This window comes from Agelaius phoeniceus, chromosome 6 (genome assembly GCF_051311805.1).
Source record: "Agelaius phoeniceus isolate bAgePho1 chromosome 6, bAgePho1.hap1, whole genome shotgun sequence".
NCBI classification, from domain to species: domain Eukaryota; kingdom Metazoa; phylum Chordata; class Aves; order Passeriformes; family Icteridae; genus Agelaius; species Agelaius phoeniceus.
The window spans coordinates 6,105,379-6,227,274 of NC_135270.1; the positions used below are offsets into that span (position 1 = coordinate 6,105,379).

At 40.9% G+C, this 121,896-nt stretch overlaps 4 protein-coding genes and 1 long non-coding RNA gene across 7 annotated transcripts in view; 4 read left to right on the forward strand and 1 right to left on the reverse strand.

The window, feature by feature from the left end:
- QSER1 (glutamine and serine rich 1) overlaps window positions 1-2,273 on the forward strand; it is a 44,244-nt gene extending 41,971 nt beyond the window's left edge. Inside the window, exon 13 of the mRNA XM_054635724.2 lies at window positions 1-2,273. This exon is cut by the window's left edge and continues 1,795 nt beyond it. The gene's annotated coding sequence lies outside the window, so the exon portion shown is untranslated.
- Window positions 2,274-13,740: 11,467 nt separating this feature from the next.
- Window positions 13,741-22,535, forward strand: DEPDC7 (DEP domain containing 7). The gene is made up of 9 exons (XM_054635300.2): window positions 13,741-13,895; window positions 16,250-16,637; window positions 18,173-18,303; window positions 19,175-19,364; window positions 20,150-20,364; window positions 21,458-21,600; window positions 21,766-21,891; window positions 21,990-22,068; window positions 22,224-22,535. Exons 1-9 carry the CDS (start codon window positions 13,802-13,804, stop codon window positions 22,439-22,441), a joined length of 1,584 nt encoding a protein of 527 aa, XP_054491275.2. The 5' UTR covers window positions 13,741-13,801; the 3' UTR covers window positions 22,442-22,535.
- Window positions 22,536-24,335: 1,800 nt separating this feature from the next.
- Window positions 24,336-39,255, forward strand: TCP11L1 (t-complex 11 like 1). 3 transcript variants are annotated; one of them, XM_054635891.2, is made up of 10 exons: window positions 24,336-24,490; window positions 27,886-28,051; window positions 30,176-30,308; window positions 31,527-31,647; window positions 32,330-32,550; window positions 33,608-33,744; window positions 34,182-34,375; window positions 34,680-34,861; window positions 35,560-35,732; window positions 35,941-39,255. In XM_054635891.2, the coding sequence occupies exons 2-10, from the start codon at window positions 27,898-27,900 to the stop codon at window positions 36,174-36,176; spliced, it is 1,551 nt and encodes a 516-aa protein (XP_054491866.2). In that variant the 5' UTR covers window positions 24,336-24,490; window positions 27,886-27,897; the 3' UTR covers window positions 36,177-39,255. The 3 variants fall into 3 exon arrangements, with proteins under 3 accessions (XP_054491866.2, XP_077035653.1, XP_077035655.1); XM_077179538.1 differs by lacking the exon at window positions 24,336-24,490 and adding an exon at window positions 26,475-26,659; XM_077179540.1 differs by lacking the exon at window positions 24,336-24,490 and having other exon boundaries at window positions 27,912-28,051; window positions 30,180-30,308.
- On the reverse strand, window positions 39,253-87,376 carry CSTF3 (cleavage stimulation factor subunit 3). The gene is made up of 21 exons (XM_054635890.2): window positions 87,179-87,376; window positions 78,365-78,466; window positions 78,140-78,235; window positions 55,024-55,056; window positions 54,547-54,644; window positions 53,117-53,183; window positions 52,987-53,021; window positions 52,752-52,878; window positions 50,211-50,288; window positions 49,864-50,026; window positions 49,254-49,363; window positions 48,746-48,862; window positions 47,570-47,644; window positions 46,233-46,376; window positions 46,032-46,134; window positions 44,541-44,610; window positions 43,155-43,350; window positions 41,569-41,722; window positions 41,090-41,184; window positions 40,899-40,959; window positions 39,253-39,964 (listed from the first exon to the last, which is right to left on the reverse strand). Exons 1-21 carry the CDS (start codon window positions 87,206-87,208, stop codon window positions 39,762-39,764), a joined length of 2,157 nt encoding a protein of 718 aa, XP_054491865.1. The 5' UTR covers window positions 87,209-87,376; the 3' UTR covers window positions 39,253-39,761.
- Window positions 87,377-106,514: 19,138 nt separating this feature from the next.
- LOC143694207 (uncharacterized) lies at window positions 106,515-117,002 on the forward strand. Its single transcript, XR_013182560.1, has 3 exons — window positions 106,515-106,661; window positions 113,037-113,127; window positions 116,692-117,002. It is a non-coding gene; the product is annotated as an uncharacterized LOC143694207 (long non-coding RNA).
- Window positions 117,003-121,896: the final 4,894 nt, after the last annotated feature.

Genomic DNA, 121,896 nt, shown 5'->3' on the forward strand with positions numbered 1-121,896 from the left:
GAATATTAAAGTATGTACAGAATTTTAGCTGATTAGATTTAGAGCCTTGTAGGATGTTTACCATATTTCCAAAGCTTTTCATCCTTAAAAAGCAATAATTCTCCTTTACAATTTGTGTGCAGACTACGATGAACAGAAATGGGTATGTGCCCATGCCTTTTTTAAAGCCTCTTCCTGGTGGTTTAGCTTTAAAAAGGGAGGTCACTGTCGTGCTAATGACACATTGTGTTACTGCTGTGTCTGCAAATATCAAGGAGAGGAGGTGGGTTTGGGGTGAGGCAGAATGTGCAGATTGTTAGAGCAATCATGGAGCTAATTAATTCCCACAGTGAACAGAGGGGTAGCCGTGGGATTAAGGAATTTCTGTGGTTTCAGTCCTGTGAGTTTAGAGGGTGAAACCAAACAGCAGAGTTACCAGCCTTGGCAGCAATCAGATAAAATGATTTTAATGTAAATGTGCACACTGCAGTAGAAACGTGCTGGTACACTCTTCAATCACGAGTGGGCATTCCCAAATTTCCATCCCTTACTGGGATGGCTGGCAGTGCCTGCAGGTTGATGACAGGGAGTTACTTGGCCAGGCAGAGTTCTGTGGTCACATTACAGTTTGGAAATTCCTTGTCTGTGCTTTTAAAAATCATGAGGATACAGACTGAGGGAACAATGGAATCACCTCCTTGATGGTGTAGTAAAGAGACTTTGTCTCTCTCACACCCCTTCCTAATGAAGTAGTGAGTTGAGAGAGTTCTCTGTGCTTTCTAGAAGATTACCACTACTGTGTACTTACTCTGGATTTTCTAATCTCAAAGTAGCTTTAGAAAGCTGCTTTCAGTCCTTAGAAGCTAAAAAAAAAAAAAAAAAAAGAAATGAGAGGCTTTTGGAGTAGCTTGTCCCTGTTTAAAAAGGAAGTAACTTTAGCAACAACCATTAAAAAAAAAAGTTGGTGGGGGGCCAGGATGCTCTGCACTGCCATAGAAAGTGACCTGGCTTATTTTTGGCTGTTTTGTTCCCAAGGCCAGTTAAACAAGCACTGGGCCACTACAAGCACTGTGCCTGTAGAAGACAGGAAAAACTTGTCTTGAATAAAATTAACTGCCCCAGACTATTAAAGATTAATATAACGGAGCTTCCATCTTTGTCTTGGGGTGCAGAAATGGTGGCTGGATTGTTAATTTACCAAACCAGAATAAGTAAAAACATGAAACTCTTGAGTGTGTTGAAGGGTCATAAATCAAAGCAAAGCTTTGTTAGTAGGATTGACCAGTTTTTTTTATACTGAAGCAAACTTAATGAAAAAGTCAATGTACAAATTACCTTTTTTTGCACAAATCCTTTGTTTTGTTGCATTTTAGATAATGAAGTCTGCACCCACACCTCAGATTTTTTCCCCTTGGAGTAACAGTGAGGTCTTCATCCTTTAATATGACAGTGGAAATTGAGCACTGATTTGACTGCAAGAGAAGATGCACTGGGAAGGAACAAAGCCCTCCTTAGACTATGAATTAGCAGAATAGGAATGAAACAAATTGCATAATCAGTTATTTGGCTTTTAATTCCACTATTCTTTCCTTTAGTGTAGCATCCCAATTTACACTGGGTTTGATTTTATTCAAATACAGCATTGCTCTTAAAGGCAGGTTTGCTTTGAGATGCTACTCCCAAAGTTTTGCTAGGAAAAAATCAGACACAAATTGGATTGAGAAATTGTTTCTGAGAACAGCTAAGGACTTCAGGGTCTTGGAGGTTCTGTGGCATGTAATGTATTCGTATATTGTCAAAATGAAATACTACTTTTTAAAAAGTCAGATCTTACAGGCTGTCTTCCAAGTAAATGATTCCCATAGGAAATATATTTTAAATATTATTTAAATATTTACTACTATTTAAAACAATGTTAAAGCAGGAAAGCTAATACTATGGTCACAAAATGTCAGTGTGTCACCAACCATTTCTTATTTTGTTGCCAGCACTTGACATTTGGTCTCTCTTACCCTATTATGAACCTGTGCATTTCACAGTGCACATTCTGCCATATTTTATTATTTAAGCTAATATTAACATGTCATTGGTAATAAATGCATGTTTTTCTGCATATCTGTTCTACATATGGCAAAAATGAAGCTAGGGCTAATTAAGAGACACTATGCATTCTTAGTCCAGGTTTTCAGGTGGTCCATAATACAATGTATGGAAATGTGAAAAAGGACAGTTTTGTACCATTCATGATGTTATTAACTAAACCCATTAAAGTGAAAACACTTTTTAAACAAAAACCTTATAATGCTTAGTCATTTGTTATTAAAACAATAAGTCTTGAAAAGTTAAGATTGTTGGAAACAAATTGGCACTTTGGAATTTTTCCTATATTTTCTGCTTGCAACATGAAGAAATGCAGTTCTACAGTTGGGTTTGGTTTTTTTTTTCCATTATGTTGCCTGAACTGAGCATGTCTGGTTGATCTGGATTTTTTATTTCTGGGAAATTTTAGTTCTGGATTTTTTAATTCTGGGTTCTAAATGTTCTGAATTAATGTTTACAATACAGCTGCCAGATCTTCCACTGCTGTGGTGAGTGAGGAGCCAGACTGTTGGGGCAAGAGAGAATCTGCTGCTGTGATTCAGGTGGGGTTCACCTGAACTTCAGTCTTTTCATTTGTTCTCTTTCTTGATGGACTAGAATGTCATCTCTGTGTGCCTTAGAAGAAAAGGTGCTCACAGAGTTTTGGGATTTTTGCCCCCCAGCCACAAGGAGTTACCCTGGATATCATTAGCACTGTTTTTCCCTCACACAGAGGGCTGAACCCCATCCCATGCTGTGGATATTGTCCACAAGACCCACAGCAGCCCTTCTCTGAGCACCTTGGTTGCAGAAAAAGGAGGTTCTGGAGGCTGGAATTTTTTTTTTTTTTAATGGCCCTCTGTATAAGCTTCTTCCCAAACCAAGATGAATATAAAATGAGTCATTTTCCCATGCAATTGATTGTTGTTTTCTCAAAAAAATACTTTGGGAAGCAGGTAGGCAGAGAATGTCCGGTTGCAATCCTGAAGATTTCAATGCTGAGTTTCAGATACAGCTTTCAATTTCTGAAGTTTTGGTTTTTTTCTTTTTCCAAAAAAAAAAAAAAAAAAAAAGAAGCTGAATGCACATAGCTTTTTAAAAAAAGGAAAGCAGCTCCTACTATCAGCAGTTTGTGGGTAAGTATCTTAGGCAATCAAAATTCTTGCTTTGCATTAGCTATTTGCCTTTTCCATAGATAACCTAACAAATCTTTGTTTCATTTCTAGAAACTAAAGAAGAGAAAACCATATTAAAATTATTTTCATTTGGTTTCTTACAAGAATACAGCACTAAATACAGAGAACAAGCTTTTTATAAAGGAGAAAAATAAATGGTGAGTCAGGGAAAACAGCAAAAAACATTTCAGGACTGTACTCTCTCATTTGTCCTGAGTATGTCTCGGGTTCTTGCTTTTAAAAGTTCCACTGGGCATTTTCTTTTCTTTGTGTGTGCTTAATTTTGGTTGGTTTTGTTGGGTTTTTTTTAGCTACCTGATGCCCAAAGGGTAGAGGGAAGCAGCAGAGCCCATGAGCAGGACTGAAGGAGTAGCTAAGGTCCTTCATTTTAGTTTTTATGAATAAATAAAGTCTTTATTTACATGTGTTATTTGAAATTGTAAACTATATACTTGGGAATACATGTTGTAGCCTTCTCAGACTCCCAGAACATGTGATAGACAGATCTTTTAAGTAAAATTATGTTGGTTTGCATCATCCTTTCCTTTCTAACTGTGCTGGCTGCTAGTGTGATTTGTCTGTGCATTATTTATGTATCAGATATTTTTGCTGTGGCAACAGAAGGTAAGTGATATGATAATTGAATAAAAGCTGGAGCATCAATGTTTTATTATGTGCTTAGGTCAAATGGGCAGCTTGTTCAAAGCTCTGGGAGAATGAGGATTTAGAGCTCTTCCCTAAGTAAAGCAGCTTTGATGGCTTCTGACACCTCCCAGGTTTTTGTTGTTGGTCAGAATGCAGAAATTCCTGTCCCTACAGCTTTCTTAACAAACAGTAAGGGAACACTTATTTGTTTCAGTGCGGCATCCAGCAGCTTTGTTTAGAGGTAGTTTGACCACAGTCAATGGACTTTGCACTGAAGGAGTTGAAGAGAGTGCTCACATGTTCTGTGAGAATCCAAGTGTTGCAATTCTGGGACCAGCTGCCTTGAATTAACCCCAGAAACCAGGTAACAAGAAATGCTCAGCCAGGGACTGTCACTTTCTCTTTGACATGAACTGTACAAGTTCCCTTTGAGTTTGGTGGGGTAATAAAATTCTGCAGGATGCTTCTGAGGACATTTTCCTATCCTAAACCATGGGCCTGGCAAAATATGGCATAATTGAGTTAGGTGGCCTCAGCATATTGTACAGTAATATAAAAGGTAAATTATAGACTCCTGCTTCTAACATACAGAAACAATAAGCCTGATTCTCTGCCCTAGAGTATATAGGATCTGGAGCTGTTTTCTAAGAAAATCAAAACAAAGGGTCAAAATCAGGAATTCAGTTTTGCTCAGCAAATCCATTTAGAGTTCTCACTTTTCTCCCTCCTCACCCACTAGCTCCTGCTATCCCATTAAGCTGGTGCCACTAGTGAGTGCTTGTGGAATTATGCCCTTTTCTGACCCAGGGATGGGGCAACTGAGAGCTATTTTAAAAACTTTTATTCCATTTTCAATCTCATGTGAAGGGTGAAACAATACAAATGTTATAATTCACACCATCACAATCAGAGATGAACTATTTCCTAATTAAAATACATCATAAGTGTTTCTTATCAACTTTTACTACACCATGCTATAACGACCTTAAAACCAATCATCTAAAATTATCCCTCATAAGTCCCACTACATCTTTCATAGTTCTATTTCTCTAAAATATCTAATCTTATTTATAACACCATTCTTTAGAACTTGTTTCTAGTTCCATTTCTCTCTCAACAATGTCTGTCCTATTCCATAATGTTTCTAAGTCAACATTTTTTATCTCAAACTTTACATACAATACATACTATGTAAACCTTCTGTCAAACTTTAAGGAATTCTCTACAATTTTTTACAAGTGCTCAGTGGGGAGGAGGAACATGGAACTTGTCCCACAGTGAAGTGATAATTTCACTGCTTCAGGTGGACATCACTGCTCCTTGTGGCTCTGCACAGCTGTGAATTGGTGAGAGCTGCTGCCCTAATTCTGAGCTGACCCCAAGCCCCTTCCAGCAGTAACGGGGGTCAGCGTTTTGTGATGTAAAACAGCGGAGTTAACACTCGGTCAATAAGGAAATGGCCCCTCCCAGCTGGGCACAGAGTGACTCCTGCTGCCTCAATTATTCACAGTGTCTGATTGCACTTCTGGCTGAGCAGGTTTCTGTCCTGCACAGGACACTGAGCCTTCACTGTTCTGACAGGAGTCTTTGCATACTATTTTTCTTCACCAGCCAGGTTCATGGCTTGATCAGGGCTATAAAATTGGTTGGGAGAGGTTTTCTGTATAGTGCAAAAAAGTTTTTTTAACATGAACAGCTTATGAATAATTAAAGAAATATAGGTATTTAAATTTTCTAGTTAATATGTGTTATAGCTTTACATACATACATGTGTCATAGCTTGACAATATGGTATCAGTGTAAGTAATATACTTTTCTTAGAAGTTAGAAATTTGTTATCGATTTTAGTAGGGGACTTTTAGGTTTTTAAAATGCTGACAGGTGCAAATTCTTAAATTTAGAATTTAAAATCTGTTAAAAGACTTTGCAGCTGAAATTTGCTTATGATATTAGTAAATTCGTGTTCTTTGTATACTTTAGACCTAGAATGTTAGGATGATTATATTCTTTGAATCTCCTATGTTGTTCTAGATATATTACAAGTAGAAATATTAAGAGAAAACTTATTAACATGCATTCCAGGATCTCTTTAATACATAGTAGCCCATGCCTGAGACAGAAGTGTAATGTTTTCTTAGACCTGTAATCCAGACAGCACTGCCAAGACTCATTTAGGGACAGTGCAGTCAGTCTCTGGTAACAGCATCTAATCGTGCTTGAAGTCCCAGGAAACCTCCACTAGAGGGAAAAGCGGGAAAATCCACTTAAGACAAAATCTTCTATTTTTATTAAGACTGAGAAATGGGGGCTTGTGACATCACAAGTGTGGTGAGGTTGCTCCATTCCCACTTCCTTGCTGTGAGGCACCTGGAGGACCAGTGTGTGCCAGCTGCTGTGGCTCCTCCTGGAGTGTGGGAAATGGATTTGTAGAGAGCTCTAGGTCGAAAAAATAGTATTGTCCAAAAAATGTGACAATACTCTTTTCTTAACCTAGAGATGGGGCAACTGAGAAAACTGAGTGTTTTAAAAACTTTTATTCTATTTTTAGTCTTACGAGAAAAGTGAGACAATACAGATGTTGTTGTTCATCCTATCACAATTAGAAGCTATTTTCTAATTACAATACCCTTACAAGTGTTTATATCAGTTTTTTACTACACCAGTAGTAAAAGGAAGTTTTGAAGGAAAACTAATCATCTAAAACTACTCCTCGTGAGTCTTACTACATCTTTTGTAGTTCTATTTCTCTAAAGTATCTAGTCTTATTTGTAAAACCATCTTTCGAAACTCTTTTCTAACTCCATTTCTCTCTCAACAACATCTATCCTAATTCCATAACGTTTCTAAGGTCAGCATTTCTTATCTCTAAGTTTGCATCCAAATGTGCAAGCTTTCTAGAAGCTCTGTACGAATGCCGCCCATGTTCCAGCGGGGGTCAGTGTGCAGCAGCCGGCTCAGCCTGCCCTGCCCGCCGTGCTCCCGCAGACACATCGCTATTCCAGCCCGCCAGTGGAAGCATGGAGCTCCGGGACAATGCTCCCTTTGTCGCCAGAACCTTCTGTCCTGGCAGCTTGTTTATTGTTCCAGGCTCTTCAGAAAGGCCAGGGTGGAATCCTTACAGATTTCCCTTCACTGGAACATTCCAGAGCTGCCCTTCAGGAGTAAGGGGTGCCCTCACCCAGGCCAGGTGTGCTCTGGAGCAGCCTCTCTGTGGTGGGGCAGGAGCTGTGGTCACTAGATGGAATCACTGTATCCCTCAGAACCTACACCTATTGTCTTGGTTTGGAAAGACAGGAGTCTGCTAAGGAAGGCATGAGGCAGAATGGAAGTTTTCCAGGGTAGAAATCCATTTTGATTTAGGTGAAATGTACATTTTTGAGTTGAGTCTGTGGTTAGAAACCATAGTTATTTAGCCTGGCTGCAAAGTCTAGGCTCAGAGAAACTGCTTCAGTGAAAGACAGAAATGAGGGATGGGGGAGACAGAGGGTGATAGAGAGAGACAGAGACTGCTGTGAGAGCAGGTCAACCTGAGGAGTTCTTTCTGATAAAGAAGTAGAGGCAAATGTCACATGAAATTCGTAAAAATGAATATGTATGAACCTATTATGAAATTGTATGCATATGTATTTGAGAGGGGGATAAAAAGGGACCTGAGGTTCCCAGAAGTACACGTGTCATTTTAGGAGAACCATTCCCACATGCGTCCAGCGCTGTAATAAACATACCAGCTTTATAACTTTCACAAAAGTTGTAGAGTTTTGTTTATCTCCGCAAAACAGGCAGGAGCCTCCCCTGAAATGGAGAATGTAAACCCTCCCCACCCCTCCAAATTGCTGTACATTTTAAATTAAGGGGCTCTCAGGCAAAATATACGGGAACAGGAAATAACAGTTCTTTATTAGGGAAGGAAAAATAAAAGGATAAAATAAACAATGCAGTACACTAGAACAACACTGCCAGAGTCAGAACCCAACCTGACACCCTGTGGGTCAGGGTGTTGGCACAGTCCCATTGGAATTGTGGCTGCAGTCCTCCTGCAGTGTCAGGGGTGGTTCTGCTGGAGCAAGGATCCTGTAGAGAAGGATGGATTCTTCCTCTGAAGATCCAGTGGAAGGAGAGGCAGCTGCTGTTCCTCTAGGGAATCCCATGGAGAAAGCTGTGCTGGTGTTCCAGAAACTCCAGATTATATCTGGGTAGCAATGTTTGGCTCCTCCCTCTGGGCTCACATCTCCCAATGGGATGCTGCAGTTCTTATCAGCCATGCAGTGACATTCAATTGCTGTTATCAGCAGATGTCCCCACCCAAGGGAGGAGTGAATGTGGTTACTCAAAGAGAGAGATAAGGCAAACTGCCCACTTGACAAAAGATAATCTGCCATAGAGATGGTCATAGAATACATCTTGCCTTGCAATCTGGAACACTCGTCCATGCAGGGTGACCCCAATGTAGGGAATAATGTGCTCTGACTCCATGGTTCAGAAAGCTGAACAAATGCTATACTATGAGCTTCATACTATAGAGCTATAATTATATAAGCTATAAGTATATAGCTATTAGTTATACTAAATTACATACTAAAGAGATACTATATTAAAGAAAAACCTGTGACTGTCTCCAGACAGTCACAACACATGTGGATCCAATTGGCCAATTGATCCAAACAACCCTCAGCAGAATCCAATTAACAAATCACTTTTGGTAAACAATCTCCATAACACATTCCACATGTGCTGAACAACAGGAGCAGCAAGTAGAGATAAGAATTGTTTTCTCTTTTTCTCTGAGCTTCTCACTGCCTTTCCCTAGGAGAAATCCTTGGGAACTTGCCTGCTGCCCTCTGTGAAGAGACCTGTGGCCACACTGTGCTGTCCTCTTTTGTAATTCCTGTGAGGATGGGAAATGGGACTAAGCAGAGTGAGTTTGTGAGTAACCTGCTCTGCATCCTAAGGGAGAGTGTCTGTCCTCTGCAGCCCATGGAGCTCAGCCCCAAGCAATGCTGGTGCTCTGAGCTGCAAATGGCAGAACCTGTTACTCAGTACTAAGGGAGATTATCTGTGCCAGCTCTGTAATCCACCCTCAGATCTGTCCTGCTTGTCAAGCAGCCCTTTGCACTCTGGTATTGTGTGAATAGCTGTTCGTGTTCTTAAATTTGAGATTACCAGATGTGAAAAATGTGTATTTTATGACTGGCTTTTCACAAATATTAAAATGAATATTATATGTGTTGTGATAGAAAGTGATGCTGTATTAATGCTCTTAAGTATAGTGTTAAATATAGTTTTAAGTTATAAAAAAAATGTTAACATAGAAACTATATTCTGTAGGATACTTTTTTTAAAGAAAGGACTCGCACTGAGATAGCAGACACAGGACACCTAAATCCTTCAGAGAAAGAGAATTTATTGCTCCATTATCAGAAGAAACAAACTTCTTCCTGCCTCGAAGGCGCTGTTAGGATTCAGAGGAAGAGATGACCAGACAGAATCCTGTGTTTGAATGGAATTTATGCATCATGTATGAAGTGTATGAATATGCAACTGGTTATTGCTTTTAAAGGTTAATCCTTTGTTAATGTGTGTCCTTTTTTGGGCTCGTGCTGCCCAGAAAAAGGTACCTGGACACCCGTAACTCTTTGTCTCTATTGTCTCATATTGTCCTAATCCAAATTGTCCAAATTATTATTACTCTAATTGTGTTACTATTTTTATAATCATTTTATTACAATTAAACTTTTAAAATTTTAAAAACAAGTGATTGGCGTTTTTCACACCAGAGAAGAGTTTTCCCATTTTTATAGGTCCCTTTCATTACTGAAAACTTTGTATCCTCAGGCATTGAAGTAGAGCAGATTTGATAATACCCTCATAATTGTAGCAATTTCTGTAACAGAAGCTGTTGATTTTCCCTTCCATGAGGATCTCTGTGCGACAGTGAACCATATGCTGAACTTTAATTTGTCTCGACATTTGTCAGTGGAATGGAGCAACATTTTAAGGGTTACCCTTTATAATGTACTCCTTTCATCAACTTCACCACTGTAGTGAATACAGGCATTGTTGATATTTAAGTGGGGAAAAAACAGAAGTGTAACTGTTCTAAATAACTGGAATCTTTTTCTGAATTTTTATGGTAATTATTAATTGCTTTGCATTTTCAGAAACAGAAAACGATTGGGTTCAACAGATCCTGATGACAATGGCAATAAATTTTATGTACATATACATTTAAGCTGTGTTGATATACACTTAATCTTCAAAGCTTTATTGCTGTGGGAAGACATTTGAAATCTAAAGAATAAAGTTGGGTATAGAAGAGACAGCCTTCTGACATGCTTGAGATGCTAGAGAGGCATTTGAAATGCAGAGTTCTATGTTAACCATTCAAAAAAGTGGGATCAAAATTCATTTGAAAATAACAAATTGGATGGTATTGTTCTGCAAAAATCCCTTTTTATTTCCTAGTCAATTTTCAGAGATAAGTTGCTGTCTATTTTGACATTTAAAAATTGAATAATAATTGGGACACTGAACAATTCTGGGTTTTAGAACAGCTTATTTTCCAGCTTTAGTGTCCTTCCAGTTTTTTTTTTGAAGTTATGAAATTAAAACTTTTTCCTGTGTTTTTTTCAAGAACACATAACATTTCCCAGTCACTTAACCAAGCATTGATCTGTTGCAGATAAAACAGCAGCACCCCAATAAAATAGAACAGCACTCCTATAAAATAGAATATTTTCTATTGATATGCCTCTCATGTTTTCACTTTGTGTAAGGTCTTATAACCAATTAGATCTCCTTCATTTCTCCTGAGCACTATTCTCCTGGAAGAATAGTGCTCAGAATACCTGGAAATTACAGGTGCTGTCACTTCCCCATCCTGGTTGGCAGCCCAGATTCCAGGTTCATTATGGGAAAAGCTTTTTGCATGCAGGTGTGCATCATTGCTCCCTTTGTGAGCTGCAGGTTTCCATTTTGCCTTCTCTCCCTCCATGATCAGACAAGACCTGAACGTGGGTCTTTATCCTTAACCATCTTTATCCTTGACCATCTTTATCCTTGAGCAAACACTTAACTGACATGAGGAAGTTAATCAACACACATGCCTGAAATTGTGGCTGTTGAATTTAAATACTCTGTTTCTGCATTATGCTTCCAGTTAAACACTACAGGTCTTACATGAGACTCAGATATTCTTGAAAACTGAAGTTTTTAAGTTCTTCAAAACATAACCACTCTCTTGATCCTTTTGTAGCTGGTAGGAGTATTTCTAGATGATCTGGAAATAAATGAAGATAGATTTTTATTTTGCTGTTCCTTGCTATAAAAGTCCTTTATAACAGTTGAAAAGAATCTGACACAACTGTGGACTTTTGTTAGGACTAGGACTTCTGTTAAAATACATTGGTCTCAAATGATTTTATGAATAAATTAACATAATTTAGTGTCTTTGTAATTGGCATTCTCTTGTGCATCCTGTGTTCAGCTTTATGGAGGTTAATTAGGGGAATCTGCTGTGAAAGGGGAAACCAGATACAGGGAGTTGTACTTTTATCCTGAGCTCTTTCCACCATGGTCTGAGGAATTCCCCCAGCCAAGACCATCCAGGCTGCACTATTTAAAGTGACTAAATAAAGCTATAAACAAATTATTATATTGTCAATAATTATGTATATATTCATAATTGCATAAAAGTTTAACTGTGCTTTAGGAAAGCATTTTATAATAATATTATTTTAAGAAATAGCAAAAGATGGCATTTCTCAGATCCTGTCTGACCAGCCAGTATCTGCTGCCTGCCCCTGTCACCACCGGGGTGTCAGGGCTGTGGTCACTGGCACAAAACACGAAGGCAAAGGCAGAAATCCAGGGTAGGCTGTTGATCCCCTGATGATAAAATACAGGAATAAAACCTTACTAACTTCTCAGTGAGCAGCCCTCAGTGCATTGGCTGTCCTTGCTCTGTTCCCTGCAAGCAGAGTTTGACAAATCATTCTCCAAGGTAAGGTGCAATGTTCTGATTGCTGCACCTCCTACTCCAAAATGTTTGTGGGTTTGAATTCTCTCAGGATTAGGTGAACCACAGCAGGATGATTGACTGCATCACTTTATTTCAACAACTGTGCAAAAAAAAAATTAAAATTAATTCAGTATTTATTGATTTGCAGTTATATTTTGGCAATGCATCAAAAATTCTAGCATCAAACTGCTGCAAAGCAGGGAATAATTAAACAGTGCATTATATCTTATTTTATTGGGTTCTTATTGGCACCTGTGAATCAGGACTACTTTTTTTTTTAAAGGGATTTATCTTCCCTTCTTTCCCCAACAAATAAATCTCTGTTAGTCACTTCCTATTGTTCAGGAAACAAGATGAACTTTATTTTTTTTTCCTACAGCTTGAATAGATTCCTTTCTCTGTGCCCAGAGACTTAAGCCTTCCTTATCTGAAAAATTTCACAAAAACTTCCATTTTTAGAACTCCCTCTATCAAATACTGTACTCAGGCAATGAAACATGAAGAAATGTTTGTCTGCCACAAGTCTGTGGTACCTTAGATGCCTGCAGTAATTTTTCACAGCTTCAAATGCAGTGCATTGTCTATTTATTTGCATACAATGAACAAACTTGCAGTGCCCTACCTGTAAGTGTGACAAATGAGGATAGAAGAAGGCTGCACTGAGCCTCAGTGGATAGCAAACATCCTGCATTTCCACCTGCCAGCACAGAATTTGATGCAGAACAGGCTAAAGTTCAATAATCTGATGACTCAAAGTGGATTTTTGAATCACTTGTAACATTGTATTATTTGGTCTTTAATGTGCTTTCCGTTCTTCTTAGTCTGTGTACCATGGAAATCAGTTTGGCTTTGTCTGTTCCTATGGAAATCAATCCAAAAACCATGAATTATTTTGTGTTGTTCTAATACACTTCTGTTGAGTAAGACTATCAAAATCCTTGATTTGTAATAGAAAATTATACTTTGTACACAGTAGAAAATTATGTTGGATCTCTCAGCAGTTTGCTGCAGGCAGTAGAAAAAAAACCACACATTACTCTGAAAATAAATTTATTTTTTCATTTCATTGCAATGAGAAATGCCATCTGCTCTAATGAACAGCTCATGGAAGACATCACAAGAAAACTTCAACCACATGTGCTGTTCAAGCTGTGTGTCCCACAGGAAGAGCCAAGGACAGGGTTCAGGTGTCTATATGCCTATATATATATATATATATATGGGAATGTATGGAATTGATATTTGAAGATGCTTGTTATCGGGGACTTGGATTTCCTCGGATTTATCCATCATTCAGAACTTTCTTCCCAGTTTTGAAATGGAAAGCAGCTTCATTTCAGTGGATTGCGAACATCCTGCAAAACAGATACAGAACTATCAGAGAGGGTCCAGTGGAAGGTCACAAAGATGGTCAGGGATCTGGAGCATCTCTCTTAAAAGGAGGAACTGCAGGAGCTGGACCTGTTCAGTGTGGAGAAGACTGAGAGGGGACCTCACCAATGCACATAAACATCTCAAAGACAGGTGACAAGAGGATGGTGCCAGGCTCTTTTTGGTCATGCCCAGGGACCGGATGAGGAGCACTAAAACACCAGAAGTTCCACCTCGGCACGAGGAAGAGCTTCTTTCCACTGAAGGTGGCAGCACACTGGAGCAGCCATTCCAGAGACACCCGAGCGCGTTCCTGTGTGACCTCGCCGGGGGGATTACACCGGATGGTCTCTAGCGATCCCTCCTACCCATAGCGATCGTTCCGTGGCTCTCAGAGTAGCGGAGCCGCCCTCGGGCAGAGCCGGGGCCGTCGCTGCCCTTTCTGCCCCGGTCCCGGGCACCGCCCCGGGGCGGGGGCGCGGCAGCTCCGCCCCCGCGGGCCCCGAGAGCTCCGAGAGCCGCCCCGGTGCGGCAGATGCGCGGAGCCGCGCTCGCCATGGCCACGGTGCGGGAGAAGGCGGCGGCTCTGAGCCTCAGCGCGGTCTGCAGCCCCGCCGCCAGGCCCCCAGGTATGGCCCAGCACCGGCACCGGGGAGCGGAGCGGGGAATGGGAGCGGGGAATGGGAGCGGGGAATGGGAGCGGGGAATGGGAGCGGGGAATGGGAGCGGGGAATGGGAGCGGGATCGGCGGGACGGACGGATGGGGCGGCTCTGCCCGCCGTGGGATGCGGCTCCCCAGTGGCGGCAGCTGCACTCGGCGCCTTTCCCGGCTCCGGGAGCTTCAAAACTTGGCCGCGCTCCGGGAGCTGCTTCTGCGGGGATCCCGTCCCGCCTGTGCCGGCGGCAGCGGCGGCTCCGGGCCGGGCGGCAGCTTCGGGACCCGCGGGACCCTGCCTGCCCTTCCCTGCTCTGCCATGCCTTACCCTTCCCTGCTCTGCCATGCCTTACCCTGCCCTTCCCTGCTCTGCCTTGCCCTGCCCTGCCCTCGGAGCTGTTGCCGGGGTGGCTGCCCGGGAGGCTTGGCCCCAGCTCGGTTCAGGAGCAGGTGCCTCGGTAGCGCAGCGTAAGCGGTGACATCGGGCGCGCTCGCTGGGAAGTGCCTTTTCCCTTTTTCTTTCCCTGCCTTTGCCCTTTTTCTTTCCCTACTTTAACTTTGTGGAAAGCTGTTGTCTTAATGGCACGCTTCATACCGCTTCCCTCAGGAAAGATCCGAAGGCTCTGTGTGTGCAAGGAAGCGCTGGTAAGGCTGTGAGTGGTAGTTAAAGCATCGCAGGTTGTACGTGCTTGTGTTTATTCGAGCGACAGAAACCAGCGTGGTTGTGTGTTTGATGGTGCCGGGTTTGGGGCTCTTCCCTCCCAAAGAGCATAGCTGGCTAGCTGGCTGTTGGAATGTAGGGCAGGAAGCGAATTCCGTGTTCGCTGTGTTTGTTCTGCCTTCGGGTTCAAGTGTCAGCAGTTGTGCACCTTGTCCGTCTTGTACTTTTAAAGCTTTGGGAACTGGAGGTTCTGGGAGATTTCTGCCTTGGCTGGTTCAATGCTGTGTGTTAGAAAGCTGCTTTTCTTTTCTCTCTCTTTTTTTTTTTTTTTTTTTTTTTTTTTTTTTTTTTTTTTTTTCTTTTTTTCCCCTGGCTTGATTCTTTTCAGAAACAAAAGATGCTGTCTTTCTGAAGTGTTGGTGTGTTCAAATGGTGGTGTATTCCTTGCTTTCTCTCCCTCTTCCTAGTCTTCACTGCCCCTCTACCTTTACTTTTCCCCTTGCTACTTTGCCAATTTGGGCTTTCCTGCAGCTGGGGATCAGCTGAAAACTGATTGGTGATTTGATGCCCCAAACTGGAATACACCTCTCTAACTAAAGCCCACTTCAGACTAAACAGAGCAGAAAAAAACACCTCCTGCATCTCTGTGGAAAACGTTCGTGGTAATATGTTCCAGAAGGAGTTGCATGTTGTTGTTTTTTTCAAACACTGCCTTGCACTGTTAATTCATTTGGTTTGAGGTCTGTCACAATCCCAGCTGGCTTTCTGTAGGATTGCTGCCAACTCCTCCTTCCATATTTTGTCCTTCAGCTTTTGATTTCCCTCTTCTTCCTCTGCTTTCACTCTTAGTAAATTATTCATCTGACTTACTGAAAAACATGTTCTAATTCTAGCCTCCCTGGTAGCTGCAGCTCTCCCCAGTTGGGTGCCACCTGCTTAAAAACAAACTTGGTGTGTTTTTGAGTCCTTGTGGAGGCTGAGTGTAGCCTCAGGTCAAACTGTTGGCTGCTGGCATTTTGTTCTAATCAGACTGGTAATGAGTAATAGTTCAGTGGTTTCACTGGGGGAGGGAAGACGGGCTGGCTCACGGAAGTGGCTTTGGGTGGCAGAGGGAGCCCTGGTGGCATCAGTGTGGTGTCAGTGCCATCTCCAGAGAATCCATCGACTTGTTAGTGGTGTGCTAGGCACTATGTTAGGCAGTTTGTGTGTGTGCAGTCCTGGAGCAAGCAGGGCTGGGAGGAGTCTCTTCATCCCTCCTTCACTGTTCCCTGCCCAGGTGTGTTGTGGAGGAACCGGGGTGTTAGGAGTGCATGCAGCTGGTTTGTGGTTGTGGGACTTAGCAGTGGTTCTGCAAGGGTGACCATTAGGTGACCAAGAGACGCACAAAAGGACAAAGTGAGAGGCTGAAAAAACAGGAACTCCTGGTTGCAAAGATTGAGGCTGGTGGAGCGAGGGGAACCACCAAAGAGAGAGAGGGAGGGAGACAGTGGCGCAGAGCAGGCAGGCTTGCTGAGGAAGTAACACAGTGTTAATGCCTGAGCAACCCGAGCCAAAGTGGAAGTCTGAAAGATTTTTAAACCCTTACGAGGTTGACGAAAGCTAGAAGCCAGAAAGGGGGCTGTTCTCTGTGGCTGCAGCATGAATTCAGGCTTTGTGTGCGTTCTCAGGCTTCAGCCTGGCGCAGAAGCCCTTCGGAGCCACCTTCGTCTGGAGCAGCATTATCAGCGCTCTCCAAACTCAAGTGGAAGTGAAGAAGCGCCGCCAGAACCTCAAGAGTCACCACGACTGCTTCATTGGCTCGGATGCAGTGGATGTCGTCTTTGCCCATCTCCTGCAGAACAAGTATTTTGGGGACGTGGATATCTCCCGGGCTAAGGTGGTGCGGGTGTGCCAAGCGCTGATGGACTGCAAAGTGTTCGAGGCCGTCTCAACGAGGGTCTTTGGTAAAGACAAACGCTCCGTGTTTGAGGACAGCAGCTGCAGCCTCTACAGATTCACAAACGCCTCCAACCAGCCAGAGCTTGAGAAAGATTACCAGCAGTGTGCCCCGCAGAGGTTAGTACGTGGAGGTGAAGAGAAATTATTTACGAGAGGAAAATATTATGTATTCTGGGGGAGAGAAAAGCAAACTTGTACATTTAAGGGGTAAAAATAGACAGGCACTGCATAGACGTTTGTGAAGGTGTGGGTGGAAGACAGGTAGGAAAGGGCAATTTGAAGAGAGCAAACCACACAGCCTACATGGCTGCTTGTTTTCTCTGTCTGTTATCACCTTGCCTTGGGGGAGGGAGGTGAGAGGGTAGAAATTAAGTACATTTACATACTGATCTAAATCAATATAACCAGCTGGAATGCATCAAACAGGCTAATGTAACAGGGCAGTCTTTAGTCACTGCACATCTAGCAATGGCATAAAGAAAAAAATGTTCTAAGAAAAAAATGTTTTCTCCTTTCACCATCTTCACTTTGCTATGCTTCCAACTTAGCTCCTTTTTTAGCTGTTTCTTTATGCATGTATGACTTGTTCCCAGGCAGGGTAGCAGGCTGTTCTGCTGTTCTGCTATTGCACTCCATCCTCGAACCAGAGGCAAGTGCAATGGTGAGGTTTTTTTGTTTCCCTGTCCCTTTAGGAGTGGGCAAAGAAATCCCTGGTGCTAACTAACCCCACACAAAGCAGAACGTGTAGATGCCCTTTGCCACATAACTTCCCTTCCACAGTTTTTGTGAGGTGTTCATCTCTTCACCTACTCTGACATGTTCTTACAAGAAACTCTGTGGATGTATTTAATGCAGTAGTTTTAGCAATGTGCACTTGTGGAAATTGTAAATGGTATTGACCCCAAATTCCTTATTTGACTGACATATTCATGTGAGTAGCAAATGTGAACTTGAGCGCATCAACCCTGATGAAAAAAGTAGAGGAACACAAATTAAAAATATTTCCTTTTTCCTGCTTCTCCCCTCTCTCCCACTAGCTCTTGTTCTTTCCTAAAGCATACTGTCCCAAGTCTTTATATAAAAAGAGAATTCATGAGAAATTAAAATCACTTTAATTATATGTGGTATTTAAAAATATTTCCATCACAAGAGCTGTTAAAGTGAGACTTAGAATATATTGAACAAACAGTCATTAAACAGGATTATTCCTGTTTAATTAGTGTAGAATGAAGGTGTTTTTCTTCTGGGCAGAGCACAGATCCATTGGGTTACATTTCTTCATTTAGTCAAAGGAACAGCTCTGTCAATACGTGCATATCCATGTCAAAGATAGTGGACATCAAAAAGATATTGCAGTGCCCGAAAACAAAGAAAAGTTGGGAATTGAAATCATACAGCTGTGCTTGGAGAGACAGTAATTTTGTGGCTGGAGTGGTTCTGTTACATGCAAATGATTTTTGCAGGTATGATACATTCTCCTGGGTGACTTGGACAGAGGATGTGTCAGGCAGGGGAGACGAGGGGAATTATGTAAATATCTATACAGGAGAAAATTTTTGATCTTGGTACAGTTACCCATATCTGTATGTTGCATGATATATTTGGTTATCCATATATATGGTTATACATATATAAACTGGTTTTAATCTCAGATATGAGAACAGCACGTTGCTCTACAATACCCCATTCAAACCAGAAAGCTTGGAGGATCTTTGGGAAAACCTGAGTCTAAATCCTGCAAGCAGCCCTCAAGTAAACATCTCAGACAGCTTGTCCCGTCGAGGTAAGCCAAATAATGCCCCAGTCCTTGTCTGTGGGAGAAGGAAAATCCATCTGCAGGACTGGGAAGACTTGTGCCCCTCAGGATGGAGAGGGAAGCAAACTGACACTCACAGTATTTTCGTTTGAACACCATGTCATGAAAAGGCAAATTATATTTGTTGCAGGCTTGCCTTTTGCCTTTTTATTTCATCAGACAAGAGGCATTATCTCTTGATTGAAATAAATCAGCGTTGACTTTTTGGAGAAAAATACCCAATGTGTGGAGCTTGATTTGAGTTAGAAATATTCATAATTCTCCATTACCTGCACTGATTGTGCTGGTTTTAGTCAGGGCAAATAGTCTGCTGTTAGCTGGAAGTGAATTGTGTATGTGCACATACAGCACTCCTTCAGTATTGTGTGAAACTCTTCTTGACAATTCACGGCTTGTCTTTCAGACCAAACTATGATTGTATTTTTTCCTTTGGTTAAAAGTGCTAATGCATCCTAGAAACTGTGGTTTCATCATAGGGAAATATTCAAGGAAGCTGTGATAAGGAGTGTCACTGTTGTACTTTTTTTTTCATCCCTTATCTAGAAGAAAGATTGTTTGCAAATTAGAGCACAAAGAGTGTAAGGCACTTCAGATTTATTCGAAAAGCAGTTCTCCCACACTTGTAGCTAACTAAACAAATGGGTAATTCTTGCCTTTTTGTGGTGATAAAAGGCACTTCAAGCTGATAAGAGCCACATGTTTTGCTACTGCAAGTCTCTACTTTGGTAAAATCAATCTGTTAGGTTAGGCCCGATGGGAGGAAGAGGAGTTATCTTCCTTGGGATCGGTTTTTGCACATGCTGAGTCTCCCTGTGCTTTGTGTATGCACCTTTCCCAGTTATTAATGAAGTGTGGCAAGAACAAACAATTGCTCGCCTGCTGCAGCTGGTGGACCTCCCTCTCCTGGAGTGTCTGCTGGAGCACCAGGAGATCAGACCTCAGCTGCCAGAGCCCAGGAAGGCACCTGGATATGTCATCACCAGCAACTACCTGGACAGAGAGATCCTCAAGGCTTTCAGTGACTCTCAGTAAGTGATCATTGCTGTCCTCTGCAGCTCTGAAAAACTTCCTGCTTTCAGGGGAGTGTAAAGCACAGCTGGTCTTTGGGGGGATGTAGCAAATGTAGCAGTCTCAGTCCTGCAGAAAGGATGTGAGCAGGTGCTTTTTTCCCTGTTGGACTTGACTGGAATAACTGGTAAATATCAATTGCTTAGTGAGAATGTCTGCTGAACACTGGGATGGGTTTTGAATGCAATGACAGTAGTTGATGGTATTCAGAGGGGAAATTCTTTGTTGCGTTGAGGGAAGAATAGAGGGTTTGTAATCATCATGAAAGTTTTTCCTGGAGACATTGCTTGTGAGGAACTAGTTTAGTTTCTCCTACTGTATTCAAAGATCTAAGAATGTCGAGCTTGAAACTGTGCATAGAGTTGAAAACATTCTCAGAAAAACTTGTACCAGTCTGAATCAGATCAAGGTTCATGTTTCTGTTTATCCAGCGATAATTGTGTCCTTATCTAACAGTAGAGGACATGATTGACTTTGGGTTTCACTGCTTAGGCCTGTTTACTTGTGGGTTACTAATTTTTCATCTTGATTAAATACATAACAAAGAGGCTTATGGCTGTGATCTGCCCCAGTGTGTCAGGTGAAGTGTCTTGTGTGTGAATTTCCAAAGGGTTTTAGTGCCCACACCTGCAGTTTTCAGTGTGATGGAGGAACCAGTCTGCCTGCTCTCTTTGGAAAGCTCTGCAGCCAGCTCTGAAGGGTATCCACACATAAAGGTACAACCCCAAACCCCTCTGTCTTCCAGGACAGACGAGTGGCTCTCTGCAGCAATTGATTGCTTGGAATATCTTCCTGATCATATGGTGGTGGATATTAGCAGGAACCTGCCTGATCAGCCAGACAAAGCAGATTCCTGGAAGCTGCTGCTGTTTGAAAACATTGGGAGATACTACAGCCAAAAAAAGGAGCCACTCTTAAGCCATGCATCTGAAATTCATTTAGGAATTGCAGAACTATTAGGTAAGTAAAATAGAGCTGTGTTCCAATGCTAATGTGAGATATGTACTAAGAAACTGAGTGTTTACCTCAGGAGCCGAGATTAAAAGCTGACTTCTACAAGTGGTTGTTTGGTTTGGTTTTATTTGTTTGGGGGTTTTATGTGTGGTTGGGTTTTTTTTTTTAATTTCTAGTCATAAAGACTGTTCTTTTGACATTTTGGTTCTTACTGTATGCAGCTCTGTAATCATTGTTCAGGTCTATGTAGAATGGCTGTGAAACCAGAGTGTTGTTATTTGCTACTAGCTGGTATCCATGAAAGTCAGATATCCATGGGAAATGAAATATAAATGTAGCCTAATAGTAAATATTTAGGCTGTAAGAGCTAAACTGAAAGCTGTAGATGCTTGGTACCCCATTGACAACTTTTAGTTTTTTCTTCTTTACTTGTTTCTTAAATTTTGTTTGGACAGCATTTTAGAAAGCTTTTGATGTTTTAGTTCTCAACATTTTATCCCAGATCTTATTTTTCATAAGTTCTCTGCCTTGATTATTCTCCTTTTTTCATGTTAACTGGAATACTTTGCATTTATATCCCATTCTTCCTCTCTACATGATAAAGGACATTAGTACAACCTACTTCATTTAAACAATTCACAACTCTAAAATGACTATTCTGCATTGTAAGGCAGATTAAAACTTAGCAAAATTCTACAAAGTAATTTGCAATTAACTCATCAAACTAGCCCATGTATCTAGGACATATTCCTCAGTTTTTGTGAGGTCTTTATTACCACAAGCAGAGGTCGTTCTTTTTTTTTTTTTAATAGAACCATTTTCCTTTTTCAGTATTTCTCACCCCCCTTTAGGATGGCTGAACTGTAATTGAACTTAATTACAAGGGAGCTTTAATGCCAGGCTGAAGGTCTGTGTGTAGGATGTTAGAGGCTCTGCAAGCAGCTCTCCTCAGCCTGGGAGAGGTTTTTGTGAGAGTGGATTGCTGTGTTTGGCAGGTTCTGTTTAGAGAGATGGGCATCTCTTCAGTGGCTAATTCAGGTGTTTTATGGTAACATTGATTTAAATGAATATGGCAATGGATCCCTTTCTCTCTCCCCAGTGAATGGGAAGATGGAGCAGTCTTTAGAAGCTGTTCAGCTCTACTTGAAGCTCCTAGACAGCCAAGTCAGGGAGGAGTTCAGGAGACTGCTGTACTTCATGGCTGTTGCAGCACATAATTCTGAGCTCAAGCTACAGAAGGAGGTAAATCTGCATTCTTGATAGTTGTTTTTCTCTTTCTGAAATCCAGACTGGTCAGAAAACACCTTTGTAGTTTAAATTTGTGACTACAGGAAAAGCAGTATCTCAGAAGAACAAAGGTGGACACTAACTCTCCTCTTCTGGTCATTATTTCCCTTTGTTCTGTAGAGTGACAACAGGATGGTTGTGAAAAGGACGTTCTCTAAAGCTATTATCAACAATAAAAACCTATCCAGAGGGAAAACTGACCTCCTGATCCTGTTCCTTGTGGACAACCAGAGAGATGTGTTGAAGGTAGGAGCTAGAAAATGGCCAGGTTTTGTTTGTCTGAAAGTTCATGGAGAGCTTCCATGGAAAAGCTGCTGTTGCCTTGTCCTCTCTTTCTGTTCCAGATCCCAGGGGCACTGCACAAAATGGTCAGCAATAAACTGCTGGCCCTGCAGAAGGGCCAGGATCCCAGCAAGATATCAGGTAACCCTTCCCACTGAGCTTTGTAATCTTGTCATGCCCCTAAATGAGAAACGCCTGGTGCAAAAAAAAAAGTTTGTAACAAGGACTGATGGGATCTAAAGGAGGGTGGGTGGAGTGTGGTGATAATCCTCTGAGTGTCTCACCTTTCCTTTCAGGTTATACCTTTTGCCAAAAGCTGGATGAGAGAGAGTATCGCTCCAACACAGAGAAGACCACAAAAGATGAGCTGTTCTCTCTATTGAAAGCTATTGATGAAGATTCAAAGCTCTCTGACAAAGAGAGAAAGAGGCTGCTAGATCAGTTTCATAGTAGTAATCCAAGTATTTTTATGCAGTATTTTGGAGACAGAGTTACTGATATGTGTAAATATTGATTACTTTGTATACCCCAGCAGTGAAAACACTAATATATTTGTAAATCTTTTATATTCATGTATCTGCCTAATAAAGTTATTTTGTGGAAATTGATGGAATTTATGCAATTATTACCAATGCCAACAGTAACTGAGTTTGACCTTTATTTATAGTTTAGTTTTTCTCATTGTTAATTGCTACAGGACCAAAATAATTCCTTTTCCTCCCCAAAAGCCAAGTACTCCCTCTATTCAAGTATCAAAATTACTGAGATGGAAGACACCATGAATGAAATCTCTCTGCTACCTTTTGCCCCAGCACTGAATTTTATGTTGGTTTTTTTTTTTTTTCTAATTTGCCTTAGATTATGTGTGTATGACATAACATTGATCTTTGACTTGCTGTGTGCTGGAGAGAGCTAAAAAATATGTTCTGCTTAATACAGCACAGCTTTTCTTCAGGCTTGCTAGCCAACTAACCCATGTGTGTGCTGAATTACTGTGCTGCTTTAAGCTCAAATGGCACCATAGTGAGGAATTGGCTCTCCTGGGGTGGTAAAGGCAGTCTGGATTTTTAAGTCAGTCTGGCTTTGGTTGCCACAGGATGTACTGTCAGTGGCTGGTTATCTTCATCCCTGCAGGGTTTTGCTCTGTCTGTAACTCTTACTGATGGCACCAGCTGTAATTAGAAAAGTGCTGGAGCAAATGAAGGGCCTTTGGCTTTTCCTGTGGCATTTCTTCTTCATGGCTGGTCTACAGTGGAAATACCAAGATTTGCAACTCAGGCAACTGCAATCACATGTGTGTATATATATCTCTAACATGATCAGATATCTAATTTTGACTCTTGTGGAGTTATCTTTAGAATGATATCACCAAAACTTCATTACAGCTGCTGTTGGAAAAAAAAATACCAACCAAGTTTTGTTCAGTTTAAAGTGTTGGGCTCTGTTCTTTTATTTAGGAGCAAAAACTAATTTAATTATGATAACAAAGTAGTAATAACTATTACAGCCACATGTGGTGAGCTGTTCTTAAAAAGCATCATCTTGTGTCACTCTCATGTCTCACTAACTAATGCTTCAGTGATTACTGGTGTCTGCTGCCAGGGGCCAGAGTGTTTCTCTGAAATGGAGCTGAAGGACTTGGTGTGCAACAGGACAATGTTTTACTGTGTCCTGATGGGGGATGGAAGACAAAAATGTCAAAAGCTTCTTCTGGTTAATTAGAAAGGACTTCTAAAAATAATCAGTTCCTGAAACCTAGCAGGGAAGCACAAGTCTTTATAGTAGTTATAGTCCTTAGTTTTGACTGAAAGGTTTTTATTATGAATGCACTTCCTCAGAAAAATTGTCATTAAAATGTGGGAGAGGAAATCCTAAATTAGTGGTGATGTTGGATTGGTTTGCTCTTCAGCAGAATTATTTTCCCTTTCCACCTGCTGCCTGCTGTAACATCTCGGTCAGGAGGATGGGATTCCTGTCTGGGAAATGAGCTGCTGCCGGTGGGCATCGCCTGCTGGAATCCCGCGTCACGGATCCCCTGCCCTGGGACTCACCGGGCCGGCCCCGGGGCCAAGTTGGGTCGGGCTACGGAAAAGCAGCCCGGGCACTCAAAGGTGGGCACAGGGCAGGGTCAGCACGCTCCTTGCTCTTTTCGGGGTGATTTAGGGAATCTGAGTACCTCAGCCTCCTCTGTGGAGGAACTGGCGGTCACTCTGTGACCTGTATAAGGACAGCAAGGACAATGCAGGACCGCGTTCCCGGCTTGCTGGGGGTTTGATCTGAACCACCCCTGTGTGGTGGGGCAGACCCCGATCTATCCGTCCACCCATCGAGGTCGGGCTGCGCGGGGCTCTGCCTGGGCTCGGGACCCGCTCCTCAGCGCCGTTCGTGCCCCGGCGCCGGGCAGCTCCCCCTCAGCCGCTCCGCCGCGGGGCCCTCGCTCCGCCCCGGAGCTGCCGCGGCCCGCCCAGCGCTGGGGCTGCGGCGCCGGCCCAGCCCCGCTCCGCGACCGCAGGAGGGGCCGGGCCCGTCCGAGCCGGCGGCCGCGGCGGCTGCTCCGAGGGCGGTAAGGCGGGGCGGCCCGGGGCGGAGGGCGGCCCGGGGCGGAGGGCGGCCCGGGGCGGAGGGCGGCCCGGGGCGGAGGGCGGCCCGGGGCTGGGGGCGGCGGCGGGGCCGGGGGCAGCGGGCAGGGCCCGGGCCCGGCAGCGCCGAGCGGGCGGTGCGGAGGCTCCGGGCCCGGCCGGGCAGCGCAGCGCCGGGGCCCCGGCCGGGCTCGGCCCCAGCACCGTATCTCCCCCGTTCGGCCCGGCAACCCACGGCCCCCCGGGCTCGTTCTCCCCCTTTGGCCATTGATGAACCGCGGGGCTCCCGGGCCTTGCGAAGGGAAAACGTGGCGGGAGCGGCGGCGCTGCTGCAGGGCCGGTGGGGATGGGGACGGTGCCGTGTGAGCTGCCGGTAGGGATGGGCTGGCAGGGCCTCACACGGGACCGGCGGCGGAGGAAACAGCGGGGTTCCGCAGCATCCCTTCAGCTGGGACGGCGGACAGGCTGCGGCTTGCCTGCCAGCGGGTTATGAGGGAAAGCAGCTGTGGTGTGGCAAGAGAACCGAGGGAAGGGAAGAGTTCAGCGCCTGGGGAAGGAGCCGGGAGTGCTGGGCCGGGGCTCAGGGCTGCCTCAGACGGTGGGGACAGCGCCGGGAGCTGCTGCTCCAACCCTGTGTGTGCTCCAGGGCAGCACAGTGAGGTTTATTCAGTGCTGATCTTTTGTGTGCTCCAGAGTAGCACAGTGAAGTTTATTTCATGCCCACCCTGTGTGTGCTCCAGGGTAGCACAGTGAAGTTTATTTCATGCCCACTCTGTGTGTGCTCCAGGGCAGCACAGTGAAGTTTATTTCATGCCAACCCTGTGTGTGTTCCAGAGCAGCACAGTGAGGTTTATTTTGTGCAGGTGCCCATCACATGGTTTGAGGAGCTGTAATGAAATGAAGCTGTGGAAAATGTTTTGTTTAGATTTTAATTTGTTGCGTTTTTCTTCTTGAGTTTCTCTTCTCATTAAAAATAAATGCAAGGGAAGTGGCAAGAAGTAGAATTTGCTCTGTTAAGAGTTGGAATTGTTTCTGTGAAAGGAGGGATGACGGTCATGCTTCTGGAAGAGGTATTGTCAAGCTTATTTAGCCAGTGGAAAGAGGATATGTTCTAGATGTGTTCTGGCAATAGTAGCAGTAATCCATCAGAAAAGAGCAGACTACTGCAAACTAAACAACTAAACCAACAAGTGTGCCTGTTTACATCATCTGCTGAGCAGTCATTTGGTAGAATGGCCCAGGAGTTCTAATACCTGCCCTCCATAGCTGAAATAGGATTTTTCTGAAACAAATGGTAATTAAATGAAATTTGGGCTGGGTTGGAAACTGTGGCTCTTGAGCTGCCATTTTCTGGAAGGCAACACTTCAGGGTGTAGTCTGCGTGGTAGGAATGATGGCCTACTGGGCAAAGCTGGGGCTAGGAATCATCAGACTGATGATCTTGTCCCTGTCATTTATCTTCTGTGAGTCCTCAAGCAGCTGAACTCAAACCTCAGCTTCCCCTCTATGAGATTTATTGTTTTTCTCTGCTTTTCTCAGAGTGGTGAGGATAAAGTGCAGTGAGAGATTGCAAGGCACTAGGAGTTGTGTGCATTAAAGACATAAGTGGGGCTCGGTTGAGTCATCTTTGTGGTTCAGATTTGACTTCGGGAGGATGCTTTGTGGAAGAAATGGATGGGAAGAACAACCATCTCATCTGGAATGAGTGTGGAAGCCTTTTTGACAATGCTTTTATCCTAGTCAAATTCAACAACAGGTTACTCTCTCTCTCTCTCTCTTTAACCAGTGTTATTTTATATTTGATATTGCAGTGGTTGCTCTGCTCTTTTCTGTGAACAGCCCTTGTATTAACAGAGCTCCTCATCCTCCATCTAGAGGTGGAGCGAGTCTAACAGTACCTGTACTGATGCCTGTGTGCCAAGGGTGCTCTCCTGTGTTATTCATCCCAAGCTTCTCATGCTGTTTTCTCTTCTAAAATAGAAATGACACAGTGCTGTGGGCAATGTGTTGCATGCTGTTGTCTCTCATGCATCGAGCAAGATGATGATCCTGAGTCATTGCTGTAGAGCAAAGCTGTTCCTTACATGCCCTGAGCTTTCCAGCTGTCCTGAGGAATCACACTGTGCAATCAATTTAAGCACTGGTGGAGCGGGGTTAGTTATTACAGCTGTTGTATGAAAATAAATCTCAGTGCTGCATTTTATATTTCTACACTGTTGCTTGCTTCTGCTGCATCCTCTTCAGGGTAGTTTTTGATGCTGTATTTTGTCTCAGTGGCTGTGAGGTGCCTCTGGAGACTTTCTCTTGCTGAGAACTTGGTTTATTTCAAAATGTGAAAGTGGGGATGGTGATGCACTAGGAGAAAGAGGAAGTTGTTATTTTTCCAGGAGCTTTATTTTATTTTGAAAGCAGGCTCTTCCAGACTCCAACTTCACAGAACATCTAAGTTATTTAATTTAGAGACATCGTATGCTCTCTGAGAGATTTCTGTTAAATTAAAGCCTGAGCAGCAGCTTCCTGTGTGAAAGTTTTCAATGGTGGATGTAGAAATGACATTCTTGATAGGGAAATCTGAGAATGAAATAAGTGAAGATAAGGAACCAAGTGAGACTTGGTTTTCTATGGTAATTTTTTCAGTGTAACTTTGGGTACCCTGCAGGTGTCTGCAATGTGATATAAATATCCTTTAATATGTAATGTCTAATAAACCAAGATTTTAATTACAAAAGCTATTCTTTACTGTCTTAATTAAAAAACCCAAATAACTGTGATATTTTATGCATAAATCAGGACTCTTAAATATAATGAAAAGATGGGAATAGAATTTTATATTAATTTCTTTCTAGTTCTTTTGCTGCTTCTTAATGCTTTTGGATGGCTCAGAGGGAAGTTTTTAAGCTGTGAGCAGTTGGGGCAGACCATAGTTCAGGGATATGTTATGTTCAGGAAGATTTATTGCTGTGTAGTATGGAAATGTTGCCTCATAATCTTTCGTAAAACATGTTTGTGGCATTGTTCTGAAGGTGTTTTTTGTTGTTCTCTCAAAAGCAGTGCTAGGAAAGAAAACAGTATATTTTTCTCTCATCTGTATCATTATGGCAAGGGAACAGTTTGAGATTTTTGAGAACTGACTGGGACTGCAGATTAAATAAATGGTAGCTGTGTTGAAAGCATCCCATTTTGTGGAAGATGGGAAGTGAGTCACTGAGTCCAGGTCCCCTGTCATTATGGGGATGACATCATATAACTTCTCATAAGAATTCTTTCATTCTTAATTCTTTTTCTTAATCAAGAGGACTCTTGGTTATGTTTACCCTCTCAGCCATGTCAGAAAATGCTTATTCATTCCCTTTTTCATATTTTTTTTCTTTTTGTAAAGAACCAACTGAAAATGTCTCAGAATCCTGACAAACTAAATTCAAGTGGAGAAAAGTTGAATGCTTTGGAGGAGGATGAGGAGGAGAGCTTGGACAACTCGGATCAGTCTGTCCGAAAAAGAATACGACAGAGTGCTCCAGGGTCCCACAGAGATGATACACCCAAGTGTAAGCAAAACTGCTTTATGAAATACCCCAAAAAACCCTTAATTCTGTCATTGTTGTTGGGGGCAATCCTAGTGTTTTATAGCATTCTGTGCAAGTTGGGCTGGCTTGCAATTAAATACAGTGGGACTCTTGATGTTATGCCTTGAAACTGTAACACTTTTATCCAGGTTTTCTTTTTATTTCCCTAATTGTACACACAGTGTGTACATTTTCTTAATTGTACACAATGACCATGTTGCTCTGAGCCACATGTATCCTAAATATCCTGGTGATATATCCTAAATATCCTGGTGTGTTTGTGCTCTTGGAATGGATGAACACCACCCCAGTGTGTTCCAGTTAAACTGACTCTGCTGTTTGCCTTATCAGCTGAACCTTCTGCATTGCTGCAGCCCCTGTTCCCACTGCAGGGCAGAAAAGGCTGTTATCAACAAAGGGATGTCCTGTCAGCCCCCTCACAAGATAGATGGAAAGTTGTATATTTAATCCTAATACTACTTCCATATAAGCATTATTTTTCCTAAGGCATATTTTTCTTTGCCATTCTGCTTTTAACATGAAGGCCTGGATGCAATATGGGAGCCAATATTTCTGGCATATCTGTAGATAAAACCAAGGGGAAGTTTTTTGGCTCCAGGGATTCAATTCAAAGAAGCAGAAGTGCTCCGGCTTCTGTATTTCTGTAGGGAGTAACATTTTGTTTGTTGCATTCTTTTTATTTTTTGGTTGTGTTCAGTGTGGTGTTACTCAGAGGAGATGTTCTGAGGGAGTTTCTGTTCCCATGCCTTGCTGGTTGCCTGGTGGGAAATGGGGTGTTTGTATGGAGAGAGGCTCTGAACATGAGGAAGGACAAAACATGGCACAGTCTAGCACTGCACTGTAGCACAAAGAGGTGGTTTGATCTCAAACCCTTCCCTTCTGTAAGGGAGCAGGTATGCAAATGAAGTGATGTGATTTAGGAGCAATCTTTGGCCAATGAAATTGTCTTAGCTCTTAGAGCCCCCAGCCTGTGAACTTTGCTGTCTGCTGGTTCTTCTCAGAATATCAATCCTTGCTGTGTTCCCAGAGTCACTATGCCAGGTTGAGCTCCAAGCAGAAGAAAATAAGGATTTAGGAGGGCAGCATGAAAAGAGCAAGATACTGATGAAAAACAAGCACACTGGAACCCAGCTGTATGAACTCAGAAAAGCTCTGCATGGCAGACAAGTGATGGACACTTCCTTTTGAAAGATCTTTTCTGTGTAATTACTTAAGTCCAATCAACATGGACTATCAAATGAGATGATCATAGCTTGCCTGAAACATTCCTTAGGGAGAAATGGAGATCCCTGCTTGGTTTCTTTTCCTTTTGGGATTAGCATGTTGCTCCCATGCCTGGACTGTAGCTGAAGTGAATGAACTACAGAATGGAATGGATCCATCAGGGCACCAACCCTGTCACTAACCCAGGGCCCAGTCTGAGGCTGCTGGCCCATCCTGCTCACTCCCAAATGCCTGCCAGGGGAACAGCTCTTAAGCATTGGTGCTGCCACTGCTGCTGTTCTCTGTTGTTTGAGTAATGGCCTCTGGGGGGAAAAAAAAGTGTTTGGAGGAGTGCCATTTGCATTGGAAGTAGTGAGAATAATTAGCTACTGGTGTGCTGCTGCTTAACAGTGATGGTGATTGTTTGTTGACTGCTTTAATGATGAAATCACTTCCTTGGAAAATGTAAAACTGAAATGGCAATATCTGCACAATGCTTGTGGAAGTAGTATGGTGAAAACGCTGCTGTTTGTAATTATTTCTTCCTACAATGTGGAGAAAGATTCCAAGATGCTATTAAGCCATCCTATAGAAGTATTGGGTTATGTGGGGGGTTTTGTTTGGAGGTGATTTTTAAAGAGCTTGATAGAAGCAATTGACATACTGAGCCCAGAATATCAACTGGGATCCACTCCTTGGTTTTCTGAAATACTCCTAACCTGTGTCATCCACCAGAGGGGAAAGGAAGGGAAGAAAAGGAAAAAAATCTTCAGCTGATGCTGTCATTTGACCCTGTGTACTGTCAATAAGGTGGAAAGGGTCCAAAAGACTCTTTCTGCAGGCTTTTGTTGAGAGCTGTCTGACAGTGTAATTGATTTGCAGCCAGTCCCTCTCGGCCTGTGTCCATAGAAGAGCTCATGGAGACAGCAAAGGGAGTCACCAACATGGCACTGGCACATGAAATTGTGGTCAATGGAGACTTCCAGATAAAGCCAGCTGAATTGCCAGAACACAGGTAAGGTTGGTACCAAATACTAAATAAAGTTGTGTTTGTAGAACTGCAGAGCAGCTCTGGGGGTTCAGGTAAAGGCTCTGGCTGGTGCCTTGCCTGGGAGGAAGTAGGAAAGAATATAAGAAGAAGGTGGTAACTGTGCAGTTCTGCTTCCCCAGATGTGTGTGTGTGAAAGGAGAACCTCTTGGATTAATTGGAGATGCGTGTTGCAAACCCCAGAGTGCTGTGGTTTCTGTTGTGTCCCCTTGTCCCAGGACTCAGAGGCTGCAGCCTTCCCAGTACCCCAGGCTGGCTGCAGATGTAGGTAGTGCTTTTAGCAAGTTTTAAGCTTTCATTGCTTGTGGGAGTAAGAGGAAACTGGTTATTTTAGCTTTTCCTGTCTGTTTCTTCAGGGATATTTTGGGAAGAGATTCCTGTGTTTTATTAGGTTGCTCCTTTCAAGTTGGAAGCCTTTCCTTCCCTGTGTGAGTCTGCAGTAATTGTGTGCCCTGCTGAGGGGGGAGAGGGAGAGCAGAGAAAGCTTCATATTCTGTTTTTCTCTCTCACACACAGTGAGGTGTGGCTGACAGCCTCCTGGCTTGATTTGGGACAGGGGTGCATATTTCATGGAGGGAACTTGGTCTCCACTGGGGCCAGTGTTGGAGTTACACCTGGTGTGAACAGGAACTGTCACTATTTTGAATTAGGAATTGGTACTGAAGCAGTGGAATTCATTTATTTTTTGTATACAAACTGATCTGAGCCCTTATCTCAGAGTAGGTGCAATACTTTTGTAGTGAAATCCAAGATTTTGTGTCAGGGAAATTACTTAATTTCTGTTAGGTTTACTACTGAATTTTGAGTAGTGGAATGGATTTCAATTAGTGGGGCCTTTAAAAGGAACATGAATACTGGTCTTTTGAAGACAAAATGTAATTTTTGCTATTTTTGTTTTGGTCCAGTTTTCTAGATGTAACATGTGATAAATACTTTGAAGGGTTTTACTTTGTAGCCAACTTTGCTGGTGTGTAACCTTGTATTAGGACATAAACCATTCCAAATCCTGTGTCCAGTTTTTCTTGCTTTTCTGAGTAACTTTAAATGATGGATCTCTGTTAGTTATCATATTATTACTACTACATTATATTGATTTTATTACATGCTGTGCTTCAGGAGCTGCAGGTTATCTTTGTAAGGTGGTGCAGAGACCAGTATCATTCTTTTTAACATGTTTATTCACAGCTTAGAGAAGAAAGTCAGAGATATTGTGCATAAAGCCTTCTGGGATTGTCTGGAAGCTCAGCTGAAGGAAGATCCCCCAACGTATGATCATGCAATTAAGTTATTGGGAGAAATTAAAGAGGTAAGCTGCTGTGCTATGAAGGGAAATGATTGAATTTGAGTAGCTCCACTGATAGGAATGAGCAAAAGTGGTTGGAGTCTAGCTTTTCATAAAAAATCCTCTTGTTCTTTTTCATTACTGTATCACTGTGAACATATTCAAGCTGTATAATCCTAGAGGAGAAATTTGAATATAAAACCAAATGCAAAACCATGTAAGGTGATTAACAGGTAAACAATACCAGTTCCATAATTGCAAGCTTCCTTCATGTTGTGGCACTGGAATTAGTTATGGAGTTAGTGAGATGCTCCAACACTGGGCTGATAAAACCAAGCACAACAGTCTGAAGGGTGATCTGAGCCACAGAGGGTTTGCCATTTAGTAACTTCAGTATCACACAGTCTGAGGTGAAACACTTGGCGTTGGTGAGTGGTTGGTTTAAAAATAAAAAAATCAATTATTTATGGTTTAGATAAGAATCCCTGGTAGTGTTCAAGGCCAGGCTGGATGGGGCATTAAGCAAACTGGTTTAGTGGGGGGTGACCCTGCCCCTGGCAGGCTTTTGGAACTAGGTGGTCTTTAAGGTCTCTCCTGACCCAAACCATTTTATGATTCTATGATTCTGTTAGAGGTGGTTCAGTAACTGTTTGGATCCTTGTAGTCTTTGATGTAGAACTAATGCACTGTTAACTTTCCATTTCAGAGTCTTCTGTCGTTCTTGTTGCCTGGTCATACTAGACTGAGAAACCAGATTACAGAAGTTCTTGACCTGGATTTGATAAAGCAGGAGGCAGAGAATGGGGCCCTTGACATTTCTAAGTTGGTCAAATTTGTTATTGGGATGATGGGGACTCTCTGTGCGCCAGCTCGAGATGAAGACATTAAGAAACTGAAAGATATTAATGAAATAGTTCCTCTTTTCAGGTACTGAAATGTATTTATTAGTCATGTTCAGAGTCCCTTCAATAATTTTAGAAGTGGAGGGGGCAACCTAAACTCCTAGAAAGAAAAGAGTAATAGGGAAAAGGATGTAGCTGTGGGTGTGAAGGGGAGAGATGCTCTAGGAGTCATAAACAAGGGCCATCTCTGATCTGGTGAGTTGGAGTATTTGTCTGGCTCCTGCATGTCACTGAAGGACATTTGCTTAAATGTCAAATGCAAATAAGCTGTAAGGTAGCAGATGAATAATCACTTTGTATCAGAATTGAATGTCAACAGCAGAAGGTGAAAAAAGCACACAGGGGCTTAGAGGAAAAGCATTACTGGTTTCCAACCAGTTTGTCCCTTCCTCCCAGTTGGAGCTCTCTTTACCCCAGCCCCTGTGGAATTCCCTGTCAGTTCCAAAGGGAGTGTGTGTTCCACATCTGGGAGCATCCAGGCTTCTGCTTTGCCACCATGTTCCCAGTGGAACAGCTCAAGGTCTCAGCAGTTGGGAGAAGCTTCATTAACCTTGCTGTTTTTTAATTTGAAAAGCTTCCAGGAGTTCAGGATTGACTTAGCAGAAATATTGCCAGCAGGAATTAGGTTGCTTTGAAATGAAGGTGTTTTTCTTTGGTACTTGTTTGTTTGTTTTTTCTTTTTTGCCCCTTGGATCTGATTATTCACTTCCCACTGAGGTTGGCTTTCCAGGCTGCCAACAGCCATGGCATGCAAGGAAAACCAGATATCTTTTGGAAACCCAGATATCTTTTCATATACAATACTGCATATCCTGGGAGATAAAATCTATGGAGCTAGTGAAGTTCATTCCATGGAAGCTTTTTTACAGGAGAGCAAGATTTGTTTCCCACTTGGAAGAGGCACATGCATGCATGTACATGCTTGCTCCAGCTTTCTCTGTCTCATGCTCTGAAATTGTTAAGCTGTTACTGTTTCCCATGCATGTTTTTGCTCTTTCTTTAGACAACCTGTAATAAATCTTGTAAACAGCACCTCTGAAACATCTGCAGCCTTGAATAACTTTTTCTGTTTGTTTGTTTAGAGCAATTTTCTCTGTATTAGACCTAATGAAAATGGATATGGCAAACTTCGCTGTCAGTAGTATTAGGCCAAAATTAATGCAGCAGTCTGCTGAATATGAAAGAAAGAAGTTTCAGGAGTTTCTTGAGAAACAGCCAAGTATGACTTTGTTCCTTTCTTTCTTCCCCCCTGACCTCCCAGTAAACTGCGTGTCTTTGCTTGTAGATCATGAAAAGAACTCAGATATTTTTATAAGTTCTAGAATTCGTATGGTAAATGACATTTTGGGGCTTGTGCCCCAAAACTGTGGTTAGAAAAAGCCTGCCAGAACAATAGTTGTGCCCTTGGTACATTCAGTTTAATTTCAGTACAGTGTAGGGCATGATTACCCAGCATCATCTCACCTCTGATTTCCTGTAGCTGTGTGGTTTTGTTTTAGATGTTCTGCTTGATGCAATAAATGAAATGCATGTCATACCTGATATCATGGGCATTAGTCATAGTAACTGATGGGATTGTTTGGAAATTATTGGTGGAAGAACCTAACTGTGAAAAGGAATTTTCTCAACAAATGTTTTTTTCCCCTGCTCTTCCAGATTCTTTAGACCTTGTCACAAAGTGGTTGCAAGAAGCAGCAGATGATCTTGCAAAGCTGGGACATGAAATGTTGCCTTCCCACTGTAATGATGGTGCCACTGGTGGAGCTTCTGCCTTGTGCTTCACTGCTGTACAAAATCAGGCCTATCTGAAGCTTCTGAAGTGGGATCACGTGAACAGGCCTTTTCCAGAAGTAGGTATTTAACAGAGACATTGGTTCTGTGCTTGTTCCACTCCTCTGTTCCCAGCACACAGCAGAAGCTGTTGGGATTTGTAGCCTGGCAACACGTACAGTGCTAAACCATTGATGTCTGACTGGGAGATGGGGCAGCTCTAACTTGTCCCCCAGTGCTGAAACCTGCTTAGCTGGGGGAGAGGAGCCAGTGCTTCTCACTGTGCTCCTGTTGCTGGCCTGCTCTTCCCTGGCCCTTTGCTGACCCTTTCCAGCCCTGCAACTGACTCCCTGCTCTGCTGGCTCCCTCCCTCCCTCCCTGCAGACGCTGCTGATGGACCAGACACGTTTCCTGGAGATGCAGCTGGAGCTGGAGCAGCTGCTGGTGGTGGGGACAGTGCTGCTGGTCACGTTCAGTGCAGCAGGCCCAGCGCTCATCGACGTGCCTGGGTTTGCAGAGCGGATCAAAACCATCGTCAAGGTGCTGCTGACAGGAATGCATCTCCCGTGAGTACAGCACATCCTGCTCTCAGGGCAGCTGCAGCTCTCCTGGCACCCTGGGAAATGAGCAGCTTAAGCCACTTTCTGGCTGGGGACTGCAGGAAATGCAGTTTTTCTATGAGTCCAGTTTTTCTTCAGCTAACTCACACAGAGCTTTCTTTTCTTAATCTGCTCTTTCATGGCTTGTACAAACTTTGTGTTTTTCATGATGCCAGGCTGGCACAGTAGAGTGCCAGCAGCTGCCCCTGCTCAAAGTTTGGGTCAGGCTCCCCAAAAACCTGGGAGAGAAAAATCTATGGAGCTAGTGAAGTTCATTCCATGGAAACTTTTTTACAGGAGAGCAAGATTTGTTTCCCACTTGGAAGAGGCACTTGAGTGTGGCACAGTGAGCTGCCTGCAGAGTCAGTGATTACACCTCCAGGTTTTGCTTTAGTCAGAGCTGTCCTCAGGCAGAAAGTCAGCTCTTATGTGTATGGATTGTTCAGGCTTGAAGTCTTGAATGTTCTCCTACTTCCTTGCTTTAGATCTCAGCTTTATTTTTCACGTATATATAGTTGGATTAATCTTTATAATTGGCTTTATCTGCATTGTGCTTTTCCCGCTACATTTGATAAGTAAGGCAGCTCTAATTGAATGATTTATTTTTAAAAAGTGGGAAAACAGTGAGTAACTAATACAGTTGTGCTGTACCTCATGTTTTCTAGCTCCTTTAACCTGAAGGAATCCCTGGCCACTGTGGGTGAGAAGGTGTGTGCTGAGGTGAACAGCTGCCTTTCCCAGCATGGCTTTACCCCGTTCTCAGCTGAGAGGGAGGCTGTGCTGAAGGGGCAGATCCAGGCAGTGGCCAGCCCAGATAACTCCATCTCCAAGCTCATAGGTAGGTCTGGAGAGTGCTCTGCTCTGCCTGTCTGTGGAGCTGGGGCTGGGGATGTGCAGGGCTCCTCTTTCCCTGCTGTTTGCATGTTGTTTCCGTGTTGTCTTTCCAACTTGCTGACCACGTTCAGGCTTGTTGCATTTCACATGAGGTGATGCTGTTTCTAATTCACCATCTCTTCTGCAAACAAACCAAACCCATTTTTTTCCAGATTCTCGAATTCAAAAGTTTCTGGAGAATTATCTTGCATCCAGTCACCAGAAATCATTGCCTGCCATTCCTGGAGGATTAGGCCCTATTCAGAGGGAGCTGGAGGAGATTGCTGCCAAGTACATTCGTCTTGTCAACTACAACAGAATGGTCTTCAGCCCTTACTATGATGCAGTCCTTGGCAAAATACTGACTAAGGAAGAATCCCAAATTGTAGGGAAGTCAGAAGAATCATAAAACCAGTCTGTGTGCTATCACTACAGTATTGTCAGCTATTAAATAAAACTTGTACCAATATTTGTCTAGGAAAACAGCTTTCCGTGTAAATACTGGTTCCTTTTAACCCACGAGTGCTGACTGGTGAGGGAAACAGAGGAGATGCCAAAAGGGTTCTGAGGTAAAAGATGAGAGATGCATTTCTAATATAATTATGCAACCTGGGGAAGGGGATATCATAGGAGTTTTCTGGCTGCAATTTTTAGATTTTTTTGAGCTGGTGATAGGTAGGGCGAGTTTAAGAACCAAACTCTGTATTTAAGTGGCTCATTTTAGGGCATTTAACTCTTAATTTACAGTGAACTTAGTTTAATTTATCCAGAGCTGATTAGCAATGATTCTTCCCAGAAGGGGTGATTTGTTTTTTTTTAAAAAATCTTACTTCAAAGAATTAATTAAGCTAAAATTCTAAAGATGAACTTTACCAGACAAAACACCAAGCCAAGCAGCACTTTACTGTACCATTATGGTGAGTATGGTAGGCTTACTAGTTTTTTCTGTATTTTACTGCATTTTAATAGCATTTTTTTGCTGTTTACCTGCAGATGTTACAAAACATAATATATTTTTGTAGCAAATTTTCTGGTTATTGGGTAACTGTCCTCTGCTATGTACAGTACTCCCAGAGGTGGCAATCTTATAGATTGCAGCTGTATTTATATCTTGTAAAGATTTCAGAAAGGGCAGAGCTAAAACGTTTTGATAAAAGTGGCATTTCTTACCTTTTTTTTTGCTAGTAATTTACTCCTTTTTAGGTGAAATACTAATTTTAAAGTAAATTCTCATTTGCAGAAGGTGGATTTAAAGTGTGTGAAACTTTAGGTTGAAAATTTGGGGCTTTTTTAAAAACTACAACAGGGGATGGTTGCATATTCAATCATGTCTTCAAAAATACCATGTGCAGAGCACTGTGGGCAGTATAAGTGATTTTAATGTACTGTGAGAGGTGAATGGTTTGATGTTAGTTTGAATATACAGGGAATATTTTAGTAGATTTTTTCACTTTCTAGATGTGTTCTTGAAACTTAGAATATTTGTAGGTCTCGAATTTAATAAGCTACATGTTGTATAGCGGAGAAGAGCCCAGTGATCTTACATTGCAATCTCAGGCTCAGCTGGGAGGTAAGTGAAATTTTCCTCTGGTTGAGCACAACTGTGTATTACAGTAATCAATATTTGATGGTTTTGTGAAAGCAAAGTTTGTAGTTACTCACAGTAAGTGGCCCAAGTATGAGGTTGTCCAAGCCAGAACGTGCTGTCTTGAAAATAAACAAGGTAGGTGAAATAAATGAATGAAGGGCCCTTGTATTGCCAACAGGCAGGTTTATGTAGGAATCAGCCAAACAGAGCTTGCAGAAGCATTTGATTATGGTCCACTGTTGATGCTTCCCTTTCCAGTTTCCTTTGAATGCCAGTGTGGATAAAGCTGCACCAACTTTGTGTTTGGAGGGGGATGGAAGAAATAAGACCTTTTTTTCTGTATTAGCCTATGCAATCTAAACCAAATCTTTTGTCATTCATTACAAAACCCCTTCCCCAAGGGAAAAACCCAGCAAAACCCTGTGAGAGTTCATCAGCTCAGACAAGAGATTTTTCTCTTTGCCAAATGAATGTCTATCTTTGAATCCTTCTTTGAGAACTCAAAAATGAGGTTGGTTAGCCAGAAAAAAAAGGGTTCTGAGTAGGGTCTATTTCACTGTTTGGATCAGCAAAGGATTCTACTGAGGCCTTCAAGGCTGCTGCCTCAGCTTGATGGGCTTTGCTATTAGAGCAGGCTCTGCTCCCATCACAGCCTAAAGCTCTGCAGCTGCACCAACTCCCTCAGCCTGTGCTCAGTGAGCTACCAGAGCCATCACTGCTGGAGTTTGCACCAGGATAGAGAACCAAGGCACAGCTGTTTCCATTTTCCTAAATGAGAGCTGCACAGGTTAGAAATTGCTGCTGTTGTTTTATCAGTCGTCCTGCCTAGGAGCTGCCTTTAGAGGCACAGGGTTAGGTGAGGTACAGGACCAGCTCGAGGGTGTGGGGAGGAGCATCTTGGTGGGACAAAGAAAAGCCCTTGAAAGGTGTGTGACTGATGGCAGGGTGCAGGGCACTGCTCTAGCAGTGGATAAAACCCTCACTGAGGAGATGGCTGCTCCCAGGGCTGGGATTCAGGGGTCAGGGTCCTCACAGGATGGCTTTGATCCTAAGCCTTTGTGTAGCAGGAAGATCCTAGAATGAGGGAACAGTGCAGTACTCACCTGGCTCCACTCTCACCTCCAGGGCCCACACAGAAGGAACAAATGCCCCTGGCACAGGTGCTGGGGGCCTTTAAACAGGAAAGACCTAAAGGAACTGCAATAACTTCCCACAAGTGCAAGGTAATGATTCTCCCAGGTTGTTCTATTTAAGGATCTCTACATCCTCTCTAAAAGAAAAAGGGAATTGCAACTGAGTGGCAAAGCAAGGAGGGCATTCCAGGATGACCAAAGCCAGCCCCATCTCTAGAGGCAGGTGCTGCTTCCCCCTTGCCCTGGCAGAGGGGCCCTGGGGCAGCTGTGCTGGGAATGGCTCTCATCTGCCCCAGGCTCTGACTGCCCTCTAGTCCAAGGGGTTCTTAGGATCTTATCAATCTTATCACAGCCAATTCCAAATTAAAAGCTGAAGTAGGCATAGAAACTGCTTGGAAAGCTCACATAGTGTTTCTTTAGCTTGTTTGAAGATAACAAGTGCAACAATGTAGCTGATTATTAACATTTAGCTTTGTACATTACATGGAAGAGCAGCACAGGTATCCAGGACCAGGCTGTGTGAGCCAGTGCTCCTGGACTACCCACACTGAACTGAGTTAGTCTTACAATGCTGTCTTCTTCAAACAGTCCTGGAATTACAAGCCAAAGTGTGCTGTATCCTCTAGAAAATGGAAACCAAGCTCCATTCTAATATGTATGCTCTGATCAATTTCCTGTGATGGTATAATTAGCATTGCTTTTGAAGTGGCTGAGTAATATTTAAGAAGTACCTTGTTGTGTTTGAATAAAACCAGAATGAGGCATGATGTTATGGATATCCTTTTATTTTAAAGGAATGGTCTTTTGTTGTTGTTTTATTTTTAAATTTTCAACTACAAAACAGATTCCTTACATTCTGCCATAAATAAAAACGAACAATAAGGCAGGACACTACATGAACAAACTGAGAACAACTGTTTTCCAGAAAATGTGAATTAAAAATGCTTCACAAGTATAAGCCATCCAGTTTTTAAAATAAAACTGTTGAAAACCCACAAGAGTTCAAGTGGTAGATGTGTATACCCTCGAAGAACAAAATACAGTTTTGACATTTTGCACTTTTGGTTTTAAAAACCGAGTTTTGTTCAGAGCACATTCTAAGGTTGTTCGGGCTGTTTTCAGATCAAGAACCATATGGGAGAAGAGGCACCACAGTAACAAAACCATGTTCAAGGATTTTTTTTGTTTGCAGCTGTCCCTTTTAAATGCTTGACTTTTAAGAGACTGATTCAATGCAAGTCTTTGTCTGTCACAGCAGAACTCCAAACTTGTTTCACCGGATTCTCTTTTGCTGTCGTGCTCTGTAAATGTCATGTACAGGGGGAACTACAGATCCTTTCTCCTCATCATCATCAGAATCCTCATGTGATCTCTTCACAGCCTTGTTGAGAATGGTGTTGTTTTCCACAGGTCCATTGCCTTCCACAGCTATCTCAGGCAGGCCGCCCGTGATTATCCGTACAGCTTCGTCAACAGCTTCGGGGAGAGACACACAGAGCCACTCAGGGGGGGAACTCAGACCCTGCCCAGCACCCAGCAGGGACACCCACAGACACCCTGGGGACACTTCTGCAGCATGAGACACTTTTCCTGCCCTGTTTTACAAATATTAAGCCTTGGCTGTCTGAAACTCTGAGCTGTGGTGAGCACCAGTTACAAAGGAAATGCTGCTGCTCCAGCTTGAGCCCTCCCTTTACACAGGAATTGAGGTCATTTGAGAGCTGCAATAAAACAGGAAGGCCTTTTGGGAATCAGGGTAACTAGTTCATGATTCACCAGAGAGGCTGCAGAGCAAGTCAGTTTCTGCTTCTCAACAGAGGAAGCCTCAAAAATACCCTGTCTAATTTAAATAGATATTTTAGTTTCACTCGAAGTTAAATCCTACATTTTTTTCTCGATGATAATTTTTTTCCTTAAACTAACAAGGAGGGTGAAGAGTAGCATATTATCATCTGCTGTAGGATCTGTGCTGTTTCTCTGTTCCAGAACCCTCCTTCCCTTCTTTGCAGGAGCTGAGAAAGCTGCCTGCAGCTTGTGCCCAGGCACTGCAGCAACGTGCACTCAGAGTTATCCCTCACCATGCTGCAGATTTGTAATTTCACGTTGCAGCTGCAATGCTGCTGGAAATGCTGCCTTTAAAGAGTATTCTCAAAATCTTAATTTCTTTCTTTCAGTTGATACCACCAACATATTAAAGAGCAGCTGGTGATGTGCAGTTTTTTGACTTTTTGTTGCCTCCCTCCAGGTAAAAGTGCAAACATCTCTATGCAGATTCCAGTGCAATCTCCCCTGCTCTCAAACACTAATTACAATCTGTAAATGAGGTCTGGGTTTTAGACAGAAATATCCATATGTAAACCCAAGTCTCATGCAGCACTAGCACAGCCTCCAGAGAGGACAAGTAACTTACTGTCTGGCAGTTTGCATCTTCTGAATATCTCCATGAGCTCATCCACTTGAACAAAGGGACCCTGATTTGTTACCAAAGGGAAAAAAAAAGTTTAGAAGGTTATTTTCAATAGAGGGATACACACTGTGGTTCTGTCATGACAGAATGTCTTCCACAGCTTTTTGAAATGTTCAGAGTTCTTTAAAACAAACCTGAAAACAAATAGGAGGTGGCAGGAGCTTCATGAGAACTACAGCTGCTGGTGGAACAGGAAATACCCCGCCTGGGACAGGATGTAAACCTGGAGCTGTGGGGAGAAAAGCTGGGTGAATCCAGAGCAGGACAGCTGTGCCAGAGCTGCTTTTGCACTGCATTGCTATTTGATACAAATAATTAGTACCTTGTCCCTTTTGCCTCTACTAATTCCACACTGTTCACTCAGCCATCTGCTCTGTGATGTGTGTAACAGCTTATTACCATTTACCAGACCCCAAACTCCTTGTACTTATTTCCATGCAACCTTGGCATTAATTAAAACACATGTGCCTTTAGCAAGCCAGTGAAATGACAGCCTGAGAGTTAAGTACAGGTTTAGATGGCTGAGGAGTAGGAAAGCCTCTGATTAGGCTGAAGAGCCAGGTTCCTAACTCACCACAGGTGAAACACAACCACTCCCCAAAGCCTGACTTACGTGCTAAGTGTCTTGGCTGAAATGGAATCATCTGCTGGGTGTCTGGTTTGGGATATTCAGGTTTCCTGTCTACTTCATCCTTGAGGACAGGCACGATGGAAGGTGCAACCACAGGGTCTGGAATTATTGCTGCTAGCTTGGCACGGGAGACATCCTGTGAAAGCCAATTAGAGAGTGTGAACTTGGCAGGATCACATTGCTAGCTTCAATTACAGAACAAAACCTCGCTCTGCACCAGTTGCTTTTTCTCACTTTGTCTTCATTATCATCTCAGATGGCCTCTCACAAGACCATCTGGGCAAAACTTGCATGGTTTCATTAAAGATTTTAATCCTACAGTGACCCAGTGGAATGGATTGGAATGGAAACACTTGTTTCTGTTCCTGAACGTGTGTTTGTCATTTTGGAGTGCCTCCTTTTTTAGGTTAAGAGGATTTAGGTGAACAGGTGCAGACCACTAGGCCTTCACAACTATCATTTCTCCCTCATTTCATTCCTAGATTGCTTTAGCTGGAAAAGAAGTAAAGCATAAGGCAGTCAGCAGGCATGCAAAGCATCAGTTCAAACAGGATTATGTTTTGGCATGTTCCAAGCAGCAGGACTGCACCATCCTAGGTACACACTGCCCTGCATGCACTTAGCAAAATGTACTTGTTTGTAAGCTCACATCTAACCTCAAAATAACTTTGCCCCCACTGTATTCAAAGAAAAGTATTCAGTGGCTCAATGTGAATCTGATTTCCACCTATCAGATTATTTTAGAGCTCTGTGATGGTCAACAATGCAGCTGCTTTGTTAACTTTGATGGCATCTGTATTTTTCATACATTATTTTTCTGTGTAAGAAGTAAGTGGAAGCTTGGATTGAGGGTTCTCTTCCTGTCCATGCAAATGGCAATCAGCTGTTTCTACTTCTCTGGCAGCCTTTAAAAATTGTACACCAACATCCTGTTCTGTTCTTATGATTCCCCAAAGTGTTAAATGACAGAAATAATACATATGGTTAGAAACCAAACAGGAGACCACCAGATACAGGGGTCTGGCCTACACTTTGAAGTCCACATGGCAGCAAACACTGAAAAAAGAGGCACCACTGCTCCCTGCCAAGAGCTTTCCTCAGCCATTCCCAACAAACATTGGCACTGCAGCATGTGGGCTTTGATGCAGTTCCCAGTGAAGTCAGGGGAGCTCTGCCACCTCAGAGCAGAAGGACAGCTGGCCATATTTCATACAGGTGACCTGATCCTACAAATTTCCCACAGAACTCTGGTTTTTGAAGGAGCTCAGATGTGGAGGCCTGTAGCTGCAAGGTGATGGCATTAACACACTGACCGTTCCATGGGAAGATGGGACATAACCAGGAATACCCAAAATTGCAGCTGGTACTGATGGTCCTGGCTCCTTTCTGCCCTTGGCCTCTGGCACTTTACTGCCCAATGAGACCAGGAGGAGGAGGAGGAGGAAGCCTATTTTACCTGCTTTTCTAGCAAGGGGAAGGACTATAAGGCATGTCCTAAACAAGGAATTGTCCAAGATTCTTAGGACTGAGAAGAACAACAGTGAACTGAAGTGTTCTTACCCACTCACCTTATAACCAAGGGCCTTCAGCTCGCTGGCAGAGCAAGGGTACAGATCCATGAACTTGTACCTGTCCACCAGCAGAGCTGTTTCTTTGCCTTCATATTCTTCCTTGAAGGCTGTAAACCTCCGTTTTTCCACCTTCAGGATGCTGGCCAGATCCCCAATGTTACTTTCAAAGGCTAAAAACCGAGCCCAGATCTCCCTGGAACAGAACAGGACACTGAGAGTTACTGAAGGAGGAAGGATTACTGAGCACAATCCAGTTAAAAACCCACAAGAGGACAGAGCCAGAGGAGCCCATCTGGGAGTGCATGGCCATTTCTGTTATTTGCTTTAGGTGCATCTAAAATAGGCATTGCCCTCCCAGTGCCTTCTGTATCTCTGTAATTGCTCTCAGTCTGGTGGGCTGCAAAGGAATTTGTTACAGAAAGGAAAGGAATTCTGGTGTCAAGGACTCCAGCATTTGAGGTGAGCTTTTATCAAACACTCTGCTCATCCTGTACACACAGCTTCACTCTGATGCTGACATGGGAAGGACTCTTTACCATGCATTATGATCTAGTTCCTCTGCACAGAGCAGCACATTCTAACTGGCAAGAACACAACAGGCAGCGCTTCAGAATTTTATACAGCCCAAAATATATATAGTTACTGCTGATTTCTCCATGGAAAATCTCATATATAACTTCAGCAACATCTGACCATATTTCTGGACTTGATTCAACTTTCATTGTAGCTTTGGAGTTCACCTTTGAAGAAGGTTCAGCTTTTAAGCTCTTGTGTTTTGTCACTTTTAAATTTGGTATAAAAATATTTCTTCACAAAAGATTAGAACTGAAGTGCAGAACAAATATGCACAGCAGTGCCATATTTGATTCCTTAGTTTTGATGCTTTTGTCTACCAGAGTAATAATGGTGAAGTGAACCCTCAGACTGCAAGGCCTTGGTGAGCATTTTTTTTGAGAAAGAAACTTAAAAAGTAGTAATGCAAATATGGCAGTGAGTGGTTAATCCAAGTCCTTTCTGGTTCTTTTCCTATTTTATTTTCATGGCTGGGAGATACTCAGCACCCTCCTGAACAAATTCCTGACTCACCTTCTCAGCTCAGACCCCTGAATCCATACTGTACAGGAGGATTTTGCACTCTATCCTCAACAATCCTGCACCAGTGAGGTTTTAAAGTCAATAAATTAATGAATTTCACTAGAGGTGGGATAGGGACTTTCCCAAATCTGTCACAGCTGTTGCTATTTTGGACAGCATAAAGAGGGGAAGGAACATCTGTACCTAATTTTATCCTGCTGTTCATGTTTCTAATTTCTTCAGGATATTTATGGTTGAAAGGGGTTATGTATCTTTTCCAGAGCAGTGAAACTGCTTTTGCAGACATACCCAGATTTCTCAGGTGGAAGGCTCCCTGAAGTTAAAACACGTTCAAACAAAACTCTTGTATTGTTGTCCTCTTTAAAAATAGAAAGAAAAAAAATCACACTGAGTAAAATATATTAAAGACAAATTAAAATATGTCCATTCAAAGAGATGTGTGCATTAGATTAAGCATAAGGCTGACTTTCATGGATTTGAATTTCAGTAAGTATAAAGAGATCCGAGCACCCACATAAAACTTCACTGATGTTAAATTCCAATGTGAATTTGTTCTTTGGGAGTCTGTTTTTATTGATAGTGACAAACTTATCTTACTACAGGTTCTTTTATAAGAGCACAGCTATTGCTTGGCATCTCTTCGGGATGTCTGGGGGTTTTATCAATTTTCTTGAATTATCTCAGTAGCATATGTTGGCAAATTTAAATTTGGCCTTTTGATTCATTATTTCCCTTTTAAATCAGGGCAATATTAATATGTTTGTATAGTCCTCAGAATCCTCCCAAAATTATTAGACCTGGCTCCCAGCAAGCAGTCAGTCTTTGCACATTGCCAGCTGGGGGATGGAGAGGTTGGTGGGTTTGTTCCCAAAACTGCCAACTCCTGCCCTGTGCAGCACCACCTCCTACACTTACAGCTCAGAGATCAGCTCTCCTGGGTTTCAGGAGTTCTGCTGGGTTATTAAAATAGACCAATAAACTAGGGAGTTCTAAGATAATTTTTTCTCATGGCAACTTACAGAAAGGTATTGTCAATATTTATGTAGACCCTTAGCTTAACTTAGAGCAAAATTAAATGTACTTTAACTTTGATAAAATCTCTCATTTTATAGCTCACAGGAGAAAAAGCCCTCAAAAACCATTCAACTCCCAGTGCTTGAAAACCCTAGGAACTGCAGCCTGACAGATGAATGAATGGTGCCTGGTGCTGCATAATCCACACAGCAGCTTGGGTTTCCTTTCTAAGGAGTCCATTCAGCCCCTGCCCCAGGGAATCCCACCCAGAGCCCTTCCACCACCACCTCCACCTCCTGCCCGGGTTTTCCCAGCTCCTGTGCCCTGCTCTTTCCATTGCAGCTCCCCAGCACCCTCCAAGCATGACTGACATGCCCAGTACTGATTTTACATCTTGCTCATCTCATCTACTTGGGGAGAATGAGTTGAATTCATCCTAGCCAGGACCAGCTAATCCCTCACTCCTCTCATGCTGACTGTAAACTCCTTTAAATCTTTTTCCTCAGGATTTAAATTCCTCAGTGTACTTCCCACTGTTCACAGCAGATGCTGTAAAACTCCTGCACTGCCAGTGAGTTACAGTTTGGAAAGTTCACTCTCCTCCCTTCAGCAGAATCAAGATTTAATGTCACCAGACTTCTGGAGCTTCAGTTCAGACAAACCAGCAGCAGGTTTTCTGTTCAGATTAACTGCTGAGCTTCATGAAGAATTTAAACACCAAGAACCTGGCCTGAGTAATGCTTCATTAGACCTCTCAAAGCTTACCATTAAGGTGGGAAAGGTAGTCGATATATGCCAGTACATATTCTGGAATGTCCCCATATTTTTTCAGCCCTAGCTCAAAAATCTTAAAGGCCACAGACTTATCCTGCAAACATCGGGGGGGAAAAAAAAAAGTTATTAGCTTCAGTGAGCTGTGCAGCCTCCTGGCACTTGTTTAGGATCAGGGTGAGCACCTGTGGTTACCTTACTACAATAATACTCCATTAAAGCTGCAGTAACATAGACATGGTGGCGGGTCCGGGCATCCTCTCTCGCTTTCTTAAATATCGTCCTTCCGGATTTAATGCCTTCTGCTCGCCTTGCAAATTTCATGTACTGGATATAAACCTAAGGTGCACATTAATATTTAAATAGCATCAGTGCTAACAAAGAACAGGGTATCATTAAGGTTTTTACTATGTCTGAAGTAATCATGACTCACAAAATACAGCAGATGAATCCAAACAGAAACAAGGCTGTCTTGTGCCTCTGTGTTGTTTTGCTTTACAATACCGAGGCAAACATTTTATAGATTTTTTTTTTCTTAATAAAAAATGGAATACACCTAAGACTGATCCCATGAAAAGATAGTAGTTAATACAGAGATTTTTCAAGGAAGGGGAGGTAAGGAGATGAATGTCATTTACATTAGCTGGTGCCTTCAGAGAACTCAAGGCTTGTTGTAAAAATGATAACTTTCCAATAAAGTTAAGACATCCATAAAGCCAAGGAACAGCCAAAAGGCCTGATGAAGCATTTTCCTGTACATGACACAACCCAAGATACAAATCCTCCTGCCTGCAAGTATTTATACCTGATCAAGGAAATAATGAATGTGCTACTTAATTCAGCAGCCAATTTGTGATTTGCATTTCTTTGGGATTCAACTCTCCTTCACTCTGAATTAGATCACGAATAGCAGCATTCCTTAGCAGGAGGAACTGGCCCATGGTTTCCCATAAGATGTGCCTTTGGGAAGCATTAGATGTGTCTCTAAAGAATGGCAAGTGTCAGTGAATGGATACCTCTCCTCTGACACTGACCTGTTGTTTAGTGTTAGGCTTCACACCTTCTTTTGCCCCCTCATGCTTTGTTGTGTCTGTTTATAATAAACTAAATAACCTTTTGAGGTTGTTGTGTTATAATAAACTAAACAACCTTTTGAGGGCAGGTTACTGCTGACACCCTGTGTTCAGCACCACCACAGCTGGCACATGGACAGTGTTCACTGTGTCACTGCAGCAGAGGCACAGCAACACTCTGCTACCTACATGGTGCATTGCAATTTGCAAACTACATGGCCACAGGGTGCTTGTGAATTATTTTATATCTTTTATCTTCATTACTTGTTGTAAAGGAGACACATGTGTCTCTTCTACAAAGTGCACATGTCCTAGCGTATTTCAATGGGTTAAAGATTGTAATTCTGCCACCTCAGTACTCCATGCCTGTGAGCCAAGGAATCCTGTGAGAGCTTCCCCACTCTGTGCATGCACTGGGTGCCAATCCATGGGGATGTGGAGGCACTAGGATGATCTTACCAGCGTGGGGTCGATGTCCTCGATGGCCAGGAGCCGGTTGTAGATGCTGTGCACTTTCTCATACTTCATCCGGCTCTGGGGGAAGGCAAACACACACACTGCTCACTCACTCCCTTCAGAGCACCTCCCAGAATGCAAAACTCAAGCTGAAGACAAAACTAGAATTCTCCTGTTCCCATTTTTCCCTGGCTGAACACTGTGTATGTCAGTCCCTTTACCCAGATGAGTATTCTGTCTTGTGCAGACATTTTTTACTTCTCACACCAATTTCCCACTAATGGTTACCTACATGCTTTTCAGAAGTCCTTGAAGTCTTTTTCTAATGTAGTAATGCTGCAGCAGAACTGGCATTGGAGGTGTTTGGCATACAAAGACTGTATCCTTTACCTCTGTCTAAAAGCCATGTGCAGATAGGTGGGAACACCATCTCCTTAACTCTGCAACCTACGCATTTCCAATAGTCCATTCTGCTTCCTGCCAGCTGCAGCCCTGCAGGCTGTATTGTGCAGCCTTGAAAAACCAGAACACAGCATACAGGAGGCTGCACTGAAAACCAAGGAAGGATTTTTCTTTTAAAGGCAAAGGCTTCTTTCCCTCCCTCTGTTGTCCTGAAGTTCTCCCTGGAAAGATTCTTTCATGATAAAGTAAGTGGGCAAACTATACCCCACACAGGACTGCACAGTCCTCATCTGCCCAGTGGGAAACAGCCTTTATTCCTGCTGGAATAAACACCACTGGGACACTGCTCCTTGTGGAGGCTCACTGTGGTCTGGGGAAAGAGATTTCTCCAGAGAGCTGCAGCAAAGGTGGCCCCCATCTTCTGTCACAGCCATGCCAACAAAAACATCACCTCCCCAAGAATCAGACAGGAAAGGTGCCTTTGATGCCCACTTTAAAAGTGAAGAAGCTGATGCTCTGGGAAATGGAAATTTTTAAGCATTTCACCCTTATGATAACTTCAGAAATACAGTCAATATTGAAACAGAAAGAGAGCGGATTTTCATAGCTTTTCCTCTTCATTTTGTCAGCTCCATCTCAGAAACACTGAATAAGGCTAGAAGAATCAGTAAATTAATTCTACAGAATTTTGTGTACTCAGTATGTTTCAAATAAATGACAGTATTAATGGGAGATGTATTTGGATTTTAATGTCAGTACATCACTATTTTTGCTCACCTCTTCATAATCTGCATATGCAAAATAAAGAAGCATATTCTTCTTTAATAAAGTGCTGATCGCTCTTTCATAAATATTAGCAGCCTCATCACTGAAAAGTTTAGCATTGTTCATGTCCTGTTATAAAATAAGTATAATAATATAATTGTTCAGCATCTGTGACAATGAAGGCCAATTTATGGAATATCTCTTGTGTGTGACAAGCCCCAGTGAATTTCCATTCAGTGCTCCAACAAAGAGATAATCATCTCCCCAGTACTTAAGGAATCACAAAATCAGGCCCAAAAAATCCCCCAAGCCTAAAGCTGGCCAAAACTGAAACAATTTTTCACAATTCTTGTCTAAAGTGCATACATTTTTATTTATTAAAATTTTTAGTTTCCCCATTTGAAAATTCTGAACATGTCACAACTATTTTTTTACACCCCCCTCCCTGATTCTGAGGAAAAACTGAGAGTACACCATGTCAGAGCAAGGAAAGAAGAGAAAGCCAGTGCAAGCTGCTTACCCCTTTCTCAGCCAGCAGCTTGCTGGACTGCTCGAGGTACTGAGCTGCTTCATACCAGATGTCTGGGTGATGGCCCAGCACCAGGAGACACTGCTCATAGGCAAACATCACTGTGGGCAAAACACGACAGGAACACTCCTTGGAAACGGTGCCACCATTGTACAACCCAAGTGTGGAATGCAAAATTCATCAAATAAATCAGACAACATCAACACTAATTGGCTTTGAATACAATGGTCACTGCTGCAGTTCTTTTATACTGCCAGGAACTTCATGAACCACAACCAGCAGCTAAAACCTGCCTTGTCCACAGAGGAACAAGCACAGCTCACTCAAAACGGGCCATAAAATCAGGCTGCAATCTACTGTTCCCTGACCTGCACCAGAGGTTCAGTGGCACACAACTATAGCACTGTCTCCCAAAATCCATTTCTTACTTTCAGCTTGGCTTTAGCAAAATCTAGATTGTTTTTTTATAAAAAACCACCCACACAATTCAAGAAACTCCATCAACATCTACTCCAGCACCATCCCTGAACACCGAATCACGTCGTGGCTTCTACTGGAGCTGAGAAATACAATTCTCTACACCCTAGAGACATCTCATTACCTCTTTTTGTTATCAGAGTTTGATCTTCTGTTCGTAGAGGGTTGCTCTTTTCCCACTGGATGTACTTCTTCCACATGTCCACCTGCTGAGCCTCCTGGGGGGTGTTTTGGGGGGGCACGGAGGGAGCGTTGCGGTCCAGGCCCTTCATCACTGTTTCATATTCCTGAAACAGAAGCAAGGCTTTGAATTTAAACACTTCCTTCAGGTTATGCTTCCTAAAACAAATGGAAATATTTTAGCATGCCAGCCTTACTAGTCTGTGCACACTTTTATTTGATGTAAGAACCAAGTTTAATGCTGGTTTGTGAAGTTAAATAGGACAAAGAAAAGTCAACAGAAGGTTGTACCTTTGCCACACGTCGTGCATTCATGTAATCTCTACTCCTGTCCTCGATCATCTTCTTGGCTAAGTGAATATTGATGCCCTGGAGAAGGGTGAAAAAAGGAATTGGCAATGTGCAATTTCCCTTTGGACATAATGAATCTTATTTTATACAGGAAAGAGCTCGAAAGGGGATGCAAAAGTGAGCAAAGACAAAGTTATTTTAAGATACCAATCTCAAAATATTTATTTCACCTAATAAATATATGGGTAAGAACTTATACAGAGGATGAACTCACTACTAAAATTCAAGTGACCTGAAGCACCTCAGCTTATGTTTAATCACTCTCAAACATACAATGAGCTTCACATGAACTGTTGTGGGTGAAAGTGGGAAAATTTGTGATTTACAGTTTTGCTCTTAAATGACGGTCAGTGACAGCTGCCTGACTGAGAGCACATGAGCAATTTGATTTTCTGGTACAAGGAGTACCAGGGATTGACCTCCAGGCTCAGAGCTCTGCCTTCTCCTCTGTTCCTGAAGGAACTGACAGCTCTTAGAAGAGGTTCCATGCAAAGGCTCCTGCCTTTGTCAGCAGTGTCAGCACTGCCTGACAGCCTCCAGGACTGCACACATGTCACACACGTGCAGAGGGCTCTGCTGTGCTGCTCTGCAAGAGCAGCAGGGGCTGGGGGCAGCCAGGCCCTGGGCACAGGGTCCTGGCAAGAACAAAACCTTGAAGAACTGCTCTTGGGCAGGAAAAGCAGCCACCCCTTGGCTATGCCTGTGTCTGGGTGGATTTTGCTGGTGTGGTTGCCAGGACTGTGCAGAAGATGTGCACAGCTTTCAGTCCAAGTACAAAGAGGCACCTGAGCTGGGAAGCAAAGGGAGCTTTGCCCTCACTGCAAGCCAAGGCACTGTCTGGGATGGCAAGCTGGGCCATGGGGCACACAAACCCCACAATGCTCCAGCTAAGCCAGGACCAGGCTGAGGGTACAGCAGGACTCTCCCAGGATACACAACCAGCTCAGCAGCTGTGCAGGTTTGTGAGCCAGATTGTCACTTTGTCACTGAGCCACAACTCCCTAAAAGCTCTACCACTTTCGACCATTTAGTTAATTAAAGACTGGTGACTGACAGGCTGGTATTGTTACCTGGTGGCTACAGCTGAGCTGAAGGAAAGCTCAAATTACAGCAAATGGCCATCACCTTTCCATACTGAGACCTGCATGAAGCCTCTGTGCTGTTGGGCTGCTGACATGGGCAATCCCTCCCCCTCAAAGAGCCCTTCTGGTGAGGAGCATTCCTTTCCCTGTGCCAGGACACTCGTGAGCAGCAGCCCTGCCCCTGAGGTCAGAGTAGCCACAACAGGACAGACAGATCCCTGTGCCCCAGCAGAACACTGGCCCTCAGCTCCCAGCAGCTCAAACAGCCTGAGGGGCTGCTGGAGCTCCAGGTGTCAGCCAGAGCTGCCTCAGCTGGGACAGCTCTGAGCCATGGCTTTGGCAGCCTCTCCATGTACAATGAAAGCAGGAGGAACCAGCAGTGAAAGCCTGTGTGGGAGGGGAAGGGGTGGTTTATGGGGAAGTTGTGGTGGGGGTTTTCCTACACTGGAGAAGGTGTGTCCTGGGCATCCTCCCTGGGGACAGCAGTGGCGTCCCCAAACACCTATGGGACATTGAGCTGCCATGGTACACGCTCGTGGCTGGGGATGCCTGGAGTTCTCCCAGCAGAGGCTCTCCCACCCAGAGGCTCTCCCAGCAGCTAAGCACCATGGCCTTATTAACATGAGAGGGCATCAAGCTCACAACTTGCACAATTAGCAACAAGGAAAGAGGAACTGGCCCTTCTCTGCTGCTCAGGGCACAGGGAGCCACAGCAGCCACACCTGTGCACAAGCAGCAGGACCAGAGCTGTATGAGCATCCCTGCTGGGCAGTGCTGAGCACCAGGGCACCCCCATCAGCTCTGCACTCACACTGCTGCTGACTGGGGCTGCTTGGTCACCAGATGTGTTTAAAAACACACTCTAAAGGTGCAGCTACAAACTGGCCTGAAAGGGCAGAGAGCTGAGCTGAGGGCAGCGTGGGAGCAGACTCACCTGAAGGGGTGCTGGAATGGCTTCAGGTGGAGGATGGTGAGGAGCATTTTTAAACACTGAGAACATGTAACTTAATGCCGTGGAGGAAGTCCAAACCATCCCAGCTGAATGCCATTTGACTCTGAGTGAAAGGAGGGGAGTGCCTCCTTGGGGACACAAGTCCTCACTGCCAGCTGAGCTGCTCCAGTGATGCCTCACTCACTCATTTACCAGCAATTCCACTGAGCCAGCTGGGAAATGGGACAGCCAAATGAATCTCATGGAGGGTCTTTGAAAGAAATTTAAAAATCACTCAGGAGTGATTTTTTGCCACAGGAGTTGGTACATACTGCACACAAAAACGTGTTTATACTGCTGGTCACCTCTTTTATACATATGTGTTTAGTGGATATGGGTTGGGCACCATATTTGATTACAGGATAATTACTTCTTTCTAAATGTCACAAAGAATCAGTTATTGGTTACCTCTTCATATTTGTTATAATCTCTCCAGAGCTGCTCTATGTTTATCATGGGGTTGACACAACCACGCTGGTAAACCCTACGGACAGCTGTGATCCTCTGGTTTTCTGCATAAGATCCTACTGCTTCTCTAAACAGTGGGGAGAGAGAGCAACGTCAGCTATGACAGGTCACAACTGGCAGAACATCAGCATTGCATCAACTGAGCTTAAAAAAAAGTGAATTTTCAGGTACTTACACGCCTTTCAAAAAATTGATGTAATCCACCCAGATCTAGGTGAGAAAAAATATTACATATGGTGAAACCAATGGTTAGCTGTACTTGTCATAAAGTTAGAAGTAAAATGTGTTTGATTAACAAAACATACCTGGTATGACATGATTTCCATGCCAATCTTATCCAGAGCAAAATCATAGGCCTGAGCCATTTTTTCTCTGAGGGAAAGAACCACAAAGACCATAAAGCAAGTGTTTAGTATTTTAAAAATTCTTTATTTAAGAGTATTCTTTTGTGCAGCAAGTTCTAACCAAACATCAAGGAATCAGAAATATTCAACAGGTGAGAGCAAAAATTGGTATTCAGATGGCTTTAAATTCCTTATTCAGATTCTGATGGGGTTTTGGTTGTTTGTTTTATTCAAGAATTACAAATTCATTGGTGGCAATCCAGCATTTTAATAGTTCCTGGCCCACCCCAAGTCAGTGGAAATCCACAAATATGATATGAAGCTGAGAAGAAACCAACTGCTCTCCACATCTTCTCAGCTGACAGAAGCACCCATGGTTTCTTAGTTTTTCCCCTCAGAGTTCCCCAAACCTTTTTGTAATTCTCCAGGAGCCCCAGAAGGCTGGGACAATTAGGAGTAGCTCCCTTGTGTGAAAACTGCCCAGAATACTTCACACAATTTATTTTCCCCAAATTCCAAGTATTTTCCCTCAAATTTAAAGTGTTTACAGAATTTCCTTGGTTAAGTTTCAGTGAAAGCTTTTTTTTTCTCTCAACTTTTCTTCTAGCTTCCTTTACTCAAACACACTTCAGTACCTTATTGCCTCCTTGACCACATTTACAGGAGAAACAGAGGAAAGGTAAGGTGAACCTTCTAAAACTGTTTCAAAACAGTCATGTAAAAATAAATTAAAACTCCTTGCTTATTTTCTTTGTTAATGCATTACTCATTTTGCCAATTATAGTGCAAAGAAATTATGGTGGGCTGGGGAAGAAACAGTTAATAGATGCTGGAAGTCACTGGTATTTTTTGAAACTCAACCCACAGGAATATAAACAAGGAAAATGTAATAACTGAAAAGGGATGAAGATTAACATACCCCAAAATTCTGACACCCTGAATTTTATGACTTTTTAATGCCTTCCAAAACTTCCTCCAATTCCTGAACTCTTTACTGCTACTGGTCTCAGCTGGAACCAGTGCTAAATTTTGTGGAGACTAAACAGGACATGGAGGGCAAGGACAAAGAAGAAGAAATGTGTTTCAGGTGTTTCAGGTTTTTGGTTTAAGCACCAATCCCATCTGCAGAGAACTGGAATTACTACACCAGCTCCTCCACTGCTCTTATCCCATTCTGTAAGAGGAATCCAGACTAAGGAACCAATTTTACCCAGCAAGCTCAATTAAAGAGACTTGAATGTTTTTTCTAAATGCAGATTATATATTAACCTCCCCCAACAGAAAATCCCCAGAGAGATTTGTGACCCAGGCTCTTCCCCATCCCCTGGCCAAAAATCAAGAAGAGATCCACCATAAAACTAGAATAATTCAGAGCAACTCTGGGAACTTACTTGTAACTAGGTAGCTTCCCCTTGGTTTCTCGTACATAGGAAAGGTAACATTTCCATAAATCAATGTGTAAAACCTTCATAAGGCAGCGCTGAAATAACTGTGCAATACATCAAGAAGACGTGATCAGGATTCCAGACACAGAAATTAGGTTTCTACTTTTAAAGCTATACAAAATGAATTTAAATAGCCCTTCTAATTGTGATTGAGATTTATAAGGAAGAAGAAGTTAAACTACTCATTCTTTTGTTTAAAGCATCTCCATGCTATGCAAGGGAACTGGAGAGAATTAAGCAGAAAAATCCCCCTGCAGATTTCACTGATTAGAGCTTGGCAGCAACAAGTCAACTTTAGTGCTACTTTTTAATCTGTGTTTTACATTCAATGACAGCTACAGAATTTTTTCAATCTGATTTAGCCCAATCACAAGGTACTTGTTCTTGCTATAGAGATATATTACATATATTAATATGACTCACCTTTTCCACCTTGTCATAATTTTTTGCTTTAATCTACAGGGAAGCAGAAAAAAAACAAATCACTTAAGAAACTATTTTAGAATAGTAGGAATATATTCTTCATACAGTACTATAGCATTGCAGTTTGTACTTTGTCTGCCTAAACTAATTACATCAAAACACCCCATAACGTTGCAAAAATATAATTAAACATACAGAAGTCATGTACTTTGCTGCAAAATTAGCAGATTTTTTATTTTTATTTTTAATTCTTCAATACCAAAATGTAGGTACCAGTAGACAAATTTCCTTTCTGGTTTGAACCCCCAGACTTAGCCTTTTATTTCAAGGAACCTGATGCATTCAGAGCAGATATAGATGTAGAGCTTCTACACCAAGATTTAGTAAAGGGTAAAATACTTATTTACAAAACTACTAGGCTAATAAATGTATTATACTTGAATATTCATTTCTCAAAGTGCACTTTGCTCCAATCTGCTGATGCTGAATAAGGGAATAATACCCATGGAGAACCTGTTTTTCCCAGCCCCCATGCTCCCTGGGAGGAGGAAGCAAAGCACTCTCACATGCCAGCAGCACTTTCATTTATTCAGACACACACCACAAGGGCAGGGGGTAAAATTCAGACCCCAGCTCACAGTTTGCCTTTCAGCCAGGACAAAGGAAAGCACGAGACTCTGTGGCATCCTGCATGGATTTGTTAGCTTCAGCTAGGGTAGCAGGCTAGGCAATCTCTACAGACACACCCTGATGACACAAGGAAAATCAACAACACCCTTGAAAGAGGCCTTGAAATAAAAAAAATAAGGATTTGTTACGCTGTGTTGCATTTTTGTAAAGCATTAAACTCCCCTTTTAGATCTCACTGCTCTTTGTTCACTTGGAGGATTCCCAGCTTTATTGTGGTGTGAAACACAAGCACCTGTCCATTTCCCTGAGGAGCACAGTGTAGCAAACAGCACCCTTGGCACCAGGGATTCATGATTTCAGTTTACAGCATTCCCACTCCAGAGCACAGCAGCGTTTTTAATGGATGCATCAGGAGACAGGGACTGCAGGAGATCTAAAATAAGAACACCACGCCTCCTCTTCCCTGAGTATCTCTATTCTGCAACACCCCAGGACCGAGAGACTTCAAAGAGCCATCCCCATCTCTCTCACTCCCAAAAAAAGATCAGTGAAAAATGGGAGAACTGAAAAAATATTGAAAAAAAACCTTTATTGGCACACAAGGCAGACTGGACCCTTGGACCCTTGTGTCTGTACCATACTTGAACTGGAGCAGTATCCCACCCAGGCTGAAAGAATTCCACACAATCCAGGATGGCAGGAAGGTAAACCTAATTGTGTCTTGCAAAGAGTCTCAAAAAAAAAAAAAAAAAAAAAGACATTTTTCATTTTTACTTCATCCTTCTTCTCCCGCTCCCTAAAATCTCCTGCTATCCTTGGCTGAGTAAAAAAGAACAAATGAATCTTGGGTTCTACGCCTCAGCACACAGGACAGCTGCCTGCACCTTCTTTCCTTTTATTTAAGTGAAACCTTCAACAAGATATGCAGGATTATCTTTTTTTTTTAAAGAGAATGAGATAGGAGATAGTATGAATTCTTTTGTGAAAATGAAATAATTAATTCATGGCTCTGCCACTGACAAAAAGGCATCAACGTCTGGTTATTCAGTAATAAGATGAAAAATAATTTTTAAGAGCTCAGAAGGAAAAGCTGTAAGCAGACAGGGCAAAAAATGATTCTGCCTGCCAGGTGCAGCCAGGAAACCATTGTCAGCAAGTTTAGTAGCTCCTGGCAGCACTGTCACCAGGCAGCATCAAAGGATGGAGCACAAGGAATACGTATCAATTAGACTGCTTGCACTTCCCAGGACCAAAGACCTTGAAAAGAAAACTACTTTGCTAAGAAAAGGAGGTATATTCTTCATTTGCATGGGTTATGACTCAAAGCAAAATATTTGCTATGTGATTATCATATATATGAAAAGCTGCTGACCACATCTGGACTTCAAGTCAGCGTTCTATATTTGTTAAATGCACACAAGTGGTTTGGTATCTAAAAATTCAGAAACCATGGTACCAGTGAAGTTAGGAGGCTGGCAAGCAGGATTTGAGAAGAAAAGCAAAGCAATATTGGCCAAAGCTTACTGGATCTCTCAATGGAAAAGTGTGGGAGAGGTTTTACAGTGACTTCTGTGAGCCAGAGAGAAGTTTGATAAGAGGATCCATGTTTACCCGTGAAAGAATTTCCTACCAAGGTCATTGACATAGAAACCAAGAAAGAAAGAAGGATAAATAAGAGAAACTTGCAATTGCCTATTCCAATGAGCACTTTGTCTTTCCTGACCTGTGAGTGAAGTGTAAACTCAGGAATTTTGTAAGAATGTGTAAAGACCATTCATGCCAGAATAAAAACAGGTTTGAAGCCTTCTGAAAATGGAGTGTGTTGCTTTGTATTGTGACTGTCTCAACTATGACAGAAAAGCATCTCTCCTGCAGGAATCTGCATTTCTTGGCTCACCACTCCCATGCCAACAGCCCTGCAGCCCTGGCTCAGGGAAAGCCCAGCACCACCCCCAGCAGGGACCCATCACACATTTCTTGGTTTTCCTATGACAGACACTGCAACAGGCACTGATGAGATGTGGGAAAGCATTAAAGAACTGACATTAATACTGTAATTTTGTCCTTAAAAGACAAACATAAAGTCAACTGTAACGATATTTACAGCAACTTATCCTCCAGTTTCTAAGGCTGCCAGGATTCCCATTCTGACTGCTTTAATTCAAGGGGCAGGTCTAACCCTCACAAGCTGACACCAAGGAGTGGCTCCACCACAAATCCATCTCCTACTCAATGAGATGAGGGATATCCTCATTCCAAGGTAAAATCCATGTAATGAATGTCTCCCCTCCATCCTTGAGGACTACACAATACCACCCAGTCTGACCAGCTATGCTTGGACATTCCTGTAGCAAAACACACCTGAACCTGCCCTCCTCTGCCCATGACAAGGAGAAATTCCACCTGCTTTGCTAGAAGAGTAAATTTAGATTTGATGTTCCAATAAGAAATTTAAGTCACTACTGTATCACCTTTGTACAAGATGAGTCTGTAATATAAGTCAAATTTCTTCCCAGAATACACAGTGTAATTCCCTATAATGAGCTTCACAAGCATTGAAGGGCAAAACTTAATCCATAAATTACACAGCACTTCATCCTTTTAAACAGACTTTTACAAGCCACATGAATCATTTATGATTATGCAAGGCAAGTGATTTTACTAATCTAGAGACTTAATACTAGTTCTAGTTGTCTGGCAACATGCATCACAAGCCTAAAAAGCATCCCTGTTTTATTTTAACCTCTTCAGCTTTCCATCAAGCTCCTAAGGAAGCACAGTTAGTACATGATAATTAAGGACCAGCATGATTTCATTTATTTCTATATCCCAACTCCATTTTCTTTCTAGCAATTGTTATTTTTCCAGGGGAAAAAATATTTTCTCCAGCAGAAAATTTGATGTTCCCTTATTCACTCCCTGCAGCTCTTCCCTTGGTGAGGTAGATCCTCTTGCTTTCTTTACTGCTCCCACTGCCCCTGCACTATTCTCCAAGGTTTCTTAGAGTTTTTTTGGACCTGAAGAGAAACACTCTGCACCCCTGGGACTGCAGCAGCTGATGAGTGACAAATTGGGAGAGAAGAAACACCACAGCTACACAGGTGTTACCTTTTTGAGGATTTTCCTAAAATCTGGTTTTGTTACAAACACTAAAAGCCACGCACCATCCTTATTGTTTGGTTTTTTTTTTAAAAATACACAAAATCTGTTTCACAGTATAGTATACAAAATTACAACCAGAGTCTAAATAGAAGTATTTGGAAATATTCTTTTGTTTGTTAACTGAAGGGACCTCATTGTGAAGGACCTATATTCACTGACAGTTACACGACTGGGTATTAGATAAATAAAATCAACATTTTAAAAATAAGATTAGACTACACAAAATTTATGACCACTGAATCCATTTGTGCTGATCATTTGCCTTTTTTTTTTTTCTTAACATCTTGATTGTTAGGGTGAAATAATCAACTCCCCACTGTCAAGCACAGTGGGGTGCAGTTTGGGTCTCCAGCAGTACAGAACTGTGGGTAACAAAATCCATTCACATTTCTCTGTTTCCAAAGTACAGGCTAGGGACCACAGCAGCTCAAACTGTTCAGACCACCTCAAAGGAGTGGCACTGGAAAGGATGGAGATGCCAATTCTCTGTTCTACCTTCAGCACATGCAGGCTTCTGCTGTTTGCTGAGGCTCCCAGTCAGTGACTAATTGTGTGAGCATTTAACATGGCAAACTCCTTTTGCTCCAGCTCAGGGCAAACAGCAACTCAAGCTCTGCCCAGACACATGAAATGAAGAAAAAAGGCAGGGCTAGCACTGCACTTCCCTGTGGTCATTAATCCAAGGAGGTTGGACAATCACTGTCTAAAGAACTGGATGCAAAACTTCTTTTATGTATGCTGAACAAAGCATGTACTTCATTTGTGCCAGATATTCCAAATCCTTTCTTTAAAAGCATTAGTATGTGATTGCAGAAGCAATTTCTGTAATATATTGTTTTGCTACAATTTGTACCAGATAAGGCTTGAATTACTAGGTATTTCTGCTGTCTTCAATCAGAGTTTTAATATTCCCTGTGAAAATACAGCTTTTATCTTGCTATTAGTAAAGCCTGCAAGGAAGAGATAGAGTACACTGACCATGGGAAAATTCATTTTCTCAAAAGACAGCAAGATGAGATTCTACATATTTTCATTCAGAACTGTAATTTTTCACATTCAGCTGGTTATATGTTTCAATTTCAAAGTCTGCCATAAAAGTTCCTTAAAATTATTCTAAATTAAATGCCTCCAACTACTATTTAGGACTATTTCTAGAGCTTCCAGAACCATGGCATCAAAATTTAAAAGTCATGTTGTTTCCATAGATATATTACATGAAAAACAGGATTCACTCACAGCTGCCAAAAAACCCCATCTGTAATGCAGAGGGGGGAAAATCCCCACTATTTTGCAATCTGCTTCTGAGGAAACCTGAGAACAGAATATTTCAGTGGGAAGGAACCTACCCTGATCACCCAGTCCAACTTCAGGGCTGACAAGAGGCTCAAGGATGTTCTTAAGGGCTAAATGACACTTAAATGTAATTTACATGTCCAAATGACACTTAAGCCCCAGCAGGCTCTGGGCCACCTCTCTGGGAAGCCTGTCCCAGTGTTCCACCATCATCCTTGAGGTGTCACATACACTGTATTTATAGTTAGGTACACTTTCAATTTGCTCACAGTATTTAAGAATAAAAAGCTGTACAGTAACTGAGAATATTGGCTCTGTTAATGAAGCAAAGCTGCAGTTCTATAAATCCAATTATCAGTTCATATCCTGCACACAAAAATAGTTGAACAGGCACTTACTGAACAGATAGTGAGAAAGCTGACTTTTAATAGCAAAATGCTGAGCCACATTACCATTTTCAACAGAAAAAAGTGGTCATGTCTACAGGAAAAATGATAATTAGGAAATGAAGGGCAGCAATTTTCATAGGGAGCTAAGTGGCAGCAGGAAATGGGGACAGGGCAGTGGCAGAGACAGAGCCACTGCATGAATGGGCAGCAATATGCAAAACTGCTCCTCATTCTCTTAACTTCTTGAAAATTCTCATTACAGCTTCATCACCCCAAGCCTTTAATAAAACCTGCAACAGCCTTGAGAAACAATTAACCACAGCATATCAAGGTAACACACTCTACCAACATCTCTCCTCTGAGGGGCAGCAGCCTAGAGAATCTCTGCCTGAACATCTCCCTCACTGACTAACTGCAAAAATTACACTGAAGACTTGAAAAGGCTATTTTTGAAACTGCAAACATAAAACTAGATTTATCTGGAAGTCTTGGAAGGAAAGGAACCCAGGGAGCCTGAGGGTGGTGAGGGAGCAGCTCAGAGCAGAAAGCTTTGGAAAAGGGTGCAAAAGAAGAACTTGTGAAATGCCCCTCTGCAGACAGAGTAACAGTCCCCAGTTAAAGTGCTGACATTCTTAATTAGAAAAACTATGTAAACAAATAATTACCAACTGAAAAAGACTGCAAATGGAAGATGTCTTTTTGTTTAATCTATTAGACTGAAAGAGCCAGTACCTTTAATTCTCAGATGCATCAGGAAAGGATTCAATCCATACAAATACTTGAATAGAAAGTGCTTAAGTATGAGCAAACTGCATTCCAGAAGTGCAGGAATACAAGGCCTGAGGATATTGACAGCCTATTTGTTACTTACAGCAAACATTGATCTAGAAGTGATGAAGGATTAATGCACTGCAGTAAATAAACTTTGCCACTAATAATATATTTTGGAATATAAAAGAACTACCTACGTATCCTAATTCCTAAATACCTACTGTAGTGTCAAGGGCAAATGCTTTGCTAATAAGTAAGAGCTCAGAGACAAAGCTACTAAAACTAGCAATTGTGCTTTGGTTTACACCTTAGTGCAATTTGATTAATTTTATATTAAATAGAACATTAGAAATAGAAACTTGCTTACTTCTATGAAATAGACAAATCTGCAGGAGTAGCATCTGCCCCCATCCCCTTACAAAAACTCCTGGCTCTTGGTCCTGCAGGGAAGGCCTTTCTTCATATTAGTATTTTGAAAAGAATGCATAATTTTCAGGCACCACTCTCACGAGACAGAAGGTGTACAGAGAAATATTTATTTATAGGCTGCCTTAAAAAAAAAATCTGCAGTGACAAAACTCTTCAGTGATTTTTCTGGTTGGAGAATGATTCTGAATTGCAATCACTGATTCACTCCCTACTTCATTTATTTCAGACATCTCTTTTGTTTTTAATCTAATTATAAAAAATAAGCAATTTCTCACGTGTCTTTTCTCTTTCTTCCTATCTACAACATCCTACTGTTATCTCTTCTCATTTTGGAGGTTTACTTTCTTTCCAGAACACACTTTCATTAAAAAAACCCCAAACACACCCCCCACCCCAACTGGGAGTTATGTTTAAACACCAAACCCATCTGTTATTACTTGCACTGCTGTTCTTCCTGACTAACTGAGCCCCAGTACTGCAAACATCTCTCACAGATTAGGAGTGATGTGAAGCTGCAAAACCAGCCCTTTTAAATCATGATGAAAAGCATACTCTATGCTCTTCAAAACAAACAGACAGTGTCACTTCTCTTTTACTTTAGCACCCTACAGCTCTGACATTTCTGCCCAGAAACTGGGGGCAAAGAAGAGAACAGCTCCATGTCTAAGTTTTCTTTTCCTGTGAGTCTACTGCACTGGCTGTTCTTTGATGAAGCTCCCAGATCTACAGCTCACATCAGCACTGCCAGCTTTTTTCCCTTGCTCTGTTTCTACCCACTCTTTAATATATTCTCCAACTCAGGAAAACCATTACCTTTTTTTATTTGGGCAATCTGCCCATTATGAAATGGAATGTAATATTAGCTGTATGAAGTAATTTACAAATGCTAAGCACCCACTATGTTCTAGCCAGATTCTACTTCATACCCAGATTCTCAATCTCATTTTAATGAAAAGTCAATTTTCAACATGCCCCATGGCTTGTAATTTCCTCTTCAATTTCACACTCCCTTTAAGGCACAGCAAAAAACACCACCCCACATTCACAGCCCTGCAAACTTGCTTCCTTCCCAACTTAGGCATTTCAGTTTTTCCTGTGTGCTTTGGTTCACTTCTGCTGCTCTTCCCTTTCTCAAGGTCTCTTGTACCTTACAGAAGCAGTGGGATGTTCTAGGATGTGGTTTTGGATAGGTAATATCCCCAGATCTACTCGGATCGTTTGCAGTTCTTAGAAAGTATGCAAAGCAGCAGTGATTTTCTTCCTAGAATTTACTTTTTATCATTTAACTCTCAAATTATAGGACTCAAAAGCACATCTAGCACCCATAGATTGCACAATAATCTCTATCTAACATGATAAAATGCAATGAGATAAATTAAAGATTTGCAGTCTTAGCTGTTGGCCAGATCACTGAAGTTTAAAAGTTTCATTAAGAGGGAAGCCTAAAGCCAAGGTATTTGGTCCATCTCATTGGGCTAGAGATCCCTAATTTGTAAAATCAGAAAATTACATCATTTGTCTACTTCAATCGCTTTTCAAAAGAGAACAGTCCCTCAGCAGGGCCCATTGCAATTGAACACAGGCACTCCTCTAATGCTTTTCTCAGCTGATTTAATAAGATTATAGGCACCAGTGCCTATTATCTGAGGAGCACAGACCAACTGCAGTCTGCCAGTGCCACCAGACACACTCTACCCCAATAGAGCTGGAATAATAATAATAATAATAATAATAATAATAATAATAATAATAATAATAATAATAATAATAATAATAATAATAATAATAACAACAACAACAACAACAACAACAACAACAATCACCCACTACGTTCTAGCCAGATTCTACTTCATACCCAGATTCTCAATCTCATTTTAATAAAAAGTCAATTTTCATAATAATATAATCCAAGCTGGATAATAATCCAAGCTGGAATTCCTTGCTACACTCAGAACAAGGCAGGGATCAGACCACTGCAACAGATTACATGGAATAAAGGGTATGTGAGGCATCACTACCTAGGGAAAAAAAGCCAATTGTTCCTCTCACACCCTATAAGGCTGTGACCTAAGATGTAATTTATTAAGACTCTTAATTTGAAATCATCATGCTTTCTCATGTCTATCAGTGTCCATTACAGTAAGGTACAGCTATTTTAAAAAATCATTCCTGCTTTCATTTTGCTATCCTCAAATTCTTTAAGAAAGTGGCAGTTTACTATGTCATTTGAGGTTATGGCTGAGGAAAATGAGGTGTTTTAAGGGGCACAGAGTTCCCCTTTAGGTTTATAGTTTTATAATTTCTCATTATACTCATCACATGCCTACAGTTTTGACACATTCTTTTCAGATGAAAAGGGTTTGCATAAAAGGGCAGAAAAGAGTAAGTTTGATAAGCAAACTGTCAATTATAGTATTTCAGACAATTTTTTTAGTAAAATAAGGCTATCAAATAATAATAATTTTTATGGAAGAAATCTCTGTTCATTCACCAAGTGTATGTTAGAAGTACACCTGAGCAATTTACAAGTTCAAAGAGATCTTACTTCTTTAAGAGAACCTAGAATATAAAATTTTTAAAAAGCTACACATCTGTAAGGCAGCCTCCACAGGGACTTAGCAAAAAGGGCTGATAACCCAAATGAAGATATCTTAAGATCAGAAAGAACTGCTGCCCTTTTGAGTGGTCAAATCCATTCAGTGGCCATGCATTCATGGCTCACATTTTCTAGCATGGAACTGGTCTCAGAAAGGCTCTCCCCAGTAAATCCAGCCAAACAAGCAATTCTCCTAAGGAAAAGGAATACAGGTTATTCAAGGAGTTAAAAATAGTACTAGATGATGTAATTGTCATACAGAATAATCTTCTTACTCTTGTAACATTAGCGCAAGACCAGCTTGGCCTGTTAGCAGAGAACAAATTGTTCTTAATATTTTGCCTCTGTTCTTAGAATATAAAGAGCAATTTTACAATAATTTGTAGCAGAAATGGCCCAGAGAATGGTTCTCAAAACCATTAGACTGATCCTCAGCCTCCAAAAGCGCCTGAGGGCTTTCCTGTCTGACCACAGAAGCCACTGTCTCATCACAGGAAACCATAAATCAGAAATTGTAGAGTTAATAGTGCAGAATAATGCTCAGGCACAAGCAATTCTCTGCAACTGCATCCCAGCATCGATTTGCAGCTGACAAGATGTTGTATGTTGTACATTGCATTACAAAATAAACCCTAGCAAAGGTAACCCACTAATCCCAAACCAAGCGCACTTCAACTGCAGTGCCATGAAATGAATCTTTAAAGGAAGGGATGTGGTTCCTGGCTTTGACATGGATTTCCTATGAAATCATTAATAGGATTAGGTCAATCATTTATTAAAGTAGGATAATAATCTGCCTCAGATGATGACTGAGCTGCTTTTGGTTTACATGACTGAAGCATTCCATTAATGAACTTCTTCCTGCTGAAGTTCAGGGAAGTTATTTTTCTAATATAGGCAGCTGCCCTCATCAAAAATCTTTCACATGTCTGTCAGAAATCAAGGAAATTCCCACATCTTTTTTGAAAATGGACATTCTTAATCATAATTACTGGGAAATCTAGTCTACAATATTAAGTTTATATTGGAAAAGGAAAGACTATATCTGAAGAGTCAGTCACAGAATTAAACACCTAGCTTTCTGTCTTTTGGCCATGAAGAGAAAACAGACTTTACTATAAAAACAGCATTCAGTGGTAAAACAGTTTCCTTCAAGACAGGAGTTTTACTGCAGGGTCTCAATATCTAGCAACCATATCTGGACTGATCACCAACAACCTCATCCAAAACCACATGAACAATGCAAATCTTTTTGGTAAAAACTTGATCCAAAAACTTTCCATGGATAGGCTCTGCATAACTATTCTGGATCCTCCTTCCAGAATAGTTGAATTTGAGTGTAATTACTGTCCTAGCTGATGAGACTGCTTGTATTACAAACCCCTCAAGTTTCTAGAATATTTAAATGCTATACTGCTTTTCCCCTTAAACACTACAAGTTGAGTTTCTTAAGTGGGTTCCTCTTCTCCTTCCCTAAATTTCAGCTTCATGCCCTCAAAGGTTAAAGCTAAGCCTGATCAACTTCCCTTCACGGGAACTTATTAAAGAACCAGGATCAAGACAAAAATATTTGTATAGCTACTTTTAAATCTATGAGTTGATGTTAGTGCTTAAGATAATTTAATAAATGACTTCACACTTGAATAACTGGCTATGCAGAGATGCACTGAAGTTGGAAAATAAAACCACAGATCACATGTTCCCATGCTTAGGTGACACTGCCACTGAAAGGTGAGAGGGGATAGCTCTACAGTCTTTTAATCTTACAGGTCAACTCCAAGTGACTGACACTTTATGTGAGTTCCTGTTTGCTTGTGGGTGTTTTCCTATACACTCTGTGCTACCAGAATTATAGGATTAAAACCCATTTAAGTCAGCTGCATTATAAGACAAAAGACTTGCAAAGACAATTCATTATGTTGTTCCTATCTGAAATTCACTGGTGTTGGGTTAGCAGAGAGAAGAGCTGCTCAGATGTCAGATTTCAGTATCACAGTGGTGCTAACATTCATTTCCCATGTGGCCTAAGGAGGTGCATTTGCAGCTTATTTCACCTCTTAGGAGGAAGATGAAATGCAGAAACCCATCATAAAAGCAGTACAGAAACTCACTTGTAGCCTAAACAAGAGAGATAGAACACCACTGACCTCCCAGTTTCCTCCCACCTATCCCCCTCTCAGTATATTGAGAAGAAATACCAGGAGTTAGGGTCATGTGTTTAAGCTAAAGATTCTGATTTTGGGGTCATGAAGAGAAACTGGCATAGGTAAACCCCTAGCCTTGCCAAAGGTCAGCCTTGACCCATATGCTAGAAAGAACACCTGCTTACGGACCAGAAATGTGCTACTTTTACAGACACCTGTGCACAACAAATAAATACTGCTGGCAGTTCTGCCCCCCCACTAGAGAACACTCAGAACAATTACAGCTTCTTTGCAGTGAGGCCCTGTTTGGTACTAATAATCTCATTTTTTGTTGCTTTTCACAGAGAAAAGTGTATTTTCTTCTGCACCCTACCACCACCAAGTGCTGGCCATGCAGAATGAGATGCATAGTAGGGAACTGCTGTTTTGAGAGAGCAGAACATCTGTTCAGTTTGATACTTCTCTATCCTACCCCTCTAACCAAGCATTTTGGGACTTTTCTGCGATAACTGATCATCCAGAAGCCCATGGTAGTGTTCTAAAACTTTCTACAGAAAAGAGCCTCTTCAGTAGATGAACACCAAGCAATTATTTGATTCAGGACTTGACTTTGACTCCTAGGTTAGGTGCATTGTTATGTAAATACAGAATACATTCAGACAGCACTTGCATTACAGAATGCTGAAAATGCCTGCAAAGAGAAAATTAAAGCATAGTGTTAAAAACGGTATGTAGGCTCCTAGCTAATTTAATTTGCATAGAAGCACATAAGGGATCTCAGGAATTCCAAGATAGCTCTTTTTTCTTCTATTTTGCTGCTTTAGGCTAGGATGCCAAGAGCAGGCTGGATATAAAACCACCAAGCACACGTCAATAGCAAAGCACTCTGTAAAAGGGACACGTAACTAACACAAGAGCTTAACTGGAAGAAAATATTTTGCTAAGTACAAAACAGAGACCTGCTACAAAACATAATGTAAGCCCTCAAAATTGAGAAGGTGCAGCTCCCAGCAAGGCAGCCAAGGTTCCCAAAAAAAGATGTGGATCTGCCCAGGTCCAAACTTGAGGCCAGTTCTGGAAGAGAACAGGCTTGGCAATGGTGCTTGGTTTGGGCACGTGTCATCATGGTGATGCAGCAGCCTTAAAAATCCATACTGAAGTCTCAGCAACACAGTGAAGCATCACCACAAAACCTCTGTGATGGACTGAGTGAGGCAGCACCTGAGAACTGACTTCCAGTACTGACTGCAGCAGAAATCTCTGCTCACAGGTGAGAACCAGCACTTTCTAGACAGTTACAGCAACTCTGCCAGCCTGGGAGGCAAACACGGCCACCAGCACAGGGTTTAAGCAGCTGCAGCAACTCAGCAGGTGCTCAACATTTCTGTGCATTAGAGGCACAAAGGCACACTCCAAGAGCAGTGAAAAATGTTTGACTGTGAAGCTTGTGCAGAAATGACAGACTGCTAGAAGTCTAAGGACACCTCCTCAGTGCAGGGTCTTCATATGAATCAGACAGAAGATCAACCAGAATTATCAAACTTAATTATTTCAAAACACCAGTGCTTTTCTCACTGGCAAATTAAAAAAAAAAAAAAACCCCACAGCTGAACTTACTCACAACTTTTCTAGGGGTAAACCCAAACTTTGGGAGCATCAGTAAAATGACAAATAAGTATGTAATCTCTAACTTCATGCCTTTTTTCTTTTGTAAATAGCTAATAATGCAACAGTAATTTTTTTTAACAGCTAAAACCACTAGCATGAACTTACCTCCATTTGCTTAGTGCCAGAAAAAATATTCCTGAATTCAAGCCTGTCAGCTAATTTTAAAGTTCTACAGTATTTCCCTTTTAATACTCATCCTGTACACATACAAAAAAGCACGTGCTTTTGTGTATCAATCTGAAATTGAAATCCCCCTCTCCCCTGCCAAAAAGAAGTGAGGCCTGAATTAAGTTTAGTCACATCTTGTCTGGGAAAACTTAAATTTTTATCCTGTAACAATAAATCATACAGTCTGTTACCTGCTCAGGCTTACAAGCACAGAAATTTTATCAGGAGGAAATACTGTGGAATATTCTGAGGTGCCTGCCCATCGTGCTCAAGGACTTCTGTGCAGAATTTCAGTTGAGCTACAATTATTGATAACATTACCCTGGGGAATGGTAACTGGTGGACAACAATCATGGGCAAGTAAGGTACCAGGACAGCAATTTCTTTCTTAGGGGGTGGAGTGGGGATGGAGACCCTGCTCTGCATTTAGCTTGCACCCACTGCACTTCTTTGGGTGACTTAGACCAACAAGTCATGCATTTGGGACTATTTTAAGAGTGCATTTTTACAAAAAAACCAAACCCTTAAGTAGCTAGTAGGGCTTTCCAGGGCATCTATGTGTGCTTTTAAACATTTATCCCTGTCTATTTACAACCAGTCCACTTGAACTTTACATTCTTTATTATAAATGAACTGCACTTTCTCCTAGTCACTTTTTATCCAACTATTGGCCATCATACATGCAGTAAGAATATTGAGCACAATCCTTCAACTAGGCAGAACTTCAAATTCCCAAAGGCACAGTCAGTCAGGACCAGAATGACAAAATTCCCCCAGAGAAATGAACCCTGCCAGACTAAGGCTCTCAGTGTAGGGCCTGCTGCTCTGATCTGGTATGAAGGAAATGTTTCCTCATGGAGGAACCTGGCTGCACTGTCAGGCTGTGCAGGGACACTTCCAAAGCACACTGCTGGGAACTAAAACTATTCATTACTGCAGCACCATGGAAAAATCTTGGGAAGAGCTCAATTGACAAAGCTGGTGGAAGGAAAACTGTAAGCTAAGCTTCCAAAAGCAAATGTGTTACAAAAGCAATTTTCTGTGAACTTATTCACTGTCACTCATCTTCAGCTTGTATTAATTCTATATTAGAAACACTTAACACCTTTAAGTAGCTGCAAGCCTATCTATCTATCTATCTATCTATCTATCTATCTATCTATCTATCTATCTATCTATCTATCTATCTATCTATCTATCTATCTATCTAATTCCCATCATTCTAGCCCCTGCTGCATTAACATCAATAGCAAGGCTGCTTGTACCTCAAGCTCCTGCATGCTGTAATGCAATTTTCTAAGTACCTGTGATACAATATGAAAGAGTACCTACAGAGACTAACTAAACCATGTCTCAGGGAGTTTAAAAGAAATTAATTCAGAACTGTTCCTACAATATAGTGCTCATCACAGGCTGTTAAATGTGCTTGCACACTTTACAAATGCAATACCATTACAAATCAGTAGCTATTCAACTGCATAAGCATAATTTAGGGATATCAAGAATACCAGATTTCTTCTGCAGTAATTACAATATTAAAAAGTCTGTCAGGGGATTAATTTGAGATTTATTTTTTAGATCAAATCAGTTACATTTCCTTACTAGGCAATCTCCCCCCCAGTCCCCTTGCTACCCCATCTAAAATGGTCAGTACAACTGTGGCACTGAAAGAACACCTCTGAGCTGTGCAGTGACAGCTTCTTGCCAAGGCCTCCTGGGACCTCCTCATCATCTGAAAGATGAACTGCAAGCACGCATTGCAAGATACAGCATCCACCAATACCTGAGATTCACAATTCTTACACTGAATATACTCCTGCATCTGCCCATAAAAACACACAAAGACAGTACCGTGATGGGTAGGTAGGAATGGAGAAAAGGCAGGCCAATACTGGGATCAAGACAACAAAAATGAAGAGGAAATCCAGCTCTATCTTCCCACTCCTCTACACACAGCACCAAGGCATGTTTTTGCACTCAGACTGAAGCTGCAGATAATAAAATCCTTTTCACTGAAATTCTAAATATATTTTACAGACATTATTTTTCTAAGTACCCATACACTTTTAGGTAGCCTGAGTAAATTACCTGTAGACAATTTGTACTGATAAGCTCACCCACTGCTATTCCTACTCTATGATTTTAAAAGAACATTATGCTGTGTGACCTTATAATCTAAACATATATACACACACAGGAACACACATGCATATGCATAGTCTGAGAGATTCCTCAGGAATCCACAGGCATAGAACCTATAGTAAGTCTGCATTTAACCATAAAAATTAAAATAATCAAAATCCTAAATTAAGAGTTTGATGCTTAAATGCAGCTCCACTGAACACAATGAAGTTAGCTAACATGCTAACTTCATATCTGTTTTATCTGCAGGACAGCACATATACAACTACACACCTGCCACCCCATTTTTGCAAATCTAAATTTCAAACTGAGTTCATTTTCATTTTGTTTAAACAGTAAAAACTGTGTTTGAAAACTCATACTTCGAGGGTGAACAACAGCTAAAGGAAGTTGACTTTGTTGCAGTCTGGACATAGAAAATACTATAAATTGAACAACTAGGCATTATTTTAATCCAAATGTAAGACCTGAAATGTATTTTAAGCAATGTATTCATTCTCACAAAAACCAATACAGAAGTATCAGATTGTTTATAGCAAGAATGTACAGTCATCTCTTGTTCTAGTTTCACACACTGGTTATTTCTGACTCTCTATTTCAAGCACTAACGCAAAACATAAAGAGCTGGACTGAGTAACTTGCCCACATTAGAACCTCAAAGTTTCATCCAGATGTATTACAGGAATCAAAGGAGGTAAGATACTTGATCCTCCATCACAATATTAAACTTTCCAAATGAGCTGATTTAGAGGAATAGTTTGAATTAAGGATAAAAACGATGTAATTTTAACATATGTACAAGCTGCTTTGCTGAAACTCAGAGCCAGGGTGAAAGCACGAGTAAAATTAGCACACATCCTCAGCATACTAACTCTTCTCCTTTTGGAGTATGTCAGAGATGTGAAAGCTCTGAAAGCCTTGAGCCCAGCAATGTACAAGAGCACTGGGTACAGCACCTGCCAACAGATCAGCACTGTGTGCTCAGTGGAACTGGTGCAATTTAAGATTAATGCACAGCCCCTGTCACACGGCTTGTCCAATCTGCTTTTAAGGGAACAGAGACAGCCCAGCTGTTCACACTTCAGATTAACAGTGAGGTCTTGTCTCAACATGCAACAAGACCCCACTCTAGAAAAGTTATTACTGAAAACTGTGCACAAACTCAATTAAAAAAGAACACCTTTCTACTTATCTGCTTATCCTCAAAATGTAACATTTATGATGTTCCAATGAACCCTAAACATGCTCCCATGCTTTTGTATTATATTTGTCATTACCAAACCAGCTAAACCCCACTACAGATCAGATTCAAATTACTTATTAGAATTAATAGAATAGTAAGAAAAAATCTATGGAAATAATAGAATAATTTCTAATTAGAAATTAGATTATTTAATTACAAATTAAGATTTCCTCATGTGTAGTTAACTACATGTACATAATGTGTACAAAGCAAATGCTACCTGTGCAATGTTATACAGTTATGGACCAATGGATTTCTTCTCACTTTTGAATTGCTTTATGTAAGAAACAAACAAAAAAAGTCACAGGATGTTAGGTACACATGTCATTGGAGAAATCCAAAACTGTCACTGGATATGGAGCACCCATCTTTCTGAAGCCACTGGTGAGAAAAATCAAGAATAAAACGAGGAGGAAACCCAACGCACTCTTGTAAATGAAGACCACTGGTACCAAGAGGACACAGGAATGCCATGGGGAAGGACTTGCTTCCACAGAGCTTCCAGCTAAGAAAAGTCACTGGATTTCATCCCAGCTATGACTCAAAGCCTTCCCACAGTCTGTAAAGACATTCTGCAGCAAACAGTCACACATTATTTTATGTAGTAGCACTAGCAGAGAAGGTTTAACAGCAAGTGTTCTCTCAACCATCATGTTTCTCAAAATCTGAATAGAGATCAGGAAACTCTTCCAGTTGGCAGCTGGAAGAGATATAGAAAAGAATCAAAAGATTACAATTACAGTTTCCCTCTCCCAGGCAGATGGAGAACTAATCCATAACAAATACAGCATACACAAGAAACCCATTTTTACTTCTGGTTCTTTCAGGTTCTGACATAAGAAGCCCAAGTTTGTGCCTGACCTGACACTCAGATTCCCCCCTCAAAATATCAAAGAATCAACAAACGACTTCAACAGAAGAAAGCACACAAAAAGTTTTCACTGTCCTCATTACATTTGCAAGTGAGACTTCAGAAATGTTGCGAATAAGAGCACATAGCTACCGTGACTAACAGGGAGATATTTCTGTTGCCCCACATGGAAAGAATACAACAGAACGGGAAGTAGTTTGTGTTTATTCATGTGTAAATAACAACACACTAGAGAAGAGGGTTCAGAGTAATCTCTTCGTTAGGGAGCACTTCCACTTCAAAAATGTCCTAAAACTTCCCCATAGTATGTTTTAATGATCAAATGCAGCAAATAGAATTATGAGGAAACCCACTAGTGTTGTACTGCATGCATCTTCCCAAACTACAAATGTCAGTATGTGGGCAATTTTCTGATATTACACAGCTTGTAGGGACCAGGGGAACTATGCAAGATGTAGACACACCTGTATTGACACTTGGAGCAGAAGAGACAGGAAAAAGGTGCATTCACTTTCTAGTGCAAGTCTACAATAATCACACAGACAGAACAACATTTATTAACAGGAATGGAACAAGTCCACACATGAATAAGAAAAGATCATAAATAATACAGTTGTAAAAAAGATTGAAAATCTCAGACTGAGGCAGTCAAGACTGTGCAGTATGGGTATTTGTACAGAGCACCTGTACAGCAGTTTCTCAAAGCAGGAGCTTACCATGAGAAATGTGGCTGGCTAGTGGGGTGGGCATGGATTATCATGGGGATGCCTTCCATTAAGAAGTTCACTAAGATCAGCTGGTGATACGCACAATATATTCAGTTGAAAGTACCACTAAACAGAATCTCAGGCAAGAAACCTATTCTACTTTGCCTTCTGATCACTCCAACTTCATCCTGACAGAAGTCAGTTCCCATTTTTCCCCAAGCAGAATAATTCTGGTGATAGGTACAACATTCTCCTTTCTGAATTCATAACCAGACTAAAGTAAAACAGGGGAAGAAAATGCTTTGAAGAAACACAGACATTTTAAACAAAAACAATCATTTTTCTAAATGGTTTTATTTACATTTTTCATATACAAGTACGTTAAATGATACATTCTGACTAGTATCCACACCAGTGTGAATTACATGGATTAAAGATACTGATGTATTGCATATGATGAAATGCAAAACAATCAACCCTAAGCTGTGGTCCCACCCCCTGCATGTGAGATGCCTCACACAGCATCTGTTTTTTACCAAGACATTTAAAATTCAAAATGTCCATATGAAATAGAAATTATCTAAACAAATGTATCTGGTTGCATTTCTTTAGGACAAGCAATAACACAGGAGTCTTGCAAAATTCTCAAGACAAAAAATACATATTAACAGTCAAACCTTTTACATGTATGTTACCAGCTTTGTATTTATTGTTTCTAGACTTGGGCTACTTGTCACAATTGGATATGATTTTTATGTCTTTGATTATGGCAACCTTTCAACCCCTATTAACAATGTTCAAAGTGACCAGGATATAATGCTGTACCACTCAATAAAAAAGGTAAAAGCTGTGGTGTGAACTGCCCTGAAGCATTCAGGACAATTACAGAGGAAAGTTTCCATTCAGAGTAACTGTAACTAAAAATTCCTTAGATCATTAAAAAAAATGTTGAAAATATGTGAATACAGTTTAATAAATGTGCCTAAGAGGATTTTCAACCTGGTGATTTCTCAAAGGAAACTAGCAGAGAAAAAAAAGGCAACTTCAAAAGCTTGCTTCAGAACTACTGAAGTATTTACAAGACTGGTAAAGTAAATGTTCTTTCGTGAGCATGAAAAGCATTATCAGGTCTTTTTGAATCTAAAAGATGGTTCAATCAAAGTGACAAAGGAAATAGCAACAGACAGCTGGGCCTATGGGATCATAGGGTATTAAACTGGATTTATTTTCACATTTCTGTAGCACCTTTTAGGCAGGTGCCAAAAGCACTTTAATCACTAAAGCAGCCTCACAACAACCCTGTGAGGTAGGTAGGTATCTGTTAAATAACAGGTTAAATAACTTACCCAGGGAGACACAGCACATCAGCAGAGCAGGCTAGAGTCCAGACCGTGTGATCTATGGATTTAATGTTATGGCACATTGGGACTGAGACCTAGACCCTCCTTTATACAACTGCCATGTCAACAGAGTCAAGTTTCTGACAGGAGGTTTTTATGAGAAAGGTATCAGAAGAAAAGTGTACTTTAAGTAACTAGAGAAAGTAAGAGTTTGAGAAGAATAGCACTACTGTTCCACTTCCTAAATTTTAAGAGATGCAGAATAGCAAGTTAACTATTTTACTTGCTTAAATACTTATCAAATCCAAAACTCTACTTAGATGTTCAAATATTATGACCCAAAACCAGCTGTGTGCCGGGAGTTGTTTCATCCACTTATATAATTTCTAAGTCCTGCAATTCTTCTTTGAAGGTCAGAAGAAATAAGAACCAGTGCAAGAATCCAAACTTTTTTCATCAATTTCAACTTTAATAGTGTAATTCCCATTAACAAACTGTCAAAGCATACTCTTCCTAACTAATTTTCATGTTCTACTGACTACCTAACCAGTCACAATGCAGAGAGCAGAGCATATAAATCAGTGCTTGGCACACAAACTGCTAAATGTGAAGTATTTGGTTACTTTAGCATGCTCTGTGTACCAGTTGTGGTGAGCTAGATGATACACTGAGTGCTGAGCACTGCTCTCCACTATATTCCACTAGGGAACACAGTCATACACAAAAAGCACAACAGTCAGCAAGCTGAACAAACACAGTCATAAAACCAAGAGGTAATCACAGCAGCAAAGCCTGCACTTACAAGTTATACATTACAGAAAGAACTGGCACATGCAGTTTTTGTTTAGATAGTTTATCAACAATTTCTACTGAAGACTGGAAGTGACTAAAGAGAACATATTTGTTAAGTCAGACAAAGGGGAATTTAAAGACTTCTAACAACTTTGAGAGTACAGCTGTTAAAGGGCTAATTTCTTTTTCGTAAGGCCCTTTTCATAACCCTCACCCTGGCTCATCTTCCAATACACCACAACTAAGGAACATTTTTCAGCTCTGATTTATGTCTTGCAGAGGGCAAAATTCTCTAGTGAAAGACAACCTGCCAGAAAAGAACCCCCATTTCCCTCCCCGTTTCTGTCTTTCTGGGATGCAAAGAGTAAACGTTGTCATGTTAAAGAGTAAAATACTTTTTTGACATCAGAGGAAATGGAGGTAACAGATGACTGAAGATTTTACAATTTTCAGATTTCAATAATGAGGCAGCAAAAGTAAATTGAAAGCAGTGCTGGAGATCTACCACAGGTTTATTTTACTAAGTCATGGCTAGAAAGTTATATACGTCTAAACAGTCCAAGAAAAATTTTCTAGCAGGAGGAGACTACTAAAATTGCCAAGGAAAAAAAAGCTTTTGGAAAATCCTTTCCTTATATTCCTTGCATATCTTAAGGCTGCAATAAAAAGAAGCCTGAACAGAATTCCTCTACTCAGCCTTCAAAAATTAACTGAAGTCTTTAATTTAACCACAGGGTTTAAAGAACATTTGATAAAGCATTTTGATTTGAATTCACCCAGATGGACTGCACAAATGATATGAAACTGAAAACAACACTGACAACGGTGCCCAATTGTGTGAGCGTATTTTTTTTACAGAGGAATTTGGAAATAAGTTATTTCAACTTATAGCTATGTATGCTCACATATGCTTTAAAATACCAGAGAAAAGCATATTGCTTCGTTTGTAAATTACTATCAGTTGTAACATGTCACTGTAACCAGGAAAGTTGAAAATTAAGTCATAACTGGGATTTAAAAAATTTGGCTGTTAAGATAAAAGATAAATTTCTGAAAATTACCTTCTTACATTTCTTTCAAATATAACCCTCTTCAGGTGTAGCCTCTACTGGAAATCTGCAGCTCCTATTTTTCCATTGTTTTGAACAACAGAACTATATATTCCATTTCTCTAATATTTGAAGTGTATTAATAAGCAGACACACAAGAACTAGTGATGGTTATGACAATTCTTTCCCTCTCAGATTTACCTCATGTTCCCTGGTACCCATAGCTGCTGAGGTGCTGATCTGCTCTCCCTGAAGGAACAGGCAAAAAATTCTGCCCTAGACTGTTTCAAGTTGGCCACTGTTAAGGTTTCTAAATACTCTTAGATTATAAATTAGGGGAGGTGATGTCTGTCAGTTCATCTCTGAATATGGTTTAAGACAGGGAGCTTTACTGACAACAGGACTTTCTGCTGAAGGATGCACAGAGTAGTACTGGCTTTCTGAAATGGCCTTACTCAACCCTTAAATTTGAGGCATGAGAAAGGTAAAGGTTTTAAAAAAGCATAGAAATCAGGCAATTTAATGATATTATGAAATAAGATTAGATTCTAAAATCTAGAACCTGCAGCAAAAAGTTCAGGGTACAAGAGGCTAATGGATTTGGCTGCAGGGTCCGAAAAGGAAAAAGATGTATTTGTATGTTAGTCCATTTGCAATCTCCCAAACATGATAAACATCAACACTCTAACTACTGCTACAAACAAGATAGTGAAAACTCTATATATTTAATTTGGTAGCATTCAATTTAGATGGCACTGTAGCATCTTACTATAAACTACAATATAAAAATTTCTGCTCAATTCCCATGATCCCAATTTTCCTTATCTTCAAAATTTACTGCCAGACATTTCTGGATAAATAATTTAATGGAAAATAAGATATGATAACTTGAAATGAAATTTCACAGCAAATGGAAGAAAAAGAGAGCTCATTTCTCATCTACAGAATACAGGTCCCCACCCCTGAAGTTTAGCATATATAAAATCTGTCTCAAGGAAAATGTGCAGCCAGAAGATGCCCACAGAAACCATGTGTATTAGTATTAAATACCAGCTACAGAAAGGAATCAAACCAAAATGAACACCACCACCCCCCTCCATGATTATACAGGGAATTTCATGGCATGTCATTACAGACAGTTCACTGACCAATCCACTTAGTGATAAGTCTTACCCAGTTATGGAAACAATCACAATTTGTTGGGATTTTTAAAAGTTAATGAGTTGGGCTAATGCATTTTCATTCCAGAAATTAGCTTCCATCCCCACACCCTCCCTGCAAACACTGTTCACAGAAACATTCAATTCCCTATGAAAGCAAAAAATAAAAAAAAATTAAAAAAAATTAAAAGAACCAAATATTCAGAGAAAGTCACTCAAATAAGTTTGTATGTGTAAATAAAAAAAAATCCTCTAAGTAAATGACACGGGAGGCAATAAATTGACACGACAAGCAAATAAAAGGCTAAAGCACTCCAATACCATTGAAACAGTTTTAATGTTGTTGCAATTCCATAATGCAACAATCATCAACTCATGAAAGACCCAATACTTTAGAATTCATTTTAATCATTCCTTTGTACCTATTTTACAAAATAAAGGCAAGGCATATTTAAAATCCCCTTTCCCCTAGATATTATGTGCCTATCTTATTCATGCTTATAAAAATATAAACTTAAAATCCTATGAAATGTTATGTAAGAAAAAATGTAAAAATATTAACCTCTGCTTCAATGTACAGTTTCCAGAATCTGCCAGAACTGGGGAACTGGGCAACAAGGCGTTCATAGGTCTTCCGTGCTTTGTCTATAGGCTGATTCTAAAAATTGAAAATCAAAACAGCATTTACAGTATTATGATTTATGTAAATGAATATGCTGATTTTACTCCAGAACGAAATAGTGTGAGTGGACCATAGATAAGGAAATGTAATCCTATATCACTAAACCTGTGCCTCTCGAATGAGAATGCTCCAAGCGTCAAGGTCATATGGATTTTCTTCTAGTTTCTTTTCAGCTTTCTTCACTTTTTCTGGGACATATTCAGCAGTCTAGAAAAATTAAAAAGAAGACATAAGAGATCACAAGCAGAGTTTGAAAAGCTCTGTCCCACCTACACAGTCAAGCAAAAGATAACATTTCAACAGTGTAACAATCCACAGGTCAGCTTTTGAAATGCAGTTTCTAAAGTGGAATTCAGCTGGAAAACAAGTTGTCCCAGGAAGATAATGCACACTTAGCACAAGTTCTACATGTTATGGACATCAACCAAGATGTTAGACTAAACCAACTCAAAGTCTCTAAAACATGAAAACAAATTTGAGTTTGCTGGAATATTTACTGCACTATGAATTTTAAACATTTTTACCAACCTGGAACTTTAAGATGCAAAAAGTAAATTCAGCCCAGTATTTCTATTACAGAGCTCAGGCAAACAAATCCAGTTTATCCAGGAGTCATTCTGGACTTGGAGAACAGAAGGTACTTGGTATCACAGGTTTAACAAAAAAACCAGGAGATGATATTTAGCAGAAACAGATACACACTATCCAAGCACAATTTCTTTGTTCACTTTCTCATCTCTCAACCCTACAGATGCCTTCCTGTAGTTTTGGCACTAACATCAACTTTTTTAAAAAACACTCAGACATTCCTATTGAAGTTTAAAAGTTTTTTTTCAGGCTAAAAGCTGTACCAAATTGACTGCAAACTTTTTAACACAGTTACTTTCAAACACTTTTGGAAATAACTTGCTTTATGATTTTCAGGGGTTTTTTTTCTAGATCTAACATTGTTAACACAAGTAGAATAAGAAATTACAGTGTGAAGATCACATACAGACACCCTTAAAATACATGCTTGTTACGACCCTAAATGAAGTTTATTTGTTAAGCCTGAAATATTGTTCTGACCTGTACTCCAAACCACTAACTTTGAAAACCTGGCTCATTTTTAGGCAGGTACCAGCAATAGAAAAACCACACCAACTAAATGCTTGCCTTTGTGAGATGTAACAATAGTAACGCTGAAATTATTACTGTAAGACCTTGCTGGTGAAATTTTATAATTTCATTACATAGTTAAGAATATTCATCTCTAATGTACCATGAAGTGTGACTGATTTATATATAAAAAAAAAATCTAAAACTTGCAGAAAATTCTAAAAAAACTCCCAAATCCTGTCATCTGCTAAAAAAACTATTTCAAGGAATTTGTTTCAATTCTTAATATTGGCTCTAGGTCCCAGAATCCCAGCATGGGGCAGGCTGGAAGGGATCACACTGGGTCACCTGGTTCAAGCTCCCTGTGCCAGCAGGTCAGTGCATCCTCCTGAAGATGAAAAAGACAAACAGCACAGAGAGAACCAACACTCCTCTCTTTCAATGGTCTCATCACTCTTTAGAATGAGAAGCAGAAAGTAACTACACTAGTTCTGAATATTTATCAGCATCACCAGTTTTTGTGTCAGTCATCTAGCAGGATATAATTCAAAGCATATCCCTTTAAATATATTACTTAATAAAACTACTTATAAAATGGGAAAAGGTTAAAAAATATTGCAGAACCATTAAATGGACATATCTGATATTGCAGATATGCAATAAAGGAAAAAGAAAAAATCAGTAGGCTGGGCTTTATAGGAGTCTAAAGACTTTTACTCCTTTTGATTCACTTCTCAAGCAATTCAAGCAATTCTTAACACTAATGTAAAGCAGTGGAACTTGGAGGGCAAATATCAAACCCCACATTAAACTATTATAAAATCAATTTGATTTAAAATATCAAAGTAGTACTAAGCTGAAGTAGTCAACTCTGAAGTAGTAAATGTATAAACTACCATATGAATAGTTTTACACCCCTAAGTCCATCAAAATTTTGATTCTGTAGTAGTTCAACTGATACAGGCTTAAGACATGAAACAGTATAAAATGATCTAGTGGCTCTATTTCTTCCCAACTGACATGCATAAACATTATTCAGCTTCCAGAAGCAGCACTGAAGCTGAAATTTCTGAATTTTAAAACTATTTCTGTAAGCTACCCCTACAGATCACCCAAAACTGAAATGCTGCTTATTCAATAAAGCATTAATTCAAATACATCAACATCAGAGGGAAGCACTGCTTCTGACTATAACCAACCAACCCAGTGGAATTTATTTGTCTCAAATAAATTATTCTGGATACATGAGACACAAGGGTCTGGCAGATGTACCATTAACGTCTGCTACAACAAAAAGGACCCCACCCTACAAAAGCACAAGGTCCTGCCCTCTAAGTACTGACTTTCAAAAGTATTAAATAGAATGGGCCACTGAAGCACCTTTCAACTATTATATCAGTAGTTACGTTGTATTTCCTCAAATCTTTCCAGGTGACACAAAAATATGCATTTCACTGCAGTGGCAGCTGAGTTAAGACTTCCAGGAATTTCATTCACCTATGCAGATACAGGATCATAAACTAAAACTCAGAAAGGCAGAAACAGCTCAGGAAAAAATAAATGGGCATAAGATGCACAACCACAGCAATCCTAAATTAATTTTGTTTATTTGATACACTAATCAAACTGTGCAAGAAGCACAATTATTTTACTGGAAAATAAAAAGGACTGATTTTTTAAGTTGGCAAGTAATTGTTCAGCAGCAGATGAAGTTCTCCATTCAGTTATACAAGACCAACTATAGGCACCCTACAAAATGGAAAATAACTCTATGATGATCAGTTTGGAACTGGACTGCCTGGACTTGCTTGTACCTTAGGTGACATAAGTAAGAAGTCCCTCTCCTGCCCCATCCACCTCCAGCACTGATCAAAGCCACCCACATCTCAGGGACACACTGCACTGCAGGCAAATCCATGGCCTGGTTCTACGTGAGCACCAATGAGGCCTCATTGCATCTTCCCAAATAATCACTCCTAATACCCTGCAGGAATCAATACTTGGGATTTTCAGGACCATTTTGCCAGAACAGGGTGTGTGAACAAACACCTATTGTGAGGACTAACACCTACAGCAAGCACACAGCAAAATGGAACCACGAGCTTGACTTTTAACCTAACTCAACCACAAGCAGGAAAAATGTGATCCTAGTTTTGAGAACTTGATGTTAACTGCAGTTTGTACTTACAGCTGCTGCTATCACAGTTCAAGGCCATACAGCTTGTGATTATCTATTTCTCATTGTAGTGCTTGCACAACAGCCAATATCCAAAACTGGGAACATATAATTCTTGGGTGTTCACTGCCATTATCCTGCCCCTAGATAAGCATTTCCAGGTAAGCTCATATTGTAGCAAGTCACTTCAGGGAGTTAAATCGGCAGAAAAAGAATTCTGTTGGAAAAGGGATGAACTTTCTAATGGTTCAACCCCCTGGTTTCAGGATAAGATGCAGCAAAAAGGACTCTAGCAGCCCCAACTTAGACCAGCTTAAATACCATCCAACTGAACCTAATCAGATACTGGCTTTCAACTTTTCTTCACTACCTGAAAAAAAAAATATTGCACACAGACTGCAAAAACACTTTTTTCCTCTGCTTTTGTTAACTACGTGCAGTAGATCTCTACGTCATCAGGATCCTATCCCATGAAAAACTCTTTGAAGGTCATGGAATTATTTTAGCACTTAGGGTTTTCTACAGATTACCACCACCGAGTCCAGTTCACAACTACCCTTTTATTATCTATACACTGACAAACAGCAATAGAATTGAAGTTTCACATATACTAGAAGTAGAAAAAGATCTTTCCAAAATCTCAAGAGACCTAAACCCACATTTTCTAGAAAGGGATCTAGTAGCTCCTTACCACAAAATACATCAATTGCACAAAATCCAATTCTGAATTCATAAAGAATGTCTGAGGGAACAAAACCAGAGGAAATAAAGTTCACTTTTAGTATTTGCTTATTTATCAATCACCTCCAAGGGAATATTCTTGGTTTATGCATACACCTAAAATCAACAGTTTCCTCGGGCCTCTCAAATAAATCTTCATAATGCCAACCAAAGTGTCTAAGAAAATACCTAAATACCTTCAAATTACTTGCAAGACTAAATACATCCAGTTGTTTAAGGCATCCTCCTGTTTCCACAAAAGGATCCTCTGCAGTGGAAACTAAATAAATGTGTTTACTTTTCCTGTCACATCCAGGAAGTGGCCAGCTCAAGATGCTTTAAAAACTACCACCAATTATGATATAATAATTTCTACAAACCAAAGAAGATTTGTCTTGCAGGATCGTGTGGGTTTAACATCACAGGAGGAGCTGTTGTATACAAAAAAGCAGGAATTGTAATGGCTACTTTAGTCAAATTGCTTTACTATCCAAAAGGAGGTTTCTGGCCATTAAGGCAGCAGCCAGTTTGCTGGTTTTGGCTGGGTATTGCACACTTTAGCACAGCCTGGCCTGTAACAGACCCAGTGAATGGAATTTCAAATATATCAACATGCAACTTGACAAGCATTGTTAGTTGTTCAGTTTGCTACATTTACAGGTTGGTTTAGTCTAAGGTTTTTTCCCCTTTAAGTTTACTTAAAGCTGCATGTGCAGAGAAGAACACATTTTAAAACCCTTTCCTCAGTAACACATCCCTTCACTGGGGGAACTGTAGTTTCAGCTTAGCAAAATTTGCACTTAAATGTTTTTAATGCCTTGACTTCTTCTATTCTACACCAAGCAACTTCAACTGTCAACAGCCCTGGAAAAATTGTGTCCTTGAAGACTGGAGCAGACATAGCCCAGCATACTCATCTTGACCACAAAGAGGTACTTCTGTAAGTACTGCCCCATCCCAACATAATCTGGGCCCAAAACTCCAGATAAACTGAAAATTTTAGATTAGTAAGGATTACCATTCTTTCCTCATAGGACTATTTCCCAAATGTTGGACTGACACATTTTTCACTTGAACTTCTTATTTGCATACCTGGAACTTACTGACTCTGGAAATACACCTAAATGATAATTTATTTACAACTGTGTAAAAACTGTCATTAAATCACTGCATTACAAACTCAGGAACCTTCCTTCAGCAATACTTGTACTTATTTTGTGTACTCTTAAAGAGGTTTCTCTAAAGTGGCTCCTCCTGTGATGTTAAACCCACACAATCCTGCAAGAAAAGTCTTCTTTCAGCACTGCATTCAGTGACATCTATTTTTAAAATATTAAACTGAAGTTAACTACAACTACAACTTTACAACATTTACTACTGTCTTTAGCATGCAGAAACTTTCATGATGTACCACATCAAACAGACATAAGACAAAGAGAGGAAGGAATCAAAAGGGAGAAAAGTACCTCAAGAAACCAGAACAAACTGGTTTTGAGGTATTTTCTACAGTCACAGAGACAATACAGACATCTTTTTTTTCCACAGATCCATATTCATGCAACATAAAAAATCCATCTCAGACTGGGGCAGTGTCTTGGAAACACTAACTGGGAGTGTGAAATGGATGTTCTAACCTTAAAAGACTGGAAGGCAACTAATGCAGGGGCAAAGTAAATGTTATGCAGTCTTCAGATGAAGGTGATGCCTGGCAAGTATTTGTGAAGTGGGGCATTGAGGTTTTGTTGCCAAGCACATGAAACAAGCACCATGACTGAAACTAGATATGGACATGAAGAACCACAAACATGTCAAGACATCCATCCACGGGTGCAAGCACGGGCTCTTTGTAACCCTGACCCTGGAATTTTCTGGCAAACAGTGGCAGATGCAGCAGCCTTTCAGTCTACCAAAGTGCATTGCTGTGATACAGACAGGCCTGAGTGGCTGGTATTCCAGGAACTGACCCTGGAAATTCTCGTTTGTTCAACATCATGGAGGCCTTGGCAGAAACCTGGCAGGGGCCTGACAGACTTTAAGTCCTCACATGATTCAACTGGTTCTTCAGGACGAATTTGGGCCCAGCACAGTTAACACAGAGCAAGAATTTAAATATACTCCAAGAGTTGTGGCTGCACTGTAGTTCTTTGTCCTCCTGCTCCAGTTTGCTCTACAGTGACATAATGAGGAGACAATCTACATAACACAGGTTAGGCTCCTGATCCACACAGTAAGCTGCCCAAAAACTCCTGGACCTAAGCCTGGCCTAAAGGTGGTAAAGCCACATTTCAACTGCACTGCATCTCGTACAATAAAGCCTCCTAAAGCCCACCTGTGTCTTCAACCTTACATCCCCTTTTCCCTCCCTTTCTTTCTACAATTCCACTCTGTTCTTCCTTCCTACACCACCACAGCTCTGTACTTGCTGCAGACAGCATGGCAATGTATTATTCACCTGGCTGCTTTTTGGCAGTGCATTCCAAAAGCTGGGATCTGGCAATCAGGATGCAGAACCCCCCTGCCTGAGAGTGGGTCTGAGAGTGGGCTCTGCCTTGTCAAAGGTTTCTCACTCTCACATTTTTACATCTAATGCATAGCACAGATGCAAATTAACTGTGCAGTGCCTGTTTCACACTGATGCCAAGCCTCAGAGCTGGGAGCAGCAGCAGAAACCTGAAACAGGGCAGGCAGCTGCAATCCCAGCCTCAGCTCCCACAGCCAGGCACATTCAGAACGCTGTGCAGGTAAGCTCCAGGCCTGCCAGGCAGCACTAGGCTGGCCCAGAACAGCTGCTGTGTGGGTGCCCCAACCACCAGGCTCTGCTGCTCCTCCCTCAAGGAAATCAGAATCCAGAAGCCTTCATCAGGAGGATGGGGCAGTATAAATAAAAAAAAAAAAATTAACCCAACCTATATGAGCAGTTTTTTAATCTAAGTGCACCCAACACGAACACAGAAATAATAACGGGCAAAAAAAAGGAACCATATCAAGGCCCAAAGGCCAAGTCACAGGTTGGACTACGTGCTTTACACAGGCTGCAAATAACAATTTACAGGTCTGAGAATGCTAAACCCCTCTGAGATGTGGCATAACAGTATTACAGCTGCCACTTTTATGCAGTATACAGACAGTAACTCAGCCCCCTGCTTATGAAATTCTCCCTTGCAAAAGAATATAAAGCCTGAAGTCAGCAGGGTTGAAGTTAAATAGTAACATTTAACAAGCTATAGAAAGACACATGCCCTTTTAACAAACAGCTTGATTAAGCCATGAAACATCAATGTATTCTTGAAAACATTCTGGAGTGGGGAGATGAAATCTGCAACATGCCACACACCAGCATTAACAAAATTTTGCTGTGGCATATTCTTACTTCTCTGCAGCCATGCATCTCATGATGAAGGGAACCATTCTGAAGAATGCCCAATCATACTCCAAGCACACTGACCAGCCTGAGCAGCTTGGAACACACGGGGAATTTTGGGACATTACCCTAACCAGGCAGAACCTGAGTATTTTACACTCTGCAGCCATGCATCTCATGATGAAGGGAACCATTCTGAAGAATGCCCAAACAATCCAAGCACACTGAGCAGCCTGAGCAACTCGGAGCACACAGGGAATTTTGGGACATTACCCTAACGAGGCAGAACCTGAGTATTTTACACTCTGAGCATTACATTTCCTATACCCACCCCATCCACCAAAATAGTGATCTTGTAAAAGTTACACTCCACCCTTTAGGGGTACAGGCACAGGCATACAAAAATTCACCAGTTTTGTAAGAAACTAACATTCCTTTTCAAAGAAAAAGCCACTTCAAGAAGCACTAAGGCATCAACTTAATTTTAAGTATTCCTAAAGGCTAAGACACGTAGCTGTTATCTATAACTCTTCCATCAATCAGGAATTTTCATCCCCACCCCTCCAATTAATACAGATTTTAAACATAATCCCAACTACTAAAAAAAGCAATTTTGGAGAAACTCTGCCAGTAAGTCAGAAATCGTTCATAGCAACACTAGATTTAAAAAGGTGACATACAACAATACAACACTCTGATAGCTCTCTATAAATTAAGAGATAGAGATACAGACTTTAGCTTATTTAAAAAAAACAAAAAACCAAAAAAACAACAAAAAACAAACAAACTCCACTGAAACTGCAGCTATTTCACAGAATCCCAGAAGGATGAGGTTTGGAAGGGACCTCTGGAGATCCCCTAATCCAACTCTGCTGCCCAGGCAAGGTCACCTGCTGGAGTAGGTTACACAGGAATGCGTCCAGGTGGGTTTGGATGCGTCCAGAGAGGGAGACTCCGCGCCCTCCCTGGGCAGCCGATCCAGTGCTCTGCAACGCTGAACCTAAGGAAGTTCTTCCTCATGCTGAGGTGGCACTTCTGGGGGTTTAGTTTAGCTCCCTACTAAACGGAACGAGCGCTGTAGTACAAAGAAGACCCTTTATCAAACAAACGCGTGTTTATCGTTTCTAGTTTAAGGACTTTAGCAATGCTTTACTCCGGAGGTGTCGTTAGAGGCCTTCTCCATTAAACGCCTGAGTTGGGCCAACGCTCGCTTTACATAACACCGCAAGCTGCCTCTGTAAACAGCCTGTCCGAGCTGCAATTTCCTCCCCGAGTGCGCTGCGTTCAGCGACCACAACCGATCGAGACGGTGACCGGGCCGCCCATTGTCCGGCTCGGCCCGAGAGCCGGGGCTCCGGGCGCGTCACCGCCCGGGCCGGGCCAGCTCCGCTCCCCGCCTGCCTACAGGGCACACAGAGCTCCTTCCGACCGACAGCGGGGCAGGGGAGCCCCGGCCGGCCTCAGGGCCGCGCTCCGCTGGGCCCCGCCGCACGGCCGCCCTGGCCGAGCCCACACCGCCCCGCTCCCTCAGGGCGCGGCCTGCGCTCACCCGGCCCCGCCTCACCTGGTCGCCGGCGGTTCCCTCTCCGGACATGGCGCGTTGAAAGCGGGCTGGGGCGCGGGGCCCCGAGCGGGTTAAAGCTCCTTAAAAATCGCTCGTCCGGCCGCAGCCGCCGCACCCGGAGAGCGGCAGCGAGAGAGCGGCAAAATGGCGGCGGCACCTCCGGCCCGGGGGCGGGGGAGCGGGGCTGGCGGGAGGAAGTGCGTCATCGCGGCGCGCGGGGGCGGCCGGAAGGGGCCGCGCTGAGGGCGGGAGGGCGCGCTGAGGCGGAGCTTGCTCTTCCCGCTCCCCTTCCTCTCCTTGTTCCTGCCTCTCCTTTCCCTTCCCACGTCGTAGGGACAGAGCTGGTTCCCTGGAGCCGCTCCCGCCCCACACGGGCAGGATGGAGCCGCGATGCCCGGCCCAGCCCTGAGGGTGGCCATGAGGGTGGCCCCGGGAGCCGCTGCAGCCGCTGCGGCCGCGGTCATGGCACCCACCAGAGGGATGGAGGGAGCTGCGGGAGCTCGGTGACTTCCAGCGGCTCCTCGCCGGCGCTTTGCCTTCGCTAAGGCAGCGCCAGAGGCGGCTGCCAGCCGCAGGGCCGTCCCTTGCACCTCGCAAGAGCTTTTGCTAATCAAGTTCAAAACACAGGCTGAGATCGCGGTCACAAAAGATGTCAAGGGCACAGGAGGGAGCTCCCCCTAAAGCTACTTAGTTTTTGTGAAAAATGCTAAACACTTGTTTTTAAAATTTTAAAAGTAATAAAATTATTATAAAAATAGTAACACAATTAGAGTAATCATAATTTGGACAATCTGAATTAGGACAATATGAGGCAATAGAGACAAAGAGTTACAGACGTCCAGATACATTTTTCTGGGCAGCACGAGCCCAAAAAAGGACCCACGTTAACAAAGGATTAATCATTAAAAGCAATAACCTGTTGCATATTCATACACTTCATACATGATGCATAAATTCCATTCAAATACAGGATTCTGTCTGGTCAGTGTCAACTTCTTCCTCTGAATCCTAACAAGGACCTTTGAGGCAGGAAGAAGTTAGTTTCTTCTGATAATGGAGCAATAAAGTATTTTTCTCTTAATTTAAGAGAATTAATACAGCATAACTTTGTAACATAACGCATATAATAGTCATTTTAATATTTGCAAAAAGCCAGTCATAAAATATAATTTTTTCACAGTTTTGTTTACGAAATACCCACCAGCCAGAGAAAACGGCCTTGAGGCAGCCACTGCAGGGAAACTCTGCTATATGAAAAAAATAAAAATCTTGGAGGAGGCTTGGCACATACCAAGGTGATTTAGCTGCCTTCACAACAGCAGTGTAAGTGATCTTGAAATTGTGTAATACAGAAATACATGAAGTAACTCGGTGTTAGTACTGGGGTTTCCTTTCTGCCTCATCTTGCAGAAGTCACTGTCTTAAACCACAGAAGTGTGTGGCAATGGGACATAAGGAAAACATAATGTGCAACCTTCTGAAGCTTCACCTGGGAAAAATAAAGGGAGCAGAGAGTGGAGAGTTACTTGACTAATTGTGCAGTAACATTTCTCAGAATTTTGGTTCTTTAAAAGTGAAATACAAATGTGTCTTGGCTGATAAGCTGTGCTGTCCTTGGAGAACAGGGACTTTGTGATATGAGCCTAATCTGTTGAAAATATTTGAGAAATAAATACAACTCCTATTCAAAAACTCTGCAATTTTCCACGTAGTTCTTGTAATGTTTTTCCACTTCCTATACAGGAACTAATTCCTTCAAAGTAATTGCTTGAAGCAATGCTGGTAAAACTTCTAATTAGACAACACTTGTGTCATTCCAGGGCTGCAGTGTGTCAGCTGCCTCCCTGGCCTGACTGAATTTCTTTTTTTTCTGGTTCTTCAGGTTCCCATTTTGTTGTGAATGCCAGGGCTCCCAGCCTGAGGTACCTGGGGCAGCGAGGACATGATGACAGGCCTGGCTGCTTGGCAGGGCTGCACTTCAGCTTTGGGGTGGTTTGTGATATCAGAGCAGGAGGATGTTGTTGATGCCTGCTGTGCTGTGGTGATTCATGCTCAGCTCAGTCACTGATGTGGAACTTCATGAATCAACGAGGAAACTCTGTGCGTTATACTGCTCTGGGAGGGAATGGGGCAGAAACCAAAAATCCAGAGCTGCTCAGGAATTAAAGACTGCTGTTCCTGCAAGGACTTGGAACTGGAAGAAAATGAGATCCTAGATAGATGTTGAACCTTATAAGGCCGCCAGGCCAGGATCTTGGTGAGCTGTAAGCAAAGCAAATTTGAAAGGAAGCTGCTTTCAGAGAGCTGGGGCAGTGGTTTTCAAACAGACCTGACACACCTGCCTCCCAAGGCATTTTAGCAGCTAGTTATGAAATTATGGGTTCTGTGCAACTAAAACCACTAAAAACATTGTTTGCAACCTTATTCTCAGAAGGATTCAGTTACAGATGTAATTTTGTTGATTTTGTCTGCTCAGTGCTGGAGAGACAGTTTTAGCCCCTCAGATCTGAGCTGCCCTGTTAATTTCTGTGTGCCAGTGCTGAATCCCACCAGAGGGCAGAGGGTGCTGAAGATTGTCACCAGTGTCACCACACTTGTTGGAGGCTGTGGGCTGTCTCCCCTCCTCTGAGATGGATTTCAGACACAGGGTGAAGGTGAGAACCTGGAAACTGAGAGACCCCATCCTGCTCTTGGCCAGGGGCGTGGTGGGGCCTGGTGTTTGCTCAGCTGAGACTTCTGCAGTGCCTGGGTGCCCTACAGAACCCATAATCACCCCTTTGGTGTTTTAAATTGACAACACCCTGGGGATTCTGTGAACTAAAGAGGAGAAAGCAGCCTAGACTTACATTCTCAAAGATCATGATTAAGAATTAATCCTTCCATCTTCCTGCCAGACTGGTGTTGCTCCCCTTTTGACCTCCAGTGAGCTGTGTCTCACTAATCAGATGCATCAATGAGGGAGGAGGCAAAACCCAAACAGGCTTTGCTGAGTTTATTTTCTTGGGTTCTGCACTGGCACTGCTGGGCTTTGTAGTCAAGAAGGAAGGAAGCATCTGGGGGGGATTTGGGTGGTGAGGGAGAGAAGGCAGCAATAGGATTGAAAAGAGTTTGGGAATTTAGTGTATAAGAAAGAAAACAAAGCTGAATGGGCTAGTGAGCAGCTAGGGTGATCAGTAAAAAATAATTACAGCAGATTACATAGTTGCAGTAATGTATTTTAATAGTGTAATAAGATGTTAAAATTCGGGGTTGAATTCTAGCCTCCTCACCATCAATTCATTTGCTTGAATTGCCTATCACTTAATGCTATTTTTTACATTGTTGCCTCATTTATCTTTTGTAGGCAGCTTTTTCAGTTTTTCTAAGGAAAGTATAAATAATCATCATGTCAATTAAATCCTGTTCTGTTTTCAATGCAGAATTCTTTCCCAGTGCATGTAGTTGTTACCTTCCTATAACACTTCTTGCTGTTGTGGAGCATTATTAGTATTCATCAATGTTTATTTATATTGCCTTGTGGATTCTTTGGAAAATTTACCATAATGAAATTAAATCTGAAGCTGGATTTGTGTGCATCTCTCTCTCTCTCTCTCTGGTCAAAGGTGTATTTTAAGGATAAACACTAAGCAGTGAACATAGTGCAGTAAATTGTTTAAGCCAACACCTGGGTATCCTCATGGGCAGGGTTACATTGCTTTTTTCCCTTGAGATTTGTGGTCAGATATTTATGTATGTCAGATATTTACCCTTTATAGTGTACATACAGTGGGTCTAACATGTCCCAAATGCTTTGGGTGCACAGTCTGTGAGCAGATCAGCTTCCCAGGATGGGCACAGTCAGCCTCCCATGCCCAGCAGCCATTCCTCTGGCATTCCTGCAACAGTGTCCAAGGCTCTGAAAATCAGAGAGGCCAATACCCACCAGCTCTGCCTGGGCCAAATTCATAGGCAGAAAAAGAGTAGAAATCCAGAAAACCTCAAATTACACAAGGAAGTTAAAAAACCAACACACAGAACAACCTCAACCAAAACAACAAAAACCAACAAGCCAATAACAACAACAACAACAAAAGAAAACCAACTGAAAAATGCTATTCTGGATGAAAGAGGAGCCCAAATGAAGCCTTGCAGCTGGAGGGAGAAAGATGAAGTAATGTACACAAATAGCAGCGCAGTTCACTGATTGCAGTGTTCTCAAACTTTTGAGTGTTTGTAACCCAAGTATTTTTGAAGTCCTTAAGATGCTCCTAGCGACCACTGGCACGTTCACACGTGTCCCTGTGGCTTGTCGCTGTCCCGGCGCTGTGACTCACCCGGGAGGTGGCAGGCAAACACCGCCGGCTCGGCTGCAAGCGGGCGAGGGGACGAGCTGCACGTACCTGGCACCCGCCCAGCAGGGAGAATGGCACGGCACCAGCTCGGGGGCTTTTATGTCTGGATTACGGGATTTTTTTCCTGCCACATTGCTGTTGGACATCACGAGTGTCTTTCTGTGAATCCTGCTGTCGAGTCACAGCTTGCAAAGAGGAATTGTTTTTAAAGTGTTTTAGCTTTACCTTATTTTAGGAAAAAGTCACGTCCATTTTGGGTGTAAGGGTTTTAACAGTTAATAAGAAGGGCAGAAAGTAGGAGCATATGGAAGAAAAATAGACTCATCAAGGGATGATTGGAAATCAAAGAGGGAACTTGCCAGTAGGCAGCATAGAGATCACCCAACAAATAAAAGGAAGAACAAAATGAGGTGGGGCAGAACATACTTACTTGTAATTGGTTTTATGCTTTTGCATACAAGTATTTAGCCTCAGGTGTTTTCTAGTGTATACTTGCTTACTCTGGTTGCAAATACACAGACAAAGCCCTGTAAAAAACATAGTGGTGATTGCAGTTATTTCTCTCTTAAAGCCAGTGATACAAAATTTAGTGTTCATTGTGATTAGAGGATTTAGTACTTCCAAAAATGCTAGAGATTAACAATAAATAATTAACTATCTAAGCATAATGTTGCTTGCACTCAAATGCCTTCTACTTAGCTGAATAATCCAATCATCATAAGATGATGTGTAAGAGTCAGTTTATAAGACATTACATGCTGTTCATTTTCATAATGTACTGGAGAACATGAACACAGAACATCACAGGTTTCCACCTCGGGGTGTTTTGGGCAGAACTCTTGTTTTCTTAAACACAAGTTGTCCACAGCCAGGAAGCTCACCCTGCCCACATAAATCCTACCTGTGCAAGCACCGTGTTTGTGCAGCCTGGAGAAACAGGAAAGGTGGAACTGGCCGCCCGGTCCACCTGTAATGGGGGTGGGGAGGTTGCTATGCAACTTTAGTGTTTGATGTTTTGCTTGAAAGCTCAGCTCCAGGAAACAAGGGTTTACATAAGAATCAATCTTTCTTTCTTCTAAGTTTGTTTCCTTCTATTATGAAACAAAGCTTGTTTGTGTGATTCAAGTACATCACAAGCTCCCAGAAACCTAGAAGCAATGTGAAAGAAACCAAAGTTTGGGATTGTTTCAATCTCCTTGTTTTAAGGCAAACTTGATCTTCAAATCCTGGAAATGCCAGTATAATGGAATAGTAACCACCCCCTCCTCCTGCATTCACGGTGTACAGCTTGATCCACAAGATACCCCTTGCTTCAGTTCACCTTCAAAACCCATGGTGACTGTGCTGTGTGTCCCACCTTAAGCCACATTTATGTCTCTAATGCCATTATTGTTCCCAAAGCTAATTTTGATGAAATGACTGATGTTCCTAACCTCTGTGTGAATCTCCGGCACTGCTGATGTCACCTCGTCCAGACCTGCATGTGAAATCCCAGCCCCCTACGAGTTTGTGCGAATTTACCTTGACAGATTGCATGCACTTTGAATTAAGGACTGTGTTTTCATATTTATCTCTAAAGCATCTGGGTACCATGGTGACCACACCAGACAAGCAGACAGATGCACTTGTGCTTAATGGTAAGTGCAGTGTTGGGGTCCTTTCCTGTAGGAAGCTGGGATTCATGTTAACAGAGCTGTCCTCTGTAGTTAAACCAGTGATTCCAAGTTTTCTTGTGTGCAATTTTTTAGTAAATTTATAAGGACACAAAGCTAAGGAGGTGTTATTATGTTCTCTTTACTGGTTAAGCTTATACTGCATTTGAACCTGTAATGATACCCCAGCCCAATCACCACATGCTATAGTAGAATTTGCTTTGCTGTTGCATTTCTGAAATAGTATAACACTGCACTTTGAAATCTCATTTAAGAGACACGTTTCAGCCTAAATATAAGAAAAAGCACCCTTCAGGTCAACAGTCTGAAAAGTATTGCCTCTTCAAGGCAGCTCTAATTATGTATTGATTGTACTCAAATCTTGCATTAAAGTCAACTTCATGTTACATGCGTGCATTTGTTATTTTTTTTCCTTGTGTTGTTTTGACAGTTTTTAAATAATAATACATGGGTGAGTGTTTACTCTGGAACAGCCATTTCATTTTATTAGCATACAGAGGGCAATGAGGCAGAAAAGGGAATGTAATGCTTATATATTAGTTAGTACTTGTTCCACGTAGCATCTTTCCAAAGACTGGGGACAATTCCTGGGGAAATGACTCAAAATGTAATGATCCTGCGGTGATTTAACATGAAAAAAATGAGGTGCCTTGGATTTTTATTATATTTGTTTGCTCCTTGACCAGAAATGATGTGTCTTTATTTCTCATCATTCAGGCTTTCTGTTGTCACTCTCATTGGAGTTGTTTGTCATGGGAGCAAAGAACTAGAGCTGCTGTATATCAGAAGTATGTATCCATTATATGAAAAACAGGTTTTCAATGTAAGTTTGAAAAAGGAATGAATCCCACAACTTTCCTTTTTTTTTTTTTTTTTTTTTTTTTTTTTTAATGTTTCCCCCTTTTTTTCCCCTGTTGTAATTCGTTAGAAACCATGAGCACAGAAGGACGTGTGTATCCCAGCACAGTTTGGAAGTGCCATCCACTCAGACATGACAGTAGGTTTGGGAACACTGTTAGCACTAATTACCTTGTAAATCCAGGCGCCCGTTGCTAGAACTGCAGCTTCCCCAGTTACAAACATATTGCCGGGAGATTTGGAGCAATTAAGCAGCAATTGTTCTCACAGAATGGGAGAAACAGGGCTCTGGGATGTAGTTTGGATGCTGCAAGGACTAGGGCACTTTCTCCCACGAGCTGTGGGTCTGCTGGGAGATAAAACCAGCACTGGGAGATAAAAGGAACAATGGGAAGGATTCCACTGATTGATGAATGGAAAAAGAAAATATTTTCTTTTACAAATAAACTTCAGGTTTGCTGATAAACGAAATTGGACATTGAGAGATGAAAGAAATAACGGGGAAGAAAAACCCCTAAATTCAGTAAGAATTAAAAATGTAAAGGGAGGGTTATACATTAGAGGGAAATCTTCGGTATCAGGGAGTCTGCACCTCTCAAGTACCTCAGCCAATGGGGAAAGAGAGAAGGGAAATGCAGCCGGGAAATTGGGATAAAAAGGAGGCTGCGTCCTCCAAAAATTTGAGAGATCCCAGGGGAATGCCCCATGGCCTCTCTCTTTATTCCAATAAAGTAAAAACACTCCTCTGTCTCCTTTTTGGACATAAACCTCTGGTGTTTGTGGATTAATTTTCCTGACACTACCATTAAGAAATTCTTTTCAGGAGCTTCCTTTATTTAATAATCCCCGAGATGAATAAAGTTATTCCTTAATTTCTTGAGGGTGCAGTCAAGAAATAACCGTGTGCTGCAGCGCTGTGTGAGCAGGAATTCTTGGGATACAGAGCCGGGCTGCTGTTTGTGTGTGTGAGATCAGGGCATGCCAGCAGCATGGAAAGCAGCACCAGGGGTGTGGTGTTATCCAGGGATGTCCCAGCAGTGGTGAAAAACAGGGTGTCCTAGGGTGACGTTATGATGCTTGTATCCCCATTCATGTGTTCTGTTAATGTTGGATATCATGTTCTGTACCTTTAAGACCGGCTCTGAAGAGCCAATGTTTTGTTTTGGTTTTCTTATCAGCCTGGCGGGACACAGAAACTGCAGCCTTTGCTTTTGCTGCTTTTGCTTTTGGCTTTGCTCTCTCTCACTCTTGCTTGCTTCGCTTCTGCTTGCTTTGCTCATTAGCTAGTTTAGCTAAACTGTCCAATTTCTTCCTGGACTGTTTCTCCTTTCCTTTTTCTGACCATTTCGAACCTGCTCCGGACTGGGACCTGAGAAACACCAAGATCCTGCACCTTGTGGCCTGCAGCAGCAGCCCCAGCGCCGGAGGGACTGAGACCAGAGTGACCACCCCCAGGAGAGACTTTCTGAATTTGTCATCTCTTTTCAGAGCGGTGTCATCCGGTATTGTTCATTTTGTGTGCTGGGGGGTGCTGTGCCTGTTAAATAAACAGGTTCTTTCCACTTCTCTCTGAGGAATCCTTCCCGAACCAGTTGGGGGGAGGGTCCGTGTGGGTTTGCTTACTGGATTTGCTTCCAAATTTTCCTAATTTGGAAATTCTCCTCCAAATTTGCCCTAAACCAGGACACAGGGGCAAGTTACCCCTTCCTTCAGATAATGAAGACAATGTTAAGGCAGTATGATAAGTGAGGTGATAACTGTGATAGACTGAAGGATGGCACCTTTCCAACCATTCAATATCTATACATGAAAACACAATTACAAAAAAATTTTACCAAACTCGAAAAAAAAAAAAATTAAATAATCTGTCTAGTTAACTAAACCTTACACCATTATAAAAAAAGAAACTTTAAAAAATAAACCATAATTATAATAGTATTTATATCTCATCTACTTCAAGTTACTGCTTGGTTCAGATAATGAAGACAATGTTAAGGCAGTATGATAAGTGAGCTGTGACTGTGGGCATGTGATAGACTGAAGGATGGCACCTTTCCAACCATTCACTATCTATACATAAAAACATACAATTACAAAAAAATATGACCAAACTAAGAAAAAAACCATAATTAAATAATCTGTTTAGTTAATTAAACTATTATTTAAAAAACTTTAAAAAGTAAACCATAATTATCATAGTATTTATACCTCATCTATTTCAAGTTACTGCTTGGTTCAGGTAATGAAGACAATGTTAAGGCAGTATGATAAGTGAGCTGATAACTGTGATAGACTGAAGTATGGCACCTTTCCAACCATTCAATATCTATACATGAAAACATACAACAATTACAAAAAAATATGACCAAACTCAAAATAAATTTAAAAAATCATAATTAAATAATCTGTTTAGTTAATTATACCATACACTATTATTTTAAAAACTTTAAAAAGTAAACCACAATTATCATAGTATTTATACCTCATCTACTTCAAGTTACTTGGTTCAGATAATGAAGAAAATGTTAAGGCAGTATAAGTGAGCCGATGACTGTGGGCATGTGATGGACTGAAGAATGGCAGCTTTCCAACCATTCACTATCTATAAATAAAAACATACAATTACAAAAAAATATTACCAAACTCAACATTTAAAAAAAATCATAATTAAATAATTTGTTTAGTTAACCAAACCATACACTATCATTTAAAAACTTTAAAAAATAAACCATAATTATAATAATATTTATACCTCATCTACTTCAATTACTGCTTGGTTCAGCTAATGAAGACAATGCTAAGGCAGTATGATAAGTGAGCTGTGTGTGACTGAAGGATGGCGCTGAGATAACCTCTTGTGAGTTATTTGCTCATCAAAGGCCGTAATTGTGTTTAGAAAGGAGAGCCAGCAGGTTGGGCTGGTTGTGTGCAGTGCTTGCAGCACTGAGTGCATTGTGTGTGTTATCTAGCTCGATGTGCTTTTCCCCAGCCCTATCTCTGTGCTCTCGCTGCCTTTTGTTTCAGCCTTTGCTGTGTGACTCATCTTCATAAGACGCATTTGCTACAATTATCTGTTGGGTTTCGTAATGAGTCCCACTCCTTCCTTTTGCCTCTCTTCTTTTCAGGCTTGCTTTCAGAATTCATGCTTATAAATTCACGAGGTTTTTTGGGTTTTTCTTCACAGGAGGTACCAGTTACCAGCGTTAAAGAACCACGCCTAAACTATGTGCTAAATCATTACATATCTTTTATTTTCAGACCAAATTCAAGTCTGTAAGGAAAAGCACTGCTGTATGCACCAGAAAAGGGAGAACACTGTGAGGAATGTTAATACCAAGCAATAATGAGGAAAAATGCCACTGTTAAAAATACAGTGGTAAATGACCCTTACAACTATGATAAATTTCAAACCCATATCTGCTCACATTTTCAAAGGCTTCAGAAGAATACTGTGGATTAAAAGACTGTTAATGATTGCTTTATCCCTCTCTTTTGTACTTAAAAGAGGAGCAGCTGTTACCAGCACTCACACAGAACCACTGCTATCTGAAAGAATTAACTGCTTACATTAAATACATTTAAAGTGTCTCTACAGCTTTTTAAAATGCCTATGTCTATGTGCATATATTAAATTGAGTAAACAGTTTCTCTTTCCCAGCTGAATTTAATTTGTTCTGAGTTTTGCCTTTAACTCTTCTTGAAAAGGAGGACACCCAGCACAAGATGGTAACAGCATAGACAAAGGTATATAAAGGTTTATAAATAAACCCCAGACATAAGGTCTCTGTGTTCAAAGGCAATTTCAGTCCTGCATCTGGAAGTTCTGATTTTTTTTCTAAATCAATTTAAAATATTTCATATTATTCAAATACATTTTAGCTAAGAATGGCCTTAGGAGCTATTTTTTTTGGTGCTCTTGCATTGTATACTCAGGGCATAACTTATACATTTTTCTCATCTCTTGTGTGCTTGACATAGGGTTCTAGGACATAAATTGGATTGTTACCAAATGCAGGCCAAAAACTACATTTAGGGCGATAGAGTGTGTTGTCTGACAGCCATCTGACAGAGCTTTCTGGTGGCATTGCCATCTATTTCAGTAAAACATCCCAGTGACACAGAACAACAAATAACTGAGAAATTCCAGCAATGTAAGAAAGAGGAATGAAAAACAAGCAACTATCTTGAGAGGAGCTAATTTATCTTGTATTTTTGTGAATTCAGAAAAAATATTATTCCTAATGATTATCTTAATATATAAGATTCAATTCAATTAATTTGTTTTGTATTTTAGAAATATTTTGCATAAATACAGTTTCCCATTGTAAGCTGAGAATAAAAGGGTAAGTGAATACTTTAGGCGCTTGTAAAATGACAAAATTCAGAGAAACATTTGTGTTACTATTTTGTGGTCAGGTTTGAAACAATATTTAGAATGCAGTATCAAAATGTGTAAGAATTAAACCTGCCATAGACTAAAACAGATACCCAGAACTTGAGTGGGACAGAGTAAGAGAAGTGTAGTAGCCCTTTGCTTTCTCTTCAACCAATTCTGTAAATAAAAAATTGTAAGATACAGAGCTAAAATCTTCAAATCCTAGGCACCCTTGAATCAGCACTGAAATTTATTGTCAAGTTCATCTCCAAGGAGTAATGAATGCTTAATATTGGAGTGCATTTTGAAAGATACTATAAAAATAAACAAAAAACAGACCTGGCTTCACCATTACTAAAGGAAGACCAAGTCCAAACATGCCATCTGAAGAGTTTTGTACTTCCCACATGGCTATCTTGGAACTTGATTTCTTCTCTTTAGATTGTTCTTGGCTTTGATTAAATTCTGATCCTAGAGAAGGTAGTCGTAAAGCTCACAAAGACCTTATTATCTTCCTCTAAAGAATCATCACTTGCTGGAATTTGCAAAGGTTCAGCTCAAAATGGGGTTACAGCTCAAAATGGGGTACATATTTGAGGTGGCCATCTCGTTTCCAAGTGCAATGCTGTTTTCTGCACATCAGCTGTGTCAGATCCTGTATGCTGTTGCATTTGTCCCCTAATTGCAAGAATAATGTCTTGTCCCTAGCAATTACTATAAAAATGTGAAGAGGTGCTGTAGTTCCTGAGCAAATTGTTTCCTTGATACCTATTGACCCTTCAAATCCTTTTAGGAACTGGCTATCTTTGGGAAAAAAAAAAAATCACAAAATCCTTATTGAATTTGCTCTTTGGCCTCTATCTTTTCTCTCTGCTTGTTTCCTGGCCAGAAAAGCAAAAAGACATTAAAAAGAGGAGAGCTCAGTCCAGACTGGTCTAGCAGCTCTAGGCTGTTTGAGTAGGGGAAAAGTAAACAGGCTTTATAAGAAAGATTACCATTGAAAAGAGTAAAAAGGTAAACCCAGAAGAAAACATATTAGCTTGTTTATTTACTCACCACTTAAACTTTCCCTACCAGCTTTTAAGAACCCTGTCACATTCAGCTCTGCTATTCACAAAGCATCTGTCCTGCTTTTTTTCATTGCTGTTTCTGCTACCAATGGTGTGCTTAGAGCTCATCAGCTCTTCTTTGTAGGAGGACACAGTATGGGTAATGTAGAATGTAATCTTATCCCCCAATGAGTTGCAGCTGGACCCTATTACTAAAGATTAGGATCAGGCTGGATGATAACAGGCAACACCTGTAGCCAATAAGAACTAATGGCATAAAAGAGTGGATTGGTGGGAAGAGGAGTCAGGTGGCTGCTGCAAGGACCAAGAACAGTCAGTGCTTAGAGGAGCTGCCTGTGAGAAACTTTGAGGAGGTATGAAACTCTCAGGCTATGAAATCCTTGTACCATAATGATAATAGGACTGTTGTAATGTATAAGACAACACTCCTTTACTCCAGGCTAACTCTCCTCCAAAGGCAGCATGTGAAATCCAGAACAGGGGTTGGGTACTGTAAAGCATCTCTAAACTAGTGGGTGCTGAGCTGGGATATTTTCCTTACAGCATCCAGGATCTTCCCTATTCCATCTCAAGGCTAAACTTTTTTTTCCCCTTTCATTTAATTTTTTATTTCTCCATTCTTACCGACTATTTGATTTAATAAATTGCATTCAGACAGGGTAAAAAAAAAAAAAAGGTAGAAGACATTTAAGAAAAGACTGCAAACCCAGTATTTTGGTCATTTTTGTGGAATGATTTGTGCCAGTAACTGTGTCACCTCCCTCTGCACAGCCCTGGGATTTGTACATGTGTCATGGGTGACACAGTCTGCTTCACATTCTCTTGGAAAATGGGAAGGTAAGGAGTAACCTGGCTCATCCCAGGCACTGCTGGAGTAGCTTTAGGACTGCAGAGTACGTGCCATGGTACTCATTAAGTTGTGCCCTGGTTTCCTCAAGTGTCCCAGTGTAGGAGTTGTTACTGAGGCAACACAGGGACTGCTGTGCAACTCCTGTGAAAACAAGTCACTGGGGCGTGTCAGGAGTCTACATGTACGTACACAGGGCTCTGCATTAACACTTGCCTCCTTTGTTTATCCAAGTTAAGCAACTAAGAAAAGCAAATGGAGCTGGAAATTGTAATTTAAACAGAATACTTGAAGAATTTTTCAATATCTCAATTTTATGTTACTTTTCTGTGTTTGGCTTTGGGTAGGAGAGAACAGAAGTGCTGTTTGTTGGCTGACCTCAATCTTCATGAGACAGATGGGTGGGTGGCTTTACCAAATGGCAGTTGTCTTCTCTGTCAAGTCTGACCCTGAAGGTTGAGCAGAATCACTCCAGGCTGGACTGGGAAGAGTATTTTCTTCATTTGATATGGAGAGCTTTCTCCATGGGGTGTTTTGTCCATCGTGGCCACACCAAGGTGTGACCCAGTGAAGGATGTGACTGTGTTGTTCTAAACAGGTGTGGCTGTGGTGGTTGGAGTGCTGTGCTGGAGCCACATCTTTTCCATTTGGCTGGAAATAGAAGGGGAGCAGGAACCTGTCCACTTAGCCCCAAAAGGGAGAACAGACCCTAGAGCCAGGCAGCAGACACAGTTCTCTCACATTAAGTCACCAGTTGCATATAGTAATTTGCCTAACCTTTTTGGCCTTTTGTGTCTGTAGAGCAGATGCTAATGCACCTGAAAATAGCAAGTCTGAAAGTTATTTATTCACCCTTGTTTCGTATTTTAAAGCTTGTGTGTATATTTATATAGGTATGCATAAAAATATGTGTACAAATATGTCTGATAGGAGCCTTTCATGGTGATCCCTGACCTGCTTGTTTGCATCATGCATAGCTGGCCCCCAGGGATCTCCAGAGCCCATCCAGCATGGGAACATCCATGCTGCTTTTGCTGCTAGGCTGAGCACAGACTGTTTCTGCAATTACAAGGCACTGGCAGGCTTCCTGCACGTGCCATCCCTTGAAATAAAACTCCTGTTTATTCCCATCCTCCTCCAAAAGTAGAATATGTGTACATACTGTTCTGTGGTGGCCCTTTGAAAGTCCTCTTGAAAATCTTTGTCAAAGTATAAAAGGCAGGCAAGCCTTGCAAGTAGTTGCCTAATACAGGTGTACTTCCAGATGGGTTTTCTGCTCAAATCCTGCATTCTAGGGCATCTTTTTTTGTAATAGCTAAATGTCCTGATAAGGGGAATCTCAGATAGGTGGTGTGAGATCTCCATGTGGTGGTGCTTGTTGGGTTAGCTGATTTCAAAATTGCTTGTTTTGGCAAGCTGCTCCATGTTGCCTAACTCCTGTTCCACAGGTGCCACAAGCAGATCCCAGAAATTAAAGATTCCTTTGAAATCCACCCAGGGTTTTGTTAGGAGGATTTAGAGGAGTTTGGGAGTAGCTCAGTTTGTGGTGATGAAGTATAAGGGCATCTCTGAATTTAAGACTGGCTTGACAGACCTGGGAGGAAGCATGTTTTAGTGAGTGCTTTGACTGGTGTAAATACCTGTTGGGAATGGCCCATCCCAGGCTACTTTTCCACCTGCTGCTGGATTTCCTTACCAGTTTAGTCAGGCAATTCACTTCAGACTGTAGCCAGATAATAAGATGGCATGTAAGCACTGTGATTACAAAATAATGATTAATTATTTTTTTTTTAAGGGGTGAAGTGCTAGAAAGTGGAGAAATCACTCTAAAGACTGAACTACTGATAGTCTTAAGAATAATTAGGCTGAAAATTACTTTCATGATCCTAAATGTATGCATCAGATACGGAGACCAGAAGAGTGTCAGGATACTGACACGTGTTGGCAGCATCCATGTGTTTGGAAAGGTTATGCAGAAACAAAATGTACTCTACTCAGGGGAAAAGGAGCACAAATTAGGGCATTATCTTAGTGGGGTGTGCAAGACAAGTCTGTGCATCTCTTGAATTTTTCTGCATGGGTTTCCACATCCATTGATCTCTATGCACAGGTTTTATTGTACCAGCATGGAGGTACTGGGGAAAGATTAGCTCTGAAAAGCAAGTTTTAAAATAATTGCTTTAGAGCAATTTTGAAAGATGTTTTTTCTTTTATTCAACCATGAAATGGAAGTGTCCTGCTGATGGCTCCAGCATATTTTTAATTGAATAATTAGCATGGATAATAGGCATTCAACAGCGTTTTTGTTGATAATCACTGGATTTACTAATCTCCCAGAAGGTGGGATGATTCAGAATCTTTTAATGCCCCAAAATAGAAGATAATTAAAACCCTACATACACAACTTGAAATAGAAATGAGTACAAATGGTGAAGAGAAATTAGAAAATGAGCTTGAAGGAAAAGGATGGTGGTGGTGGGGATAAGAGTCCTAAGTACTAAGAATAGTCAGGGTAGTTATGAATTGACACATTTAGTACTTGGAGTTTTCCTTGCTGTGGGAGGCAGGAGCCTCCCTTGAAATGGAAAATGTAAACCCCCTTCCTCTGAATTATTATAATTTGGAAATTAAGGGGCTTTCAGGCAAAGATATGGGAGTAGGAATGACAGTTCTTTACTAGGAAAATTAAAAAGAAATACAAATGCAATAGTACAAAAAGAAGCAAACCACTGCCAGAGTCAGAGCAGGCCCTGTCCCCCTGTGTGTCAGGGTGGTGGCACAGCCCCATCCCATGGGGGCTCAGCCCTCCTGCAGTGCCAGCTGTGGCTCTGCTGGAGCAGGGATCCTGCACAAGGGGGGAGTTTTCCTCTGCAGCCCCAGGGCTGCTGGAGATGGGCCTGGGCTCCCTCTGGCAATGCAGGGCAGCAGAAAGCTGCTCCTCTGGGAATGCAGGGGGCAAAGGCTGCTGTGCTGTTCCCAAACCTCAGATTGTATCCAGGTAGGAATGCTTGGCTCCTCCCCTGGGTGGAGCCTCTCCCCATGGGATGATGGAATTGGATCAGCCATGCAGGGACACTCACTGGCCATGGACAGCAGAGATCTCCTGGAGGGAGGATTGGCTGTGGGAGAGAGAAAGAAAAAACTGCCCAATGGACAGCCGAGAACTGCCCCAGCTCTGACAGATGGGAGTTGAATACATACCCCCATTTCCAACCCAAGACAGTGTTGTACCACTCAGCTGCTGAAAATTGCATTTGCAATCATCTCTGGTGAGCTGGCCACGGTGAGAGGAAGCTGCAAGGGTTTTGTGGAGAGGGTTAGCTCATCTCATCACTGATATCCTTCCCAAAGAAAGTCCAGCAAGGAAGTGCCCACCCTGGCTGGACTCCTCGTGCCTCTGTGGGTGGGGACAGGAGCGGGAGCCCCAGAGGTGCAGGGGGAACATGTAGAGTGGCAGGTTTAGGTTAGGCTTTGGTGTGCACAGTTTAGGTTAAGCTTGGTGTGACACATTTTCTTGCACTAACACCACTGTGGGTGTAGCCCAGGGCGCCTGTTCCGTGGATCACTTACCATGTATCACTTACAGCCACTTGACAGCAGAGGGGCTGCTGTGTGCTCTTGGAATTAATTCTCACAGGAATGAAGAATTGACACAAAGTGGACCACTTTTTCTCTCACATGTGCAAGGGGTATTGATTTAACCTTAACTTTTCCTCCTCTGGAAGAGCTAGAAAAAAAACCCTGCAGTTACAATCTGCCATTTACTTGACTAGATAGAGATCATCATGCTGAGGTGACTGGGCATGGGATGGAACCCAAATGGAATAAGGGATTACTAATCTTATTTCCATAAAACAAGGCTATTAATTAACCTGTTTAATCAGTACTGTTTTTACAGAGGCACAGTGGATACTTGAGACTTGACTATTCACTTTAAAGAACGAGTGATCAAGTTCGTATTGGCACAAGCTGGGCAGGGCTGGATTTCTCTCCAGTGTGCTTCTCTGCCAAATTCTGTCTATTAAAATACATGAGTGTGTGTTTGAAACATCCTTTTCCAGCTTTGGAAAAAAGATGCCATTCAAAGGCAAAGGTTTTTTGCTAATTTGGAGGCTCCCTTTGGTTTGTGGCAAGCATCTGTCATGAAATCAGGAATCTCTAGAGGGGCCTGGCCTGCTCCATGCAAAAATTTCTGCTCCAGAAATTTTTACAGTCCAAAAGACTGACACATGGGTGGAAGAGAGAAAAGATCACAGCAGTGGGCAGGGCATTCCAGTGTAACCTTAAATTGCTCTGACCCTTCCCAGGCTGTGCTGCCTTCCCAGTGAAGGCTCAACACAGACAATTGCTGCTCAAGGAGCAGTGAAAACTGAAGTCTCCTCCTGCCACTAACCAGTTCCACATCAGATAAAACAATGGATTTCATGGAGTAGCCCTGATACAATGGGAGGATATTTGCATTATTGTGCAGTGTGGCAGAGCAGCCTGCATGGGAGCTGTTTTGGTGACAAACCCACATCACTGTACCAGGATCATTTGGCAGCCCCTCTGAGTCAGCAGTGCTGTGCACTGGCAGAACTTGGAGGAAAAATGAGGCTGTGGCTTTGGAATCCTGCTTGCCTCTAGCAAGTAGCATTGTTTTCAGTCATGTACCAGGACTCTGCTGCAGACAGATGAACACCAAAATGAAGCAGATTTGGAGCATTGCTTTCCATGAAAGGGCAGACTCTGCCTGCATTTTGTGCACCAGGCAGTGTAAGAGCCACCAAGAGCATTGTGTACCCGTCACACAGCAAGAAAGCAAAATAAAATGTCATTTCTCCAGCTAGGTATGTCCACCTGGGGACAAATGTTGCCAGGAAGGGAATGGCCAAGAGGACCAAGATGATTTCATTCCTCATTAAATCTCTACAAGACACAGAAAGGAGGAGCTGCAATGCCTTCTATTCAAGTGGCAGGTCTTAGGAGTCTCTCCTCATTTCAGTGTAGCTGGTTTGGTTTTGGTTTTTCTTTAAAATCCTGCTGGCCTTGAAAAATAAGTTCAGTTAATATAGATTTTCTTGAGCAACTGTTTTAGAGAACAAAAACAAAGTAGTGAGCTTTAAAAACACAAAGACTGGAATTTAAACTAACACAGTATTTATTATTATTTTGAAGTCTTTAAGATGCCTGACTCTAGTTTATAGATCTATATCATGCTTTCACACACATTATTGTACCAACTGTCTCTGGGAGTCCAGGTCTTGTAGAAGCACAACTTTTGCCCTAAAACTCCATGGGGTACTATAGCATTTTACCACAGCAAGGCCAAGGGGGTTGGCATCTTCCTGAGTATAATATTCATTAAATACTTAAGAATGGTCTGATACTACAAACTGGATCCCAGAAGATTATGTGGGGAATTACTGAGCAGTGATTGTTCACATACTAAAAGTTGTTCATGTAAAAACATTTTTACGGTAATAAAATCATGTAGCCTAAATATTGTAAGTTATTTGACACATAGTTCTGAATTAAAACGGGGCTTTGTTGATAGAATACAGTTACAATCACTGCTGAGCCTTCCTCCAATGTCTTTTGTAGATTTCCACCCTCCTGACTTTTCCTTCTTTCAAAAGCCAAGATCCTGGAATAGATGGTTTAGAAACTGAATTTTAAATTTCAGGCTTGTATAAACTAAGTGGTAGAGCTATTTCAGAAGCTTTGAATTCACTTTGCATTGTTCTGTGCTCCAAATTTTGATTCATTTGGTGCTTTGAAGTACAACTGGGATCAGAGAACACATTGTCAATGTTAATAAAATTGAGAGACCTCAACATTATCCATCCAGTTTTGAAACAGAGGAGTGATGGTGCCTGTATTACTTCACATAATCAAAAGAATAGTTGTTGATTAGTAATGAAAATTTCCATTCCATACATGCAAAACAATGGAAATTTCAGAGATTTCCAAGATGCTTTTAATATACTGAGGGGTATTGTTTGTCCATGTGCTGGTAGAATTTTTGGGAATTCAAATCTCTGCTGGTGTACCAGAGTTCACTTTTTGTTGTAATCACAAGACATTTTTATGGATGACAATCTTTGCTTTTTTTTTTTTTTAGCTAGGTATTACTATTTTGAGCAGCTTGGGATTTAAGAAAACATTCTGTTTAATGTACATTGAATCTGTTCTCATTTTCAGAAGGCTGCTTGTCCCTTGTGTGGCTTATTGTAGTCTTGATTGATTGAATGACATTGAATTGTCATCTGCTGTCTGAGCTGGCCTTCCTGTTCCAATGGCTCCTCACTTAAGCATCCAGAAATTTGGAGTGAAGATTGCATTAAAAGGTAATGCTGTCCTCTCATTTGCATGTGCCAAAGATGCTGCTTAATTACTTGGGAGACAAACTCTCCATGTGCATCCCAAGAGTGAGTGCAAGGAAGGGAAAGGAAGTTGTGCCTTGGATTGTCCCATCTTCCAGCTCCCCTGGCAAAGTGAAAGAAGGAAGGTGGTGGGAATTTTCCTCTTCTCTTGTCCTGTGATTGGAGAAAAATGCAGATTAATCTTTAAATTTCCTTTAAAGGAAACTTAACCTAAAATTTAACCTAAAAAGGTTATTTTCCTAAATAACCTTTGGGTAGGGTATTAAGCAGCATTTCCCTGTGGTTTGTTAAGGAGTCCATGATTGGAAAGAGAAGGAAGGTGGTGGGGACCCCCCCCGTTACCATTGCTGGGAACTTTGTAGTGATGCTGCTCATTTTTTACTCAGACATTTTCTTTTTTTTCTCTCTAATGAATTATTGCTTTGGTCAATATGAATTATTTCAGGCTATTAGCAAATGTTGGTAAAAATATTTAGCATATAAGAATGATAAATAGCTTATGCACAAGGTATCAGGTACAACTTAAATTGCCTGGATTATCCAAAGAAAGGAGTGAGTACAAGTGGTGATATGGCATCAGGGACTTGGCTTGCTGATAACTTTAAGTATCTCCTTCCACTTTCAAATATTAAAACTCAGGCTAAGAAAATCAGTATTAAATATTTCCTTTTGTTTAGTTGCCCTGGTTCATTTTGTGGTTTTTTTGCAAGTGATATATAAAGAAAAAATCTATTTTAAAAGCTTTTTGAGAAGTCTTTGTCTTCCATCTGGCATGAAGAGCATTTCTGGAGGGGAGGGGAAAGAAACAGAGAACTGTCTGAGGTAAATTTGATAGTAGAAGATGGGATAAAACAAGAGGCACTTAGACTAATTTAATTAATGCCATGGTGGATTTAAGAATATGCTGTTCTCTACAAGCATAAACATAGATCAGTAGCTGAATTAAGGAAGCAGTATTAGACTGCACCTGTTGGGTTTCAAACTGAATTCAGACCTTGTTTCAGTATTGCAGTTGGGACTGGCAGTTGCTGAAGGGATTAAATTATTTAAAGCCTTCAGCTGGCTAGTGTAGGCTAGCAGTAGCTTATAAAACACTTAATCTATTTTTTTAATCTCTTCATATGTTTGCTTTACTTAGACAGTAAAACTATACATGACACACACCTGCCACACTCTGAAGAGTCTTTGTCAGACATTTTACATTTATCAATTAGAGCAGCCTTGAAACTGTGGCCATTTGGGTTTCACTGACAATACTCTTCTTGTTAGCCTGCAATTTTCTCTGGTGAACTCAAACCCAAACATGAAGTATGTAGATACAAAGTTCTTTTTCCACAATTTATTCTCAAAAAAGATGTTCCCTTCTAAAGGCAAATGCTGCTCTCCAAACAACTAATGCTTACTGTTACCTTTTGGGTTGTCATTTAAAAAAGAAACAAACAGTTTGGAGCTCTGGAACTATTTTTGCAGTGCATTAGTTAACTGCTTACACTATAGTACAGTAAAGCAGTTCAAAAATAGGTGATACTGTTTAGCTTGTTATGTGATATGTCTCTTGTTTCTAGAAAGCCAAGAGTAAGTAAGGAATAGCAACAATATGGATTGGACAGAAAAGCCATTTGGATAGCTGTGCAACACAGGATTAATTAGGCAAATCCTCTTAGGTTTGATAAGCCATTGCTTAGATCTACAGTTTATTTTGTCACTGGTTGCTCCTATTAATGTCTTCTTTCTGTCAGAGTTTATTACTCTGATTGCAGTTTTGTATCATACCTTTTTGTGTCAAAGTGAAATGCCACTTCCAACCTTGTAAGTGCAAATTACAACCTTCCAAATAATAAGCAGAGAAATGCCTGGAGTCAATTCAAATCATGCTGGCATCCTCTTAAGAGTCTTAAATAATGAACTTTTTATATGGATAATTTCTGTTCAGCAACTGGTGTATGACATCTTTTAGATTTGGCCTTCCATGTTAAGTTACAGGACAAGCAGGCATATGAGACTGTTAATGAGGATGAGCAAGTGCTAATTCATGGAGATGAGTTGGTTTCTGCAGTATGCTCTTCATAAAAAGCATATGTTTTTTATATTTCTGGGCAGCCTTTAACTTTTTTTCTTCTTTGATATTGCAAAACCATAATTTTAGTTTTGTAAAAGAGGTTTTCCTAGTACCATCAGGACAGAATAACTTCACTACTTGAGCTCCACTAGGTTGGGGTTGGTTTTTTTTTTTGATAATGTGTAGAATATACTTGAAAAATATAAAGTACATACATTAAAGTCATTTTACTAATTGGTGTTCACATTCTGTCTCAACCTTTCTTTTTTTTTAAACTGGAGAATGTGTTTTTTTCAGAAATAAGAAAAACCAGCAATTTTACTGGAAATAAAAAGTCTTAACCCCCTGCCTGAGAGACAGAGACTAACAAGCAGACACCTCAGGACTGCAGCAGGATGGCTCAGCCAGCTGGGTGGGGGGGAAATATGCAAAAAGGCACAGGGAGAATTGGGCATTTCAGTGGGTGGTAATCAGAGTTTCATCAGCACTGGGATTTCATTTTGTTAGACAATGCTTTGTACGTGTCAGGGCCCGTGGCTGCTGTGTGCAGGGAGCACAAAATGTGGGAGAACACTTTTCCCAGCTCTCCTTGTTAGGCAGAATTTTATTGCAAGTCTTTGTTCAGCAGTCACCTGAAAATGGTTTTTTTTTCTGTAAGAGGGTATTGCATCTGAAATTCTGTTCCACCTTGAACACCTTGAATGAACTGGGAAGCTTTTCATGTATGATTCATCTGATGTGATCTGTGAATTGGGTTAACCTCTGTCATGGTCCCAGACCAAACCAAAATAAATCTGAATTACTGTAGAAATTTAACTGTGAGAATACAATAGCCTTTAATAGAAAATCAATTGAATATCACAGCTGCTTGTAAAGGAAAAAGGACAAACCAGGAAAAGACAAACCAGAACGCTGGCTGGAAGAGAAAAGTGGGGAATGCACAGGACTGAGTGATAGCTTTGGGTTTTAGTCTATGAAAGATGAGAACTGGTCCAGTTTGCTCTTGTCTGACACGCTCCCCAAGGCCATTCCAGCAGGGGATGGAATGCTGTGTGTGTGCCCTGGCACAGGTCTGGTGGCACAGGCACAAAACTCTGTCCCCAGAGCCAGCTGGAATTACAGCACAGGGGGAGAAAGGGAAGGGTCTGAGCCTCTGTGTGTGTGAGAGAGAGGGCTTTGGAAGTGGGAAAATAATCATACAGCCCAGGAAAAGCATGCTCTTAATGCAGGATAAAAAATTACTGAATGTGGTGGAATTTAATAATGTTAAATGTATATAATTGTCAGAACCCTGAGCAGCCAAGACCCTGGCCAGGGGCTCAGAGACCCTGGCATAGAGCCCAAAATGCCTGTGTGGTTTTGATTATGACCCATGGAGCAAATTACCAACCTTAGATGAAGATCTGCAAGCCATGACAAATTAAGTAGAATGATAGTGAATTTATCACAAGGTGAAAAAGTAGGTTTTGGGGTTTTTAGAATGGGGATTCAGGGGGCAAGATGGAGGGATCTGGGCGTGTCCAGCCTTTCTCCTTCTTCTTCTTGGCCTCCGTCTTCTGCTGTGATGGTGGCACTTTTAGATTGGTTTAGAGTAGAAGCTCACTGTCCAACATAGGTGATAGGTGTTGGGAAGTAATTGTAAACATTGTATATGTAGTTTTTAGTATAAAGACATAACACCACCCTGCGGTGGGCAGAGTGCCTGGAACTGTCCTGCAGGATGGACCTCGGCAGGGCAGGAGAAAATTTTTTATAGATAAGAAACCACAAACAACTTTGAGACTGAGAAATGAAGAGCTCTGACTCCTTCTTCAAGCGCTGGGCTGGGAAAAGAGACTTTCTAACTCTTCTTGGGGTCACTCTGACCAGCTAAAGATCCCAACATATAACGTTTATAACATTTAATACCATCTCATTTGAGGAAAACGAAAACCTTGCTGATATTGCAGCTGATTTTGTACTTCCTCACAGAGCACTACCATTTCCCTCAGCTGGAAAGCGAATTTCTTGGAAAGGTTTGTGATGGCAAAAAGAATAAACTGATTTTAGCACCGTTTCCCTTTGATTCTTGTTCTGGTTTTCAGTCCTGCCCCATGTCCCTGGGACCATCAGGGGCATGTGGTGACACCACGGCTGCCGTGGCCACATCCATGGGCGCTTTAGCTCTGCATCAGGGAGAGGAAATTCTGCAGGGAGTCCCAGAGCTCTCAGGAGACAAACTCATCTCAAGGGCTTTAAAAATAAGGGAGTGATCAGTGGAAAAGGAAACATCTTAGCAACTTTAAAAAAAATAAAATTATTTTTTCTAAACCAAACCACACAATTTGCAATAATTGTGTATTCCCAATGCCAGGATGGGGTTATATTGGTAAGGTTTTCTTTAAAAACAAAATATTCAGTGAGTTTTATTTGAATTAATATCTAGATTAAGTTCAGCAATTTTGCAGTGTTAACCATTCTTTTCTGGGAAATACTGATTAAACCTGGATCTCTGCTAAGAAAGACTGATTTGACTCAGATGGAAGAATTCATGGAAGTGTAATGATTTTATAGATATCTGCAATAAATACTGCCAACATGTTGCAATGTAATCAAACTGTTGAATTTAAATCATGATTTTCTTCCAATGTAGTTCAGCTCAATTCCTTCTGTGGGCTGTCTTGGTGTGTCTGACGTAGAAGAACCTCTCTAGATTTGTCAAGGCAAACATTTTAGAGGATGTGTTATCCCTTATTTTACATACTCATTAGCAGCAATTAAGCAAGAATAGTATACAGAGAAGGATTATGGAGAGGCAAAATTATTTTAAAGTGTCTGGGCAAAAAAAAACCCCATGGATTTCTCATTCTGATTTGTGGAAATGAATTATTTTTAGGCAGCATTAGTGATATTCCCTGCAAAAGGTTACTTTTAATGGTGTAATATATGCTCTCTGGCTCAGACAGAATAATTTTCTGAGCTAATATTGATTTAGGATTAGAGTGAAAAATAGATCTCACTTTTTCATGTTAAACTAATTCCAAATTAAGATTTAAATTAAAAGGTTAGAAAGAGGTCTCAAAAATAAATCACTTTGGAGGCCTCACAACTCCATTATTGTTTGTCTAATAAACATCAAGCTTTAAAAATTATACTCTGAATAGAAATTAAATGAAAATTATGATTCAGAAAGGAGCTTTGCCAAAGATGTTTTAATGAGGAAGTTTGATTCCACAGTCACTTAGTGTAATAAGGTACAAAAGGTAATGAAAAGTTGTAAATAACATAAATGCAAATGATATTAGAAATGACAGAATTGAGTCTGCTGGAGCAGGAGGCATTTTGGAGGCTATGTGGAAAATGTGAGATACACTCACTGAAATGAAAGGGGCAAAGGATAAATGCCCAGGTTGTTGCCATCAAGACACTCCACCAGTGATCAGAAATAAAGCCAGGAAATGCACTTTTTGCTTAGGTATAAAGCTTAACTTAAGGTACATGAGTTAACCAGCTCATTTTTAAGTAGGACTTAGTGCAAAAGCAACAAACAGTGGTTAAATTAGTTTTAAGTACCTTCCACTAAGAAGTACATTGTTAAAGAACTAGATAGCTAGACAATTTCCTATTGTGTTTTTAATTAAAGGTAATATTTTGTGCTTGGAAATGAAACACAAGGAAGTTAATTATTGAATTAAACTAGAGCTTTTCAGTATTGTCTGCTGAGTGGAATGATATTCTGCCTTAAAAGCCCCATATAAGCAGCTAAAGCAGTCTTTCACACATGTAACAGATACAACTATTTAATAAAAAATGAATGAGAAGCTACTCATACCCTGCTGTGAAATAGTTATTAGTTTCTGCTATAATACATGAATTCGCTTCTGCTGAAGAAATGCATTTAAATGGTGAAGAACAGTTGATGGCTGATTGTTACGTTTCATGTGTTAAACCAAAAATATTTATACTGCTTTTAAGTTCAGGAGTCTAATAGCTGTCATAATGCCAGGCTATAAAAAGCTGATTTCCGTGTCTTTATGATGGAATGTAATGATTAGTGGAACCACACTAACAATCCAGGTTTGGTTGGGAGGTTTTTAATACTTTTCTCATTCAATTGTCATCTCCAAGGGCTCACTTTTGAGGGGGGATGAATACATGTCTAAACAGTACTTGAAGAAATTGAAAATATCTGAGTAAAATCTTGATCCCAGCCATGCTACTGATGTACTTTTTGAAGATCTCAGTGGGACTTGCATTATATTTATTGGGCTTTACATGACACACAGGTTTTTGTCTTTCAGGAAAGAAAAAGTGTTGGCAGTCCTACAATAATGAATAAAAACTGGCACTGGCAGAATTTCTTCCTTCAGGAAATAAGGACTCCTGAGGCAGGTGGGCAGCTGGTGCACTGATATGATGTTCCCTACAGTGCTGGCCAAGGTTGTCTCCTCTTTCCTTGTACACTCCTCTTTTTCTCTCTGAATCCATCTGTTATGTCTTGTCTGATACTTGGATGGCAAGCTCTGGAAGATTTCATTTGGAAGCCATCTTTATTTATTATATGTATTATATGTACTATGTGTATTATATGTACTATATGTATTATATGTATTTGTTGTAATATAAATAATAAATATATTTATAATAGAAATAAACATAAATATTTATTATGTTTAAATACATTTTAATTAATATAAATATTTATTATATTTAAATAAATTTTATATTTTTAATATTTTTTACTCCTGAGCAGAAAATTCTGGTCCATAATTGAGGCTATTTTGTTAATACTGCTGTTTCTATATCTATGAAAATTAATACTGATATTCTGGGTATTTCCCCTAAATGTTCATTAGTAGTTTAATACAAGCATTGTGAGATTTTGATTGATTTTGATGGAGTAGTTACAACGCATGAAGCGTCAGGAGATATTTCAATGAAAATGGAACTTCTGCTATTATTCCAGTATTGATCTTACGCATAAGAAAATAAATAAAATACTCAGGGTGCAAATTTTCTTTTTGAGTATTCAGTAATTTCCTCTTCAGTTTCTCAAGTAATCACACCACTTCCACATTCTGGGATGCTGCTTCCCAAGACCTGTGCACATTTCCTTTCCCTGTTCTGTAATCTCTGCTTAAGCAGAAGTCATAAACAAGTGAATAAAAAGAGATATAAAATTGTCTGCACGTGTGTACACAAAGCAGTGCTCAAAAACAAACAACTTAAAACACAATCAGTGTTTTAAAATGAATGATGTGGCTTCTCCTCTGCACACTGGCTGCTTGAAAAGCCCATCCCTGTTGATTCAGTAATGCTTTTTCCTGCTCTTTTTCATGCCTTAATTTTGAGGTGTTTCAATCTGTGCCCTAACACTTGCCCTTTTAGCCATTGCCTTCTGCTGCTTCTTGGTATTTTTGTGGAATATTTTTGTGAAGTACTTTTGAGTGACAGGTGATACATTTCCTCACAGGATGCACTTTTATCACATTTTGAGGATTGTCCAAAGTAAGAACTATCAATACCAGTCTCCCACATTTATGTAATTAAATAATAAATTAAATTGATTAATAAAGCATATTTTAAATGAAAATATCTTTACTCTCAGATTTGTATTTTTTAATTTCTAAATTATTTTATTACATGCCTGTAGAAAAATAATGAAGTCTATACAGATGCATTTTGTCATTGAGGTAGAAAAAGGATAATGTAATTTGGACATGTTAAATTGTTGTTGTCAGGAATAGGTGTACAAATTTTCTTTGTTATACATGGCACAATAGGTATGAATGGAAGTACTCCAATCCCTGACACTTTTAGTCTTTATGTAACATGTACCACTTCATTATCTTATTCTGAGATAAGCAGTTTGTATTTAAAAAAGAAAAATAAACCTAAAAATGATCTGCAGGTTTGGTGCATATATTAGACCTGTGGATACTGTGCTTTTTAAGTCACAAGTATATATTGACAAAAATAACTTAGTTATAGAAGGATCTCCAGTTTTCTTGAGAGCTCTATTGAAGGAGCATCTGAGCCTGGAGCTGTGGGCCTTTCCTTGTGCCTCTGTGTCCTGATGGCAATTTATCCCTTCCTTGTGCCTCTGTGTCCTGATGGCAATTCATCCTTGTGCTCCCCTCTGTGGTATTTTCTGGGGTCCCCATTGTTGGAAGGAAAGCTGAATCTGACTCCATGTTCTCAGAAGGCTAATTTATTATTTTATGATGTTATATTATATTAAAGAATGCTATACTAAAACTATACTAAAGAATAGAGAAAGGATACAGACAGAAGGTTTAACAAGATACTAATTAAAAACCCATGATCCTCTCCAGAGTCCAACACAGCCTGACCGTGACTTGGTCATTAAGTTAAAACAATTCACATGTTGGATAAACAATCTCCAAGCACATTCCAAAGCAGCAAAACACAGGAGAAGCAAATGAGATAATATTGTTTTTCCTTTTCTCTGAGGCTTCTCAGCTTCCCAGGAAAAGAAATCCTGGCAAAGGGATTTTTCCATAAAATATGATAGTGACACCCCTCCAAGGGAAAATCCAACAAAATCCAGCAAAATCAGGGGTGCTGCTGCTAAACTCTGAGTGTGCCACGAGAACCTTTGCATGTACATGATTTTGAGTCAAATTTCACCATGATCTCCCCAGCTCAGTCCTCCTGGGCTATTGGCAGTGTCTTGTGCTCTGCAGTTTCTGTCCTTTCATTTTCTCACCTGTTGAATCTCATTGCTGCTCATTTGGGTGTTGAGCATGATGTGATGTTTATGACCATGTTTTTATTTATTACCATGTATTTTATTTTATATTTTATTTTATTTTGTTTTATTTTATTTTATTTAGAAAGATATATTTATTATATATATTTATAATAAATATTATTTATTTTATTATTCCTCCCATTCTTTTCAACATCAGCCTATAAATGTGTAAGGCTGCACTCCCTGTTTCAGTAGCAGAGAGTGGAATTATATCAAAATATGAGAAAGCCACAAAACCCCACTGATTTCATGTCTACCTTTGCACAAAATCTAATTAAAATGCCATGTGGGTACACATGATATTTTTGTGTATTTCACACCAAAACATTTTAAAATTAAATTTGTTTCATCGAGAGTGCCTGTGAGTCAGAAAACAACATGAGCTTTACGTCTAACTAGCAAAGAGGTGTTTAAAAAGGAAATTAAAATATTTATAGATAGAAATTTAAATATAAAACAAATATAAATATATAAATATATAGAGATACTTAAATATATAATATAGAAATATATAACTATATTAAAATGGAAAATATTTACATATTATATAATATATTTGTATATAAATTATAAATATAGTATATAATAATAATAATAATAATAATAATAATAATAATAATAATAATAATAATAATAATAATAATAATAATAATAATAATAATAATATCATCATCATCATCATCATCATCAAAATCCTCATTAACTGAAAAAGCTATAGGTCAGAGCACCACCACCAGCACCAAGTGCACATGCAGTTAGGTCAGAAGTGTTACCTGATCTTCCCCTGCATTGTCAGGGGAGAGATTGCTCCGAGGTGAAGGGGCTTTGTGGCCGTAGTGACAGCCTGCTGCCATTGTTCCTGCCATGTGACACTTTCTGCCGAGTGTCTCATTACCGGGAGGGGACACCGTGTGTTTCACTGGGTCAAAACAATTCATTAAACTGCTCTCGAGCATCACCTTTTCCTTTGGAAAGGATTTGGGCTCTTACTGGTTTGGAACAGGAAAATAAAAAATAAGCACGAGTTTTGTAACTTTTGTAAGAATCCTCTCAGAACACATGAACACATTTATAGGGAAATACGTTCTTTACTAAAGAAGGAAATGTTTTTTTCTTTATAATGGTTTGATCTGTTTACATAACTCATGTAATTAATGTGCCTTTTCTGTTGTTCATTCTAGGAGGAGAGTCCATAATGTGGTAATTTACACCTTTAGAAGATATTTTTAACTGGTTTTCCATTAAGGATGTCTCATGGGGGATGGGGAGAAATAAGGCTATCTGCTTTTAAAAGGTAGGAAAACCCATGGAGAAGTTGCTGATGTATCAAACTGTTAAGGGAGGGTGCAGGTGGACATGGACTGGGGTAAAACTGCTTCTCAGGAGGGATTTGTGCCACAGACAGATCAGTGACAGGGCCTTACCCCAGTGCCACAAAAAGGGCTTTTTGTGCACTTCGGGCTTGTTTTTAGCTGGTGATAGCAAAGCCCTGGCTCAGTCCTCAAGTGCTTTCACAGTGAGGCTGGAGAGAGCCAGGTAAAGAGGTCATCTTCCATTTAATTCTAAAATAGGCTTGGCTGTGATTCAGTGCAGAGTTAAAGCAGGCTCCACTCCTGTGGGGCTGGTGGGGGAGGCTGACAAATCCTGCATGAGGATAAAACTTCTCTTTGCCATGGGAAAACATCAGCCTGGACCAGCAGCCAGCTAATCAGACTATTTACTTTGGAATATGCTGTGTGAAAAATGCCAATCTCTTGTTTTTTTTTAAATTTTAAAAGTTTAATAGTAATAAAATGGTTATGAAAATAACAATATAATTAGAGTAATAATAATTTGGACAATTTGGATTAGGACAATGTGAGACAATAAAAACAAAGGGATGCCAGTTATCTTTTACCTTTTTCTGGGTAGGACAATCCCGAAAAAGGACACCTGTTAACAGAGGATTAACCCTTAAAAATATGCAACAGCCTGTTGCATATTCATACCCCTCATACATGATGCATAAATTCCATTCAAACACAGGATTCTGTCTGGTCAGTGTCAGCTTCTTCCTCCTAATCCTGAGGCATCCTCATGCCTGAGCGAGGCAGGAAGAAGTTCATTTCTCTTGATAAGGGAAAAATAAATTCATTTTCTCTGAAAGATTTAGGCATCCCTGGCTGCTATGTCACTGTGAGTCCTTTCTTTAAAAAAAGTATCTTACATAGCATAGTTTTTATTTTAACACTATGTTATAACCTAAAACTATATTTAACACACTACTTAAGAGGTTAATACAGCATAACTTTCTTACATAACACATAACAAAAATATTCATTTTAATATTTGCGAAAAGCCAGTCATAAAATACACATTTTTTACATGCTGCAAAAGCACAGCCCCAGAAACCTTTAGTGCTGTCAGTATTTTCCCTGCAGTCAGTAGACATTACTGCTAATAAGCACAGACTCACTGGAGTAATGCAGGATTGTGTTTGAATTCTTTCATTCCACTACCTGCCTGTGTTCAATGATGTCTATTTGAAGGAATGATGAATTTTGGAAAGTGAGGTCAGCTGGAAAATTTGTTGTGTTTTTCACCTTGATCTTGCAATGTATCAGTCACTGAAGACAGAAGTCATTACTCACCTGTAAAAATGAAATTATTGTAGTATTAGTGGGTGGTACCCTATGGATATTCTTAAATGTAGAGTCCTTATTGATGCTTATTTCAAAACAACAGGAAAAAGTGGCAATATTTGCTATGAAAGTTTTTTAAAATTGGCACAATATCATTGGAATTTTAAGTTTAAATATGCTTTTTATTTTAAAAGGTAATTTTTCTCCTCTGTAGAAAAAGTTTTTCAGAGTTTTTTTTGACTTTTTAAGTAAAGTAAACATTTTTCCAATGTTCGGATATCATTAAATTGGGAGTGGATTATCTAATATTTTGTTGATTGCCTTGAATATTATCATTCTCAATTTATATCCAATTCTCTTTATTTTATGTTGTAATAGTCAGATATTGTAAAATATATTTGTCCTTGCCAAACACCTCAAAAATAGAAACATTAGTTTTGTACACATTTAAAATTCATTAACCCTAACAAGTCACTTCCAGCTCTTTTCCTGCTAAGAGAGAGTGAGCATTAAAATGTAATTATTAAATACACTTCTGTGAAAGGTACTCAGGCACCACAAAGGCTAATGACTACATGAAAATAGTAAAGGAAATGCAAGAAAATTTACAGTGTCAGAATAGAAATGCACATTATTGTGACGCATTTCCTGAAGACAAACCCTTTCCTTGTGGATCTCCTAAGGTACTTGAGTGAGGAATGATCTACTTCCATAGCTCTAACAAAGAGGAAAACCAGACTGAAAATGAAAATACAGCCTGAAAAATACAATACCATGATACCTTAGCATTTACATGATCCAGTAAAGATATTTCAACCATTGCAATATTGCATTTCTTTAACTCTTTGTTAAAGAAAATATGTTAATATGAACAAGATCTTAGCATAGGTTAAAAGACAGCAATGAAGAATCTGTCAAATCTTCACCCATTGATGTAATATGAACACAAGCAGAGAAATAAATATCTCACAGTGTCCCTGAGCAAAATCATCTGTGACAATTAGCAGGGTGCCATATTTTTAAATTATAGTTGTCCCAGTTAGCCGTTTCAACAACTGTGGCACTGAAAAGGACAAGAAGGTTGAAAAGAAACAATTAAAAAAATTTTAAAAAAAAGAGAGAGAGAAAAGTTCTGTAAAACCTAGATAGAACTAGTAGGTATTAATGTAATTTCAAGATAAATTAATTGTATTTTTCTACTTATGATTTTTTCCCTTTGCCTTGTACATAAACATCACTCTTCTATTAAAGGATGGACTCTATGATCTTGGAGGTCTTTTCCAATCTTAATGATTCTACAGTGTAGTTATTCTGCCTTTCTCTGGTGTGAAAAGTTAGGGGATTAGTGTTTTGGTTTGGATGAGGAGTGCATTTCATCTCAAGTCAGCCAGCTTTTATCCACATGATAACCAAAAAGATTTTAGATTCCTTCTCACATTTTCTAAGAATTACCATTTTCGTCACCCTATCATTACCATTAGATACCAGACAAAATTATTTTCTAAGAGAAAATTCCACCATTACCTGGCAGAATTTGAAATAGCAATGTCAGGATGGTGCAGGAGGTTTCTTGGGGCTGGGCTTTAAAGGCTGAGGAAGGAAGAAGTAGAAAGAGAGGCAATCTGAAGAATGCTTTAATCTGATTTTCTTCTTTGGAAGAGCCCCAGTGGATGGAGATGCACAGGGACCTGTGGTGTCTTTGTGAAAAAACAAAACAAAGCCCCAGAAACCACCATGAGCCCATGGAAAGCATTTTCTGTCCCTGGCAGCTTTTAAATCTTTCCAGAGGAGCCAGGCTGAATTTGTAATATGAATTTGTAAGTCAAACAGCAAACAATAAACAAAAAAACTTTCACCAACTTCCGCTCCACCTTGTCCTTTTTTTTTTATTTTTTAAATGTTTTTAGTCCTGCATTAAATCTGCAAAAATAAAAGGTGAAATTTGTACTTATTTTTGCAAATGTCTCAGTGGAAAATGCATAGAGAAACCTGTGTGGTTTTTAATTGAGGAAACACAGTGCTTCTCAACTGACCTTCCAGTTGTTGCAAAAGGAGCAAAGTGTATGTTTGCTTTAAATTTGAAAGTAGTTTTCCATTTACACCCAGCAACAGAAGGTTGGATTTTGGGTATATCTAGTAAACATATCTATGGGGAGGGGAGATGAAGAACTTTGAACTGTGCTTGTCTGAATATGATGGTAATCAGTGGGAAGTGTACATTTAAATTTTTATATTTTAAAAGAGCACTTTTTATCAGTTTAACTCTCAGTTGCTTTATCAGTTTAACCCCTTTGCATGTTTCCACAGGAATTTGGATCTTGAAAAATTTTGATCCAAATGCAGAATATCGAATGCTTGTTTCTCATAATACAAGTCATACTTAAGTGACAAAAACATCAGTTAAAAATGCTTTAGATAAGGAATTGTGAGGGAAAAAAATTACTTAATTTTGCCCAGTCTTATGTCTGATTGGGAAGGATAAATACTGTAAGCATAAAATACTGCAGCCAGTTTGAAATACTACACAGCACATAGTACATACTACACAAAATACTACACAGTAAATACTGATTTCAAATCCTATAATTTGAGTCCATGAATTAATTCTCTGCTTAACAAATTATTAAATACTGTGGGAAAGACTAAAGACTGCAGCCTGCAAGTTTAAAAAAAAAAAGAAAAATTTAAGTGGGACCTTTGCTTGTTCCACATGTGAAGGCCTGCACACCTGCAGGGGTCACAGCACCACATTGCCAAGCAGCTTCTGGGTTGTTTGGATTTCATAATTTCTGCTCAGGAAACTCAAGTCTCCCATCCAGGCGCCAAGGAAAAACCCTGCCATCCTCTTTGTGTCAGCTCTGACAGTCACTGAGTGTTTTCCTGACCCAAGGAAAGCCTTTTCTGCTGGGTGAGCTGAGGCTGCAGAATGGGATGTTCAGTGGAGAGCCAGCACTGGGGAAATTGAACTGCTGAGGAGAATTGTGAGAGGCCAGTTCTGTCCCTCTGCACTGGGACTGTGCCTTGCTGCTCCATGCAATTGCATCTTTGTTCTTGGTGGCATTCTGAGCCTTCTGGATGGAATTACAGCCCTGTGGTCTTGCCTTCTCCTGTGATGGCAGAGCCTCATTCAGGACTCCAAGCTTGTTCAAAAATTAAGAGTCAAGCTGATACAAGCAACCCATAAGCTGATATGAACAACTCATCCTGGCTGTAAAAAGTGTTTTGATGATACAGCTTATAGCAGTTTGAGGAGTAAAACAAATTGTTCTAGCCAAAGCATTTTCGGCCTGCATCTACACTTGGGATTTTGGTAACAAAAATAGCACAAAATGTCACTGGGAGGTGTTCTGCCAAAAGCTTCTAGCCTGTGTTTGTCCTCAGATCATTTCTTTTGCTGCATAATAGATTACATCTGTTGGAAATATCTTCTTCTTCTAACTTGTGGGTTTTATTTTCCACTCAGAGCACTCACACCTAACTAGTGCTTATCCTCTGCAAAGGCTTGCAGACAAGGAGGAACTGGAGCCCACGGGGTGTGTGTTTCAGTGCTGAACTTCATAAATGAATCTAAATGACACAGAGCCTCCTTCCACAGAGTTACTTAAGCACTGTGAAACAAAACCCTCCCCTCCAAACGGTATCAGGAGCCCACAGCACTTACAGGTGTAACAAGAGTTTCCACATTAACCCCTCTGTTGCCTACCAGCACAAATGTACCTGCCAAGAGAAAATTAGGACAGGGAAGTGTTTGCTGTTTTCCAGGTG

Excerpts from the sequence above, each read along its gene's own strand:
- DEPDC7 (XM_054635300.2), top strand. The coding sequence starts at position 13,802 with ATGCGCGGAGCCGCGCTCGCCATGGCCACGGTGCGGGAGAAGGCGGCG. Across the intron at positions 13,896-16,249 it reads CCCCGCCGCCAGGCCCCCAG|GCTTCAGCCTGGCGCAGAAG; the intron begins GTATGGCCCAGC and ends GTGCGTTCTCAG. Across the intron at positions 22,069-22,223 it reads GGATCCCAGCAAGATATCAG|GTTATACCTTTTGCCAAAAG; the intron begins GTAACCCTTCCC and ends CTTTCCTTTCAG.
- TCP11L1 (XM_054635891.2), top strand. The coding sequence starts at position 27,898 with ATGTCTCAGAATCCTGACAAACTAAATTCAAGTGGAGAAAAGTTGAAT. Across the intron at positions 30,309-31,526 it reads GCTGAATTGCCAGAACACAG|CTTAGAGAAGAAAGTCAGAG; the intron begins GTAAGGTTGGTA and ends GTTTATTCACAG. Across the intron at positions 31,648-32,329 it reads TATTGGGAGAAATTAAAGAG|AGTCTTCTGTCGTTCTTGTT; the intron begins GTAAGCTGCTGT and ends TTTCCATTTCAG.
- CSTF3 (XM_054635890.2), bottom strand. The coding sequence starts at position 87,208 with ATGTCCGGAGAGGGAACCGCCGGCGACCAG. Across the intron at positions 78,467-87,178 it reads AGGGAACCGCCGGCGACCAG|ACTGCTGAATATGTCCCAGA; the intron begins GTGAGGCGGGGC and ends TAATTTTTCTAG. Across the intron at positions 41,723-43,154 it reads TGAAGGCCCTTGGTTATAAG|GATGTCTCCCGTGCCAAGCT; the intron begins GTGAGTGGGTAA and ends TGGCTTTCACAG.